Here is a 118,053-nt window from a genome sequence, read left to right as displayed (position 1 = left end):
TAAATGATGAATTTGAGACACATCTTGCAAAAACAGTGATGAAAAACGTCAATAAGGTTACAATAATCCAATAAAGCCTAATATTGTTAACGCTACTTAGATTTTTTATGAACACATATTCTGTTTAATCTATAACTGAATTTAAGAGCCTTATACAATTTAAAATACTACACAGAATTTATTTCCCTAAGGCAGGCTTATCTGCAATATATTCTACTGTAGAGGACAGATGTGACAAATGTCAAGTGTAATTTGAGTCACATGTTCTTCATTTGTTCTAAAATGCAAACTTACTAGTTTAACTACTTTACAGTGATGTCCAAGGTGCCCAGGGTTAGTATGGATGCTTACCCTGCTATCGCAATTTTTGGCGTTTCATGGGTCTGGTCTCAGTTTAGTTCTAAACAACTGGATATTTTGGCATTTACCTCTTTAATAGCTAGGCATCGTATTCTAATCCACTGGAAATCTGCTAAGCCTCCTAATGCATCTCAATGGCTTGTAAATACCATGCTCTTTCTTTAACTAGATGCTCTGGGAGGAGTAGTTCTTTTAAGAAATGGCAATCTTTAATCTCATATTTTAAATCTCTCAAATATCTGCCTTCTGTTTAGTTTATTTACTTATTTTTTCTTTCCTTTTTTTCCTACCCAATTTATTTTATTTTATTATTTTAGTTTGTTTCTTTTTGTTTTGATGTTTGGGGTGTGGTTGTTGGTTCTTCTTCGATTGTACATGATGCTTGTTTTATTGTTCTTTTCATATTTATATTGTAAAAAAAAATTATATCAGTAATGTTTTTATTCAATAAAAAAGTTTGAACCAACAATTGAATTCAAAACACATTTGACTCGTTTAGCAAAAAAGTCAGGCCAAATGTTTCTAATCATCAGAGTTCTAGGGCTCCAATTCTCTGATATGCACTGATAGTGAAACAGACTCTTTTTTTTTACTTTCTCTAAACATTTCTGTTTAGAAAGGAAATTAATGTTATGCAAACATTTTATGAAATTCCGCAGTAATACCAGAATTTCATTTGATCTATTATTTTTAAGACTAGACTGATTGAAAACCTTCTCCAGGATTAATATTAAATTACATAATGCTCTTTCATCATCAGATAGTACTGTTCTTTTATGTGGATTAATAGAATGTTTGTTCTTAATTTTCTGTTCACCTTCGAAACAAAAGCACCTTCGGATTTGTGTCTATTTTGAACCGTAGTATACATATTCACACCATTTACAGTCAGATCCATTTTCTTGCTTAGAGTGTAAAGGAAGTTTATAAAGCATTTCATCTTTATCTGCCTTTCTGCTTTTATCTAAATTGCTACTAAATTCTCGGCAACATTTTAGAAACTCATATTTACAATACCAATCAAAAGTTTGGACACATCTTCTAATTTTATGATCTTTTAATAATTTTTATTTAGTTTATTGGTTCCAGTAGGTTGGTTACATTACAGTCGGTCTCATTCTTACTCATGTTCCCGGTCTCCAAAAGCAGATTTTCCACACCAGCATTCCTCAAAATGTCTAATGCATTTTCCCCTGATCTTGTAAAGAACACTTTGTCTGCTTTATCCAGTACTTCCACACACACATTAAACTTGACATGGTTCCCTTTCAGCGCTACTCAGCATCTAGTTAGAGTTCTGTAGGTTGCATCACCTCCACCTCCAGATCTCTCTCCTCAGCTTCCCCGTCCTTTAAACCCGACTTTCCATTTTAGCGTTCCTCAAAAACCTTCTGATTACTGACTGCTCATTTTAACAGACTCTTAATGCTGCTTTCTACCCTCCCTAGTCCTTGGAGCTGTGCCACCACATCTACATATACTTCCTGCATGAGAACAACACATGGTTGACAGTCTGACTTTCATGGCCTTCCTTAGAGAATCATGTTGGATTACCCAGTATAAATAGAGTGCTATTAAGGTTGCTGTTTAATTCTTTGCTAAATAATACTTCCTCCTACAAAATAACAATTTGTTCCCCTCCTCTTCACATCAACTGTAAAGTTTTAAAGTTTTGCAGTTGAATGAACAAGTTTAAGCTTATTGGCACCAGAAGAGACATATGCAAATTTGTGTCTGTCAAGAAGTTCACTGTTTATTTACAGCAAAAGACAGCATTTATATGTAAAGCCAAATACCTGGTGTTGTGTACATCTGTTACTACAAATGATAAAACCCTTGGTGGTGAAATACTGAAGAACAAACAAAGTTGTACAGACGTTTATCCAGAGAAAAAACAGGAAGTGTTGGCTCGAGAGAGAGAAAAAAAAAAGAGTGCGCAATGGCAGAGCACCATAAGATCAGATCTAAGATGAGACATAAGTTAATAGCATGGAAGATTTATCATGCTAATAGCAGATCCACGAGGAAAAGAGAAAAATTAACTTTTACATAAAAAAAAATCTCTTACAGTTGCCTCCTTAAATTCTAACAAAATTTGTAAATGTCAAATAGTTGTCAACATAAGAGATGCAGTATTGAAGCAGAAATTCATGATTAGCAAATTCAACAATGATAAAGAAACTGAAAGTGCTACAGTTAGAAATTAGAATGCCTGCATTTAAGGTGTCTTCAGGGTGCAAGTTGCTTCACGAGCCTCTCGGTGCAGACGGGGAGATGTTGTGAGGTAGTGGTTGATTATTTCAGGTAGTCAAAGTTGCTTGCGGTGTCTTTTTCCAGTCTACGTCTGTGAGTACAGCTGTCACAGGGTCAAAGCAATTACAGCTGTGGGTGTATTGTAAGCAGCGTCTCCCACCTTTCTTGGGATTTAAACTTTTTACCAACACTACCAACACCTGGGATGAAAGAGTGAGTAGGCTTGTCTGTAGGCAGAGGGAGAGAAGCAGAAACATTACCATGCACACTATTCAGTTTCAGTGCTTGTGTATAATTGCCGAAAATCACGTCAAAACAAGATGGCCTGTAAATCAAACACCAGGGTTACCTTTTACCCATGGGGTGGGGAATGGTCGTTCCGAGTTTGGTTGTGGAATTGAGTGTCATTCTCATTTCACAAAGCACAGAATCTGTCCTCAATCATACACATTAAACACCATTTTGTGAGATGCGAAATACCGTGAAAATGGCACACTGGAAGAACAGATGCTGGAAGAGCTTTGCTGCCAGCCTCATCATGAATTAGCATATGGGGGGAAAGTGAACACTTAGAGGAATATTCAAAATGCAGATCTTCAGGATCGAGAATGAGTTTGTAAGAAGGCTGTGTTAATGTCAGATGACGAACTTCGGTAAAGATCGACGGTTAGATCCCCAGTTCCACCAGCTTGCCACTGTTGCCTTGAGCAAGGCCCTTAACCCTATTTGCTCCAGGGGCGCTGTATCATGGCTGACCCTGTGCTCTGACCTCAGTTACGCTGAGATATGCGAATACATTTTTTTACTGTGCTGTAATATATATGTGACAAAGGCTTGAGTAAAAACTTAACTATCTCTACCTACCTATGGGGACAAAAGGTCTTCTTTAGAGCCCCTCTTAGCTAGCTTAGCACCCAGAGCATTACACAAAACCTCATCAGAGTCACCAGATGTAGGACCTTTGAGCTTTACTGTAGCCAATTGTAAAGGAAGGAAACTGTAAAAGATCAATGATAAGAGGAGCATGTGAAATAGGCATCCCGTAAGCTGATTTAAAAAATAGTAACAGGCTCATCTTTAAATAAGATACATGAGTGAGAGTGGCATGTTAGGCAGGTTGAGTTGAAAAAAAAATGCAATGAATAAGCTTCTAATACAATAAGCTTCTAATCCCGCAACAGGTCAACTTATCTTAAAATGTGCGCACCATGCTCTGAAGAAGTAGAAGTTAAGTCAGGGCGCACTGGTAAAGTAGTGGTGATCTAACGCAAATATTCATGATCGACCCAGGCGAGTTGGGTCTGATCGGGGCCACAGCTGGAGTACAGCTGGATTGTACTAGATTGGACTATAAATCGATAGTAGATTTAATAGTAAAATTATGAGTGGCACAAAGAATAGCTTCGTAACCTAAACGACGTTGAGCAGTCATGTGTCAAGATTGAATATTATTAAGGATTGTTGTAACTTGATGAGGGGAATGTTATTCTAGGGGGTAAGAGAGAAATCTTTTCTGCATCCATGACAATGAGAGCAGAAGCAGCTGCAGCTCGCAAACAAGCAGGAACGCTACTGGATCAAAAGTTTTATATAAATACGCAACTGGGCAGGAACCGCCATGCTCTTGGGCTAAGACACCCGCTGTGACACCACTGCCTTTGGAGACATACAGGTGAAATGGCTTGCTATAATGAGGTAGACCCAATGCTGGAGCTGAACCCAGAGATTGTTTTTGGTAGCAAAGAGTCCTTCATCTCAGAAGTCCATGTGATATGCGACTGGCGTAATATCTTATCATGGTAGGAACAGTCAGGAATAAACTGCCTACAATAGTTGAAAAGTCCAAGAAAACTCAGCATCGCTTGCTTTGTGGAAGAGGCCGTTTCTCGACAACAGTTCGTATGCAGTCAGCAGATAATTTTCTTTGTGCCTGGGTGATTGCGGATCCCAGATACGAGACCTGCAGGGAGCAGAATTGAAGCTCTGTGAGCGAAGCCTTGAACCCAACATCAGCCAGATGAGTCAGCATGCGCAGCGGATGATTGTTGCAGTGAAAGTCCTCAGTTTCTTTAGGCAGGGTCAGGGAAGCCATGGCGTCTCTTACGACAGAGGAGAACACAGTTGGGAAGTCTATGAACCCATGAGGAAGACGGGTCCAGGTCAGTTGTTGGTTTTTTAAGGTAGAAGCAAATATAGGCTGCGATATAGGCTGCGTCTGCTCACTGACAGGGACACTGAAAAAGGTAGAACACCAATCAACAGCGGTAAAATGTGAATGGTTTGAAGGTAACGATGTCAAAATTGATGGAACATCTGGAACAATAGGACTAGCAGGAATTATAATATTACTTTTACATAAATCTGACAATAGATTTGGATGACAAAAGATCGGTCAGTAGAATCAACCTGTGGGATTACGTCAGAGAACATAGTCATATTATGAAGATGTTTTAAAACGTTTTTACCATCCGCAAAAGATACACAAAAGCCTAATTTAGAAAATAAAATCTTGGCCTAGTAAATCGAAAGGGGATTTAGGAATCACAACAAACCGATAAAGAAAATACTAATTTGGATCACCTGGCAAGTAACAGGCAGCTAAAAAGTTTAAGGACATGAAATTGGGACCCTGTGTATCCCTACAGAGCTGATAAAGGATTCTAAATCATCTGATTCTACAACGCATGTTAAGATGCACCTGAAATCAGGACCAGTCAACTGTGAATAGTGTGTTGCTATTGAGTTTAAGTTGATTACAAAACAAGTGATCATCAAATGGTTTAGAAAGACTAGAAACAATGCTTTGGATTTTGAAATAAGTTGGAGGTAAAATATTCCATCTATTTCTCCCCCTATGCATCCAGCCAAATAATCTACAAATGGTTGAACAAAAAGTACAAGTTCCTACATCCAATTATTAGGAGTAACAGATTGTTTGGAACGACCATTTCCTATTTTTTGATAATTTACAGTAAACGAACTAAGCGTATCGAAGTTAAGCGGACACTTCAAGCTTAAATTAATGCATTCTTTCTTTTTTATAATGTAAATGACCGGTAGTTTCAATTTAACTTAATAACACAGGGTTTCTGCAGGTTTCATAATGTTGTAACATACAATCTGAGAGAGACTCACGCCAATATCAGAAAGCTGATTGGCTGTTGCATGTTGGTCTCATTTGTAGTCGTAATACAGCCAATTATATTTGGACTAGTGAACCAAAAAACTACAACACCACGGAGTCAACCAAGCAACAACAAAAACAGAAATAGGATTAAAATGAGCTTTACATGGACATCGGAAAAATAAGACCTGTGAAAAAATATTTAAGACCTAGAACAGCGAATTTAAGACTTTTTAAGGCCTAAAAATTCGTTTTAGACTTTTTAAGACTCCGCGGAAACCCTGTAACATATATATTTATATATTAGAAAAAGTCAAGAAATACCGTAATACCCAACTATATTATCAAAATGTACTTTTATGTACAAAATAACTAACCATTGTTAATAGAAAATGCGTTTGTAGAAGTAGTCAAACGGCTAAAGCTAAAAAAGGTTGAGCTAAAGATAAGCTGATCAGCTTTAATGTAATCAGTGATATTATTTCAAGTTGAAGCCCACATACATGTCTGCCTGTCTTTTTGTACGGCAGAACACTCTGCTCAGTTTATTAATACAAAGAAAGAAAATTTTGTAAGTTTGAGTATCACTCAACCTATTTACGTGACTCAGAAGTTCAAATCAAATAAGTACATCAGTCACTGAACTCACTAAACGCTGAAATTTCACCTTATTCTACTTTGGTTTTGGCTATTAAGTAGTACCTTTTTGTCACAGTATATACAGTTTATATTTATTTACAGATATTTTATTCAGATGTTTATGTTTTTAACGGACTAATTCCATTTATTATCAAAATAAAATACAATTGTTTGTATGTTGTATTTTATGAAGTTTTGTATTTGCACGGATGGCTTTTTTTTAATTAAATAAGTTTGTAACTAATTAATCTTATTATCATTAATATCCAGACTCATGCCCCTCCTGCCTTTCCTCCACACTCTCTCTCTCCCTGGTTAATGCATGGCACTCTCGATCATCCTCAAGTCTTGCTTCCCTTTCCTCCCCAGTCTCCATCTCCCCCATTAGTGCATTGCACTCCCAAAGGCTCTTAAAGTCTTGCTTCCCTTCCCTCCACACTCTCTCCCTTTCCCTCATTAATGCTCGGCGCTCTCGACCACGCTCAAGTCTTGCTGCCCTTTCCTCAGCAGTCTCCATCTCCCTCATTAATACTCGGCGCTCTCGGTCACGCTGAAGTCTTGCTTCCCTTTCCTCCACAGTCTCTATCTCCCTCATTATTGCGCGGCGCTCTCGATTACACTGAAGTCTTGCTTCCCTTTCCTCCAAAGTCTCCATTGCCCTCATCAATGCGTGGCGCTCCCGATCACCCCGAAGTCTTGTTTCCCTTTCCTCTGCAGTCTCCATCTTCCTCGTTAGTGCACTACGTGCCTGAAGATCATTAAGTCTTGCTTCCCTATCCTTCCCAGTCTCCATCTCCCTCATTAATGCCCGCCGATCTCGATCAGCCCGAAGCCGTGCTTCCCTTTCCTCCAAAGTCTCCATCTTCCTCGTTAGTGCATTACGCTCCCGAAGACCCTCAAGTCTTGCTTCTCTTTCCTCCCGAGTCTCCATCTCCCTCTTTAATGCATGTCGTAACCGATCTCTCTCAAGCCTTGCCTGTCTTTCCTCCTCAGTCTCCCTCAGACGTCTGGAGGCTTTCCTGTCTCTGTCCCTAGACAGCCGTGCTTCCCTTTCAGCCTTCGCATCACAGGCCGTAAGATTCTGACTCCTGGAGGCTCTACGTTCCTGCCCTGTTGATGAAGCCGAAGCCGTAGCTGTCACAGACTCACTTATCAAACTGCTTAAACCTTCATCCTCCTTCTTGAGCTGGACTCCCTTTTTAACGTCCGACTCCATGGTACGCAAGAGCCTTTGTCTCTTTGCTGTATTTGTGGCAGAACCCAAGTTCGATTTTTTTCGAGTGGGCATCGTAAGAAAAAGTTACATTTTAATGACAGTCAAATGATATCCGTAACCAAACAAATCAAGGAAGCAAAATTTGATTATCAGTAAGATAAATCTAAAAATCAAAATAATCCAAAGTCAAAGCAAAGTTTGTAACCAAATTAGACAAACCTGTCTTTTATTTATATAGATGCACGCTTTACATGCATCACTTAATTACAAAATAACATCAAAATTGTAAACGAAAATGTAAAAAATTACAGCAACACCAGAAGTTAAAAACCTTTAAGTTCTCATATGACGCGTCGCGGTTTGATGACGTATTTAACCCGCGACGATTAAATTCAGTAATAGTTAAAATCTAGTTCTTTTTAAAAATATTTTCATTCCTTCCAATAAGTTACAATCGCTACGAGCTAATTAACTTTAAACGATTAATCAACTAAGGTTATGTAAAATACGACGCAAGACGAAAACGAATTAAGACGAAAAAAGCTACATAACTAAAGTTTTTTCCAACATAGAACATATGTTTAAAAACTTTTCTGTGCCAGGAAGGAAGTAAAATATCAAACAAAACGCTTAACTTGCCTTCCTGGAGAAAAAAAGATTAAACTGTTTAGACAGATTGTAAAGTTTCAAGTTGAATGAACGAGTCGCTCGGTCTGTCCGCTGTGCTTCGATTAGCTCATTGCTGCCTGGAGACACAAACACGCTAACGTTGTCTTCTTCTTCTTTGTTGTTTTTGGCGACTGGCAGCCACCTTATAGGTGCATTACCGCCACCTGCTGGACTGGACTGTGGAACATCAGAATGGCACGAATTGGATTGGCACCCTGTCCAGGGTGTACCCCGCCTCATGCTCTATCTTTCCTGGGATAGGCTCCAGGTCCCCCGTGCCCCTGATTAAGCGGTAATGACGATAAGTGAGTGAGTGTGGCTTAGTCGTTAGCACTGTTGCACCTCCAGGGTCTAGATTTGATTCCCGGGGTCTGTGTGTATGAGGTTTGAATGTTCTCCCTGTGCTTGTTGGGTTTTCCTCCTGGTACTCCGGTTTCCACCCAAAATTAAAAGACGGTCTGTCTGGCTAACTGTCATTCCCAAACTGCCCATAGTGTGTGAATGTGTGTGTGTGCCACATCATCCAGGGTTTATGCTACCTCATGCCCTAAGTCTCCTGGGATAGGCTCCAGGCCCTTGTGACCCTGTATTGTGAGCCTCTATATTAATGAGTCTCTGTTAGCCCCCCACACCTGTCATGCTAAGCATTGTATCATATTTTTGATCTTCTTATATTTCTTTTACTATTTTAGGTGCATTTTGCATTTTTTCATCAAGGTACTTAACAGTTTGTACTTCTTCTAATTCTCATCCATACAATTTCTAATTATATTTCTGTGCCTTCTTGCAAAACAAATACTATGTGTCTTTGTTATGGGTATTCTAAATCCACATTTGCCCCTATTTTTGATTAAAAGCAAGAATTACAATTACAAAATTTATAGAATGAAGGTATAACATTCAAGAATCAGATGTAAAAAATAAAATTTTACAATTAACTATATATATATATATATATATATATATATATATATATATATATATATATGTATACAGTATAAGCAAACTTAACAAAAAATTCACTTGCTCCCATTAGGAGTCACCACAGCGGAACATTTGTCTGCATCAAACTCTGTCTACCACATCATAACTTACCACTCTGTCCTCCCGCAAGTCTGACATCCATAAACCTCCTCTTGGGTCTTCCTCTTCTCCCCCTAACTGGCAGGTTCATCTATAACATTCTCCTTCCAATATAACTCTCATCCCTTCTATGTCCATGTCCAAACCATCTTAATCTGGCCTCTTTAACTTTTTCCCAAAACTGTCTAACCTGCACTGTCCCTCAAATATACTATATAAAAAAAATCCTAATGATGTCCATTCTTGTCACTCCCCAAGCAAATCTTCAGGTCCCATATACCCAAAAATAAAAGAAACCAACTTCAAAATAGTATTGGCTATATAATCTGTCATTAAATATATAAACCGTCGAGAGTTTCTGTCTCGAAAGAACGATATATACAGGAATCTACATAAATTTTTTTTTAGTATATATATAGTATCGGTTTTATATATATATATATATATATATATATATATATATATATATATATATATATATATATACTGCACAAAAAATTAAGGCAACACCAAAAAAATAGAATTTTTTGAGCAGTATATATAAAATAGTATCAGCTATAATAGTATCGCTATATACTCTGACTTTCTCTTAAGACAAATTAAATTTAATGTAGATTCCTGTACATTTTGTTCTTCCAAGACAGAAACTCTCGACCATTTATATCATCGTCACGGCTAACCCGTTGGAGATATCAAAAATCCCCCACAATTTGTGTCCTCAATGTCTTGAGATCACATGGGTTGGTTTTGTGGTGTGTGTGTATATATATATATATATATATATATATATATATGCAAGCAACGATGGTTGGACCTAAGCACCTTACGCCATCAGCCCCCCAGGCACAACAGAAAGACAGTGTGCACATGCATTTGATAAGGTGAATTCTATATGAAAACCTCCAAAAAGCCGCAGATGCTGGAAAAAGGATTAAATGTGCTGTCACTCAATGTGATATCAAATAGAGTGACATCACATTGAGTGACATCATCATGTGATGTCACTCAATATGATGTACCTCAAAAATCATGTTACAATATGATGTCACGCCGCATGTTATTAACCACTTTTTGGCAAAAGTTTAAGGCATCATCACGGCTGACCTGTTTGAGATATCCTTTACTCCAAAAATTATATACACACATTTCTAAAACTCTGGTCTTTTAAGGCCTCTGTTTTGGTGATTTGCGTGTTATTCCTGATGTAAATTTTCTTTAGTATTAGAGTTTTCTTGTTGTGTTGTTTTGTGTTCCCTGTGGTTATCGTAAATTTTGGTGCAAAATTTGTCATTTTAAAAATCTTGTTTACCACACCATGGCCGCCAAGATGGCTGCCATCTCCCATAATGCAACGCGGTTACAAGCCCTATTGCATCATTCATGCGCGTGTGCCGGTTTTTTTGTTTACTGTGCATTAAAGGTTTGTTTGTAGTTCTATTAATTGACTGAACATTTGTAGAGTTTCTACAGGTTCCTTGTGTCAAGCGGTATGTCTTGTTTTCATTTAATAAAATAACTTAATTAGTGATATAAAATAATCAGGCGGTGTGTGGGCACACTTCCATTTCCTTTTCTTTCAAGATGGCGGGTGATGAGTCTGGAGTAACGCTCGGGCAGCCTCATTTGGCTAAACAAGATCTCCACACACTAGTAAGTGTTTACTATTTATTTCTCAGTATCAGCAGGAAATCTTTCTCGAGCTCATATTGTTGTCTTTATGCCGAGTAAACGTGTGTTTGGTGCTGTGTGCGTGCAGACGGAACGTTAGCTACCTAGCTTCCTCACTCTCGAACACCTCATGACTGAGTCCACAGTGAAAAATCACTCTTAAAACGGAGATGTGAACAAAAACACAAAGCAAAATTGAAATATCTGTATTTAACGATTTCTGTAACCTTATACAATACATGTGCTGATTACATAGTGTAATGTTAGTTTGTCAATGTTCATATATATATATATATATATATATATATACTCACACACACACACACACACAGAGTCAGACAGAAAAAAAGTATACACACTCCAGGAAGAAAAAACTATATATTTTCAATATTTGTAAAAATATTTTAATACCAAATGTATTGCTGTATGTATGTGTGTAGCTTGAATCCCCCAAATACATGTCTGACTGCAACAAAGATGAACTCCTTCATACAAAACAAAACTGTAATTTCAGAAAATTTAGTTTGGTGTGACATTAAGAAAAAAATTAAGTAGATCGAGTTAAGATTAAGTTTTGTCTTAAAATGTCTCCAGCGTGTTAAAATGAACTTATACACTTGAGCGGTGTTATTTTAGCTGTGAAAATATTAGCTAATCCCAGGTAAAATCTTCAGTTTTGCTTTTCTAATTAATATCTATTGCTACAGAAGTTTGTTTATGTTTGTATTTTAAAGTAGATTATTAAATCCGACACATAGCATCGCTTTTATTTAATGTTTTGATTCAATTTATGGTGCAAGCTAAGCTTCAGGCAGATATCTACAAAAGTTCCATTAAATTAAAAGTTTCACAATATGTCTGTCCAGCCAGATTTTGTCATAGAATTATGCAAAACTTGCTGGACATGTATACAGACATGCGGATTTGACTGGTTTTGGGTCCTTCAAAGTATAAAACATAAAGATATTAATGAAAAAGCAAGTTCTGACCTCTTTGTGTGTGTACAGACAAAACCTTTCTTTTATTTAAAACATGCAGTTATGTTAAACAGTTAATCACCTTCTTTTATTCATGTATTTATTGTGTGTAAAAAATATATATATATAATCAAAATCAAAAGATCATATCAGGTCTCAGTATAAGGCAAATACAACCTCTGATGAACGACAACCTATAACTTCTGTTTTTCATCTTAATGTTGGGGCAGTACTAAGTAGCCCTATGATTCAGTAGCTTGTAGATCCACCTCACTGTGATGGGATTTTGCTTATTCTTTTACAACATTGTTTCAGTTCCTTGAGGTTTTTGGGCGTTTGCATATGCACAGCTCTCCTAAGGTGCCCCACAGCTCTTTAGTCAGGCTGAGGTCTGGGCATTGACTAGGCAATTCCAAATTCCTTATTCTTTTCTTTTTTCACTCATTCTAATGTAGATTTACTCCTGTGCTTTAAATTACTGTCCTGTTGCATGACCCAATTTCAACTAAGCTTTAGCTGTAGGACTGATAGTGATGTATTTTTCTCAAGACAAGCCCAAATCATTACCCCTCCATTGCAGTGCTTGACAGTGGGTATGACATCTTTCTTGCTGAAAAGCTGTTTCAACATGGTGCTGGACATAAAGGCCAAACAACTCCATTTTGGTCTCATCTGACTGTAGGACTTTGTTCCAGAAGCCTTGTGCTTTGTTCAGATGCAGTTTTGGAAACCTCACTCCTGCTCTCATGTTTTTTTTTAGACAAGAGAGGCTTTCTCTTGGCAAGGCTTTCGTGCAAACTTTACTCGGTCAGACTTAATTTTGCTATAATGGACTTTTATCATTTACCATGCTCAGTGAGGCCTGACTGGTCTGAAATGTAGATTAATTTTTTTGTTTTTTTGTATTTCTCTGAGCATTGCAAGGTCTGAGCTTGGGTCGGATGTGCTGGGACATCCACTTCTGGGAAGATTGCCATTGTCTTGAATTCTTTTCACTTGTGAATGTTTCTCACTGTAGGATGTTCAGCTTTAAATGGTTTCATTACTCTTTACAAATTAATGTGCTTTAAGACAATTGTTAAGGCTCTTGGCATTGTGTTAACAAACACCTCGATGCTCCACACCAGGATACTGCCTAAACCTCTGCTTTTATAGAGGTCTGCACACCTGCTGATTATTAATTAAAAAAGCTCTTAAATTCTGTGAAAGCTGTAAGGGTGTACTTGGTATTGCCCACATTTTTTTTCCTTTTTGGCCTAATTTCTTTAGATAAATGATGGCACAGTGAAATAAGTTTTATGTTGCTGTTCGTCTGAGATTATATTTGCCTAACACAAAGACACACTACAATAAAATTATTTTTATTATGTATTTAGGAGCGCCAAACAAGCCATTTCTGTAAGGCTAATTCAACATAAAAATGCATTAATAAAATGCACTTTCTTCTCACAGGACGTGAAAACACTGACTCCACTCTCGCCAGAGATCATCAGCCGGCAAGCTACAATAAATATAGGTAGGTTCACTGGGTCTGAAAAATGTCGGATAATTTTTTGTTTTTTTGTGAGTTTTTCTTACAGGTTTTTATAAGCATGTAACAGATCGCAGAAGAAAACACCTGGGTTAAAGTATACAGACATTGATGGAGTTTGAGTATTATGTTTTTTCCATCACTGGTATTCTAGAACAATGAACATTAAACTTTATTTAAAAGTGTTAGATCAGTAAGATAGAGCTATAAACAAGCAGGATTTATTTAACTATTTTTTAAAATATAAAATTTTTAGAACACACTCAAACGATTGACCTCACTTAAAGTAAGCCCTATATAAAATATCACTAAGGGTCGACACAAAAATGTATTTAAGCATGCACAATAAATAAAAAGATCTTAATGGGGAGAATTCACTGATAAACTTAATATTTAAACCTATTTATTGTTACTGGATAAATTTCCAATAAAATTTTAATTGAATAAGCTTGACTAAGGCTACATGATTAATCGCTAAAAAGAAAAATCCCCAATCTCGTTTCATACATACACGCCATCTCATTTCTAAATGATGCCGATTCATTAGCATGTATTTCCCTGCATTTGGATCACGCTGCATTCACATGTTTTCTAATTTACTTGACCACAATCCCAGATGTTATATGAGTCACACTCACACAGTGTAGCACAAAACACTATTAATTTACCAATCAGGTCAGGGATTAGCGAATGATTCAGTCATACAACTTGATTGTGTCTCCTCTCTCTTCCTCATTTATGCCGTTCCGCTGTCCCTCACGTGACGTGTAACACAGAGGTAGACCTAACCATGCTAATCACTTTACTTGAAGTTAAAGTAAAATGCCGGTATTTTCGTGCCAAAAACCTGAGCATAAAACTGAGAAAGAAAAAAAAAAAAAGAGTAAAAGTCTCACGTTTATACACAGAAACCTAAAATATATACTACTTTCTTAACAGAGACCGGCTTGTACACGTTTATATTGTGATATAACTTATAGTATTAGTTAGTTAAACCTGACGCGTTGATTCTAGCTGTTATACAGAGGCTATGAGAACAGATGGCTACAGAGAAGTATTTTAAGATTGAGAGCAAAACCTTTGCGAGTAAATTCTGCACTGTAAACTGTGTATTTAATTACAGACTACATAACAAACTCCATGACATTTTTTATATAAATATAAATGCATGTGATGATGTACTGTAGATGGTGGAGTGTTCAAAAAGTGCAGGTGCTATTTATAATTTTTATTTATTATTGGTTAACTGTTATTTATGTTTAAAAGGTTTCAACATAGTGTTCTATAATAAAGAAAAGCATTTCCCAAGCATTCCCATGGGGAAAACTCATGACATTTTTAGCAAGAATTGTGCAGCCTTTGCCTGGACAGAATTGGCTTGGGAACCAAAAACACAGATTTCTCAGTGTCTGATTCATATATGTATAAAGCCTGGTCAAGTCGAACCTGGTCGTGTGATAAAATTTTTCGTGAATGAACCGTTTGACATTTTTGCCAACTGACATTTACTGGAGACTTTAAGCACATTACAGTGATGAGACTTAGCCATAGTAAGACATTTGAATGGCACAAACGTTTTAAAGTAAAAGGTGGTGATCTGTTCAATCAAGGGTCCCAGTTTGACTTGAACACATCTGTCTTATGTCTTTACTGGTTTTTGTATCTTTTTGGTAGCTTTATACTGTTTGTAAAATTTTAAGAGTATATTAATTACTTTTTTGAAAGTAAGTATCGTCATTTTTCCTTCAGGAACAATTGGCCATGTGGCTCACGGAAAGTCGACGGTGGTGAAAGCCATTTCTGGTGTGCACACTGTCCGATTCAAGAATGAACTGGAGAGGAACATTACTATCAAGCTGGGTTATGCCAACGCTAAGGTGAGCAAAAATATATCTAGCTTATTTCCCTATGGATTTGCAACCTCAGGTCTGATTCAGAGTGTCTGTACAGTGATATGATTGAATATAAGATCACAGCAGGATTTATTTCAACAGGCTTGCATGAAGCGATTTTGAATCTCAGTTCTTAAGCGAGTTTGCTGTTGGTATTAGCTTTAAAACACAAAATAAACCAATGTCTAGATCAATCTGCACAGTTTCTTTGGACCTTTTAACTTTTTTTTTTTTTTTTGTAAAAAAAATAAAAATGCAAGTCATTGTGGATAAAAGCAGGTTATAAATAATTTACCCTCGCTATTTCACTGCATTTAGTTCCGCAGTGTCTTTGCACCTTACCTTGTTTGTGGCTTCTTATGTGTTTTTGTCTCAAACATGCTGTTTAGCTGTGTTACACAGCTAAACAGCTGTGATGTGGTAATTAGCATCTCATTTCTTAAACAATCATGTCATAAGCTGTATCCTTTGATCAGTGAATTACTGTGTGGAGGGTTGCATCAGGACTGGCATCCAGCGTAAAACGCCAAGTTGTGTGCTGATTAGATGGTCTGCTTTGGCGACCCCTAGACGGTAGCAGAAGGGAGAAAGTAGATTAAGCAAAGAAAACAACTGCTATTTGGTGAGCTTAATAGAATCGGGTTAAGAACTGTCCAATACATTATTAAGAGCTGGAAGAATACTGCTAAACCATCAACTTCACAGAAGTCGTCTATTTCAGGGTGGGGGGACTAATCAGAAAAAAAGACTTTGGTTAGCTAGAGAGCATAAAAATTGTACTTTGGAGTAATGGAAAAAGGTCATGTGTCCACTGTACAAGTCCCTGGAAACAGTGTTACAATCTGTGGTTGCTTCTGTTAGTCAGGTCTAGACTCTGCATAACGTTGTGCCAATAAAAATCAAGTCATTTACAATCTAAATGACCAGATTATCCCAAAAGTGAATTTATTTTTTTCCATTCTCTAATGGCACGGGCTATGTTCCATCATTTATGATCATGAATCAGCCACCACAGATTTGCTTTGAATGCCACTGAAAGTCTTTGGGGTGTGCTGGAGAAGACTTTGACTCTGGTATGCAATCCTATAGCATGTTAGCATAACATTTATCTTCATCCGGGGTCAAAGTAAAAGGTGGTCAAACAAAGTATTTAATCCCATGTACTTTCTTTACTGCTAATATGTTCCAGTAAGAATTTTCCTATACAGGAAGCTAAAGGTTGTTTCTCCTGTGTCAGGTGTACAAGCTGGATGACCCGAGCTGCCCGAGGCCTGAGTGTTATAGGTCATGTGGAAGCAGCACTCCAGATGAGTTCCCTACAGACATTCCTGGCACAAAAGGCAATTTCAAACTAGTCAGGTAAATATTCTGGTCTGTTAATCTCACTCATGTCTTTATAATCATTTAAGAGCATGTAGGCATTTTATATTTTAAATTTTTTTTCCCCCTCCATCATCAGGCATGTGTCTTTTGTTGATTGCCCGGGTCACGACATTTTGATGGCCACTATGCTGAACGGAGCCGCTGTGATGGACGCTGCACTCCTTCTGATTGGTAGTTTTTTTTTTCTTCTTTTTTTTTACCCAGATTAGCCAATTCCCGTGTGGCCTTTATAAAACACAGTAGCGGATTGGTTAGTGTAACCCAATAACACTTCTGTCCTGTTGTTTTAGCCGGTAATGAGCCGTGCCCTCAGCCTCAGACGTCCGAACATCTGGCTGCTATTGAGATCATGAAGTTAAAGCACATCCTGATCCTGCAGAATAAAATCGATCTGGTGAAGGAGAGTCAAGCCAAAGAGCAATACGAACAGATCCTGGCTTTCGTGCAGGGTGAGTTCTTAATCTGTCAATCTGACCTTCTCATGCAAGTGCATCTGCTTGAGTTGGTTTACGTATGAAGTTATCTTTTCTTTTGCAATTATTGTTGATTCTGCTGTTAGGTTTGTGCCTGGTTGACTTAAGGTCTAAAAATAAGTGGTGTGCAATAGTTGATTACACAGTGAAATTTGCCTTGGTGGAAAGATGTTTTGCAAAGTTTTGTTAGTTTGCCAGTAATTGTGTAATTCTTTGGTACAGTACTGTGCAAAAGTCTTGATCCAAAGTGTTCTGTTTATTTTGTAGTCTTATTTACTATTTATAGCAGTACACAAATATAAAATTCTATTTAAGCTAAGTTTCTGTAAGCTGATGTTGCATGTTCAAATGGAGGAAGTTTTACGACAAAGGTTCTCTTAACTGACGTTCCCTAAAAGGAAAGTAGCGAGTACTGGTTAAGTGCACTGTGGAACAGAGTGTTACTTGAGTTCCCATGCACCAAAACCAAAAGTCTGGGCAACACTGGAGCTTTTATTTGCCTATCTGCCTGGCTAGTACCAGTTTGAGTTGGCCACCCCTAAAGAAGTAAATAACATCAACAGTACGTTTTTAATTTGTATGTTTGTATTTGAGATGGTAAATGTGGCAGTTCCTCTATAGTCATCTGCAGGCAGAATAGCATTCTGTGTAGAAGTGAATTATTTGTGAATTTTGTTCAGAACTGTAACAAAATTTGAGGGGAAAATTTTTTTTATATTGAATCAAGGATTTATTTTATTAATTTTTTTAAACAATAATACTTCTAGAATCACAATACAAATCAAATTGCCACTGACGGATCGTTATTATATCATATCAGATTATCCCTGGTGATTACCATCCTATCCCTATTTTTTTACCATTGTAACACATTTTACTCCACTTGTGCATGCATGTTCAGTTAACAGTGTTTTATTTATTTATTTATTTATTATTATTATTATTATTATTATTTTTCCCTCTACAGGCACAGTCGCAGAAGGCGCCCCCATCATTCCTATCTCAGCTCAGCTGAAGTACAACATCGAGGTGGTGTGTGAATACATCGTAAAGAAGATCCCTGTTCCTCTTCGAGACTTCATCTCTAAGCCAAGGCTTATTGGTAAAGGCTGATTTTTTTTTTTTTTTTTTTTTTTTGAGGAAGTTGATTTAAGAATTTTTAAAAAATTTAAGTTTTTAACTCAGCTTTTTTTCTTACCTCTCCTGACAGTAATTAGATCATTTGATGTGAATAAACCTGGCTGTGAGGTTGACGATCTGAAAGGAGGCGTGGCTGGAGGCAGCATTCTGAAGGGAGTTCTAAAGGTGAGATTGAACTAATCTGGATAGACGTCATACATTTTAAACAGTGTTTTTATTACAGTTTATGTCCTTTTAATTATGGTACTATATTGAATTGAACTGATTTTTGCAGTTATCTGTGGCCGCAGGTAGCACATGAGATTTATCCAACATGTTAACCCTTAGAAATCATTGATTGCTATCATTATGATTGTTATTATGAACAGAATACAACAAGGCAGATTTTTCCCTAAAATAACACTCTTTACTGTAAAAGTGAGAGAATACAAACCACATACACAAAAGATCACTCGTCATTAAATCCATATATACTGCCCAGCCGGGGAAAAAAAGTCACACAATATTTCTTTGGAACATTTTTTGCCTAAATTATGGGTGCGTCTTTTTTTTTTTTCCGATAAGCTTATGCGATGTCGCAGCATTAATTTCTATTTAGTCACATGATTTTTTTTTTCTCTCCAAGATCTTGTATCTTGTCAAACCAATGTGTAAAGTCTTCTCCAGCAACATTTGAAAGACTCTAAATTGGGGTGATGTCTGAACCACTCTCTCAAAATTTGAGCGCAATGAAATCTGACATTGTCGTCTTGAAATATCCTTGTGCTTTTGGGAAAGAAAAAAAAATCCACTGATGGAAAAACCAGGTCATTCAGTATTTTCAGGTGATCAGCTGACCTCAGTTTTTTTTATTTTTTTATTTTTTTTATTTTATTTGTGCCCATAAAATTGCTGAACCTAGACCTGACCAATTGAAGCAACCTCAGATGCCCTCGCAGGCTTGTATAATGAGCATTAGGCATGATGGGTGCATCACTTCATTCTCCTCTATTTATCTCCTAATGCACCCATTACTCTTGAACAGGATAAATCTGGACTCATCAGACCATTTGACCTTTTTCTAATGCTCCACACTCCATTCTTTATTCTCCCTGGAAAACTGAGGCCTTTTTTTCTGAGTAGCCTGATTTATAAACGCTCTTCTTAAGGCTACGCAGCTGTTGAGTCCCAATCTCCAAAAGTCATCTTTGCATTGTGTGTGCGGAAATGCTCTTGCTTTCACTGTGGATTATAGAGATGTGGATTCTCCCGCAGCTATGTTCCCCTCACACTCATTTAGGTTTTTCTGTCCATTTTTCCTTAAAGATAATGGTTCACTACCTTTAAGTTTTTCAGTCCTTAACACATTTTTAGTAGTTTTAACTAGATCTTTAGTTGTTTTTTTTTTTTTTTTTTTTGGTTAATGCAGGCTCAAACATATTAATCACTGCAGTAATTTTCCAGTGAAAGGCTCTAAACGTTTTGCTTTGGTAAATCTAGGTGGTTAATTATATATTTTTTTGACTGGGGCTATTGTATGTAGGCCACACATGGAGAAATCTGAAAGACGTTCCTTTAATACTCACATCCGGTGTTTACAGTGTGATTTGAGACAAAACTCTTGTAATTGTTAGAGCTGTATATTTATTCTTTACACTTTTCATTCGAAGGTAGGACAGGAGATCGAGGTCAGACCCGGTATCGTTTCTAAGGACCATGAAGGCAAGCTCATGTGCAAACCAATTTTCTCCAAGATCGTCTCGCTGTTCGCTGAGCACAATGACCTTCAGTATGCTGCACCTGGTGGCCTTATTGGTATGTGTGGGAGAGAATTCTTTTAAGTCTATGAATTTATATCTGTACTCTCATTATTTAAGTTTCCAAAAACAAGAATGCTAAACAACCTGTAAATAGACTTTTCACATGTGTTCAAGTCAAACTGGGACTTATGCAGAATGACAAAATGCACAGTTATGACAGTAAAAACTACCTCTATATAATCCCCTGCTACACTAAGGCGCTTATTCCCAGTGTTTCAGTAGTGCTTCAACATGTGCAGGTCATGTTTACGAATGATTGTGTACAGTTCCAACAGTTGGTAACAAGTTATCTGTTGATTTTCTAAAAAGGCAATGATCCACCTCAGTGTTGGATCATCATTGGCAGATGTGCTGCTGTGTTTAAAATGTTTGGACCTCTTATCGCAGTACTGTGCTTGAAGTTCAAGTTTTTTTTTTCCTTTTTAAACGACATCATTCACAAGAAATTCCATCACTAGTCCTGGTTTGACTTGAACAGCCTCATATTTATATAAATAATAGCATCCAGCTAGTCAACCTTTTTGTACACCAACTTTAAAAACTGTTCTTTAATTATTTATGTAGTGTAAAGGGAGCGGTAAATTGAGAGTCAGGTTAGTAGGAAAGGATTCACAGTTGAAGAGAATAATATGGATAATTCTTGACTGAGTTGTCTTGTATCCTTACCCTGTTTTATATGCACCATCAGTCAAAAGTGTAAACCTTCTAATTCCATGGTCTTTTCTGAGATTTATTTCTCTTTACATTGTAAAATGATGCAGAACTCGTACAAAAATTGCAATAATCTCCTTTGAAGAGTCGATATTAAGATGTCTGCTACTTATGCTCTGTAAAGCCGTTATAACGGCTTTAATCTGAGGTGTTGTAACTTGTTATGCACTTAACAATACTGTTCTTGCAAGAACTATTCCAGAACAACTGACCTTTATGTCCTTATATAACAATTGACTGTTGCTGCTGCTGCTTAATTTCTTAATACCATGTGTGTTATTTCAGTTCTAAATCCAGTGATAAAGGGGGGGGGACTTGCATCCAAACTTTTGACAAGTACTGTATTTCAGCCAATAAACAAGGGGTGGGATATATTAGGCATCATGTAAACAGTCTATTCTTAAACTTAAAAATGGGCAAGTATAAGGATCTGTGCAATTTTTCACATGGGACGAATTTAAATAGTTTTTAAATTATCCTTATGGAACATTTAATATTAAACATTCAGCCCTGGAAAAAATCTCTCTGGTAAATATACTCTGATTTATATTAAAAAAAAAAATCTGAACGTACAGACAATGCCTCTGTTTAAAAACAAAAAAAGCTTTAAAATATACATTTTATTTATGGTGGAAACTTTAAATAAATGGACTGAAACATGGTGTAGACAGAATCCAAAATGGGCAAGTAGGAGTAGGATGAGTTAGTGTTGCTTACTATGTTTGGTATCCATTCTTTTTTGCGCAGTTGTGGTTTATACATTTGTTTTTGATGCAGGTGTGGGAACAAAAATTGACCCGACGCTATGCAGAGCGGATCGTATGGTTGGTCAGGTCCTTGGGGCTGTTGGCGCACTGCCAGAGATTTTCACCGAGCTTGAGATCTCCTACTTCTTGTTGAGGAGACTGCTGGGTGTCCGCACTGAGGGCGACAAGAAAGGAGCAAAGGTAAATGAATTACTCTAATTTATGCAGACACAGATTTAGTATGTTTACACTTGACAAATCCAATCTAATGCTAATTAAAGCCAGTGTTTTTATGAGTGTTTTATGATTATTTCAAGCTCCCCTTGCAGTTATTAATTTGTGATAAGTTTCTTTGCCGGTGACAGTGAGAACAACAACTTCCCCAAAAGAGGAAATATATATTTTTCATAAATGTTGTAAATTATAAGTGCAACCTGTATACCATTTACATTTGGTCTAATGATGCTTTGATTATTTAGAATGCTGACTGGTTCCTAATTATTGATGAGCTACTTGGTTAATCATAAGTCAAGACAAGACCACCTTTTATAAATCAGATGACCTTAATTGCTGACCCTTTTGATTTTCACCACAGGTCCAGAAGCTTTCGAAAAACGAAGTGTTGATGGTGAACATTGGGTCATTGTCAACAGGAGGACGCGTGAGTGCGGTTAAAGCCGATTTGGCCAAAATTGTGCTCACTAACCCCGTGTGCACAGAGGTGGGCGAGAAGATTGCTCTGAGTCGCCGTGTGGAGAAACATTGGCGGTAAACAACTTAACACTGGGACCATTTTAGATACATGGTGGTGGTTGTTTAAGTGTTTTAAGGAATCTTTTCTCACTGGAGTCAGTAATGTTTATTTCCTTTCTTTCTTTTTCTAGTCTGATCGGCTGGGGTCAAATCAGGAGAGGAGTGACCATAACACCCACAGTGGATGACGATTGAGGATTTTACAAACGGAACAAGAGGATGGCATCATCACACCACATGGCATAAATTTCAACCATTTTCACGCTAGTGCCGAGGTTGGAGCCGCACAGACGTCGGCATCTCGGCACCTGCATTTTAAAAAAAATGTGCGCCAATCACAACGGCAGGACTGATTTCATTTACACTGCAGTATGGAGGAAAAAGCTCCATATTCCCTGGGTTTTCTGAAAACAAATAAATAAATAAAAGTTGTCAACATATTTCGGTGATTACCAATAAAAACACTTTGGTTCAAACTGGCACAATGTTTTGTGGCTGCAACCAGAAAGTGCATGCGTAACATTTACATTGTCATTTGTGTTAATATGGGTGTTGTTTCACATACATGCAAAGATAATTTCAAGACTGAAAGACTGCAAAATCTAAAAAAGATTTTATTAAATTCCAACTGATGTACTATCAAAAGATAAAAATTTATGAATGTACTGAAGCAAAATAAAAAAGGAGTATGTTCAACTTATTTCTAGGGGATCTAATGAAGGGGCATAACAAAAATAAATTTACATTGATGTAATGTACATTTACTAATTTAAGTGACCTGGTGCTGGGAAAAAAATCTCTTCTACGTCTTAATAAGCACATTTTAGATGCAGCAGCAATATAATATAACATAACTAACCAACTGTTTATCTATTCTGTAGTAACAGTTTTATTATAAATCTACTGTATCCGTCGTTGACAGGAAAAGAGTTAAAAAGTTAAAACTAAAAATAAACTGATCAGCTTTATAATGAGTAATGTTATTTCAGGTTGAAGCCCACTCATAGTATGGCAGAACTCACTTCCTAACTTGTACAAAGAAATAACATTTTGCAAGGTATAAAAGTATCTTACGCCTTGTTTACATTAAGTGGTACTTCTTTGGTTGTTGTCCAAATGCACTCCCTGTTCGGTAATCTGAGCATGAATCACAGATGATGCAGGTTAAATTTGTTATCAAAGTACTGAAAATTTTCAATAAATTCTTTCCAGTAGTCAATTTAAAATGCGCCCACAGTTTGACACATGCAGTACGCTGTCAAAACTTGTGCTTTCTAATCTGGCACATTAATTGCTCATAACTTCACTTCTACTTAACATTTTGATTTCATTAATGGTGCAGTTTTAATTTTCGATGAATACCAAAGTTTCATTACATTTTGTTTTGTGTGATGCTGTGAGAAAATCTAGCTGGACAGACCGTCAACATTTTTTGACTGGTTAATGGTGCTCCAATCTGTGAACCGCAAAGAGTTCTGACCAATGAACAGACCATCCTTTCTTTTATTCATATAGATAGATGTTTACTGGCACTGGGTTACATATTAAAATCAGGGAAATTAAAATAACCTGATGGTAACATTAGCCAGGTTTAACCTGCACATTGATTCATACTCGTAAACCGAGCTAGCTGTCAGGATAGCCTGTTAGCCTGGTTAATAAACTGTTCGTCTATTCTAAATATCTAAATATTCACCACTAGGCATTGGTATTTCCCTCAGGGCACAGTGTGTTAGCGCTAGCTCAGGCTAAGGGGTTTAGCATTAAGTGATAAGCGTGTAAGAGTTTGGCTAGCTAGCGAAACAAGCCGTGTGTGTATGAGTGAGTGGAAGAGAGAGAGAAGAAAAAAGGGGGAATCTTGTGTTTTGCTTGTGCAGCCTGATTACACATTTTAAATGGAAAATATAGTTTTCACACTTTAAAATATTTGTACAATGGTACAAATAATAAATGGGTAAATCACCTAGAGAGACAGTGTGTTAGTGTTGAGTTTCACTTTAATCGATTTAAAGTGCTTGTACATCCGGATTTGGGTACTTTTGGCCTTTTGTTCAAGAAGGTTCGGCCCCTCCCTCTCACGGCCTGGACACTAAAAATGTTATTTCTATATTTTATTAAATCTATACATATGTATTACACAAGTGTATTGTCAGACATGTTATTTAGCGGGAAAGTGCGCGGTGTCAGTAACAAATGCTACGCCGTTAGCCCCTGACGGCGGTGTAAGTGCTGCGTTCGGCCCCGCCCTCCCAGCGCCGCTCTGGCCCGCCCTGCTCACACAAACTCCCCGCCTGAGCTCTGCCCGAGTCTGGGGGAAGCGTACGGCCTGGAGGCGGTGTGTGAACAAGGTAGGCCGCTACACAAACCATACACGCTAAACACTTCAATCACCCGTTGCACGCTCAGTAGCGCGTAGACTGCACGGTTTTGATTAACTGGAAAGCTTTACGCGTTTTCTCTTGTTTTGCCAGTTTACAGGATTAGCAGCGTTATCGCAGCCAGGCCTTCGTTAGCATCAAGTCATAGGCCTCCCGAGGCCTCATATAAGGCCGCTAGTGCAAGCACACAAACGGAATACAGCAAAACATTTTAAAGCTTTGTTATAATTAACAAATAGGCCATAATTAAGCGTTGCAAAGTAGTATTCTTGTTTTAAAGTACGTTTTATGCACGTTTATTGATCATTTTTCATTAATCCAACATGGCGGCAGGTATTAAAAATGGGCGTGTTTATCTTGAAAACCTTTTATTTTATCTCACCCGTATTGACACCTTCTGCCCTATGATTGGCCAGTCGTCTTCCAGGCTCTAGATTATCATTGGTTGGTCGTTCATACCATCAAAGAGACTGCGCTTGAGAATAACATACTAACCAATCTTATTTAAAAAAGGCGGGATTTCTCGGAATATGGGTATGGAAAATAATAAAATCGCGGAAGCAACGAGCGCCATTTCCGCTGTTTTCATTACATCACCACCCTACCACGCCCCCTATTTTTAACGTTCTCGTAATGTACAGTCTATAGAAATCTGTTTAGAATTTTTTTTTAAAAGAAACTTCATCTCAAGTTTGATTTAAGTGGCTTTTTATTACGTAAAATAAATTAAAGGGACATAATTTTGTCCTGTTTTAAGCCATATAATAAGCCATTAGGGTAAAATGGAAATTTTGTTCATGAGTAAAAGTTTTTTTTTTTTTTTTTTTTATTAAAAGTGCTTTCTTTTGTCACTGTCCTAATATTTTCACAGATTATATTTAGGTGTACATCACATTGTATTTTTATTGGTGTAATTTACTGGCAGGAGTTAATATATTATGCCGATGACCAAGGGGGTCGATGGATGAAGATGTGACGACCCTCTCTCCCCATTCCCACCAGCCCAAGATCATCTTCCATGGGACAGGTAAATATAGGGTAAAGTGTGTGTCCAGAGCAGAAGAGGGGGGGTTAGGGTAGTAGTGTAGTGTAGTGTGGTGCGGTGCTTGGTGTTAGTAAGGATGTGTAACGGGGACACTTAAATACCAACTGAAAAGGCTTGGTTTCATTGAGGTTGGGTGGGGCAATATATTAGGTTTCAGTGACCCCAGGCGGCAGGAGTAGCTAGGTTAAGGTGTTGGCTGCCACTGTTGGACCCTTGAGCAATGTCTTTCACACACAAGTGCTCAGATATAGTCAGGCATCGAGCTGGCAACCTGACTAACTGCTGCAGTGCTGCAGAAAGTATATATATATCCCCCAAGGATAACCTATTCTGTACATTATCCACCACATTTACATTAAAGCAGCTGACTAAATTGTTTGACCAATAAAGGTATTGTTTGTCCAGTAGTTGTATTGTTTGTCCAGTAATTGTATTGTTTGTCCAGTAATTGTATTGTTTGACCAGTAGTTGTATTGTTTGACCAGTAGTTGTATTGTTTGACCAGTAATTGTATTGTTTGACCAGTAATTGTATTGTTTGACCAGTAATTGTATTCTTTGTATTTGTGTGTGTGTGTGTGTGTGTGTGTGTATGTGCGCGGGCTGCAGGTGGGGATGGTGAAGTCGAGGAGGATGAGGTGGCAGTGGAGTTACATGAGACGGTCCTGGTCTCTGGAGTGGAGGATGAAGGGATTGCGGTGCACGGTTTTTCCCCAGATGAGCTGGTTATCCAGGATGCCATAGGAGATGTTGTGGCCGAGTACATACAGAACGATGAGGAGGAGGAGGATGAGGAAGGCCTAAGCACCATCACCGTGGGGACGTGCGTGATGTCTCCGGGGATAGCTCTGGAGGATGTGCTCAATTCGTCTCAGGTGCAGGAGGACCCGGACGGGTGTGAAAACTACCTCATGATTTCCTGTGAGTGGTCATGTTTCATCGTTGCATTGCATGATTAGGTTGCAGTTTTGACAAAAGAAATATTTGCATGACGGTAGGCTCGTGAAGCAAATTAGATCACCACAACGAATGATACACACAAAGAAACTGATTCGTTTTGGTCTTTAACTTATCATCTTTTTTTTCACAGTGGAGGAACCAGGGAAGATTGTGTCAGATGATGACACTAAAGTTACAACTGAGGGCACTTTAGAGGAGCAGGACAATGGGGAAAAGGAGGATGACGAGGGTCAGGAGGTCATCAAGGTTTATATCCTGAAGGCTGACTCGGGAGATGATGACTTGGGTATTTTATTATGATTATTTTTTTTTAATTTACTCTAAGGATAGGTTTAATAATAAAATCTAAGTATTGATCCCAGTGAGCCCAGTTCCATTCATTATTTCTGTTGTTTACGTATTTTGCAGGTGGCACTGTGGACATTGGAGACGCTGATATTGACGTGGACGAAAGTGTGGAGTTGATGGATCCATCTGCACTCGGTGATAAAATGGTCCTGATGCCTGTGGGAGAAGCCAATCAGAATCAGGAAGACATTAGTGAGTTCTGCAATGATGCCTTTTATTATGCGCAGTCTCCTTCAAAAGTTTTGGAACCGCAAGTCACGATTCTTTATTTCTGGCACACAAATGAGACATTTGTGTTTAGAGATTCTAAGACGAATATTGTATGATTTTAAAATTTTAGCTTTAATTTAATTGATATTTACATCCAGATTTATTAAGCAACTTGGAACATACACCTTTGGTTTAGAGCAGCCAATTTTTAAGTGAGCAAAAGTACTAAAACAATAGTGCCAAAGTAAACCACAATGTCATTTTAGTTGCTTATCTCTTAACTCTCCAGGAAGAGCCTTATGGCTAGTTCCGCTTAGCCACAGCTCTGGTTAGTCATATGCATAGTTCCAGGGAAGAAAAGAGTTTAATACAGTGCGACTTTAGTTTAACTCAGCGGGATTGGGTGTCTTGGGTAAACTTTGTTATGCATTTTTAAATTATAATAATCAAATAGATTAAACGTATTTTGTTGTAAATCAACAGACAGAATGTTTCTGTAGACTTTCAGATTCATTTTGATGCTACTATCATGAGGTACATCATCAATCAATAAATATCAGATGACGCAACCTCCACCATGCGCGAGCAGTCAGCTTGTATGTTTCAGATCATGAATGGATCCTTTTTTTCACTTTTTGGTCTTTCCATCATTTTGGTAGAGGTTAATTTTGGTTCATGAACTTTTGTGGCTTGTCTTTGTTTTTATATTTTTTTTAAAGGTGATAAGCAGATTCATTTTGTGATAAGCAGGTTGCATCTTGTGGTATGACCGCTTGAATTCCCTTTCGATCGGTTGACTGTTAAACCTTCACCCTTGCCCTGTAGAGATTGTTGATGTGTTTTGGTTTTACTTCACAGTTCTCACACTGTTTGTCATTTGTTGCTTTTCTTGGTCAACCTGTCTGATGTCTAGCTGGTTGCTGGTTTCTTTTTCTCCAGTGTGGTTTAAATTGTTGTATCAGCTCTGTTCAATGCTTGAGCGATGGCTCTGATTCATGTTTCATCTATTATCATTTTCAGAATGGCTTGCTTTTCTTTAGGCAGCTCTCTACCCATCATGTTGGTTAAACTCACAGGCAAAACCAAGAGAAGACAGTCAGAGCTTTTAATAGTTTAAACAATCCATGTAACTTTCCATACCTAAGGGGGAAAACCTTTTCTTAAAAAAAATTGGTTCAAACTGAATGTATCAAGTTTAACATATCTAGGATTAGAAATCACATCTTAATCATTTGAGCTTAAACCAAAAACAGAACAATTGGCTTTGCTGTTCCAATACTTTCGGCAGAGACTGAGGGTAGTGGATGAGCCTGGTATCCGAATACATGTATTTATTTCTTCACAGGTGTGGATAAGATAACCGATGAAGTGTACATGGAGGTTGTGGTCGGGGGCGAGGAGCCTGCCAATCACCAGCGGCCGTTTGATAACACCTCACTAAGCAAAGACTTTATGCCTGTAGCTTGGGCAGCTGCTTATGGTGAGTGTTAGACTACAGACAGAAGCGACACTGCTGCCCCCGGACATTAAACACATGGTTCATTTAAGTAGCACCAACTATCATGTGTTCTACCCACGAGTTCATAATTTCTAACATTCAAATGCTTAAAAAAGAGATTTGTTTGTTTTTGCCCTATATATTCTCTCAGAATGAACTTTTCAGACTGAAAAATTTGACATGTAAACCAGGTGGGCAGGAGGCCGAGAGCTGTGAGAACAGGAACGGAGCAGCCAGTGCAGTGTTACACGTCGAAGAGTCTGACGTTCTGGAGAAAATCAACCATCAGCGAATCAAAAGCAAGAACAAGAAACACACCGAGACGCGTCACATCCAGACAGGTACTGCACAAATTGATTTGGACATGTTTAAGAGTTTCTTTGTCTGTATATTTGTGACTTAACCACTTTAAAAGTTGTGGTGCGTACATGTTCATCCCAGCTAAAGCTCCATCTTTAATAGAAGACGAACATGTTTTTTTTTTTTTTCTCTGGGTCAGCTGAAAATGTATCAGGGACATGTTTGTAACTTCGATAACATTGATTTTGGTGATATTGTTGCGTGTTGGTAAAATTGTATTCCAACCCAAGTTTTCTTTTTGTGCATTTCCCTCATCAGCGATTATCATCGGTCCGTACGGACAGCCCCTGACGGTGTATCCATGCATGCTGTGCGGAAAGAAATTTAAATCGCGGGGTTTCCTGAAGCGTCACACCAAAAACCATCATCAGGATGTCATAAACAAGAAGAAGTACCAGTGTACAGACTGCGACTTCACCACCAACAAGAAAACCAGCCTCCACAATCACATGGAGATCCACACACTGAGCAGCAAGAGCATGCAGTTCGAGTGCGAGGTGTGCGGGAAAGAGTTCCACCAGCAGGCGGCGCTCTTCTCCCACCGACTCCAGCATCATTACCGAGAGCCGAAGCTGCAGATCCCGCCACCCGCTACGAAAATGCACAGCTGCAAGTTCTGCGATTACGAAACAGCTGAGCAGGGACTTCTCAACCGACACTTGCTGGCTGTTCACAGCAAAAACTTTCCTCACATCTGCGTGGAGTGCGGGAAGGGCTTCCGGCACCCTTCCGAGCTCAAGAAGCACATGAGGACTCACACGGGGGAAAAGCCATACTCGTGCCTGTACTGCAGTTACAAATCAGCCGACTCGTCCAACCTGAAGACGCACGTGAAGACGAAGCACAGCAAAGAAACGCCTCACAAGTGCGAGCGCTGCTTCCAGACCTTCGCCGATCCCGAAGAGCTTCAGCAGCACGCGCTCGCGCACGAGGAGGAAGCCAAGAGCCACCAGTGCATGCACTGCGAGCACCGGAGCTCCAACTCTAGCGACCTGAAGCGGCACGTCATTTCCGTTCACACTAAAGAGTACCCGCATAAGTGCGCCACGTGTGGAAAAGGCTTCCACCGGCCCTCTGAGCTCAAAAAGCACTCGGCTGCTCACAAGGCCAAAAAACTGCACCAGTGTCGCCACTGCAGCTTCAGGATCGCAGATCCGTTCGTGCTCAGCCGCCACATCCTTTCAGTCCACACCAAAGAAACGCAGCAGCAAACGCCGTTCTCGGACAAAAAGGGCCTGAAGAAGGCGTTTGTTCTGGGTGCTCACGGAGGGAAAAAGGTTTTGGCCAAAGTGCACAGAGAGCGGAGGGTGTATCAGTGTCAGTATTGCGATTACAGCACAGGAGACGCCTCTGGCTTTAAGAGACACGTCATCTCCATCCACACCAAGGATTACCCACACCGCTGCGATTTCTGCTCCAAGGGCTTCCGCAGGCCATCAGAGAAAAACCAGCACATCGCACGCCATCACAAAGACATGCTGGCGTCCGTGTGATGTTAGACACTCTAACTGGAGGGTACGGTGTGTGCGATATGGCAAAAAATAAATAATAAAAAAGAAAAGATACAAAAAAAAAAAAGCGTAGCTTCAGTTTTAGTTTCACAGATATTCTGATGATAACGGGCTAACTTTAAAATTGAGTTTACATTTTTTTTTACATATATAATTTAAAAATGTATAAAGTAAGTCTATTTACTAAGAAGAATAAATGAACCACTTGATTTATTAAAAAATAGGTTTTAACATCCCAAACAATGACACGTTACTGCGAGCAACAGCGCACTAGGACAAGCAGTGATCAAACGTATAGTGACGTAATCGATCTTAATGTCGCCGCCATATCGCCACATCGCACGACCCTCTCAGAGAAAAGGTCTTTTTTTAGCAGCTTCTTGTTTAGTCACATCGATCATGCTAACACCAAGAACATGTGTTATGTAGAGAATGTTTCCTAACCTCCTCACTATGTTCAATTTTTTTGTTCATTTTCCTAACTATTATTCTCAGCTGCCTCATTCTGTCGGGAGTGTTTGTGTGAGACTCTGGGTGTAAAATTTTCATAAAGGTATTTTCATCACAAAAGCATTTTCGAAAGCAAGTAACAGAATATTTGCCGTAGCTGTATTGTGTGTGTGTGTGTGCGCGCCTGGCACAGACAGGGATTTTGATGTTTCCTAGTATTGAGAAAAGAGCAGAATGAAAATGAAATGGGAAAATAAATGCCTTGGATAAATGAGATCATGGGTTTGATCTAAGAGGGAGGAATGGCAGTCTCTCTTTCACTCTCTCTCTCTCTCTCTCTCTCTCTCTGACCTGTCAATCATAGTGACAGCAGCCAATCACAGCTATCTTTAAGCTTGCTGTTTTTTTCCCCCTAGTACCTGGAAACGAACAGAAAAATCTTCTATTGTGTTTTTAAACACACACACTACAGATGAGGTGGTGATTAGGGTGTCTCATTTTTGCTTGCTTGTTTGTTTGTTTGTTTGTTTGTTTGTTTTTTTAAATAGGAATTCACATTTCCATCAAACTCCCATGAGCTAAAAATGATTATTGAATTGCCTTGTATGAAATAGCCAATGTCGGTCCTTGTAATGCATAAAGCAGCTTCACAGCTGAGGTTTCTGTGAATGTTGCATTGTGCTTTATAGGAATAATTACCCATGCCTGTTGAACAGACTGCTGACAGAGAGGGGACGAAACCCCCTTTGATTTAAAATCATTTTAATGGCCATGTCTGTTTTTTTTTTTTTAACGTACGTTTTAAATCAAGCATAATCCTTTTTTTTTTTTTTTTTGCTAAATTATTTTAATAGGTTTCTTGCACAAATTGAGATTTATATACTGACAGGTCCCATGTAAAATGAATTTACAGTAGAAAAGCCGTAGTAAGTCAGTCATTTATTAAAATATTTCAGGAATTGGTCCACACGTAGCATAAACTTATACCTAGCGGTCAAAATGCACCAGCTTCATCTAACCATAATAATGCCTTTGTAGTAATTATCTATTAGCAACGTCTTTTTGCATTACAGTTATGAACCCAGGGAGCTTTAAGATGATTTGTTACCCGTGTTCAGATAGTCAGATTAAACACCATTGATTTGGATGGATTTCTTTTTTCCCTTTACAATGGTATCATCTTGATTCTACGTTACATCCGATATGCTTTGATCATATAATGCAATGACATCACCTTTCACCAGAGGTACAAAAACTCTACTAAAGATGAGGCGCTAGGCATTAGGTAGTTTAATTTTGTCTATTTATTTAGTGGAATCATGATTTTGCATTTAAATTCGGCGGTTTTCAGCTGTGCGTGCAGCGTGTGTGTGGCTTGTGTTGAGTGAAAAGTTTGTTGTAAAAACCATTAATGAACGACTAAACAACCAACATGCAAGATATAAAGTATTTATATAACAATAAATTTATCACAGTTCATAAGAGTATCATGACATATCAGTGTGACGTGTCTTAACTTAGTAGACAGATGTCCGTATTCTACCTATCTAGGCTGCCTGCTTCTGAATTAGATTTTAAGTACAGAATAATCATGTTTAAGTGGACTGAACACGGGCTCATGTCTAGAAACCTGTAGAGGAAAGATGCACATGATTCTGACAAAATCTTATGTATAACTATATTCTGAAAGACGTGTACATATATAACTTTTGTAAATACAGAATTATAAAAAAAAAACAGACTGTGTTGTATTTGATGTTTTTCTTGTCCTTTTCAAAACGTTCAAAAAGCCAGCAATAAGGTGTGCATTCATGTGAATTTCACTTAAATTATTTAAGAAGAATTAGAAATAAAACCCTTTTCACATCAACAGTCACTAATTATCCACATTCACTTCAGGTGTGAATCCTTTCCCACTTGACTCTCTTGTCCATCACAAAGCGACGCTTGGCCACACTCTCGCCAGTGTGAAATGTTCCCAAAAAGGTTTTTGCTCATGAAGGTGTTTGCCATCGCACTATTACTCACTTTGCTCCAGCAACACATTCATATCTGAGCGTTAGTGGTCTTGTATTCACATACTTTTGGCCATATAGTTTACCAGAGATCAGAAAAAGAGACTAGTTTAGCGAGGTGATTTTCCTGGGGTGTTCATTATATTAAATTACACAGCTGATTCAACTTATCTGTTTACCTGTTGTCAAACTCATAACCTTAGCATTTCCATATTACTAAGGATTTAAGAAAATACTTTCATTTTATCCACAACATTTATCTTTGTGAAAAAATACAAACCACAAATAACAGAAATGGCAGAGTTTATTGCTTATTATTTCTACCACGTCTGAGATTGGTTCTTGTGCTTATGCATTATGGTATGATGAAGCCGTCATATCCAAAGACAGTGCTCTTCAGGCCATTACTGGAACAGAAAAGACAAGAGGCAGCATTTATTTCCTGTGCAACTTGGTCCCCATGCATTATCTTCCCTTACTAATCTCTTCGTCCTTTAACGTCTACTAGCACTAAGCACTAAGAGTCTCATCACCGTAATGCGCTTGAATTCTTCTGTAAATTCGATCAGTTTTCTGCTTTCATTCATGAGAAACTTCATCACGTTTGACCTGACTGCCCCCCCATAGGTATGGTAATAACAGAAAAGTGTTACTCTTACCAAGCGTGTGCTCCTTGTCTGCAGACTGACAAAATCCTGAAATTGACAACAAGTTCAAATAAAACAATTCAAGTCACCTTGTTTTATTCAGTGTGAAAATGCACTTACCGTAAGTAGGAAACTGGAAAACAACATCTAGGCCCAGATCTTGTTTTTTTGCAATGTCTTCAAATTTATCCACGATACTTTCAGCGATCTCAGGGGTGCGGCCTTAAGCACAGCAAACATTTAATTATGATCTTATATTCTAGATAACGCACAAATATACAATAACCTGCTCTATTTCAACCCTTTTTAACCTTTGCAGATTGGTAAAACACACAGGGTATTTATGTAGAAAGGGCTTTGTGACTTACCGTAAAGTTTCATGGTGAGCTTGTTCATCTGCTTGTAAAGTAAAATGGCGTAAGAATTGTAGTTTGTTTCTACAACAATGATCTCAGTGTTCTTCACTGGTATCTTCGCTATGGTAAGGAAACAAAGAACATTTAGACAACAAATGAAACATGTCATTTTTAAAAAATGGAAATAAAAAATTGGAATATTTGTTATGATACAGTATATAGATTTGATTTGTTTACATTTGTTCCCCAACAAGTCCTGTAGATGAGAAAGATGTTCTATCTATCTATCATCCATCCATCCATCCATCCATCCATCCATCCATCCATCCATCTATTTATCCAAATCCCATAACACTTTTTAACAATAAACAAAACATACTATAGAATTTGCATTATATGAAATTACATCATTAGTCAAAAATTTAGACACATCTTCTAAAACAATGCTCTTTCCTAATTATATTTATTTTTTGGTCTTGCTTTCCTGGGAAGGTCTTCATGAGAGCCAGCTCCATCATGGTGCTTGATGTATTTTGCAAATGCACTTAACACAATACTGTTCTTGCAAGAACTGTTTCAGAATGGCTGACACTCATGTCTTAAAATAAGAATTAACTGTTGTTGTTGTGTTAATTGCCTAACTTCATATGAGTTGTTTCATACAATCTTCAGTACTGTATAAACACTATAATACGATAATGTTAAAAACAAATCATTAAATAAAAAACAATGAATCAGAAGGTTTGTCCAGACTTTTGAACTATATACATTTTTGTATAAGAAATTACCATGTTGTTGTTGTTTTTTTACATCAATTGTGGAAAAAATAATAGTTACACACTGAAATGAAATTTAGATTGTGATTCAGAATGTTGCCTTGAAAAAACTTTCACAGTTTATTATCTAATTTTAACATATTAAAAATACATTATTATTCAATATTAGAAAATGTTATACCTATTTACCACTAGAATTTTAGTGTGTGTTTCTGATAAACATTTCACCTTTGAATAATAATTATCGGTTTTCATTGTATTTCCTTATAACTTTGATATTATCAGTATGGTATGAAATTTAATGTAAAATTTCAGACTTATAGTACTAGAGCATGTTAAACACTTGTTAAACCTGTGAATGAAAACCGCCTCAACAGGAATATTTTTAACCAGGAATATTGCATTAGAAGCCTTAGATGTTTTAAAAAGGTTTTGGTGTGTATAGCAGTTGAGGATTAAATCACCTGTATATGCACATGAAGCTTCAAACCTTCTTGCATCTTTATTAAATTGATATTTTGTTTTTTTTTCTCAAAATTGTCGTAAATGAAAATTGAAGTGCATATAAGTACTGTACATTACAGTAGGTCTTGGTCATTATAAATTTCCCTGCTCTGCAAACTGACTGTGAAGTTCATCACCCAGAACACTTACACATTAGAAGTAATCAGGGTCAATTTCTAAAACCCTTGTTCAAGGCTCAAATGGAGCTTTTATGGAACCACAAAATTAAGTTCTAATTTCTCAAATTGAACTCTTTTCTTCTGCTTAGCCCTATAGCTATTTCAGGTGAAAAAAAAGAGTTTTATACTTTAAAAGGTACCAACTCAATTTAGCTCAGTGGGACTACAAAAGTTCCATATGAACCTCAGCTTAACTTTGGAATGCATTTTTGCACGGAACAAGAGTTTTTTTTAATAATAATAATTACGTTTAAATTTTACTCTGGTTCCGGGTGACAAACCACATGACCGGTCTGCAGAGCAAAGAAATGTATAACAACCGACCCCTATGGTGATGTATCACTCACTCATCTTCTATACTGCTTTTATCCTGTATTCAGGGTCACGGGGACCTGGAGCCTATCCCAGGAGGCTTAGGACACGAGGTGGGGTACACCCTGGACAGGGGGCCAATCCATCGCAGGTCATGTATTACATGCATCTTAATTTTAATTAAAAAAAAGCCAAACTATCCCTTTAAAAAAAAAAATTCTTCACAGTTCATTACCTTTAAGTAGAAAGCGGCCCAGATTCTGTGAGGTCTCATACTTTTGTTTGATCTCCCAACACTGATAATTGCTAATAAAAGAAAGAAAGAGCTTATAAAGTATTCTGCTTACCCCATTAGGATTATGCTGTATTCAAGCTAGGACTTTAAAATGGAAAACATCAGTTTTTGATTAAAATAAACAATTGTATTAGTTGTAATGTAATTCGTAAGTTCTAGCTAAAAACATAGAACAGAGACATTTCATGGTTGCCTGAAGTTTATGCTGGTTTATTTCATAAAGATTCCTTTCTGTTTCTGCCAATATTCACAAAAGAAAGGAACCCAGTGATAATTTTTTATGCTGCTTTTGTGAATTCTTGAATCTAACAGCAGCTCTGACAGTGATTCAAAGCAATAATTAAAGTCAGATTTTATTTTTATTGCTTTTATAGAAACTGCTATATTACATATACTGTATAACATTGATTTGTATGAAGGACATGCCAAATAAGTTTACCAATAACTAGACTGATCGAAAAAAGGAAGAAAGAACAAATAGATTTTTATGAAAGCAATGATTCGATTTTTTGACCTGCCATTTTCTATAAGGCTACATTTTATTTTATATTTATAAAAGAAGTCTCCAGTGTCCACACTTTGTGACAATCAATACATTTTCCACTGTGGGATTACCTACAGGACAGAGAACTTTGCAGTTTCAGTACCTCAGCACCATCCCAAGCTGTGTTCTTTTGTTTGTCTTATTAATTTCAAGACAAAAAAAAAGTTAATAACTTTTAATAGCTGCTATAAAATATAGTTCATGACAAACTGCTGTGTTATAAGAGGAAAAAAACACTAGGGGACATTGGAATGTATTGTAATAAGAAAATGATAAAATGATAAAGTCACATCAATGTGGTACACCACTTATGATTTATTATTTTATTTCATTTTATTACTTTAACAATATTCCAGATAATGAACAAAAGCTTTATAAGTAACTTATTATGAACAGGTAAAATATTATTAGTGTTGCTTTTATTTCTATTCCGTACAAACTTTGGCGCATAAGTAGTCTTGTACTGTTTGTTGTAGACACATGAAAGAGGTGTCAAATCGTACAGTTTTTTGGTAATGGGGTGCTATGACTTTTTCTAAGGGGTGGGAGTAATTTACAAGGACAATTTACCGCCAAAAAATCCCATAGACTTAACATTGAGAACAATTTTGATAAATTTTAGCACAGAGCAAGAATTTGGTAGAAATATCAAATTTACCATATTTGAAGAAGTTTGCAAGCTGTGTCAGAACATACCCCACAAGAGGGTATAAGTTGTACCCCTGGGGTGCAAGAGGTGCCCAAATATTTCCCAATGACATATTATGTTGCAGGTAATCCCCATTGAAACAGAAAGTGTAGGAATAGGAACTTGAACCTAACTGTGGATCCAATTGTCATAGCTACATGGGGGTGGGCTTATTTTACTCATGCAATCAAATAGTCTCTCAGGATCATTGTAAAGCTGTCATACCATGCCCTCAGTAGCAACCACTTTAAAGTAACTTAGCACCTGATCCCATAGAATGTCATTATAAAAGGCCCACAGGCCTGAGTTTTTGCCACACAAGCGCCACTCACATTTTAATCAGAAAATGTACCTGTCTAGTTATATTGTTAGTATTAATACTGGATGATAGTATTAATACTGGATTACAGACTGAATATGATCTTCACATTCTGTACTCTTATGAAATAGTGAACAATTGAGCACTATGGGATTGCCACTTGCTGGCTAATAATGATTAATATGATAATAATAATGAGAATTAATGAGAATAATGATTGATTTTGTCCTTTACCTAGCTTGTAAACATTTGGTGATGCAGTCCTTAAGTTAAGCACATGTAACCTAAAGGGATCAGGAAAGTTACATGTAGAAGCCTGGAGTAAAGTCTTTAGTAGGAATAATATATATAATAATAATAATAATAATAATTATTATAATAATATATTTAATAGCAGAATAATTAACTATGGTGGCAGGGGTATAAAAGGAGTGAGCGGCGGGATGGAATGCACATCTCTCACCTGGCGAACAAGTATGTCAAGGGGCAGATAGGCTTTGCTACAGTACGTTGCCCTTAAATGTGAATGCATTCACTATACATGCTGTATTGCTTTAAACTAAGTACAGTCCGGCCCTGTTGGTTTGTTTTCCCTGAGGGTGTTGTTTTCATTAAAAACCATAAGCCTACACTGTTAAGGCATAAGAAAATGAAGTAAGACTTGAAATAGAGGTCAATTTAGGTCATGCTCTGGACCTTGCACTCAGTCAGTTGAGGAAGGAATTTGGACACTTGCAATATCGCTAACAGGCTAAAGGGAGCTAAACGTGTTGATAAAGGTTCATTAGGGTCATACATGTGTTATTAACTACGACATGATCTAACTCCTGAAGTAATTTTAAAACTTTAACTAACTTTCTATATACAGAAATTTATTTAAGAGAGAGAGAAACTCATATGCATTTCATATACACCAACAAAAACAATCTTAGAGATATTATTAATTGTTATTAATTGCTAGGCCACATCTATGCTCATATATTGCAAAATATGATCAGAATAACATCTTCACTTTGACATCATTGTACATTTTGTCACAATGTGGAGACAGACACAGAGAAAAAAGTTAAACCTATAATAATGCCATATCATTTAATCACTGAACATTGTTATTTTACTCACAAATATGCATTATAGTTGTCTTTACAAGCTCACAAGTATTACAGTGTGCTATTGTTGTACATTTAAGTTCAGCTTCAGCTAGTAAAGCATGGACAGTGTCTCAAATCAGAGACTGAGGACGAGGATTACCCACAAACTTGTGTATCATCATTAAATCCAACACATCAGCACTGCCTAAAGTTTTCATGATCCAAATGGGACAAAAATGTTTTAAACAATGTAGTGCATATAATTAGTCTTATCATCCTGTAGCACATGGGGAACAACACCACTGAAAAGCATGTAGTATTGTTTATTTAGGACAAATCCGGTACCTTGTAGCTTTGTAAAAAAATCTAGTACAAACAAATTAATATACATTACAATTGGAACTACTGTTAAATGTGCTGTTAACTTTATTATTATTATTATTATTATTATTATTATTATTGTTATTATTATTATTATTATTATTAACAACAACAATAATAATAACAACAACAACAATAATAATAATAATAACAACAACAACAATAATAATAATAATAATAATAATCATCATCATCATAATCCTAATAATGCAGGTACTCACAGTTTGGTGAAAGTGCTCACTTGGATTGGTGCATTAGGTGAGTCAGGTGCAGTCATAGTTATGATGGTGCCCTCCACTTTAAAACCATGTTCTAAAAGGTACTTACATCTTGAAGCTACGCTTAGCAGATACCACTTTCCACTCAACTGTTACAAAAAAAATCTGTTTAGTTAAATAAATCTTTAATGGTGTATGTTAGATGCATTTTTTCTAATGGCATGCAGTCAAAAACATTTTAAAGCCTCCAGACTTCAAAAAAGTTTCTCAACCTGCACACACATATGCACATGTAACCTGGTTTCAAACTATTAGAAATCAAAAGATACAGGCAGTAAAATGACAGATTTTGTAAACAGTACCTTATTGAAATCAATGTCTTGAGCTGGGACGATCTCCTCAATGGGCTTTTTTTCTGGTTTGGGTTTTGGTTTTGGCTTGTATCGAGTTCGTCTTCCATCCACAGGCTCCCAGAGACTAAAACCCAACAAAATTACGAGAGACAAATAGACGCACACACGCAACATATCTCCACGCTTATTCACCTTTTCATTTATAATATGACACTATAATATGCACTAAAACCACCGCTACAGTGTTTGGTAGTTGCTGTTGCCTGTGTGTGTTTGTATGTTTCACAACTTAGATGTCCAGCATTGACACATAGCAAACAAAACAGTGAGTTTATCATTAACATGGCTTTACTGGAAAAAAAAAAAAAACAGGCCTTATCCCCTGAAACCCAGATCTAAACCTCAGACATTCTGCTTTCACTTTTATTATATACTAAATATAACTATCCTGACGAGATACTGCATATAACTTGGCTTTAATTTAATTTAATTTAAATTAGACCAAATACTATGCTAATACCACTCATCACTCATTGTCTATACCGCTTTATCTTATATTCAGGGACGTGGGGGGCTTAGGCTTAGGGCAGGAGGGGGGTATATGCTAATACCATGATTTGTAAATAGATATAAATATATAAAGATATTTACATATCTGAAGCCATTGCACATGTCACTTTTCATAAGTCACGTTATACAATACATGTTTATCTGCCATTGCACATGACACTTTGACACTTTGACACTTTAAAACATTTTAATGCCACATTTAAATTTTTTTATATATATATTTCCCCCCATATTCCTATATTTTATATTTTGTGATATTTTTACATGCCCTTATTTGTACAGTTTGTTTATTTTACTGGTTACATTTATTTTCCTTGGTATTTTATTTATTTTTTTATTAATATTTATTCCTTATATATAGTTTTTTATTTTCTTTTTAAGGTCACCGGCGGTCGTATAAGCATTTCACTGCATATCGTACTGTGTATGACCGTGTATGTGACAAATAAAATTTGAATTTGAAAGATATGTTCTTGAGTGGCTAAATTTCATTATACCAAATAATTTTTAGGTTCAAATGTTCCTTTAACAGTACTTACAGTATGCTAACACAATAAAAACAGTTTGTATTTTACTGCAAATATCGTAAATATGGTGGCAATATTATAATGATCATATTATAATATGATTATTATATTATAAATATAACAATATTTTAATAAATATTTTGCATTTCATCAAGTTGCCAGCATCATGTGTGCCACTTTAATTGGTTTGTCCCCCACACTCCTGTTGCAGATTTCCAATGAGGAAGTTGAGGCAAGGCTTGCAAACTTGTTCAGGTTGTCTGGCTAATATTTAACCGAGTTAGTTTTTTCTTGGTTAACATCAGTTGTAACAATTGATTGGGACAAGTCTCTTTCATGGTGGCCACTGGTTCAATGATTGGCTCTAAATCCACTGTTTCTAAATCCTGACCACAATAGGGAGAAACGTTTATTCTTCTAAGTACAGAACATGGTTTTGGACAATAGGAGGAAACTGTAGGAAATATACAATGCCTAGCCCAAAAAATATCACATGGCCGCTCTTTCACATTTTAAGTCTTAGAAAATGCCCATGCTATCAGAAAAGAAAAAATACATTAATATGATAACCTGGTCATTCACTATATTTATATTTAGTCAGCTGATTTAATTTTATTGCCACATGACTTTGCTGAGCGTAGATGTGACAAGCTGAAGAAACCTTAAATCCTCCAGAGACTTCATGTGGTTCCCTCCTTACCCTGAAATGCCTATTACTCTGGAATAGGGTCAATCTGGACTTATTAGACCACATTTCATCAAAGTCCAATCTTTATGTTCGCTAGCAATTTAAAGTCCCTTTACTGATAAGCTAACTTATAAATGGTTTTCTTATGGCTACACAGTTGTTTAATCCCAATCTTGTGAGTTATTGTGGCATTGTGCATGTGGAAATATTAATATTTTGATTATTTAATCCAGCTGTAATTTCTACAGTTGATCTTTTTTATGATGGATCATTACAAAGCATTTAAGTAATCTCAAATTATGATCATTCATTATTTGTTTCACATTTCTCCCGCAAAGTTATCAATTTACCACTAAATTGTTGCAGGTTTTAATAATACATTTGATGTTTCCTAACCCAATATTTTCTTTGCTCAATATAGCCCAATAATTAGACTCTTCTGTAGCAGCAACTTTTTATTTGGTCAGTCTACAGTATGTGAATATTGATTCTTACATTGTTTCAATGTTTGCATTCCTTTTGGAAACTGTTTATAAAAAAAGCAAATGTATTGTATAACCAGAAAAGAGTGCAAAAGACCTCAGATGTTCTGTGGCCACAAGCATATTCTAACAAAGATGGATATTGTGTTACTTTCTTAGACATGAAAAAAATTACAAGGTGGTAATTCAATTTTTTGCCATTTTTTCCCCACACAGTTCAATGCACAGATGTTATGTTGATATTTAAGCTTAATTTTGCAATTCTTAGGCAACTTGTATGACCCTGTGGAATTGTGGCCCATTAAGTATCGGTAATGGAGCAGAGATAAAAGTTTGCCAGTCTGTCAACAGCAATGCTGGAAAGTCGGAAAAAAATAATAATATGTCTAATGCCCTTAATGACTTTCCCATTTTCTACACAAAGCTATGCCAGGGTCTTTTAGCCAAAAGGTATAGAAAAGGCATGTACTGTACGAATAGAAGTAAAACATGTTGAACATTCCTGAATGCATTTGGTCTTAAAATGACTTCTTATAGACCCAGTAAAGTAAAAACCCTAATACAGCAGGTGACACCCAGTTCTCACAGAGTCATTCAGACTCTGTTTAAACACTTGCTGTTTACATATCCGGATAGGAAATGGGTAATGTGTTTATGTATGAGCTTGAATTAGACTTTTCTGGGCTTGAAGTTTAAAGCTGTGCTGTTTATGCAGAATCTCTGGCCTGTTGGATCTGGGCCATCATCGAACACATGACCAAGATGAGCATCACACTGCCGAAACAGAAAGGACAAAAAGAATAATATTTAATTTTGTATTAACAGCATCATTGTTCAGGTATTCGGTGAAGAATATAGTTTTACAGTATGACACTACAGATATCAGTAATCATTTTGTTTGCTTAAATATTTTTCATCCATAATGAATTTTGCAGATGAATTGCATCTATAAATTCTTGCCTTATACTGTACAGTTTAATGGTAATTTAAGAGATGTAATCTACTTGCTAACTAAATTATATATCCCTGAACAGTTGCCTTTTGTTTTATGTATGTCAATTTATGTTGCGCTATAATATAAAGTATACAAACAATTTCTCTAATAAACTTTATAAATCATACTTAATAATGAAATTTATTAAATTCATTTTTCTTCACTTTCCATATGACGGCCATTTCTAAAATTTTAAGTTTGTTGCTATGCCTATATAAAAGGATATTACAGAGGAATTTTATTTTGCACATTATTTTTATTTTTGCACAGACATCCTGACAATTCAGTTTTTAATTAGGCATGAAGTCTGTTTTTTATTTTTATTAAAAATGTGAAATGTGAACATAGTAATGTTTTAGAAAGAAAAATCTAATACAAAATAACATTCTTAACATTTCAGTATACATCAGACATTTTTATTCATTGATTTTTAAGCCAATTTCTTTTTTTAAAACAGAGAATTTCACCATAGGGACATGATTCCTGGATATAAAGCTATAGAATAATGTCATGTGGGCAAGTTATTATGCAAAGTATATAAATTTTATTGTTTATTAGTGGTAGTTACTATATAGTTATACAATTATATAATTTTATTGAACTCCATATGACAATACGAGCGTCCTAGTTTTGCTGTCTCATTCCTAACAATTTAATTGAACACCTGTCAGTGCTATAGTTATACGTGGTGTAATAAGTTCCCTGTTTTAGTTACTTGCCTGTTTGCAGATAATTTCTGTTCCCGCGCTTCCTAAAGAATTATCAGGTCTGCGGATAATGTTGGCGTGACTCTCATCTCCCTCCCATGTGCCATGTGCCTCAAAGAAAGATGGCCATCCTGTTCCAGAGTTGTATTTCGATTCAGAGCTGTGAGACCAGACAGAACTTACATTCACTTACTTCACATACTTAATTTTAGTAATGATTATTTCTCAGCTAGAGAGTTGCTGTTTAATAAGTGTAAATGAACTAATGTGATTGTTGAAGGAATTAATTTTCCTGTTTGTGACAGAGCCAGGATGCCACACTGATATACACTGAGCCTGGTGTCTTCATTTATAATGCTGTGTTACTTGTTTGGTAAATTCTTGATATGTAAAAATGTATAAATATATTTCACAACAACATATTCACAACGATCCATGTGGATGCTACTGAAAGATAACTTAAAACTACTAATGATCTAGTTACTTAGAAAATATAATTTTTAACTAAACCTCATTAAATTATTAAAATTAGCCCTTTATCATTTCTCGTTTAAAGGAGGGATTCATTTATTTCAAATTAATTTTTCAGTCATTTTTAGTCATTCAGATGAGTCTCCAATTGCACTGACAAAAAGAAAGTAAGAAGTAAGAAAATAATATTTCATGTTTTTCATCATTTTCCTTTTTTTAATTGGCCAGAGCTTAAACAAGCCCTAATGGGACCCAATATGAGAGAACATCTTTTGGGCAGAGACCTATGTTATACTTATTAAATAAATAGTAAAATATGAGAACTTATTTATTAATATAAATAATCAATTTTAGGTTCTATTTTAAAAAAATCTAAACAATGTTCTTAGTCATATCATATGCATGTGGTACTGTATTTAAGCTAATTTTGTGTATTTGCTAAATCAATGCTCCAACCCTTAACATTTATACATTCAACATTGTTACTTATTTAACTTCAAATTAATTACTTATTTTTAGGTTATAGTCAAATGCTGTTTTTTTTTTTTTCAAAATCCCTGTTCAGAAATTATTTTAAAAGTGATGTTTGAATTTAGATTGATTTAAGAGTAAGAGTTACAAGGGCTAAATGATGTCTTAACAACACCAGAATCTACAACACACTCTTTTTATGAGAACACGCCAAGATCTACAGTACAAATATGCACCAGAGACTACAACATCCAACTACTGAATGTCATGTTTACAGTCACCAGAACACAGATCACATACACTATATGGACAAAAGTATTTGGCCAAACCTACAATGACATTGTATCCACATACATATACTGTACCTAAATATAGTTGGTTCCCTTTTGCAGCTGTAACAGCTTCCGCTCTTCTTAAAGGGCTGCCCACAAGATTTCTGAGTTTTACTAGAAATTCATGCCCATTCACTCTGTAGAGCATTTATGAGGTCGGGCACTAATTTTGGACAGTTTCTATTTCAGTTAATCCCAAAAGTGCTCGATGGGAGTTGAGGTCAGGGCTCTGTGAGGCCAGTCAAGTTCTCCCACACCGAACTCATCAAATTATGTCTCTATAGTCCTTGCTTTGTGCACCGGGCACAGTCATGTTGGTATATAAAAGTGCCTTAAACAAACTCCTGCCACAAACTTGGAAGCATAGCACTGTCCAAGATGTCTTGGTATGCTGAAGCACTAAGATAGATTGCCCCTCACTGCGGATAAGGAACCTGATTGAAACACCTGAATTCAATAATTAACAGGTTTAATTAACAGTCCACATACTTTTGTCCATATAGTGTACATCTGGACTCAATAGCCGCTCACCCTTATAATCTGACTTAATACACTCATTGTTTGTGAAGTATCTGCTTAGCCTTTTTTTTGTTGCTGACCTACTAAGCCGTTGTGTCAGGGTTCTCATTCATGGTTTTTGATTAGGTCTGCTTGGTTTGCCTAAGCCTTTAATATTCTGTTTGTGAATTGCATGTATTCAAATGTTTCCTGGACATTTTTCCATTACCTGCAACTGCAATTAAGGAATCATCCAGTTTACCAGATATATTAAGTTAATAACTAAAAAGTGCAGTTTAGTATATACGTATATATAAAATTTTATATGAATGAATATGAATGATTCTGATCTGTGTTACCTGAAAATTGGTGTATCGCAGCAAACACAGTGGTACATGCCTACATCATTATGGTTTAAATAGATTCCACTGAACGGCTAGGAGAAAAGCCAAAACAAAAGATTTCAACTAAAATGGCCCATTTACAATATTAGTCAAAAAAAATTTAAATACCTTTTAACTTCATGGTCTTTCCAATTTTTGTATTTATTTCTACATTAGAAAAACATTGATGAAATTGATATAGCATTTGTAACGGCTCTAATCTGAGGTGCTGTTTGTTAATTGGTCTTCAAATGTCAACTAACTGTTGTTGTTGTTGTTGTTGTTGTTGTTACTTAATAACCTAATGCCATGTGCATTATTTTATAGTCTAATCAGCATTTTTCTAGAATTCGAAAATAAATCCAAACTTGGGTTCAAACTTTTGACTGATACGAAGGTCAGTAGGTATTTAACACACACTTACCACCTCAGTGCCTTTCTCTCTAGTGACTACATACTGTTCTGGAGTTAGTTTCTTCTTCCAGTCCACACACTCATCATAACGTGTCAAAGAAAAAAGATCTGCAAAAAACAGGAGCTAATTTATTAATGTACTTTTGATTAAGTGGGGTATATACTGTAGCATGCTGTAACTCTTGAGGTTATATGAAACTGCATCTTTATGAAAAAAAATCCTTTAAAATGAAATATAATAAATTTGATTTATTATCTTGTAAACAGGGAAGCCTATGTATTAAAGAAAAAAAAACATCTAAGTCAATTGATTGATTTATAGAAATATAAAAGTTTTCAACTGTTAACTTATAAATATATATTTTTTTAAATTCATATTTTGTTTTATTCTTCAAAAAAACACCAAATATGTCAATTTATGAAATTTTGGACACTTTTACCCTCATCAAAAGTCCATATTAAGAAGCCAATAAAACCAATACACCAAAAGGATTTTAAAATGATTTAAAAATCTTGTGCACACAAATAAGTGTTTTGTAGAAATAAGTATTTATCTTGTGCATACAAGTTGCCTTGTGAAATTATCTTGCGTGCACACAGATCAAGGCAAAGTTCAAATAAAGCTATGAAAGCCTTCATGTTTACAAATATACTATACAAAATATATAAATATATCGTTGAGCATGCAACATACCCCTACATGCAAAACATAATTTGTTCACATAACAGATAATAATTTGTGTGCACAAGATAACTTTAAACCTTTTGGGACTTTAGCTGCTTTGTACCAGATTATATATGGCAAACATTTGTTCCCTACATGCCTGCAACTTTTTTTTTAAATGTTCTAAATTTTTGTTCTGATATGTAATAAGCTTTTATAATTGATGACACAATACCGTTAGCCTGCCTCATAATTTTTCACTTTTATATGGAGCTTCCTTGTTTGTGTTTTTTTAAAACAGCCAAACCACCGTGGTTCCAAAGGTTACACTTTGACTTCCTGCAAACTGTTTCAAAGCTTCAATCCTAAAATGACATTTTATAAAAAAAAAAATTATTAAAAAGTTAATGAAAGTGCCTTTTGGCCGCTACCCCTCTAGGGTCATTTAAAAAAACTATTTTTTGACAGAAATTGTGCTGCACATCACAATAAATTCAATGGTTAAGTGACAAGAAAGTACAAGCTGCAGAATTACTAAAGCAGTGTTTTACACTAAGGAGCCTATAGTGTACAGACCTAAAAAATATCCATCTAACAAAAATATGATTATAACATATAAAACACCTATACATCCCTTTATATTCTGTTATTGCCAGGATGCATCATGGCTTAAACGATGTGCCTGGGTCACCTCTTCTAATGACAACAAAAAGGAATTATTACATAAAAGAAACGTTATGCATAAAGTATCTTGATAAGTAATACCAGATTAAATAGCATTCATTTTTAAACTTGATGTATAGCAGTAAACAGTTGTCAGTGAAATTGACTTTGTTCTTTGGATAATCATGTGCATTTTCTATCACAGCTCATTCGTCCTGCTCTAAGTGTCTTTGAGGACATTTTCAGGTTATGAGGACATGGACATTGCTCACAATTACACCTTCATTTTGTAGACTTTACAGAGTCATTATGGTCGGTGAGACAACTACTTTAAACAGTACTGCAAATTATAGACTATTTAAGCATGTACTGCAAAATATTTCAAGTAACAAAAAGACCTTTTTTTATTTTTGGAAAAAACAATATTATTAAACAATAATAAATGTTACTTACGTGTTCCTGTGCTCAATGGTCGGTACAGAAGAGCCCGGCTCTTCGACACAGCCTTCTTAATGAAGGTTCTGTTGTAAAGTACAGAAGAAAGCCGCACCAGGAGATGTGCCATGTTTCCATGCAAAGACACTACACCGGACCAGACCTGAATAAACACTCATTGAATTGAACGCAGAGGAATTGACTTGAGCTTTCACTGTTAGTTGACCTACATTCCCTCCCTCGTCCAGCAACCAATGGTCAAAACCTAGTTTATAGCTGATAATGTGTGTAGGTCAAAGTTGATGAAAACTAACAGCGGTTTGCATCCATGTGATGAAACTGAACTTCTGAGGTCTAAACTTGTCACTTTCATTAATAATTAACAGCGATTAGTTGTTGTTTTATCTTTTATCTCTTTTAGTTTTAATGATGTTTGACTTCATATCTTGGTAACCTATATAAACAACAACTTCCCATAAATGTGACTTTAAAACTGATCTACTGAAGGTGTTGCACAATATGTCAATAATAATGCTTGACATGAATAAAAGTAAGTAATAAAAATGTAAATAATAATACTGTAATAATAATTATTATTATAATAATTATAATAATTCTGCCATTCTACATGGCAAATACTTTTTTCCCTTTAGTTGTTGTTGGTCTTTTGGCTGCTCCCATCAAGAGCTTGCCCTAGCGGACCATCCAATCCACACACAACTTGGCACAGGTTTTTCCACCTGATGCCGTTCCTGACGCAATCCTCCGATTTTATCCAGGCTCTGGACTGCTTTCAGTGGCTGGGGTTGGGGCATTGGGTAGGAAATGAACCCGGGCCCTTGTAATTTTAGCTTAGGTCAGATATTATGTAGGGTAAAGAGGCATTCCCTTAGAAGATTTTTATTTCAGTTATGTCACCATCATAGTAAAATTGTTAGAGTTCTTAAGACATTTAATCAATTAATGTAAACAAATATGAACAAGTACATAGATTACCTAGACATCAATAAACCAAACAGTGATGAAGAGAAAAGAAACAAAACCTAACAGTTGGGAGCTTAAATAATGACACTAATCAGGGAACTCAACTAGGTGCAGGTAAAAACAACTGACATGACTCTAGTGCAGTGCAACCTGGGAAATAAAGTCCAAATGCAAATATGAAGCACAAAGAGTCCATGGGTGCAAGGTGTCCTCCAGAGGATATCCCTCACAAAGGGTGCTATTTTGGAGCGCCACCAGTGGTTCAGGACATTCCCCCGAAAAAGTTTTTCCAGAGCCAAAGGCTGAAGTACAGGGCATTGGGGTGAGGGCTTGGAATGGTATCTGTGGTCTAAAGGGAAGCATAAGATTAAGACTGGAATTGGAACTTGAAAGTCCTCAAATATAGATGACGGACCAAACACAATCTCTACAAATTTGGGTGATGGAGCAAACACAAAGTCTTCGAACCCGAGCAGGGGAGGAAACAAACACAAACACAAAAAATGCTAAAATCCTGGTGGCAGCGCAAGCACGATAAGAAGAGCACCACTCTCTAATCCAGAAGCACCTCCCTAGCACATAGCTGAGAATGGCACACAGCCACTGCCAATGGTTCTCACGATCTGCCCTCAGTCACTACTTAGTACTGGGTTCTTCTCAGGCTGGACACTGTTGCGCTCAGACTCCTTAGTCCCTTTCTTGCAGTCGTTACAGGGAGCCACCTTACCATGAACACAGTTTTAAGAGGCACACATTTTATTGCAAGGCGAGAACCTGCTCAGAGCTCTGCTGCATTGCTCACTCATCTCTCCCAGTCTCTCTCCGGGTCACCATGGTGGATCTCACTTCTCTATCCTATGCGCTCCACATTACTTTTTGGCACCGGATGGTGAGGCAGATGTCTGCAAAGTCCACTGCAAAAGGGTGTTAGAGGAGACTCATTCCCTATGCCTCAATGTAGGTCTCGCATTCTGTCACTAACTAACCAAGGGTGCTAGATACCAAGGGAGTTTAAAGTCAAGATAATGACACTAAACAGGGAACCTTACTAGTTACAGGTGAAAATAACTGACATGACTCTAGCGCAGTGAACCCTGGGAAATTAAGTTCAAATACAAAAATGAAACCCAATGTGTCCATGGGCACGAGACACTCTTCAGGGGTTATCCCTGCCAGAAATACAGGATCATACAGGTTATAACAACATATCATAATCCAGGAGGAGAATTAATGGTTGATTAATCAGGATTATCTTAAAGTCACGAGTACATGGATGGAGTATAGACCAGCAAGTGCTAAAGGAAAGCTGTAACCTTTAAACTAATGTGTTTTTTTAGATTGTCTGGTACTGTATGGCAGCAGGTGTGCCAGACTTCATAAGGGTTCCTGGTTTGTGCATGAGATCTATGATGTAAGTCTGAAGTGAAGGGCAAAATCCAGCTCTTGTGGTGGTTAAGGGAAGCCGAACTTCATTCCATGCACGACTGTAGTGTCCTCTCTCCAAACTGCAGCTCAAGCCAATTCTGTCAGCCAAAACCTGTAGAGAACATTATGTTAATGAATTCCTGAGCACCATGTAAAAAAAACCCTCAATGCCAGCCACATGACTCATATCCCCATTCACATCTCCACTGATACCTAGTTATGCACATCTTTTTAAAATCACACCGATCCCAGACATTAAAACAATCCCACTCCTGCTTTTGACCAGTGTTTCCCCCAAGCCTTAGCATCTTTTATTACTATGGCATCCTCGCCTTATTTCTTTCGCATTTGCATGGTCTTTTCGGATTGTTTGGCTTTTTTTTTGCTTTTTTTTTTTTTTTTTGCAAAAAATGCAGTTCCATTCAAAACCCCTTGTGTAAGCTGCTGACTTTAATAGACCCACAATGATAAAAACACATATAGTATCTGTAACTAAGATAAAAAAGAAACTGAGCTAATCAGTTCCTACAGCAGTCAGGTACTAATTATAGTTTCATATTTTGTTTATATTCATATTTTAAATTTAGTGCATCCCTGGGCAGGTCAACCACCTCCTTAAAGAAGCATCATAATTTAACTATAATTCAACACAATAGTGAACTTCTTATACATTAGTGCTGTTTATTAGGTGAGCAGAGGCATAACCAAGTATTATGAAATAAATTAAACTGGGGATTTTATTTAGGAATGTTATAGTTTTATGGCTATAAAATCTAAAGACATGAAGACATAGCCTGAAGCAAAGAGACAGAAGTAATGAAATAGCAGGATTGTTAAGGGATAAAGATCTGCATTAATACCTTGAAGAGTAGCGCTCTGTGGTAGTACGTTCCCTTTTTGATCTTGCCAATGGGAATGATGTTTGACTGCATCTCAACCTTCAGCTCACTCAGGTGAAGCTCCCAAAGGAAATCATGTTGTTTCTCAATATCTACCGGCCCCCCCATTGCATCACATACCAACCTAAAAAGAATATTTACCACATATCACATATTTAGCTTTACCAAACTGCTTCTAAACATTAAATTCTATTAAAAACCATTTCTTCTCCTAATTTAGGAGTTTTAAAACTCACTTAGCCAGAGCAATGTACACTTCCGCCTCGTCTTGTAAGGGCAAGATGGATTTGAATGTCTCTGAGACGAGACTGTTGAGCTGAGGATCATATGGCAATGTCCATGGCTTCTCTACTACCGCTTCCTGCTGGGGTTGCTGATCATCATTTCTCGGTTTCTCGTCCTCGGGCAATACTTTGCCTTTTGATTTACTAGAAAAGGTTGGAAAGACAAAAAAGGTCAGCTCAGATATTTTTGGTTTAATAATGCACAGCTATTCCTGTGGAAAGTGCTTAAACATGGGGTCGACAGCTTGGTTCTTTAGCTTTGTGATATTTCATTACAATATACTGTACACCAATCAGCCGTAACGTTAAACATTTAAACCGGGGAGTGGCTCTGTAAGACCTCTGGGAGTGTGCTGTGGTGTCTGGCACCAGGATGTTGACAGCGGATCTACTTGTCTAGCACATCCCATCTGGGGAGTTTGGCGGTCAGGGCAGGAGCCTTGGGCTCTTTGTCTACTAGGCCCTGTATGTGGCATGCAGTGGTGCACTGGGTGCTCTATTGCCTTTCTATCATGGTCAACATTGATTTTTTTCTGTGCTGCATTGGCTTTTCTTTGGGATCAGACCAGACAGGCTGATCCCTGCTGGCATGGGTGATGCTTGGAAGCCAATTGTAACCGTTTTTCTGGTGTATAGTTGGTGATCAATGTTTTTCAGTTCACTTGTCGGTATTAACAACATTATGGCTGATTGGTGTCTACATACTAGTAAGTCAGGTATGTAGCACTGAATGCAGTCCTTTTTCTCTATTGACACTGCCACAGCACGCTTACTGGCAAATTCCTTACACAAACAAAAAAATGGCAGATTATTTAACAGTTAGTCTCATTTGGCTCAAATAGGAATTCAGAACAGCATTCAAAAGCATTTAAATAATACAGACCTATTGGTATCATCGTCAGGAACAATTAAAGCCCTAATAAGTCTAACACTCCTGACGGCACGGCTAATCTACTCAAGTCTGCACACGTGAGTATCTCCATGGTGTAATTAGTAATATCTTACTTTCATGAAGATGATCTAAAGACCTTTCAAGGACTCTTGACTTGAAAGACCACAGATGACATGAGAGCTAGATAGTGTGTGCAATAGAGGTTATCTTTCAAATAATACAAGCCTTAGCTAAATTAGTGCAATACAAAGCGGAATTATACAAAATAATTGTGCATGTGCCGCAAACACACACCTAACAGCTCTGATGCTTCCTTTCCTGCTCAGTAAAGGTGAGGTGTGAGTTTCTGTAGGAATCTCCTGCTGCCCCTTCTCTGGTGAATCAGTAACCATCCTGAGATCACACACAAAACAAAGACCATACAATTTACTTTTCTATATGTTTAAATAACCCTAAAACAAATATCGACTAAAGTAATTTACCTGTATTTGTAACTGTGTGTTGCTTATTTGTGTCATCATTAAAAGAAGCACACAGCCAACATGGCACCTCCATTGCGGTGTAAATGCCATGCCAGAGAAATAGCTAATTAACATGCCACAGAAAAGGCTAATTACACTGCCAGAGAAATGTCAGTGCCAGCTTTGAAGTCACTGAGCCAGAACATCCGTGGTATGTTACTTGTAATCTGGAGTCGTTAACATGGCTCAATGGCAATGAGAGCAACCAGCATTGGTCTGACCTTAATTATAGAACACATGGTATTTGATATTTTAGAAATGGTGTGACAAACCTCACTAGAAATTATAAATAAGCAACAAAGAGCCTAGCAGTAATGGTAATAATAAGATAGTGGAGATCACAGGTGGATACAAGTAATGAAAAATATACAAAATGCAGTACTATTTAGGTGATTTATGGTCTATGAGATCATGAAACACAATCGGTGTTGTGTGTTATAATGTGCTAGCTTTTATATATTACTTTGCCTCACAGGAATCTTATAATGCTATCATTATGACCTTTGATACACTATTACACCCATATTTTCTGTTTTGAATATCTCTACAGAGATTTATTCTATCTATAGTATGTTGTTATAATAACCTCCACTCTTATGGCAATCTGTCGGGGTTTTCCCGTTTAGCAGATGCACACATTTCAGTGCATCTATAATAAGTTCAGTTGAGGTCAGGGCTCTGTGCGGGTCATCTTCAGCTTCAACATTCATTTTTATGGATTATATTTTGTGCATAGGGAAAATATAGGGACCTAAAATATTATCTGCACCTTCACTATCAGTCATGAAATCTACATTATTATTAGAATGATAAATGCTTTTAGACACCTTGCATTTATAAGCTACTATATACAGTATACTGTAGATACATACATACATAGCGAGTCAAGTTACACCGTTCATATAGAAAACAGCAAATTATGCTGCATAACCTTTGGTCTTGACATACTTAGCTGGAGGTTTTCCATTAACTACAATGATGGCTCGCTGCTGGTTGATAACCTGCTTTGCAATATCTTCAAGATCAGGAACCCTGTGACCTTGTCTGGTCTATGAAGGGAAATGAAACAGACAAGCATGATACTGATTAGAGGTAAACAAGCACTTAATCAAATCTAACACCTGATATCTTTTTGTAAATATCTCTCACTTTTTTTTTTTTTAGCAATGTCACATAAATACAGATGGGATCTAGGACACAATATTTAATAGAATTACTCTTATATTAATATTATAGGACATTTTTTTTGTTTTTAATGTATCTTAATATCATATACAGCAAATTGGTACACATAATAACAAGAGGTAAGTGTAACCTTCCTAACTGACCTGTCCTGGATCATAGAAGCCATCAGTAGTGATATCAGTGGACAGGAGATGTCCTGTAAGGCTGTATTTCACCGAGAGGTTACTATTCAACAGCTTCTCCAGGGCTACCCCACTGAACTTATTCTTACGGGTCAGTGAGCAGTTGATCTCCTGGAGAATCTCCAAAGCCCTGTAGTACCAAAGCAGCGAGCATTTAAATGACGAAAGATAACCAAACAAACAGAGAATAAAAACTAAAAAGGAAAGTCGTAAAGAAAAAGCAAAGAGCACACTACCTTTATACATACCAGCGTATATATTAAACCTGATGGCAAGGTGGGCTATAATAAAGAATGCCAGTCTAGATAAATAAAGACTGGTCTCCATAATAAAGAATGCTGGTCTTTTAACAATGGAGCTTTAATGCCCTCTACTGGCTCTTCATAAACATTTTATATATATAGAACACCACATGCATGTCCCTCCCCTGGCACGCTGTTCCCTAAGCTATTCCCTATACTGCCTTGCCAAAAAGTTTCTGCTTCAGAAATGTCATATTATTGGCTTGGACCAAAAAAGGTCTTGTGGTCTGATGTGTCCAGATTGACACTATTAAATAGTGATGGTGTGTCAGGGTAAGAAGGGAAGTGCATGAATGATTTACCCATCACACTGTACAAGCCTTTGGAGGAAGTGTTATAATCTAGAGTTGTTTCAGTTGGTCAGGTCTAGGCTCAGCAATGTTTTGTGGCAAAAAATGAAGTCAGCTGATGACCTGAATTTACAGAATGACCAGGTTATCGCATCTACTGATCTTTTTCTTCCTTTATGGTCGGGCATGTTCCCAGACTCAGAGTATAAAAGGGTGGTTCTTTTTACATGTATTTATTTATTTATTATAGAAACACTATATACTGAATGTTGTATATTCTAGGGAGTAGCACTGCATTGCATAACGTATTAGTTATATATTGTAGTTATGTCCTACAGAAAAAAATATACAGTACATTCATGTAATATTAAATAGGATCTCACCCAAATCTGTACATTTCAGTGGCTGTTGGTTCATCATTAGCACACACAGTAACTGCCCAGCATGCATTTCGACGGATTTCAGCGTCCTTTGATGCCAGCAGGTTAACCAATTGTTTCAGACCTCCAGCATTTCTTAACTAATAAATAATAAAAAATATCCTCTTAATTATGCACTCCATAGAACACCCTTTAGTATTATAAGTGAATGAGAAATTGAACAGAAAAAATAAAATAAAAAAACTGTTGCTGTTGTTGCATACTACCAAAGAACTGCCACATTATTACAGCTTGTTAATCATTATGTTTAATTTATGCAATGGCATGGGGGCTCTTGTGTAACACAAATTGGTGTCACCTAAATGCAGTGTTTTTCTCTTGTATGTCTATTTTTAATATTTATTAATGCATTTGAATATAAAATTATTTGATTATCATCTTTGACACAAAAGTATTTGATTTCAAATCATTTTTAAACTTGTGTAATATTGTTGCAATTTTGTAAAAAAATTTTTTTTTTTTTTACCTAGACACTGCAATAAATTATTATTATTGCAAAAGATTATAAATGAATATGGTATAAATTTTATACGTCTCTTACAAAACTACGTCGCATCCTAAAAAAAAAAAAATCATTAAAGCAAATACACACAACCAAAACATCAATAAATATTTTTAATAAAACTTTCTGTACTTTATAGTGGTACCATATGAATTAAGACACACCTCAGCCCTTCCTTCTGCATCACAAGCGAGTGCAGCTACAGCATGGAGGGCGCTCATGAGCGTGGGTTTATCATGGCAGTGGAGGGGTCTCAGCAGGGCCTGCATAGCGCCATGAGAGTGAATGCTACAGCGAAGCACTTCCTGTGAAGCCATGTTGTTTAGAACAGCCGCTGCATGCTTTAATGCTGCGAGAGAGCCATTCTGTAGGACCTGAATAAGAAGTTTGTCCCCTTCCGCTTCATAAACAGCACTGAGAGAGAACAAGAAGTGTAGCATAAGCTTCGAAATAAACATTGCTGTCAATTCTTCCTGAAGCCCTTTTTAAAAGTGTGGTCTGGCATCCCGGGGTCGGTCAAGGAAGAATTTCCAAGGAGTCTGTGATATATGTTTTTTATATTGTGGAAATTCAACACATCACAATGAGTTATTATATTAATTATTGAATTTAGAAAGGTGTTAATCTGTTTGGGACTAATTTAGAGAAAAAAAACATGAGTCCAAAAAATCTTCATAAATTATTCTAAATTCTAAATTATTATAAAATCTTTCTTTATAAATTATTGTTGGTTTGCATTTAAGCTTAGCACTTAGCACTGTCACCTTTCACCTTTAATGAAAATTCGATTTCCGTCTCTTTATGGTTGGTGGGTTTCCTCCCAGAGTCCAAAGACATGCAGGTTAGGCTAATTGCCTAAAGTTCCCAAATTGCTTATAGTGTGTGAATGAGTGAGTAAGTGTGTATGTGTTGTGTGCCCCGCCTCATGCCCTAAGTCTCCTGGTATAGGCTCCAGGCCCCCCGCAACCCTGAATACATTATTATAATTTTTTTGGATTTTTTTCAGATTTTCTCCCTAATTTAGTCACATCCAATTCCTCCCCGTCACATTAAGGCTACTACTACCACTCAGTCGGAAGGGCCAAAGACTATCATGTGTTTCCTCCGAACCACGTGACGCCAGCCAACCGTTGGGGGCGGCGTGACACACTCGGAGCACAGTGCTATCCGCTTTCGCCGCTTGCGTGAGCTTACAGACGCCCTAGATGTCGGAGCACGAAATACCTCTCATCAGATCTCCCTCTGAGAGAGCTCAGCCAATCAGCTCTCTCTAGACCTTCGGCTGCGAGAGGTTACAGTATCACCCGGGGCGATTTCCGGATAATAGGGCGAGCACTTTACCACTGCGCCACTCAGAGGCCCCTGGATAAGGCAGTATAGACAATGAGTGAGTGAGAGTAAATGAAAAAAAGTTGTTAAAAAAACATCACAGTACTTATCCCTTAAAACAACAGTAGACTCGTTTACACAACCTGTCTGAGACAGAAATATTGTGCCGTCGTTGCGCTTGTTGGATCTCATAAAAAATATTTAGGTGTTTTAAAGAGCAAGTAACATCACTGGCTTCCTTCTAGCATTAAGGGTGTGTTCATACTTTAAGTTCGATTTTCTTGGTTCGGGCCATTCCATTAGCTTTGGTTGGCTAGTGTAAAGCCCTGGATCACTCATAATCTAGAATGACATTTTCAGCATCGAACCAACAGACACAACAGTAGGTATGAGGTTAAGGTCACCCCCTGATTGGACATGATGTGTATTTTGCGATGGAGAACAGTGATGCACTTATTGCATTCATGTTATAAAATGTAAAGTTATACATAGGAAACCACAGAAATATTGCTCCAAATGGCAATTAAACAATAACTAATGTGTCTAATGTGACTAGCTTTGTCTGGGCAGTCCTCAGAGATGAACAGCCCACTACAAACAAACAAACAAACAAACAAATAAATAAATGGCAAGCAGAGACATCTATAATTGTTTGATAGACTCTCCCCTCTTCTACGTCTGTCTGCCTGGTATGAGAGTACAGGGGTGCTCGGTGATTGTACAGAAGGGTTGTTTTCAATAACAAGAACACTCAAAAACATACAGTGGAACCTCGGTTCACAAGTGTTATTCATTCCTAAATTCTGTTCGTGACCATATTTGGTGGCACCATATTTGGTTTTTTTTTTTTTTTCCATAGGAATAAATGTAAATAGAATTAATTCATTCCCGACCACTATGAACTATATTTAACCTTTGATTTATTTTGTTTAAATCACAAAATATGAAACAAAGCACAAAAAAGCCTTAATCGAAAATAAAAAAACTTAATGCAGCACTAAATATAAAATAAAAACTGTCTAGGAGAACGAACACTCCATTTTTACATGTACTGTATCGTTCATGGACCTTTCTTAAGGAGACTCACTGACGTGAAGGAATGAAGGATTGAAGTGCTCCTATGTGCACATACAATCGTGACGGCAGACTGAGCATTTCAGTTACATTTCAGCAGAATGTCCAACTGTTATACAGCCGCAAGCGCTCTTGTCATTGAACGCAGCCCTTCTGTACCATCATCATCAATGCCCATCCATTCTGATCTATCTATCTATCTATCTATCTATCTATCTATCTATCTATCTATCCATCTATCTATCTATCTATTTATCGCTCTAAAAGCTGCCTCCTTTACATACTTGTAAGATGTCACAGATAGAGTCAAGGTTCTAAGGCAAAGTCATCATTCTCATATAATGCTAGCAAAATAGACTGAGTTTAAAATGGTGGCATTCACACATTCAAACTGCATGGGAGTTCATTTTAATCAGACCAACCATTTCGAGTGTAAACACACCCTACGAGATGCATTGTGAAAAAAATTCAAATAAACTTTTTCTTCTGCATGACGATTCGTTACAAGCATTCAGTTTTGTCTATGACTGGAAAGACCATGACAGGCTGTGGCGTATGAGCCAATCTTAGAGTGTGAAGGCTTTTTTTCAGCACCTGATTGGTGAAAATAGCTGTAAATTGGGAAAAGAGGGTCTTCTGAGGACAATTCCGCTTTTGGTGATTGATGTAAATGTGAGTACATGACGAGGGTTACTTCTAATGCCTTTATAGTGCAACATCTGTGTGAAAGGGGCTGAATATAAGCACAGGAGTGTCAAGTTTCTACAAAGCATGGGAGAGAACCGTTTTCCTACCTCTGACAGGAAAGTGTGTGTTTAAAAGATAAATGACCTGATTCATTACTTTACTATAAACCCCTTAGATCTGTATGTTTTGACTGCCACCCCAAGCTGAAGGCGCCTTTCACTCATAGTTCTGTTACCACTTAATGATTCATCATGCAATAAGTGCTAATGTATTCTATCCTGGAATGTTTGTTCATACAAACTGGGTTGTGTAAATGTTGATGAATTCATTGATTTCAGTAGAAAGCTGACAACATGTGCTGTCACTGAGCATGAACTTACTATGCGTTCAGTTGGTTTCCTTGGGTAAGGTGTGATAATGCTTCTGATGCAACCTCTTTTAACTCATTTCCTTCAGTTCTAGTGTTCAGCAGCTGCACAATAGACATGATCCCATCTGTAACACACGCCTTCATTACTCAAGGTTTCTTCACACAGGGTGTGGCAATTAAGTCAACTGTCAGTTACGACTAAGAGCCAAGACTAGTGCTGCTGGCTACTTGGCATTAAAAGCAATTGCTTGGCAATACAAATAATTATTAAAAAAAAAGAGAAAGTTTTAAAGCACTGCTTTTTAAAAAAGCAATGATTATTCTGATAAAAACATGGATCCCAAACATGTCTTAGCTGATTAGCTAAGATTTACTCATCAATCCTTTTTTCAATCCTGCATTTTGAGAATTGAAAAAATAAAAACTATGAATAGAAAAAACAAATCTTAAAAATCTTAATTAATTCCATTGTAATTGGGAACGATACCGAATTCTCTGAAAGTGTCTTTGCTGCTCAGGTCCTTGCACATTGTCGACACAGCTTGGCATGCAGCAGTACGTACGCTGTCACTCTCCACCGCAAGTGATTCAGTGATGGCCTTTTCAACATTTTGCTCATGCAGGATCTTTCGATTTTCACCTAGGTGATGCAACACAGCATTTTGACACAACACTAATGAAGCAACAGGAAGGCAACTGCAACTTACGGAGAAAACTGATGTGTCTATAAAAGGTTTGCGTGAATCCTGACATTCTAAAATGTCTTGATTGTCAATGTGCCAGTGCTTCTGGACCTCTTGTATAATTTTAAATGCAGCTCACAAGAAAAGGAGCCTTCACCATAAGTTCTAAACAGTTCTCATAATTGATTTTACCACTGATGAAACATCTTGATTTAGTTCACAAGTGTAAACCACAAGTGCTATGTTGGTTTGACATAGCAGTATTAGTGTTTGTGCTTGTACGTGCATACCACGCTGTGCAGCTCTGCTGATAGCTTTAAGCGCGCTAGCTTGAATGTCATGAGTGGCTGGTGTAATGATAAACTGCAGCAATTTCTCCAGGCCTCCATTCCCCTGAATAAGTTGCATGGATTCAGCATCCTCTATATAGTTTGAGATGACTTTGAGAGCATCCACATGCAGGTCAGTAAACTCCTGCCAAGACAGACAATGTGATTTATAACCCCAGAAAAAATAGGATACAATTAAAAAATTAAAAATAAAAAATCAAGAAAATCCTGTCTTGAGATATATATACAGAAATGACAATATGTTTCAGAGGCAGCTGCTGTAGACATGGATAGTCTATTAAAACTATACTGAAATACAGTTTTCCCTGATTTTCCATCTCTTTGAATTGATGCCACATATTCCATGAGACACAGTAGCTCGTTAGGAAGTTATTTTCCTATTTCCACAAATGAACAATGTACAGTATATCCTTATGTATATCATGATTCAATTGTGTTAATAATGAGCTCACTTTATTCTCTAGGACTTCCATGAGTCGAGGAAATCCTTGCTGTTCTCTGAATGCGATGCGAGTGTCTCTGTCTGTACTGATGCACTCTAGAGTGCGCAGAGCCAACTGCTGAATGACGGGAAATTCAGAGCTCAGCAGCTCCAGTAGTGGGGGGAGTCCATTCAACTTGTGCACTGCCACCTGACTAGAACATTCCTAAGGATTCAGAACATCATCAGCTGATACACTGATATACATTAAACATACATGTTCTGTATATTTTTTGCATCTGTTGTGAATTTTCGTTAGAATTAGAACAAGAATAAATGCTAAATATTTCTAAGGGATTTTGCAAAAAAAAAACTTCACCATTATGAATTTTTGTTTAAAATAAAGCTGTAACATAGGCTGTGCATTAAAGTCTTCAGCAATATAAAGGCATTAAGAAGAATTATCAGCAAAGTGAGATTGTGCTATAAATTAGCGCAGTGTGCAGGCTGCCTGAGACTAATCTGAAAGCAAATTCTCCTAATATCAGATAGAGAAAGCATCTTCTGAGAAATATCTGTCAGCTGTTGTAAATATAGTGTAACCGATTTCCCTCCTCTGCTTCTGACTTAATTTTTATGTGGTCAACAAAATGAAATTGCCTTTGAAATAAATATAGAAATATAGTAGATATTCAAAGGAATCATAATTGATTGGCAAAGTAAAAAGTATCTCATGAAGGTGATAACTGTGCAGTTATAAAAAACTAAATATGGAGTATGTAACACAGCACAACTATAAGCAGAGGGCCATTACCGCAATGATGTGCAATATTTTCATGCAGTGTTATAGAAACAATAAGCAGTAGTTTTTAAACAGCTTACTCTCTCAATCTATCAAACTATCTTTATAACTTTCTCTTATCTCTATTATAAATATGTTTATATAGATTAAAAAAGTATCATAGTAAAATGTGCATTTTATTAACATAATGCTACAGCAAGAACTACTGTCCAAGCTGTGCTGATCCTAATCCTTCTGCTTTACCTGAACAAGATTATAGATGCATTCGACAGAATTTTTCTTTACATCAGGATCAGGGCTGGAGAGAAGATGAATCAGAGGTTCCAGTCCATCATTCTCAAAGATCTGAACCTGACATGTGATGTCCACAGACAGATGCGCCAAAAGCAGAGTGGCGAATTCATGGATGATAACGTCTTCTGCATTTGTTAAATAATACAATGATTAAGTCAGAGAAAAGGATAAGACATAATTACAAATAGATAGACATACAGACAGATTTACAATTAAATCGATAAAACAGTACCTTCTGGTGCCAGTTTGACGATGATAGACGGAATAATATTTAGTCTCTTGATTAGTCGTTTGACATCATCTGTTCAAATGCATAAAAATTAAGTTAAAGCCACTGTGACAGCTCAACTTCACTGTTCTCATCTTATGATCTTAATTCATGCTGATTAATGAATGCCCAAAGACTCATAGCTATTTCTGAACTGACTTACTGTCTGAAATCATGACTCCCAGAGCTACGAAGGCGTTTCTGCAAACAGCTTTATCATTATGTTTGATTAGGCAAGTGAGTGGTTCCACTGCGCCCAAAGACATCAAAGAGCTCTTGTTTTCATCACCTAGAGAACATCAACATAAAAGTCTGGATTATTTATATGAAGTTTGGTATTCTTCTTTTTAGAATAAGTAGGACACATGCAGACCTTTCTCTGCGAATCTACGGATGGATTCAAGCGCTTTGACCAGCACATCTTCCTCAGGAGACTGAAGCATGAGAATCACTGTTGCAGCGCTCTTGCTCTCAATGGGCAGGGGTTCAAACTGAATTACAAATAAATGTTTATTAAAATCTATTACAGTTATATTTGATATCATTAAAAATTTAATTACATTTAAAACATCTCACTGAATTTTTGGGTTGGGGTTCATCTTCCTTCTTTACTTTTTTCCCCATTCTGTCATACATGCATTGGACCCTGGGACAAGAACATAGACAAAATATAACAGTGTTTTTACCCAACTGCAATTAAATGATTAAATTAATTACTAACTTCAATTATATCTTTTTAATAAATTGTATATGTTTACTACCTCCAGGAAGTTCGCAACAGTCCTCGTTTGCCTGTGTTTATTTTACGGTTGCTAAGGAAACAAATGCGCGCTCATTCCTCATTCAGCCTGTAGATGGCACTGTGTCGCGTTTCTGCTATAAAATATATACAGTATTTCCATGTTCTGTTTCGTTTTTTTCTTTAGGGTATGACGCAGTTAAATGTATTACAGCCATTTATAAACGTGTATACAGCAGACTTATAAAAGTATACACGTTTTTCTGAGCAAAGAACGTACCTGTAGGCCAAATATTGAACTGTATAACCGTGAGTTTGCATTTGATTGACGTTTCCACCCACCCAAGCGCGGCTGCCGCGCGACGTTGTGCGTGACGTCATCTTAATACTTTTCATCCTTTCATGTTTTCATCTCGAGAGACGTCAATCACGCTTCTCTTTTTTCTACACTGCCAACTTTGTTTTTTTTTTTATCAGTTTGTGATCTGTGTCTCTAGAGATAATAAAACTTTGGATTTATTATATGGAAACGTGAAGAATGCATATACTGTATACATCCAAAGCCCTCTCACCTCTTTGCAGATCAGATCAGAGCACAACCTGGTTCTTCTCACCCCCACCTACACATCCATCATTCAGCAGCAGCCTGTAACCCACAAGGAAGGTACGAAGGTGGACACAGGAAGCTAATCAGACTCTGCAGGGCTGCTTTAAAGCAAAAAACTGAAATGCACTCTGTGAGACTGACTGAGAGAGTCTGAGAGACTGAACCAAAAAAAGCTGCAGGTCCTAATGGTATCAGCCCCAAAGTTCTATACCCCTACGCTAATCTTGTTCATGAGATTTTACTATCCAGCCTCAGTAATTACAAACCAGATGCAGTTACATCTCATATAATGAAGGTTTTGGAGACGACTGTGTTGGCTCATCTCAGAACACAGGTTAGCACATTCCTCGTCCTACTGCAGTTAGCCTGCTGCCCTCGAGTTGGTGTGGACGATGTCATCATTTATCTTCTTCAATAAGCTCTTTCTTAACTAGATAAAGCAGACAGCACTGGGAGTATCGTGTTCTTTGATTTCTCCAGTGCCTATAACACAATCCAACCAGCACTGATAAAAGAGAAGCTGTAGAAGATGCAGTTTGACACCTCCACATCCTCATGGATTACTGACTATCTGACAGACAGACCACAGTTTGTGAGGCTACAGGGATGCATGTCTGAACAGCACTGGAGCACCACAGGGGACAGTACTCTCACATTTTTTTTTTTTTTTACATAAAACACTTCAGACTTCCAGTACAACCCTGAATCTTGTCATATGAAGAAGTTCTCAGATGACCCTGCAGTTGTATGGTGTGTTAATGGTGGTCAGGAAGCAGAGGACAGAAGGCTGGAACACAGCTTTGTGGATTGGTGTGAGAAAAAAACACCTCGCACTAAAAGTTACTAAGACCAAGGAGATGGTTGTGGACCTCAAGAGGACTAGGATGACACCAAACAGAGTCTATATTCTGGGTGAGGAGGTGGAGATGGTGGAGAGCTACTGATACATTGGAATTCACATTGACAACAGATTGACTGAAAGTGCAAATGTCTACAAGAAAGGACAGAGCAGACTCTACTTCTTGAGAAAACACAGTTACTTCAATGTGTGTAGAGCTTGTATCAGTCTGTTGAGGCAAGTGCACTATTCTTTGCGACTATTAGCTGGGGCAGAAGCATCAGAAGCAGTGACATTAGAAAAATCAACAAACTCATCAAGAAGGGTAGATCAATACTTCGGACTTCCCTGGAGTGCTTGGAGTTGGTAGTGGAGAGACGGATTCTACACAAACTGTTAATCATCATGGAGATCACCTCACATCCCCGCTACAACCTACACAGCAGAGCTTAAGTATTCCCTTGCTGATAGTGCCCTGCTCTGAAAAAGAACGCTACAGGAAGTCTTTCCTGCCAACTGCAATTAGACTTTACAATAACTGTGTTCAGTCAGTGTCAGGAGAGGGATCTCCTTCTCTCAAATCACTATAAATAGGGTTATACTCTATACTGTACTGTTCTGTATTTATTAACCATGTTAGGTTATCCCATTAGTGCACCATAATCTATATTACAACCTTTAGATAGATAGATAGATAGATAGATAGATAGATAGATAGATAGATAGATAGATAGATTTTTTAGATCTATCACTGTGTTGGTTGTAGTGGCTTTACTAATTATTGAGTGCTTCATTGTATTTTTTTAATAATGTGTTGAACCAGTTTATTTAATATTTATTATTTAAATAATAATGAAACTGTTATTATTGTTATTTTTTAATGCTAATGAACATAATTTGTTTAGGCCAATTAATGTGTTAATAAGAGACAGTGGAAAAAGTATGTAAATAGTCAAATAGATTTGGGCAAAATAATTTTGACTTATATTAATAAAACATACCCAGATTTATTAACTAGTTAAGGTTTCATATTTTCACATAGTTTACAGATACATATCTGTAGCATAGTTCTGCTGTGTGTATAAATTCTTTATATTATGTACACTGTAAGAACTATTTGGGGCTCATATCAAAAATCTACACTAAATCCCAGCAAGCCCATGTTTCTCCACCTGTCCACCATTGTTAGACTTGCTCTTGGCCTTATTGCAGTTTACAGCTGTTCCTGCCACTTCAATAGGCTTTTTCCTCAGCTGTGCATAGACCTCACAAATTTTTTTTTTTTTTTTAAGTTTTCCATTGTTTTATATCACAATCGTGTTACTGGTCTTATTCAAATCTCAGATACAGTAACCTAAGAGCTCTTTAAATCACAATATGTGACTTTTTTGTTATCTGTCGAAACCGCATGCAAAGGTCAGCCAAGAATTCAGCTTACTGAAGTATTTTTTCTCTGAGGTTTATCTGGTTGTTTAGCAGACACTTTTACCCAATGCAAATTCCAAAACAAGGATGCAGCTTAAGTTTAAATAGTTAAGTGTGGCTCAGTGGAAGTTCTAGATTTGAATGTCATTTCTTATCACTAACAAATTACCTTATCAGCCAACCTACCTATACTACATGAATGAATGTTATTCATTATGATACATTCATTGAACCAGGATTTGATTTGCTTATAAAGCACATTATTTGGCCATATAGCACACAATTTTGATAGTAACAGATAGAAGACAGGAACAAATACAGTTGCTGAAATGTGTACCATCTGTGGGTCTTATGTCACATGTAACAAAATATTCTCTCCAATCTCTTTCCCTTCCCCAGAATTGCTTGGAAAACCCCAACTAGCTGTAATAAACCGGTGTCTGTGTACTACGAACACCTACCAGTATTTTGTTTCCTATTACATAATCAGCTAGACCTTTCTTGTCTTGTTAACTTGAAGAGAGTGAGATAAAAGAAAGTCTGGTGAGGGGGAAAACCTTGTAGCTGCTATGACATAAGTGACAACAGGAAGAAACATCATTTCATTACAGCATTCTAGGAAGTGCCCCTGAGAGGAGCGGTGGGGTTCATTTGTACCGCCTGCTTTCAGGCTTGTGGTGTTTATTTCAAATGTCCGCTCTTGCTGTTCTGTACTTTGTTGCAATTTTGCGCTTATTCTATTATTCTGGGACTAATCTATCTATCTATCTATCTATCTATCTATCTATCTATCTATCTATCTATCTATCTATCTTTAATATCTCACAGACGTTGCACAACATTAAAAAGGTAAAGTGTCTGTTATAAACATTCATTCATTCATTCATTCATTCATCTTCTTGGGGTACACCCTGAACAGGTTGCCAATCCATCACAAACCACACACGCAAAACGTTCAATTTGGGAACATCTGCATGACTTTGGAATTTGGATGGAAACCGAAGTGCTCGGAGGAAACCCACCAAGCACAGGGAGAACATGCAAACTCCACACACACACAGACCAGAGGCGTGAATCGAGCGCTCGACCCTGGTGGTGCGGGGCCACAGTGCCAACCACTACGCCACCTGTTATAAATATACATTTGTAATTCTAGGTAAATTGTTGTTGTACAAGAGAAATAAAATACTTTATTTTTCACTGCAGTTGGAATACATTTAATGTTAATTATTTTTCTATAACAGCACATCCCATCAGATTTTATTCCAAAGTTAAGTGGATTTAATCAACAAAGGACAACGTTTTGTACTTTTAGTTCAGTATATTGCTGGAAAGTGGATTTTGTAGTCACAAAAAGAGGGATCCAAAGAATACCTAATCCTTTTTTGTGTGTGATGTTATCTGCCTTGGGGCATAATGAACTGACTGAGATGTGTCATGTTGGGGTAAAAGTCGCACCGTGAGAATTTGGATATGCTGTATCAAAATATTTTAAAAACCCATGAATGAGAATGCTCAACCATAAAAATAGCATCCATCATTCAGTACTTTCTCACAGGCCCAGTTTTATCTCCGAAAAAGCTTTTGCCGCAACGTATCGTAGAAAGTGTGTCAGTCTTTGGGAACCTCTTTCGGGCCTCCTCCCACCACAAGCTGTGGCTGAATCCCAAATTGAGTTGTACCGGATAAAAAGTGCACTAGATGTCCCATAGATGTCACTATTTAGAACCGTTAGTAGGGCGCATGTATAGAGAACACTATGCGGATTGGAATGTGGCTTGTCAGTGGGCAGAACAGAACCGTGCCGGAAACGCTAGCTAACTGTTCAGTTACACGAAGAGATTTTTCTTTTCGGCTGGATAACGTCAGATAATTTTTAAGACGCAAGAACGCGATATTTAGGCAGTCGTTTACAACCTGTTGTTTCCTGGAATTAGTTAACAAACGTCACAGGGAAGGCGTTAAGAATAATTTCAGGTGTCGGTTAGCTTCAGGGCAGCAGCTCGGCACTCAGCTCGTCTCTCAGGCTGTCTCTTTCTCGCTTGTGCTAAGCTAGAGGCTAGCGGGCTAGCGCTGTCTCGACTGTGTTGCAGCGCTTAACAGCGTTTTAAATGAAAAAACATTCTCTGTCCTTTTGGCCACGTCGTTGTGGGAGTACGCTTCGTTTGGGTCGTTTTGCGTGAAAAAAAAAAACATTTCGGGTTGCTTTTATTTGACATGGAAGCTTGATAGCTAGCTAAAGTGTCTAGCTGGTAAGTAGTTATTGGGCCACAGCTGGAAGTGCAGCTCGCGATACGAGACAGTAAAAAATAGACCATAATAAGCGTAATAATTAATTATTAATTTGCTCGTTTTACTGATGAATTACTGTTTGTGCTACTTGCTGTTGGGTGTGAAGAGCTGAGATTAACTATAACCGAGGTGGCGGTGACTTGGGTTGGACAGCTATGCCAAGTGGCAATTAATTGAGAGACAGTTAGAAACTCCGAGGCGTTGGAGGAGGTAAAAAAAATAAAACAAGGACTGGGTGTGAGATTTAATTTCTTGTTGCACGGAGGGACATGGCCACGGCCAGTAGTATGGCTGCATCGCTGGCGAGTAAAACGAAAACGAAGAAAAAACACTTCGTGGCTCAGAAAGTGAAGCTGTTTCGAGCCAGTGACCCTCTGCTCAGTGTGCTGATGTGGGGAGTCAACCATTCGGTAAGGCTTCATCATCATCATCGTCATCATCATCAATTAATCTGTCAGTCAGTCATTCTGCTGTAATGGATCTTTGTGTCTGCTATATATATACACACAAAAAATTTATACACACTTCTTCAGAAAAAGAAAATCTTTTGTAATAATAAATGTACTGCTATATATTATAGTTATATCTTAATATACACCTGTAGTATTCTAATATTATTAATTTCAGTGTCTGGGTTTGATTCCCGTCTCTGTGTGCATGGAGTTTGCATGTTCTCCCTGTGCTTGGTCTTGGTGGGTTTCCTCCGATTATTCCGGTTTCATCCTACAGTCCAAAGACATGCAGATTAGCCTATTGACGTTCCCATAGTTTGTAAATGTGTGTGTGTGCCCTGCAATGGATTGGCACCCTGTCCAGAGTGTACCCTGCCTCGTGCCCCAAGTCTCCTGGGATAGGCTCCAGGCCCCCGTAACTCTGAATACAGAATAAAGCAGTATAGACGATAATTTGCAACAGGCATCCGTATTTGCTGCACATCCTTGATCTGCTTTAGGGCTGATGTGGTTTGAATTTTTCACGGTTTTAATAATCCATTCTAAAAAAAAAATATATATATATATATATATATATATATATATATATATATATATGTATATATGTATATTGCTGGTATTAAAGTGTCGTTCTACACCACGACACATCCATATTATTGTTTTTCTTTCTAAAAAATATTCGAGAATGATGTGCGTATCAAATTAAATCTTGTACATTCTCCATAGGCGGCACATAGTTGTTAGCACTGTCGCCTTGCACCTTCAGGGTCCGGGTTCCGTGTCGGGTCTCTCAGTGTGAAGGAGCTTGCATGTTCTCTCTTGGTTTTCTTCCACAGTCCTAAAGACATGCAGATTAGGCTAATTGACGTTCCAAATTGCCTGTAGTGGATAAAGGAGCGCGTGCACCCTGCAATGGATTTACCTCGTCCAGGGTGTACCCCAACTCGTGCCCTGGGGTGGGCTCCAGGACCCCCATGACCCTGTACACAGCACAAAGTGGTATATATGATGAGTGAATGTGATTCTACATTTTTATCATATACATTTTTTTTTATTTATTACCTGAGGGAATGAAGTCGTGCTGAGCCAAAAAAATTTAATCTTAACTAATGTTAAAGGTTGTTCGATTTGTTTGTAATTTGTAGTGGCATGCTTTTGTGTGTTTGACAGCCACATACAGTTAAGAAGATGCTAGGAGTGTGAGCAAAGGTAGCAGACTGAAATCTGAATCAGGTGTAGCTTTTGCTGGAAAATCGGAAAAATCCCAGTCTGAAAGCTGGTTGAAATTGAGTTCCATGTAGCAAGGTGGACAATCATGCTGAAATGTAAAAGTCCAAAAAAAAACACAATTTGCAATCAGAAATCAGTAGATTTTATCATACCTAATTTGATGAAGTCTATAAAATTGTTCTAACATGCTTACAACTAATGCTGCACAGTAAATGGCATAAAAATGTGCAATTCCAATATATATATATATATGGACTTGCAATTTTCTAAGCATTGTAATTTATTTATTCACAGAATCAGGAATTTCTGTTACATGAATACATTCTGGCAAATCTCTTAATGATGTAATTTGTCAAAGTATTTGGTATTACTCGAGATAAAAACATTTAAAATACAAAATGGCACATTTAAGTCACAGTCATGATATGCATGAAAAAACAATCGCAGTGTGATTTGTTGGATCAAATAATGCAGCTCTACTTAAAACGAAAGCAGATGAGATGACACAGCCAAAGTTTTTCAAAGTAATCCATGTAGCACAGAAAAATCAAGGTGGTTGTGTGATTTAGAGAATCTAAGGTGCAGGATTGTGGGACTTTTCGGGAGAACAATAACCAATGGAGTAAGAAACTTGATCAGGTCGCCAAAATCACCAAGTGGTTAATGGTAGACAGAAATGCATTTGAGTCTTTACTGTGAAAAGGTCAGTGGTGAGAGAACCTGATGTGGGCTTCTGCTGTTGTCGCCCACATCTGCCCCAGGCTTTTGCACTGTTTCACCTAAGATGCTCTGCTGCTCACCACAGTTAGCTTAGATGTCTGGTCATCTCAAACGATCCTGTCGTTCTCAACAAACAAGACATTTCTGCATTTCTTTTTTTTTACACTGTTCTTTATATATATAATACCTCTGAAAATTGTTGTTTGTGAGAACTTTAGGAGATGAGAACTTTCTTAAACACATTTTTCAGAACCTACAGTGTGGGGGTTTGGTCACATCACATGTTTTTTTTTTTTATTCTGACATACAAAGTTCTCAGTCTGGAACTGCATGATTATATTATAACTGTACTCACTGGTGTGAGACTATTGGTTGTATTTAAGTGGCTGATAAGTTGTTATGTATAGATTGAATGTGGTTCATGTGTAAGCGCTGTCCTGAGTGAAATTTTTCCTGCGGTAAATAAGCGGTTTTCACATCAGGTGTGAAGTCAGGTAGTTGGATATTCAGCTAATATTAGTTTCCTTAGATGTTGCTAGGATCGTTTTGCACCCCAGCAACACATTCTAGGTGCAGTTTTTATCTGCTGTTCTATTCTCGTCCACTGCAGTTACAAACTAATCAGTATTTTTAGCGAGTAGACCATGAGTAAGTAAGTATTTGGTTTCCTGTTGAGCCTATTTGGTGCATCATGATAAATTTGAGAGTGGAAGCATAGTCTAATAAAATAGAGCTGATCAGCACAGTTTCATGCAGCGTGCGCCGTTTGTCAATGTGTTTATCTCAGAAGAAACAATTCTACTGATGGCTGTTATTAAAACGCATGTTCTCAAAATAAAATGCTTGATAAGAGCTGATAGTTTTGATATGGATGGGTCCCAGTGCTTGCATAAGCTTTTTTTTGTTGTTCTTGTTGTTTGGTCAGCTGATTTAATGTTCATAAATAATAGTACCGTCTACTGAGCTTGCAGAGTCTAAGTTTGTAGATAGGCATAATTATGAATGAGTCAACAGGAGCTGGGAAATTAATAGTTATTTGCCTTTGAATGCAATGTCAGCTTTTACAGAATTCCTTCATCTGTTTCAGAGAGGGGGAAAAAACACAATGTGTCTGTAAAGTTTATAACACATCATTTCCTATGAGAAAGCCTGTGTCATTATGATGTCATTTGTAAGTTATTATTTAGTATGGAGTTATTCGCACCCTGTGTTATGAGTTCATAAATTACCTGACAAGTGCTGCTGGTCTCAGCCACACCCTGCAACTCTCCGTGTCCCAGATGCCTCAGCGTTGTTGAGTTGTCCCATCCACCTGTTACAGACTGCAATAATCCTTTTGAGAAAGATCAGATACGATCCTGTGATACGATGATTACGATTCCTGTGTTATCTTGCAGCCTCTTATCTGATCTACAGTAGTAATTAAACGTTTGCATCTATTACCTACATTAGTGACCGATAGTGCACTCAGACTGGAGATATAAACTGAGCTGTACAGATATCTGCGGATCAGTTTTAAACATAGTCAACTGTGAATGTCGTGAAAGCCATTATTTATTTTTACATGCATACAATGTTTTTATTAGATAGTGATATTTTTCAGTGATAAATTAAAACTATGGGTCTAAGGGACACATGCATTTAAACCAAGGGCCTTTTTTTCCCACAATAAATAAATAAAGCTGATGTTACAAAAGTTTCATCAACACCTCCTGATTTAAGAATTTATTCAAGCTGGACTTAAATCAGTATCAAATACTAGTAAATGTTTGCATATTAATATGATAGTTGTAGAGACATAAAAAGCAGTTGTACACAAGTACTGTGTTTTGACAGTATATACAAATATATAAAGTGCAACCTCAGTATACAAAAGACTCTCTTAGCAGTTTTCACCTTAAGATTGGCATCCAAAGAATTTTCAGGATACAAGCAAATTAATTGAACCGAATCTCAGCGAAGTAGCACGTTGTTTACGTTGTTGTTTACATCGGTAGAAAGCTGAAAAGCTTAATGAAGTGAGTTTAAGGATTTTAGGGGGTGGAGTTTTCTTTTTTTGGTCATTTTGTTTAAGATTTAATTTAAGACCAGCACCATAGTTCCCAAGAACATTAGCAAGGACAGTTCTATCATAGCTATATAAAAAAAAAAACAGGTTGTTCTTCCCTAATTTCTGTCAGATTTTTTTTTTTCTTTTTTTTTTTTAGCATGATGGTAACTAAGGAAGTAAACAAAAATGAACCCTATGTATAGATTGATTTTTTTTTGGAGGGAGATGGTAAAATTAACCAATCACAAATACAGTTACATTTTGTATGCAAGACACACAGGGAAATAATTACTTCTATCTATGGAGTAGCAAGGCATTTTAGGTTGTTTTGCTTTTAAACCAATGCTAATAATCAACTGTTATGGTACACTATTACTTAAGTGGAAAAGCTAAGCTTAGAAGCCATACAACAGAAAAAAAAACTAAGGGGGGGGGGGATGGAATTCTGAAAATATAAGATGCTGCTATATACTCCTGTTTTCCCACCTGGAGTCAAGATACAATCATATAAAAATTGTTTTAAAGGGGTCATCCAGACACATTTTTCATTAAATGTTAATATGATCTTTAGGGTCCTAATGAAAAGTTTGTAATATACTTAATTAAAAATTCTCAATGGTTGTGTAAAAAAACACTACTTTTAACTGGTAAAAACTAGCCCTGTTCTCAGCAACCTGTTTCAGTGCATGCTGCTTTAAATGCTTATGATCTCCGCTGGGCCCGCCTCCGAGTTCTGTGGGGCGTGTCTTCACAACACACGTGGGGTATAGCCACGGGAGTGTAGTATAGTGCGGGCAATGCTTTGAACTGCATTACCCACAAAGCATTGCCCACAACGCAGTGCGGGCAATGCTTTGTGGGTAATGCAGTCCAAACTGAAAAACGCTGGAATATAGAGCCTGAGCCTGTTTTCTTAAGTAGTTTTTGGTTTAATTTAAGTACGGAACCTACGCGGAAGTTTGTAATATCGTCTGACAACGCAAAAATTAAAAGAATGGACATGCATCGACTCGATTTGTCTTTCTCATCACTGCATGGGCATGAATTAACGGGCTGTTGCGCTGCCACGAGCAACAACAACAAAAGCGGAGAAGCTTACTGAGAGAGATACGAACGCGATGTGTTTACTGATGTGTTTACATGACTTCTTAATCTTTGACAGACATCGTTATAAACCATCTAACGTAACAAAGGTAAGCATAATATAGTTTTCCGACTACGTACACAATTTGCAACTAGACAATCACCTTAATGCATTGTTTATTATAAACGGGCGATTAGGGATTATATAGAGACGGATGTACACAGAGAAAAAGCCATAACCATGTTCTATGAGAGTATAAGTTAACTTATACTTCGCATTCATCGTGATTATTAAAAAGGCGATCTGCAAAGATTCATAAAAAAGGGAATTACACTCACCAAGCCTGGTAAAAATGAAGCAGGAACACGAAGTTAGTACAGATCCATTTTTCAGGAGCTGCTTCGTAGCAAAACCTGCTTTATATTGACCCGCGTTTATAAAGCAGTCTGGTGAAAAATGATTAGCGCAAACATGAACGCATTTAGGTAGATCGGCGGGGACGTTAATTTTAAGAACAAAATTCAGCCACTGCGTCCTCAGTGGCTCAGATGTCGGTAGTAAATGATGACTGCTGTGTTCGCTATTACACCCAACAACTGTACACCACACTCGCTTAGGCGACATTTTGCTCCAGCGCGAAAAACAATGTCCGACAGCTTCTTCTCACTCGAGGCGGGTCTTTGCTAAAACACCAGTGTTAATCAACTATAGTAGGAGCGGCCTCTTGTGGTGTGGCGTCACATCGACAGGCATTTGCGATTGGCTTGATTTCAGAAGGGGCATGTTATTGTAATAAATTAAAAGAAAATCACTGGGCGGCTCTTTATCATCGTAGAGTGGTTGTGTACACACTCTCCTAACACACAGTTCAGTCCAAACAGCTTAAAAAAGTGCATGTAGGCCTGTATGACCCCTTTAAAATAAATGAGATCCTGTAATCACCACACTTATTACACAGATACAATTTTTTAAATTGAATTAAGTAAGTGTTTCATAAAGGCAGTATGAATGCTTTACAGCTATAGTATCAATCCTAAAGTTTAGGTCAAAGATAGTTGCAGATCTACCCATCTGATAACGAATGTAAGTTCATTATTGCATTTCTGTATTAATACTTCTGCTCGGAGAGTCGGTAGGCTTGAGGAAGTCCCTGAATAAAGTCATGTTAGTGAACGTGTGCAGGCCACTTAAGTTCACTCCAGCCTTGGAGCTCACTTTGTGCACAGGGGCATTGTAAAACTGGAACAGGTTTAGTGCCAGTAAAGGGAAATTATAATGCAACAGCATGCAAAGCTGTTGTAGACAATTATGTGCTTCCTATTTTGTGGCAACAGTTTGGAAAGAACCAAATATGTGTAGGATTGTCAGGAGTTCACAAAGTTAGGACATGTAGAGATTAGTAAGCCAGTCTGATAACACATGATCGGTCTCATCCCTGTCTGTCCAACGTTTCAATCCATTTCACCAAAACCTGGGAATGCAGATGTTCATTACAGAGCTATATAAATGTAGTTTAGTCTTTATTTAAGCTGTTTGCTGCCATTTTTACAAAATGAACTTTTTTTGCTAAAAACGTCTGATTGTCAAAACATACAATATGTTTATTTCTATGTTTTTTGTTTTGCAAGTGACAACAGTTTAAAAAATATATTTTTTTCTAAAGAATCAAACAAAAGTGAGTAAGCACTTGGTTTCCTGTTAAGGCATTTTGGTGCAATGTGATAAACACAGACTGATAATTTTATTTATTATCATGGGTTTTTTATGTCTGTCTGGGCTATCTAGTGCCAGTTTTCATTTTAAAAGTGCATTTCTTAGCTATATATGCGTACGTGTTCATGTGTTTTTAAACCCCATCTGTGGTCATTAAGAAACCGGTTTGTTTCGAAAAGACTTAAAAATAATGTTAAACCTACTGCCAGTGACACATGCAGATTGTTGGGATTTGTGTAAATGTCCGACTACATCTACATGTAGTACTCAATAAAAAGACAGCTTTTTAAATCTCCTCGATAATAATGATAATAATGCAGCTGTGTAAGCTTTGTTGGTACTGATTAACATGTGTAATTTATTCATCTGGCAGATGGTTAATCCTCCTCTCAGTATTAGTTAATAAGAGGTCACTGAATTATTACAGTGCTTGTGTTTTTTTTTTTGTTTTTTTTTATAATCCATAAACAATTTTTGATTTACTGTCTTTGTCTTTCTTGACAACACTGAGTTGTACTACAGTTGCTACTCCATTGCTGATGCAGTTTCGTGTTGATCTAACTAGATGTCTTGGAAAGTGGGAGTTTAAGAATCTGGAGAGTAAAATGCCTCATGGTCTGTAACACAAAGCTTTCCTTATCTCTTGACGATGGCATATTTTGAAAAAAATTTTGCGCTATCTTGGCGTGAATGTTGGAGACCAGAAGCTGTTTCCCTACACACTTGATGACCCTGCGGGGAAAGCATTTCAGTGATCCTGTAGTGCTCTTTCACTGCTCACCTTCTTTTACCCTCATGAATTATACATGCAGTTGTGTGCACTTAGTTGCTATGGATAAAAGTGTCAGACAAACGGGTAAATGTAAAACGGCCTCCTGATTAAGAAGTAACGCGGCGTCCGTGAGGGTTTTCTGTATTCTCTTTTGGTTCATTTTGAACATCTTGTTGCTGCACTGCTGCGATTCCTGACCAGTGAAGTTCAACTCGGTTTAGGGTGAAAAAGCTTATTGTGTAAATAGATCGATGTAGAGATACGGTGTCACTTTCAACTGCTGCTTGAAAAGTGAACAAAATTTATTCTCTCTTATGGTGTAGCCTGCTATTAAAATGCAAATGACTAGTTAGCACATTAGCATGCTACAACAATTAGAACACACTTGAGGGAAGGAACATGAACGTTTAGCAATATGACCTCTAACTAGGAGGTCGAATGGTTGTAAAAAAAGAAATCTTTTTTATTACCAGACAAGCTTACATCTTCCACATATAATAAAACTGTAAAGTCTCTGTACATTGAAGATATCTGTGAAAAGATGAAAGATGAGTCAAAGAACACGTCAAGATCTGTTTGTCTGTTTGTGCAAAAACTGCGGAACGAATTTTAATGGGGTTTTCACAGGCCGAGCTTGAGGTAACATATACAGTAGGGCTTTGTTTCATCGCAGACGGCCCATGGTAAGAGAAGATATGCTAATTTGAAATTTAAGTAGAAAACTTACTTATCATTTTTAAAAAAATCATTAGTTCATTTCTCAAATCTAAATAAAACATGCTTCTGAGCTTCTGCAATTTAAATTTAGTTAACAAACGTGATTTCTTCACACCTTCATTCAGCTAATGAAGGATATACTTATATAAAGCGCAGTAATAATTAACTCTGTATTAACCTGATGTGAAATTACTTATTATTACTTGTGTCTGTGTCAGCATATCACTTTTTATGTTTTAATTAAGATCGTACAGTAGGTTTATTGTCGGCCCGACGTCAGTAGGACAACATAATCTTGTCAGCTAATGTCAACTGCCTGCCGTTCACACTTGTGTCGCCTTGAACGTACTGTAAACGCCGTGAACTGATGTTGAGACTTTAATGGAAACAAGACCAGGTGTTTTTTTGCACATGAACGGTGAGTGCATGTCTGAATGGGGCTTTATTTTTGAACCAGCATAGCCTGCACAGTGCACTGGAACATGAGATAATCATGCTGAATCCTGAAAGACATCCTGCTGAACTTTGAGGTTAAAAGGCGTCTTTAGTGTAAATGCATTTTTTATGAAGGAGTAGAAACATCAGGCTAAGTCTTAAGGACAACATGGGACAGGGGACATGATCAGAGACTTGGGGTAATTTAGTGGAAAGTGAGTGTCAAGCTGTTTCGTATTGGTTCCCTGTATCTGTTTTTCGTTGCTTTCCCGCGATTCCCAGACATAAGGGATGCCCCGTGCGTCTGGATTGCATAAGGAGTTTCAAGAAATAGCCAAAATATTTTCCATTCCAGAAATCAGCATTTGGATGATGGACCTTTCTTTTTAAACAGATATTTACCGTGACTAAAAAGACTGCTGGTGAGAAGATCCCGCAACAGAGTAGTAAATTTGGTTCCATAATAAGAGGTTGTTTAATTATTGGGTTGCATATTGGTGGAGTTGTGCAGTAGGATATTGAGTGCCAGAAGCCCGCTGTTCGTGGCAGGTGAACGCTCGCACACTGGGGCTGCCTAGAAACTCTCCAGCTAATAATCCAAACATAGCCACCACAGCGTCACAGTCATATGGATTAAACGACCAATAGATGCGTGGGATAAATAAATAAGTGCATGCACTGTTGTATTATTAAACCTGAACGGTCAGAAGGTATGGATTAACGCCTCAGTCTCCGGCTCCAGCTCGGGCTGTAATTTAAAAGGCGAGTGTATATTCATTTGCTTGTTCAGAAGCATTAATCAGAGCTCATTCACAGGGATGTATACAGGGGAAGATCCACATGATCAAGGCTAATTATTAACAGATTAAACAGTGTGTCAATCATCAAAGAAATAATTGATTATGGTTGTGGTGGAATATTTGAGTTTTGAGTGTCATCTTTTTAATGGTCTTAATAAATTCAGTAGAGACCGGGAGGAAAAAAAACATACATATTTTGCTAAGGGATCAACTGTGTTAGCTGCTGTAGCTTAACAGTAATAACTCGTTCCAATAACTCACTGTCCTCATATGAGGCATCACAAACAGAAACAGCGTGGAGAAATTATAAGGCACAAAGTATTAGGGTTTGGGTCTGAAAAGGGTAAATGCAATCATGATGTGTGGTTCATAAATAAGTACAAATTGTCATGATTGTCGACTTTTGTGTGAGGAATAAAACACTTGAATCTCGAGAGGCCTAGAAACCTGAAAGTTTTTCGTAACACTCACTCACTCACTGTCTTATACCACTTTTCCCGTCCAGGCTAACAGGAGGCCTGGAGGCTATCCCAGGGGACTTTGGGCACTAGGTGGGGTACACCTTGGATAGAGTGCCAGTCCATTGCAGGGCACACACACACACACACACACACACACACTGCAGGCAATTTGGAACAACCGATTAGCCTGTCTTTGTACCAGAGTACCCAGAGGTACCCCACCAATCACAGGGAGAACATGAACACTCCACATACACCGACTCTGAGGAGAGATTCGAACCCTTGACCCCCGAGGCCACAGCGCTAACCACTACGTCCCCATGATGCTTTGAGACAATGACCATTGTTAAAAGCGCTATTTAAATTGAATGATGCTATTTCATGATGTCACAGAGCGAAAAGTTTGATTTGTTGAGGACATTTTAGGTAAAGATGTACAGAAATGCTTCTTGAACTTGTACATCAGTAAACAGAAAAGCTTTGATTCAGCAGGGTTACTACTCTGTCAAAGGGTTTTATAAGAATTGTAGCAAAAGAATCAGGAATCGCTGAGTTTAGTTCTGTAAAATGACGTTTCCAACGTAACTGCTTTTCAGGCTTAGGCCATGTCCACACACTGTGAAGATTTTCTAAAATCTATTCAGTAATGTTGAATGGACAGGGGGAACCAGAGATTTTGTTTTTTTGTAACGTCAGTGTTCGTGTGCTAGTCTTCTTGATTCGAAGTCAGCTTTGTTTGTAAGGATATTTTTACTGCAATAGTGGACTTGCATACAGTAAACTAGTGACTGTTTTAATATTGCTTACTGGACTACATGTGTGTACATGCACGCGCAGTTACACGCACATCACTTTAACAAACAGGTGCCTGAATGTCCTACGAAGCTCACTGCTGCTAAATACTGTACGAAACTCAGATGACACAGACCCCAAAGACAGCGGTTTTGGATGAGACCCGTCGGATCTCTACAAAGCGTAACCAGTGATGACGTTTTGTCTAGCCTTACGATTGGCCCCCTGTTAATTTTACGTTTTGCGTTTTCATGTGGATAAAGATATTTTTAAAATGTAGGTCGTGTGGACAGGATTATTTTAAAAACTCCTGGCTATAAATATATATAAAAATACCCGGCTACATGTGGACATGGTCTTAATCTTCTGTTGAATTTATATCACCAGTGTTAATTTAGTCTCGGTTGTATAGTATGTCTTTTTTTTTTTTTTATGTGTGTGGTCAGTTCAGGCCGACAAGTGAGATAAAAAAAATAATCAGTCCATGATATTAGTGTGAGTGGGGTGGTCTGGACGTTATATTTGCCGTATATTAATGGCAGTAGGATTTGATGAGACAATGTGACAAAATCTTTGCTTCATTTTTCTAAATTTACCTACAAAAAGTCCACATATGGCTTAAACCCACCTTTTTTTTTTTTTATTTTGGAGCGTGCGACTGAAAGGTGTTTCTCAGATAGTTTAAATGCTAAGAGCTGAATATTTACTTTTGGGTTGAGACCTGGGTTTTGCGAAGCATGTTTTTTTTTTTTTGTTTGTTTGTTTTTAAGGATAAACCAACATGACATGCATAGTGCTGTCTATTGGGGAAAAAAGCAAGCCATTCTGAAGCTGAGAAAAAAAGGGGAACAAGCATTAGCCACAGCCATTACAACAATTTGGTATATAAAAAAAGCTGTTGGTGTACTTTTCAGACAGGTCATTGTTACAGCAATGGAGAAAAAAACAACTAAAAAACAGCAGTCAGTGACATCACCAACAGCCACAACAATGCCGGGGGGAAAGTGTCACAATCCACCATATGAGCGTGAAACTGAGTGTAGAAATATGAGTGATGTACCACAAAATACAAACCACTAATGAGGAGTAGGAGTTTACTGGTCAGATTAAAAAAATAAAAAATTCATTTATAAATATAGAGATGTAAACCAGGATTACCATGAGGTGAAGGAATAGTTCTGCTCATGATCTAAAACATACAAGTCAAGCATGGTGTGAAGGTGATATCATGGTTTGGACTTCTGGAGCGGGCTTAGTTATCCTTATTAATAACGTTACTCATTATTTTAGCAAGAGAATGAATTCAGTCTCCAGAATTTTTTTGTCTGTCAAATTATCAAGAAATGCACCCAGAGTAGTTGGGAGGAACATTATCGTAAAGTTAACCGAAACACACCACCGACAAATATTTTCTCACTCTTCCTCTTGACTCAGAATAGACAAATAATTAGTTGAATGCAACTGCAGTACAAGCATCTTGAACAGAGAAATCTAACTTTTTACTTTAATTGACTTTAAGACTTTCTGTTCTGCTTCAAACAGAACAGATTCCATGGCAGTTCTGCACTTCTTTAAGAGGAAGAGTGAGAAAATATTTGTTGGGGGTGTGTTTTGGGTAAATTTACAATATGTTCCTCCCAATTACTTTGTACTGTATTAATAATTTGATAAACAAAATGTTTCTGGAGACATCTGAATGTAAATTTATCACATAAATTGTCTGTTCTGACACAAACAGTAAAGACCATCGGACCTGTATGTGCTAAACTCATGTGAAATCAGGAACTGAAATTTGAAAAAAACGTAAGCTGTTAAACTGAGGTTTAATGCACTACGTGAGACAAAGGACAGAGTGATAGTGCTGCGGAAATGCCATGGCTTTGGACATTTGCACCTATAAACAAACAAAAAAAAACAGAAGTTTTCTACACACTTAATTTTTTTAAAACGTTTTCCTTTTTTTGTTTAATTATGTAAAGTATAAATGTAAAACAAACCAGATATCAAATGGATTTCACTCCAATTCGGACTTACACATGTAAAAGAACCCTTATTGCTATTATTACTTGTATTTAAATTTAAACCTGATATTACCATGATATCTAGGTGCCAATTCAATTTGTATTGAGAATTTATTTTTGTATTAGAATCACATTTTTATAAATATCCCGATTCAATATTATTATTATTTTTTTCTTGTTACAATTCTTAACAAACTGCACTGCTTGTCAAGGTATGAATAGTTTAGAGCACTCCATCTGTAGGATTATAGAGGATGCAACTTTTTACCATCTCAAATACAAACATCTATAAATGTAAAATTTATTTTAAATTGATTCCAAATTTATTTAAAATTTACTTTGAGTTTGATCCCAATACATGAATCGCCACAAAAAAGAATTTTGATTTCAACCCCCCTCAGCCCCATTTCTATGGACAGTACATTAATGTATTTCCAATGAACATATTTTCATGTATTTTCACACAAGGCATAATTTTACTGCTTTTATTTTAGTAGCAGTAAAGTTTGCTCGACTAGTGTTTGTCCTCTGAATAATTTGTCTCAGAAACAGAAACGGCGCTCGTCACTTTCTCTTCCATTTCTTCACTCGGGTTAAAGGCAAGATTTTAAGGGAAATGGACAGATATGGGAAAAGAAAGCTAAAAAATTTTGACTGCTGATCTCAGACAAATTGTCAGACTAAGGCAGAGAATTTTACTGAAGCATCTAGAAACTTACATCATTGCATAAAATTGAGAAAACCTACATTTCCTTCACTGCTTACTGATACAAATGTTGTGTTTAAACACTCACTGACCTCTTTATTGGAAATACTTTGACTTGTACATCTGATCAGTCATATTGTTACCTAATCAGTCAATCAGTTATCTCAGTGAGATCTCATGAGATGGCATGGTTGGTTATAGTTTTAAGTATTTTGAGAGAGGAACCTGACCGGGGTCTTCTGCTGTTGTAGCGTCTGCGTCTCAAAGTTGGACACGTTTGTTCTGAGATGCCCTTTAGCTCGATGCTGTGGTAAAGAGTGGTTATTTGAGTTATCGTCAACTTCCTGTCACCTTGAACCAGCGAGGTTATTATTTTCTGACCTCTTAGTTTTCAGTAGAGACCGTTGTGCATGAAGATCAGCAGTTTCTGAATTACTTTCTGTTTAAACCTTGAACCATGCCATAATCAAAGTCACAGAGATCATATGTTTGTGATGTTTGATGTGAACATTAAGTGAAGCTTATGACTTGTGTCTACACAAATTCATGCATCGTGTTGCTGGAACATTACTAACAGATTACTTAAGTAGATGTTCCTATTAAAGTGGTTGTTATTAAATTAGATTGTTTGGTTATTGTTCACAATAAGTTGAGTAAGTCCAAGAAAGGACAGTCATGGGTGTCCTAGGCTCACTAATCAGCATGGAAAGCAAAAGCTATCTTGTTTGGGCCAAACTTACAGAAGAGTTAATGTAGCTTAGTTTGCTGAAAAAGTTTCTTTTTCAGGCTGTGATAGAAAGGTGTTAAGACATACTGTGACTGATCAGAGCGCCCATAACGTGACTCCCTGTCCATATTGTTAAACGCTCCTACGAATGAGCATGTGAACTTTAGAGCTGTACCATGGAGCAATGGAAGAAGGTGGTCTGGTTCGATAGATTATGCTTTGTTTTAAATAATGTTAATGGCTGGGTGTCACATATTTAAGCAATAAATGGCTTTTTGTTTTACTCTAACATTTACCAAAAATTTATAAAGCCCAGCCCTCACGCAATGAAAATATATTTTCTTATATATTAACTGTTAATATATTAAATGATTTGGTGTTCTGGTCTACTGGTAAATTAAAAAGATTTTATAATGTTAATACTTTTCGTTGCTACACTAACTGATCCTAACTAATAATTAACAGGGAAAAAAAAGATTTTAATATTTAAAAATATATTAACAATATACAGAATGATATATTGTATTAATATATTACAATGTAGTAAAAAATACATAAGGAATTGCCGCTTTTCATATATCGAGAAATATATTAGAATATAATACGTATATCGTAATGTATGTAATTTTATATTCAACGATATACTTCATAATATTTTTCATTTGATTGAATATAAAATTACATTTAATAATATTTTTTGATAATATTCTAATATATTTCTCGATATATGAAAAGCTTATAAAGCTATATTGTAATATATTTTTAAATATGAAAATCTCACTTCAATCTGCTTGTTATTGTAGTTAGAACAAAATGGACTTCATAGGCATTAAAAAAAAGTAAAAGTATGTATAATCTTTAAACATGCATAAAGTTTCAATAATGTTTCAATAAAGTCTAAACATAATGGTTTTTGTCTTCATTGCAATATATTTATATCTCCATACATGGTCTATCCATTAACATATTGTAATATATTAATAAATATATTATATTTTTTATATAAATTTATTTATTTTTTATATAAATATATAACTAGTTTTCTATATATGTAACTTACTTTGTGCTAGATTTAATTCTATTTTTACTTCCATTATTGTTATTTTTCTTTACATTTTTATTTCTTTGATTACATTTTTTTCCCTTGTCTAATTACATTTTTTCCTTTCTTCCCGGTAAATTAATCAAAGCAACTGCATAGTCAAGACAAAGCAATTTCCCCCTGGGATTAATAAAGTTGTAAGGGAGGTATTCCCTGATGGCAGTGACTTTTGTCAGCAGGTTAACACAGTACATTGCAAAATCATTTAGGAGTGTTGAGATTCGAACATCTGTGGGATTTCCTTGACTTGCAGGTCTGATCCATGATTTGCTTTAGGAGCTGCTGTGTGGTGTCAGATACCAAAGCACACCTTCAGAAGTCCATGTCTCGATGGTTCAAAGCTGTTTTGCTGACAGAAGTCCGACCTACACAATATTAGGCAAGGGGTTTTATTGTTTTGGCTGACCGGTGTGTAGTACATTTGTGGCAAGACCGCAGCCCAGCAGCATAACCTGTCTGCAGAGGACTAAACAAAAGCACGTCCAAGTATAACACCACATTCAATTCAATGTGAATTTGCTGCAGAAATGGCTTACTACCCGCTCGTTTGATAGACGATGGCAGACAAAGAATAGTCTCATATGACCTTTAGGCTTTGCTCATTGGCCTCCTTCCAGAAAAGGAAAAGTCCATTAGGTTAGGCAAACACGTTGTATGTTTAGCTAGGTTCTTTTGAACTTTCAAACAGCTTTCTCATTATCTATTGAATGGAGAAGGTGTTGATACTGAAAGCAAGCTGATGTGCGTGTGTGCATATCTGCCTGTGTGTGCGTGGAACAGTAATCAAGCCTTTTACCTAAGGGATTTAAAGTTCATTAATGGTATAAAGCAAAATCCACTTCTGAATATCTTAATACATCTGTTTGTTTGTTTAAGCATCTAATTACAAAGACATAGTATATATATATTTTTTTTTCAAATAAATTGTGTGTCCGATGTTATGGTTAAGATTTACGTGATGTTTACGAGAATAAGCTTAATGTTTCAGGAGAATAGAATGCAAATAGTCCAAATCATCTATTTTTTTATGTTTTTTAATCAACAAATACTAATAGAGAATTTCTCACTTCCTAAGTGAACCACTGTGACCATTTTCATGGCTCAATTATTGATTAGCTATTGCTTCAAGAAGATGATGCCACAAGTAATTGACTGTAATATTAATAATAATTATTATTATTTACTCCAATAATAGTTTGTTAAGCAAATTTATTGTATCTATTACAGTTTGAACGTGTTGAACATAATTTCCTTATGTTAAGGACGTCATGTAAAATGTTAGTGTAGTGGTTAGCACTGTGGCCTTGCACCTCCATGGGTGATGATTTAATTCCCGCTTTAACATCAAGGGTTTGAACCCCACATCAGTTCTGAGTGCATGGGGTTGCACATTTCACTCAGGTACTCCAGTTTCCTCCCACAGTTCAAAGACATGCAGATTAGGCTAATTGGCATTTCCAGATTTCTTTAATGAGTGTGTGCGTGTTTGTGTGCACACCCTGGGATGCATTAGCACCTTGTGTGTCCTGTCTCGTGCCTCAAGTCCCTTGGGCTTCCTGTGACCCAGTACAGTAGTGATGCACGGGTCGGGTATTTTTCCAACCCGCTGGTCCCGATTTATGAAATTATTTGACCCGCACCAGCGACCATTAAATAGACATACTAGGTATTGAAATTCAAATGAAAACAGCCTTTGTTTCAGCCTAAAAGTGCTTGGAAACATCGCCCTGTAAACTGGCAACAACATATGATTATGAATATGAACGATAAATCAGGTCATTGATAATAATGATAAACATTTTAAACATTTACAAAGCAGCGTTTGTAATCTAGGCTAAACTATTTTTTATTTTTAGATTTGTATAGGGCAGGCCTACAGTTTACAGCCTATTTTAAATAACCACTGATTTATTTATTTTTTTCATTTATCACACGGAAATGTTCATTTAGCGTTTTTACGTTCGTTGTGTAAAAAAAGAATGCTAAAACGTTAGATTTAGCAGCCTGACCTTTTTTCTTTTAATTATGTAAATTCCCGACCTCAATTTCTCCCGCACCTCGTCTTCCATCTTTACTTTTATTTCTTTGTTTTTGTTGTGACTGGCAGCGGTAGCTGCTTGGCGCTTTCGTGACTTGTCAAATGACGTAACCTTATCAAAGAACTTAAAAAAATTAAAATAAATATTTAATATAGGCTATAGGGAATTGCACGCAACATACATGGATTTTTTTATTTATTTTGTTTTTAATGACCCGCCCCAACCCGACCCGCAAATAAAGTGACAATTTCTTTACCTTACCAGACGACCCGCGCATCACTACAGTACAGCATATAATCCTATACTAGTGAGAGTAAGCGAGTACAGACATGTTGATGCAGGCTCTATTTAAAAATGTCATAGGTGAAGTTAACGTGTGGTTAATAATTAGCTTTTTAGGTAATTAGCTTTTTACCCTTTTTTTTTTATCAAAGCAAAATGTTTTCTTTAAAATGAAATGCTACAATTATGTAGTAAGGAGAAGCAGCCGAGCCTGTTTGAGATCTTTAAAGTTGGGTAAAGGCTCTCATGAAGCTTGCCAAAGCTTAACACAAATAATTATAATAATTTTATCATTAAAAAATATAATTAAAATACTATAAGTATAAAGTATAAAATACGTTCCATTGGTCACTGTTTATAATTACATGTTATTATACTGTCTTAAAGTCTCTAAACTAATAGACTACATCTCTGGTACTATACATGCGTTTTAAAAGTTGAGATTCATCTAATGTAAAGATGATGGGTTCACAAACTTTCAAGCACCGCCGTTTACAGATCTTGTTACAGTGCAGATGCACCCTGTGTGTTTGGCTTCCTGTCCTGATGAGGATGAGCTCAAGAGCAGGAAGACCTGACTCTGCTGCCATGGAGACAAACAGGAAGTGGTCGTATGAAACTTGGCGTGTGAGATGCGTAGAGCGAGATAAGTGCTGAGTTTGCAGTACACCGATGAAACGAAGTGGAACATACTGTAGCTGCAGGCCAATAAAATCGAGATCCACTGATAGGAAAATTCTCTAAAAATACTGATACATCGGTTTTTACTGACTAATTTGAATCAGCGACTTTTTGCACACTTCCACTTCACAAAGTCTCCAGTGTCTCAATATTATGCTTTGATATTTTTCGTGCATTTTACATCTTGAAGTAAATTCTCACTTGGTGACACACATACTCCATACCTTTTCCATAATACTTCATGTGATATTACATAATTAAATGTAATGGTTTGCTTTATCAATCTACTCAGAGTTTTATAACAAAGTTGGTACAGCAGTCTTTCCCCAAGCAGATGACTTTACAATAAGCAGTATGTTTTCCTGATTTAAATTGAAGCAGGTTTTTGTCATACCTCATGATAAAGCCAGCCCCAAACCACCTTCCTTTAATACCCACCCTCTGTATAATTAAGCCCAAAGGAGAGCACAAGAGATGTTTAATAATGATGTACATGCTTAATCGATTTTAATTAAAAATTTAATACTTTCTATGACGGAAAGGTCTCAGGATGTACTATGAAGAGAAGACACTGGCAGACTCAGCCTGACGCTCTGGGCGATGTTTGCCGGGAAACCTTGTATCGTATGATTGCATTTATATTGATGTTACTTTGACACGTTTCACCTACCTGAACACCAAAAGAACGTCTACCGAAGAATCAGATTTATAGCCTCAGTAATCCTTAGTGGAACAGGTTGTCTCATTGCACTACAAATAAGATTTACCATTTACAGGAATGGTTTGAGGAGTTCAAGGTGTGGATTTGGTCTCTACAATCCGTAGATCTCATTTTGATGGACGCGTTGAGATGTGCTAGAATCCCCACTTCTCAACTTGTACCTCTTTTCCAACAAAGTGAACCAGGTGCTAGTTCATAACTGGTGCTTCTGTCTAGTGAAGGGACGTTTGGATTGTTTTAGTGACTCGGTTCTTTGAATCTCATTTATCAAAATGACCAAATCTTTTCGTTCTTTTGATCAGAAATAAAAATTAAATGTTACATTTTCAATGAACAGACTACAACTCTTTTAGTTATAAATTTTGGCTATAGTTCCAGAAATTAAAACACCTACTTATTTGTGTTTCCCGTACATAACCTACAGTAGAAAACGAACAAATCACTCTCTGAGAATATGTTAAAGACTCGTTCAAAAAGAATGAATCGTTCATGAATGACCTCTCACTACTAGAACTACTACTAGGGCTGGTTCAGTAGTGAACCTCCTCAGGTATTAAGTCACTTTGTACACTCGTGTACGTCGTACTTTCCCAGAAATCCTATTGGCACGAAAAATGTTAACGCCAAGCACAACTTCAACATGGCTTTACGATCAGGTGTCCTGGCATTGCGAGTCTACTTTGGGATCAAACTGTCATTACTAGAAAGCGTTTGAGCTGCCTATTGAAATTATGAGTCCATTCTTTAAATATGTCGGTTTTGAACATCTAGTTGGTTGTGATAATTCCGCCCCCTCCCCAGCTCGTGACGTAAGCAGTTCTTTGTTCTAGTCCAGCAAGAGTTAAAGTGTTGGTGCCGCTATGAAACCAGTTTTTTGTTTAAGTCCCAGTGCTTTGGATACCTGAAACTGGGAACTGGTTCGAAATTCATCTCCAAACTTGCTCCAGAACTGCCTCTTTGGAAAAGGGGCATTATAGGACTTAAAGTGATCTTGCTGTCAGATACCACAGCACACCTTGCACAGTCTTGCGATGTCCATTCCTCAGCGGGTCACATCTGTTTTGGTGGTACAAGGGGGATGTACACAATCTTAGACAGGTGTTCTTTTTTGAAAATTTTATAAAAATTATATTAAGAGCTTTACTGCATGTCAAGGAAACGTTAAAGAGCAAAACCGGGCATAATTAGATTTTCAAGAAAGAAAAAAAAAAGGATGATGGTGATGTTAATGCCTCACAACTTGTTTACTTTTGCACAGATTTTATTCTTAGCATCTTTGCTTAGCATTATGACCTATAAATACACTTCTTGGAAAACATTGGCCTGTTTTATGAATCACACCTAAATCTAACACTGTAGGGTTACTAAACTGTTTGTTAACACATGAGAGGTGCAGTGCCTGTCACATTCATAAAGAGAAATAAATGACTTCTGAGGTTTTATGTTTTTTAAGCAAGACTCGAATAACATTATGTTCATATAATTATCAAGAGCTGATGATTCAGTTGTTTAGATTAGAGAAAACATTAAGTCCGTCTGCAGTATAGGAGTGTAAACATTTCTTTAATAAAGGGCCTTCACTTTTTTTTTTTTTTTTTTTTGACCAACACAGAAGGCAGAATTTCGTTGCACCAGTATTGATTTTCTAAATCACAGTTGTACACAGTTTTATTACCTGGAGCACTGTGGTCTCACCAGGCAAGAATCATTGTGTTGATTCAACACAGAGTGTTGGTTTTAGTTCCACAGGGAAATAAATTATGTTTGAGTAAAATGGTGCATTGTTTAGACGGAGACATCTCCTTTTGCCCGTGTGGAATCATCACTCACTTTGTCACTGTGGCTGTCACTTTAGATGTGTGTGTGTGTGTGTGTGTGTGTGTGTGTGTGTGTGTGTGTGTGTGTGTGTGTGTGTGTACGTGCGCGAAAGAGAGAGATTTCAAGACACCAGTCCTTGATTTGCAAATTGTCCTTTGATAAAGCCCGAGCCGACAGATCGAGGGTTATAATGGTTAAGATAGTAATGATCAGGATACACACTTTTACAATGCTTCAGTTTGTTGGAGGATGTAGCTATTATTTATTTAACCCCTTGATTTTCATATGCATATTATATACACCCTACTTATTCTTCTACACTTCTGCCTTTTGTCTAACGCCTATATGACTGGTAGCGAAGTTTATGATCTAATTTTAGATTTAATTTTAATATATATATATATATATATATATATATATATATATATATATATATATATATATATATATATATAAATTTAACTTACTCTTTCAAGCAAAAAAAAAAGTTAAGCTTCAAGTGACGAATATTTTCAATTCTGTCCACCATAATGCCTCGATTTTTAAACCACTATGGAGAACATCTAAAGATTCTAGCTGAACATTGTCAAATGATAATCTTTAAAGTGGGGGAAAAAATTTTTTTGTTTGTTTTGTTCCTTTAGTAGGTTCATACTTGACTTTACCCACAAAAACAGTGAAGTGGAATCGATCTTTTCCTTTAAATGACACTATATGACCAAAAGTTTGTGGACACCTGACCTATGTGCCTTTTGTACATCCCATTTCATTTCACTCATTACCCCCACACTTCTGGCGAGCCTTCCTCTAGATTTTGTAGTGCGGCTGTACAGATTCAACAGCAATGACATTACTCAGCTCAGACATTAATGTTGACCCAGATGTCCTGGGGTCTAAGTTTCATTTCATCCCAAAAATATCCAATGGGATTTGAAATGAAGGTCTGTGCAGGTCACTCATTTTATTTCACTTCAGCCATAGATAACCATGTCTTTATGGACGTCACTTCGTGCACAGGGCCAGTATCATGTAAAAACTGGTTTGAGTGACGTTATACAGGATACGAAGGCGTCCTTTACAGCTGTGTGCTTCTAACTTTGTGGCAACTCATCAGTGTGATGCTCAGGTGTAAACAAACCTTTGGCCATGTAGTGTGTGTGTGTGTGTCAGCTTGCTAACTGGCTCAGCTGCCAGTTATTTAAATGTACATACACGTACTATATGTGTGTATAAGGGTGAGTTATTAATAAACTTTTAGACAAGACAAATACAGCATTTCTCCTCACTTATCAATACACCTTGCCCATCTGTCAACAAGCGTTTGTATTTAATTATTTAAAAAAAATGTTTTAAGCTGTATTACAAGCAATGAATGCACCGCTGTCTTTACTTCTTCATCAGAAATGAATCTTTGTCCTCATAGGGCCATACTGAGGATGCTTTAACACTTCAAAGTTTTTGCAAAGTGTCTACAGTATAGACAGACATTCATCCTCTGCGTTTAATTCGACGTTTAGGTTTCAGCTCTTTAATAAGCATCTCACTGTAACGAACACTGTTAATTGTTGAACCATTTTCTGATAATGTTCCAATCCTGACTCCTGAGAATTCCAGAAAACTGTAACCATCAATTTTTTCAGCTGATAGTTGACTTTTGCCCTTTTTTCGGTCAGTAGTTGAAGATGTTTCTGTTCCGTACTCTGCCGTTTACTCTCAGGCTCATAGTGATGAATTTATTTCTCGGCACCAGTAATGATTCTCTTCAAGAAACGATCGCCCTCCTTAGACTATCGGTCCAAATTTTGTTTGCAGATATCCAATCGTTTTTGTTTATGCACAGTCAACAACAACAGCAACAAGATAATTATGAGTCACTGCACGCTGATCTTCTTTAGAGCAAATCACAAGTTGACCATCCATTTTTGCTTACACTGCAGCTACAAATGAACTGATGTAACATGTATTTGTAGAAAAGGGGAACCAGAGAAATGACACCCAAATAGTGGGTAGCAAGTATGTTATCAAAATAGAAGTATTTATTTGTTTTCGTTGTCTTTTTGCCTTTTTAGATAAATGAGTTAAGTCATGTTCAAATCCCCATCATGCTGATGCCTGATGACTTCAAGGCCTATTCGAAGATCAAAGTGGACAACCACCTGTTTAACAAGTTAGTTAAATCAACTGCTTCTGTTGTAAAAATGTACTCTGAATTTTTTTTTATGTACAACATTTATACTATTATGATGCTCTTATATACACTTTGTCCTATGTTTATTTATTTATTTATTCCACATGTGCAGCATAAGGTGATATACAATACCTATCCATAGTGCACTTTCATCAGAACAAGGTCACAATAAAAAAAACGTCCTTTTCGATAATGTCCCTGTCGTAATAAACATGTACATCTTTAAAACTCTTGACTTCCACTTAATGCCGAATGTTTATCTAGACTTACCCTTAAATAAAACACTAAGACCAATAATTACGTTTACAGGTAGAGAAGATATAAGAATTATAGTAAAAATCCATATAATCAAATAAAAAGTTAATGAATGAAAAAATAAACAAATAAATAAATAGATAGATAAATAAATAAATGATAAAGCCTAATTTTTCCATTGGTGCAGATATGTTTAGGAACTTTGTTTGATCTTGTTATGATCGTCTCCATAGTGTAGACTTTTTTTTTTTTTTTTTTTAAACCCTATGTTTCAATTATAATATGCTGAGGGACTTTTATAATTTTTCTTTCCAGGGAGAATATGCCAAGCCACTTTAAATTCAAGGAGTATTGCCCTCTCGTTTTCCGTAATTTGAGAGAACGGTTCGCCATTGATGACCAGGACTTCCAGGTATGTTTATGACCGCGTGAAGGAGTTGGGCACTGGCACGGCACGGGGCAAGTCACTGTTGTCCAGATTCACCTTTTACCATTATTTTTAATAATTCTGTAGCCTTAGTTTCAGAGCCACAGAGTGAATTTTCCAGCCAAAACAAACTTTTTGGCACAGTAAAAGTTTTAGAAAAAGATAAATTGATTGCACTGGCACAAGGTTTAGAATCCTAGCCATTAGTTTTTCAAGTTTAAGATTTTTTTAGTAGCGAACAAATGAGGTAAACGGGCTTTAGGAAACGATTTCATGTTGCTTATCTTCAGCGTTATTTAAAATTTTTCTTTTCTGTTAAAATAACTTGTTTGGGTTTTAGTAATTTATTAAATTAATTGACTCCTGAGATTTTCTTTTCTATGGACAGAATATCCATTTATACTACAAAAAAATTTTTTTTGCTATATCGATCAGCGTTTAGAAGAAAGTGTATTAAAAATAACAGGTGTTAAGCTTGACAGTATTTTTACTAATCACAGTAGATCATATTCTTTGGTTAAGTCTTCACTGTCACTCCCCAGAAATTTTCATCCAAGCTTGAATGAGGAGAGACCCTCATATAAGAAATGGCTAAATAAGTTTTCAAAGATGGACTAGAAATTATCTTTGAACATGATACCAAGAAAAGAAAAAAAACTATTTTGTCAGGTTGCTCCAGCTACTGTACTGTACTACTGTACCATCTTCCAAAGGAATCTTTTTATCTTTTCTCTTTTAAAAACAGGATGTAGTACACCCAGCGTTTTTGTTAACGTCTTAACCCACATGTTGATTTAGCTCGCTTTAATGTGGGATGGATCTTGGGCTTGTGTAATACAGCTGCCATATCCGTATGTCAAGTGAATGGCTGTTCATATCATTCGGGTAGATTCAGCCTTCCTTGAGGAAAAACCCATGATTAATGAGTCGTAATTTAGTCATTAACCCCTCAATCGATTGCCGTAAAGTGGACCATTTTTATTCCACATAATGACAGCATAATTTCAGGGCGATCCTTATACGTCTCAGCCACCCACATACAGCCAGTGCTCTTAATATCATTTCCTGTGTGTCTCTTCCTCCTACATGAAAGAAAACTTTGTTTTTATTAGTGAACAGTACTAATGGTTGTGCTTTAGGCAGGTTTTTGTTTCTTCACAAAGAACACATTAAATATCTGATGGTGTAAGTAGCCTGTACTTTGGCTGCTTTGCAGTGTGCTTCTTCATAATTGTAAACATTTAAAAACAAAATAAAAAACAGTTGCATAACCACTTAGGCTGTTTCACATTCACTTCCACAATTGATCACATGCTGTCGCTCCATCCTGACCCTATGTTGTATTTCTAAGAGAAAACATAAGTCTGAGTAAACTTTGTGTGAATTTGTTTGTTTGTTTTTCTGTTTTATCCCACTTTCGTCAGTGCTGGGGGATGTAATAGTCAGCCAGTAAACTGAATCAAGTGTGTTAAATCTGGAAATTTGCAATGCTCTGTTCGAGTACTTAGGTTGAGTTGTTTGTCTCTGTGTGTTTGTGTTTGTAGAATTCTCTGACTCGCAGTGCACCCCTTGTTAGCGAAGCTCAGGGGCGTAGCGGTGCCCGCTTTCACACCTCCTATGACAAGAGATATGTCATTAAGACCATCAGCAGTGAGGACGTAGCGGAGATGCACAACATCCTTAAAAAATATCACCAGGTATACACACACACACACACACACACACACACACACACACACACACACACACAGGCACATGCACACTGAATCTCTTTTTTTCATACACAGGTAAATGCATCTTACAGGTATTTAATGGCAGAGGTGAAAAGTAACGAATTACATTTACTCACGTTACTGTTATTGAGTAGTTTTTTTGTGTACTTCTACTTTTTAAAGTATTTTTTAAAATATGTAATTTTACTTTTACTTAAGTAATGCAACCACGGGGGGGCGCAATCCAGTGTCTTCTTGTGCCAGTCCCAAGTCTGGATAAATGCAGAGAGAATGTTTTGTTAGAAGTATTGCACTTCGCTACATTTGAAATCTTATTCGCTACTGAGTAAAAAATAAAGAAAAAATGAAAGAAAAAAAAAATGCAACGGGGAAGGAAAAAAATTGCACCCTGGAAACCACTGCACCGATTGATTGATGGAAACAAACCAACTAAATTCACAAGAATGATGGAGACGGACAAAACAGATGCCAGTGATTGAGACCCAGCTGAAAGCATAAAAACATCTTTCAGCTCTGGTACTCATTTCCTCAGTCAGTCACTTTTCTGTTCTCTTTCAAGAACAAACTCGAAGAAAACTCTAGCACATTCCACTTAACACCATCACGTCTCATGTTTCTTGCTCTCACTTGGTTCTTAGTACTCTTTTTTTTCTGTAAATTATAACCTTACCTTCAATATAAAAAGGTGCTGTGTACATAAAATAGATTAAATGTTGAATTATGTGCAATAGTTGTATTACTCATCTTTTTGTTTCAACTTCTTTTGCTTGTAGTTTATTGTTGAATGTCATGGTACCACATTGCTGCCTCAATTTCTGGGCATGTACCGCATCACCGTAGACGGAGATGAAACCTATATGATTGTCACACGGAATGTCTTCAGTCACCGCCTGTCTGTCTATAAGAAATATGACTTAAAGGTATGTGAAGGCAGGTGAAACACAACAGCTTTTAGTCGCCAAGTTGCAGATGACTCAATTATGAACTGACAAGTTTTTTTTTGTTGTTGTTTGTTTTTTTCTAAGGGGTCTACAGTTGCCAGGGAGGCCAGTGACAAGGAGAAGGTAATGTTGATGGACTTAATGTGCAGCTTCATATATTTTTTTAACTAGCAAATCTTACTGTAATAAACTGTTTTTGTTTAACCTTAAAACTAACTTGAATAGAAATTTTTAAAGAACTTTCCAAATCTTATTGTCTTGTTTCGTTTGGTCTTATTTCTGTAGAAGCGGTAAGCTGTATGTATTTCTTTGGCTTCATGCTTTGTTGCACAAACCTGTTTTAATTGAGGCCGTAGTTATGTGGCTGTGTGATGGACATCTTTTTTTATTTTTTTTCAGACTTAAATCATGAGTAAGAATGTTTTGGTTAAAGATGTATGTTTAACCTAAAGTCTGTCTAGACTTCTTGTCTCATTATAATACTAATACGTTTATGCTTGTCATGTGCAGACATGTGTTACTTCACACCGAGGATCATGACTTGTTGCAGGACAATATTTCCAGCATGTTCTTTTGAGAACCATTTTTGTCTTAAAACCCACCTGAGGATGGTTTTGTAGCTTTGTAGAAGGCTACCATTTTGAAACGATTGTTTCCAAATTTACAATAAGATGCCATAGTTAAAAGGGGTGCAATAATAATTACCCTTTCTTTAAGCTGAGTATCTCTCAGTTATGTGCCTAGAGTTTGCCAGGGACTTCAATAGGAACCAGGCTTTATGTTCTGATGAGTCAAGCATAGTGGAAATGTACTGTATTTTGTGCAAAACAAATAGGATTTCCTTTTAAAAGAGGTGTGCTTATATGGAAAATAACTTAAGCGTGGTGAACGATCTGTCATGTTGTTAGGCTGTTTATTTTTTTTTTTCGCCTAAAGATCGTAGGACATTTCCTAGGATACTCTACAGCCTCCAGGAAGTGATATTATTTTAGCGGATATCATTCCGTCATTCGATCTTCTAGCAGGACTGCGATGCAAAACATCCACAAAAATTGTTCAGTGAGCACAGAGCCATGTGTCCATGCCATTCCTTTGAACCAAACCCCACTGAAAAATGGCATGTTCATCCCAGTCGGTCATTCAGTAAGCACAGGACTTGAAATAATAAGAATTTTGAAATAAATATTGAATTAATTTTCAGAGAAAAATATGTGTCGCTTTGTTTATTTATTTATTCATTTATTTTTGTATTTACTACTTGGCTAATTCTGCCTTTTCATACTTGCAGTGTACTGCCACCCTCAAACAATTTAAGTTTCTAAATGTGAATAGGAAGGACTACTATTTTTAAAGTAAGCGTGTCCCATTTAGCAGCAGTAACTGTCACAAAGCTTTTTATGGAAATCCAAGTCTAGAGTGCTAATGAGCAAGCCAAAGGCAACAGAAAGAAAACTTGAAAGAAAATTGTACTTAAAATAAGGATTACAGCAGGACTACAAATAGCTGTTTAATCCATTGAACTCTCTTATTCATAGTATTTTATTTGTACAGTGCCCTGCAGAATTATTGGCACTAATTATAAAAAAAAAAAAAAACTCTTCCACGCAGAAATGGAGGATTCTTAGGTTCGTTCATTAGAACAACTTCAATTCATATAATGAAATTTCAACAAGGTTTCAAAAATTGAGACTGGAATAATGAATTTGTTTAAGGACCCCAGAATGGCAGCTTGGCTGTACTTTCAGTCTTTTGATCAGAAGCCCAAAGCGGCAACCTACAGGAAACTTTTTTTTTTTTTGGTTTGTTTTTTTTTGCCAGTTGTGTATTTCTTTTGTTGTCATGGAGACCTCAGACAAAATAGGTTAAATTTTTCACTGTAGATTGTTCTTCAGGATTTAAATTTCCAATACATTCAGAAATCTAGCGCTAAAGAATTCCTTGAGAAGTACCTATATACAGTACAGGTATATGGTTTCTCGGTCGTCTTGTGGCTAGCATACCGCACATTCATTCCACTGAGGCGCATTGCACAAGTAGGTGCACTCCAAGTGTCTGTCTCAAGCCTGGATAAATTGGGGAAGGTTGCATCAGTAGGGGCATTCGGCATAAAATCTGTGCCACGTCACATGTACTGTATGTGGATCTGCATAGAGCTGCTGTCAATGGCTTATAGTGTACAAATAGTATACGTTTGCACACATACTTGCACCTTTTTTCTGAAGTTATACATGATATTTACAGTTAATCGAGAGTCAACAGATGATGTATAGCAGCAGCGTAAGATAAGGGGCCCGATTAATGCTAAATCTGCAAGTGTTATAATAGTATGAAAATGGCCAGAATGGCAGTTAAAGGCTCAGCTAACGGAGTTTGGTCACCTCAAAACCAAACAGCATGGTTTATCAATGGTTGTGCAGGTTTTAACTAAGGTTACTAATGTGTTAGGCTTAGTTGCATCAGACACATCTGTATGAGAGCATGTACACATTTTCATGCACTATTTTGATGATTGTACACGGACAAAGGTCAATGTCCACACATGATTGGTTTCTGAGAGTAAACATGTAAATATGTCGATGAGTTCCTGCAGTTAATATGACTGCAGGACTGGAAGGATAGAAAATTTAGACCTGCTATAAAATAAGGTTTAAAACCTCAGTTTCAGAAATCAGCTTGTTGTGCAGTGCACAGGTTTCTGGTGGTCAGAGGTAGAATAAGGAGACCAGACGTCTATTTTAATCCTGTTATTTGCTCTCTCTCTCTCTCTCTCTCTCACACACACACACACACACACACACACACACACACACACACACACACACACTGCACCTAATCCCTGTTGTATCCTTGGGCTCTCATAGGGTTGTGCAAGGCCATGACTGATGCCAAAGTGGCTATTCAAGACAAACACATACCCTCACGTACAGAGTTTGTTGTAGCACACACAAAGCTGGTGCTTTTCCATAGTTTAGCACTGTATTAATTATTCTTTTAATCATTGTTTTCTCTTCAAAAAACAAGAGTTTTGTTTGTCAAGATGCGGGTCTCACACGGTCAGTCCAGTGTTTGACAGAAGTTATAATATGAAGAAAATGCAGGGTTCAAAGAACGCTGGTATTTAATATAAACAGTATTTTTCTCTCATTGTGGCATTAATCGCATCCAGAAGCATATTTGATCAAGGACTCGTTCGTTTAGCGGTCTCTGGCAGGCTACATGTGGAGCATTGGTGTGACATCTCTCATTTAAATTGCTGTTTCATTGGTGAGTCACAGTGTTGTGTAAACTCCAGGCACTTTATAGCAGCATGCGATTTGTCTGATTTAGTGTCAGGATGATTATTAAGGGTGATTGTGCACTGTTGCACTGTGGTATATAATTAAAATGTAAACATGCAGCTATTTTGTCACTCCTGTGGAAAACTAATTTAAGTACATTTTTATATATAAGCGGTAGAAATTAACTGTGCATTAAACAGACAGTGCTTGGTCTAATGGTGTATGGTTCTGTGATCAGGAAGTAAAATTATCACTATTTCATTTACAAACTTCCCTTAAATTTTTCTGAATAAGGAAGTCCTGCAGGAGGTCTGTCTTTTACAACGCCACAGCGCCCTCTAGGGGTGGTACTGTGTGAAAGATGCGTGTATTACATATAATGTATATAAATGACATTTTGAGTAAAGTCAATGTTTCATAATTATTATGCTGTTTAATATGTTTTTTTTTAATACATTAAATATTTCTTGAAATGAGTGAAAGCAGGTGTACTGATCTGATGAGGATGCAGTTATAATAATAGTATTGTTAATCTAATAAAAAAAAAACAGTACAGTTACTAGAGCTGGCTGGTAAGGAGATAATGGTTAAGAATTTTCTAAGAATGTTATTCTTTTTTCTTTAAGGCAAAGGAGCTGCCTACATATAAGGATAATGACTTCATTAACGATGGACAGAAAATATACATCGATGAGGAAAATAAAAAGATATTTCTTGAGAAGCTCAGAAAGGATGTGGAGGTAAAGCCTCTGTGAACACTGTCTTAAACCACTTGTTTAAATAGTATTCTATGACAGTATGAGTTTTGATTACTTTCCTCGGTGTGTTTAGTTCTTGGCACAGCTGAAGCTAATGGACTACAGTCTGCTGGTGGGCATCCATGATGTGGAACGAGCAGAGCAGGAGGAAGTGGAAAGCGAGGACAATGAAGGAGATGATGAAGGAGAGAGTGACGGAGGGATTGTTGGAACACCTCCGGACAGCCCCAGCAACACTCTGGACAGCACCAAACCCCTTTCACCGGGAGACTTTGACCCTACTATTGATGTCTATGCAATTAAAAGCCATGATAGTGAGTGCAAATTATTAAGGACCATAGTTCTGTGCACACCTTATTTAATTTAAATTTTTATTTTGAGCATTAAATGTTCCTGCCCAAACATGCCTGGCTGCCTAAATTTGGTGAAAATAACCCTTCCGCCTCTCATTTTTTACACACCTCTATTATATTTTTATCTGATTATCTTGTCCTTAATGGTATTATTCGGGATTTGATTTTTGCTTGCTGATAAATCTTCTTCAGGATATATTTCTCCAGCAGGGCAAAATTACTTCATGGGTATTTATTTCTTGTTTTATAAAATGTGTTCATGAATCTGTTTGCTCTCAGCCATGTCAACATTCAGTCAAACTGCACACTCGTGCTCTTGGGATATTGATTAACATATTCAGCTAACTCATGCTACTCAAGTATGTCTTTATTTAAAAATTGGTGCAGAAGTTAAAATCTTTCATTTGATTACACAATGTTCTATGTTGAAAAATGAGTGGGTAATTAATGTACGTAATAGGTTAAAATTTGCGGAAGTATTTCTGTAGAAAAAAAAAAGAATCATCGCACTCCTTGTCAAATAACAAGTCAACAATGTGATAAACACAGTACAGAAAATATAACACCTGACTTACTAACTGCCTCGTTGCATTTTTAGCTCAGCTTAAGTTCTTGAACATTTTAATTGGTTATGGTATTCTGTTTATCATTTAAAGATTCCCCTCGGAAAGAAGTCTACTTTATGGCTGTTATCGACATACTGCAGCATTACGATGCCAAGAAAAAAGCAGCTCATGCAGCCAAAACAGTCAAGCATGGAGTGAGTGCTTTATTTATTATTCCCTATCATGTTAGCATTGTGCATTTATAAGTGCTTAATGTAGAAAAGATAATTTCCATAGCATGATACCTGGAACTTTTTAAGCACCACAAAAACTTTAAGGCATTTTTGAGTGAAGGAACGAAATTCAAGATTTGAATCCCTGTGAATCTGGAGGCCTAAATGATCGCATAGGTGTTTTGAATTCACCCCTAGAAGCCCTGCCCCCTTCTCTACATGGGGACCTGGAGAAAGTTTTGAGTCAGTTATAATATGAAGTTTGTCAGCATAACTAACATCAGACAAGTGTATAAGTTATATTTATTTATCAGGGATACCAATAAGCAATGCCACTTTAAAACAAACAAGACTAACAAAGCCACATATCAAGTCTAATACTTGACAAATTATTTTAGTCTGAATGTAACAGATTCTTTTTTCAGAAGGTAAAAGTTCAGTAGGTTCCATAAACTTGAAACAGTCTTTGCTTGTTGTATAAAGCTGGTATTGTTTCTCAATTAATTTATTGAGTGTAATTACTTCTTTTATGTTTCCTCTGTTTGTCTAGGCCGGAGCAGAGATATCTACCGTGAACCCGGAGCAGTACTCTAAAAGATTCTACGAGTTCATTACCACCATTCTGCCCTAAACTTGAGCAAAACTCACAGGGGCAAAGAGGAACGCTGATGGAGGGGTGCCCAATCGCACTCACCCACCCTTACAGCAGCTACAACCACCATTCGTTTACATTTTTTTTTTATTTGTTCTTTGCCGTTTGTGGGACCATAATTGTGATAAAACAGTAACAAGTATAAATCTTTGTGGGAGCTAAGGAAATTTTTTTTCCTTTATTTTTTTTTTTTTTTGGCTTTCCAATGCATGTCCCTCATGGCATTTTTAATTCATATGTGATGGTGTGCGTGGCTCAGTGAATGGACATGTACCTGTAGAATGAAGTCACTCAGAATGGAGGCTGAGAAGGAATGGAGCAACTGCTGTAGACTTTCCAACTTCAGACAAAATGGAAATGTGAAGCTATTCCATGCAAAGTCAATCACCCCCCCCTCCAAATCATCAAATATGATTTCTTAAAATTATATTTTTACATGCTTTACCAGAAATTGCATTTTATCAGTCCGCCCCGTTCATCTTTCAAAGTTAAACCCAAATTTAACCAAAATCTTCCTTCTATTTGTTTTTTTATTTGCATTTCTTCTAGTTAAAGGCTGCAGCACTTGTAGATAAACATACTTTAATTTTCCTAGTTGACAAAACTTCTCCTTAGTTTATTTCTCCAAGATCATGACTCTCCTCCTCTGAACAGACTGACTGCAAAGAAAACGCTCCTGAGCTCCATTTACATTTACGAAGGAATGCACCTTCTGACTGTTGCATGTTCCTACAGTGTTTCACACGAGTGTGTGGTGGTGTTTTTTTTTTTTCTGTGTTTTGAAATGAACTATAGGAGGTTCAGATGATTTTGTCTAGAATTTTACATCCTGAAAAGGCGTTCTAATGAACTGAACAGAAGCAACAGCATTGGTGGCAATCACTTCAGTCTGTAAAATCTGTTACGGGAACGATCTTTCATTTGCCATCAGCACCTTAAACTGTTGCACTTTTTTTATTTTATTTTTTTTTTAGAATCTATTGGTCTGTTACGTACTGCAACAATAGCACTATGAGGCACTATTGAATGCAGTCCGTGGATTTGTTACATCACAAGTTTGCTTGTTCTAGGCAGAAAAGTTATAGTTTACCTCTTTCATCGTTTAAACAAATACACACTCATTGCTGAAATGTAAGCAACAGTGTTCATTCGGGGAGTTTGAGAAACACAGGATGGGGGGGGGGTCCTGTGTGTAGGCAAGTGATTTTTTTTTTTTTGCCAGTTTTGTAAACTTTACGTTTTAACTTGGCAGTCGAGTCAACAGTGTATTGTATATTTTGCACATAATGAACCAGAAGTTTAGATAATCCCTTTGGTTCGATAGAGTGGTATTTACAGGGGGGACATGCCACACCTGTAAGCTTACAAAATGGACTCATAACTGATTTATAAGAACTCCAGTCGACTCTTAGGAAAGGTCAATAATTGTTCATGTTAAGCGTCATGTTTTCTTACTTAGTTCATATAAAGCTGTGCGAAATGCCTAGAATTTCTACGAATTTTGCATGTAATTGGTATTTGTTGGTATTGATGTGTCGAAACATGGCGCCCCCTCTAGAACGTTGACTCTGAAATCAGAATCAACATTTTCTTATTTGTTGATTCAGTTTTTAAATTAAATGCACAGTTTTTATTTGCATTTTAAGTTGTACACGGAATTTTTCCGCATTTTAAGCAGCACATCCCTATCGAGTGAAGTGTTCTGATAAATGAAGAATGTTACTGTTTTAAATTGTGCAGTACTGTAAAAAGTTTTGTTTATTTTGAATAATGCATGTTGCATTTGTTTGACCTGTTCAGCCTGAAGCCGTGTGTAACCGCCACGCCTCCCAGAAAAAAAAGAAAGGAAAAAAAGACAACAAAAAACAAAAATAATAATAATAATAATAATACTCGCGCTTATTTCTGCCGGTCTTCTACCTGCTTTATACTGTGTCAGCAATGTATACACTGTGCAAGAGTCGTGCCTTTTTACTCCAAATGATTTAATTTTGTATTCTTAATCCTAGTTTTTTTTTCTCCAAAGGTGAAATCTTATTTTCTAATATCTGTGTGGTTAAAACATGTTTGTTTGTTTGTTTGTTGTCTGTTGTTTGGCTGTGTATGAGAATAACACTCAAACTTTTAACCCCTTTTGTGTTCCAGTAGTGAAAATGGCCCTGTGAAAGTTGACTCGGACTTCTGTTATAATGTTTTGTTTTTATTATTATTATTTTTGTTTATCAATTTAACCTCAGTATTATCTTTAATCCAGACTATTTTGCTATTTCTGTCCGTTTTTAATTTTTTTTGACCAATTTGCGCAGTGGTTTTTCTTATTTTTATTTTTTAAGTGTTACTTTTTTGGGAACAGGAGAGAGAGGGGAAACACCGACTTTCCCTGCATTCGTCGTGGTCTTCGCATTTGCAAAGAAGAAAAAAAAAATATATATATATACATGTGCTTGAATACTTGTGGTTTTGACACGCAGAAGCTCTCAGCCGGAAACCCGCTTCATCTCGCGCCTCTGGCCTTCAGATTTGCCAAATCAGCACTCAGACTCTCCGCACAGGTTCTTCGTGTCATGTAGAAATCTTCACCGAAAAATGATGGAAGTTGTATTGTGTGCTATTATCAGATAATGTCTCTTTTTAGGCTATATTAAAACGCGGCGAAACGTGTGCGTGTGTGTGTCCTGTTTAACTCCGCAGCTAGTTAAAAAAGAAAGAAAGAGAGCCCCCTTCATCAGCTTGTAGAAATAACTGTTTGCCAAAAGATTGGCCTGTTTGAGGATGGAAAGTGTTTATATGAGGGGTTTTTAGAAGAGTGGGAGGGGGTTATTCAGAGTTTATGATGTTAATCGATATAACACACTCCATTTCAGAAGCATCGCTCAAAACCAATAAAGCACTTTGCAAATCCTCGTGCCTGTGTGTTTTCTAAACGGTCACTAAGTGCACTCGCATCCGCAGGAAGTCTATTGTTCTCGTATATACATCTGAACTGTGTCTATTCTTCTTCTTATTATTATTAAATCTTCATATGAAGGCTGTTGAGGTTTACTCTTTTACGAAACTGATCAGGGAACAGAAATTACAAGACCCACAACATTAGAGATGGTGTCTCTGAAGGTTAAATAAACATTCTCAGCCTCCACATAAATGACGACGTTATGCGACATTTTTGCAGTTTATTAATTCAAAGATGAAAGTGAAAACCATGATGTGTGCTTACCTTTGCTGGTTACGGTGGTGCTACCATCATTTTTGTACATTTATTAGCCTTATGGACCCCTTACGTCTGACATAATGTGGTGGTCCTTTAATTAACTTGTTGAAATTTTAATTGGCCATTTTAAATTATTTTTTATTAAACGTCCAGTTGAACATTAACAGCTGAAAGGTGCACCCTTGACAGTACCACCCAAGTGACCAGAAGCAGCACCTTTATCAGGTAATTATTTTTTACATTTTATTTTTAAGCGCAACATGGCTGCATCCTATCGTGATCAGAAGAGTGCAATGAAAAAGAATCTGAAGATGTTTGCATATGTTTTTATAATACAAAAAACAGTATAGTTTATATATAATTAAAGTATAAAGTTATAATCAGTCTATCCTGTGATTTTCTGTAGTTATTCTGTAGTAATTTATTTCAGGATCTACTCATGGTCCAGGCTGAACGGGTGATTTATTATAGCCTACAATTAGCCTTTAATATCTTTTGTATTTTTATTTGATGCCTTTTCTAGTAATACAGCCCGAAGAGTTTAATCTGATAAAAAAATTAAATGCTAATAGTGAAATTAAATGCGGAGCACTTCAGTGTATATAGCAGGCAATCTCATCATCGCACAGTTTAGGGATTAACGTCCGGAATAAATAAATCTGTTTATAATTTAGATGCAGCAGAATTTCGGAAGAGTGCTTAAAATATGCTTATGAAGTAAATTGAATCATTATCAGTTCTTTTTCCAAATGGATTAAATTTTGTACGTTTTTTTCTAAAATAATGGTTATATAAGTCGTCCCTTTCACAGAAAACGGAATTTAAGTTAAAATAACTTGTATATTATATAAATCAGCTCGCGCGCACAGACCAGCGCTTGGACTTCACGTGTGGTTTAACATTATTTACTAGACACATAATGTATTATCTATCCATCCATCCATCTATTCATATTGATAGATAAACTTTTTTAGCTCCACACCGACCCCTAAATTTCACTGGTCATACAATAACAGAGGAGCCTCGCGGGACAAATGTGTACATAAACAGGTAGGACAGGTGTAAAAATAAGTTACCATTTAAATTACGTCCCTTTATTTATTTATTTATTTATTTATTTATTTATTTTTATTTTGTAGCAGATAATACGGCAGAATGTGTCTAATAAACAATGTTAATCCATACGTGAAATTGCAAACCAATGATATATATCTGTCTGACTATCTGTCCATATAGAGGTCCATATAAAGCATAGATAGAATAAGTTTATTTGTAAAAAAATTTTTTGGGGTGTTTTTTGACTTGTAGTATTTTTTTTATTCCTAAATAAATAGCTGCAAATAGCAGATCAATGCAAACTTACCTGTGTATCTCATTAGATAAATAACCATTTTCTCACTTTTCGCGTAAAATATAAGGCATAAGTCTTAGAGAACGATGCTTTCCAAGATTTGAGGCCCGTTTCTGCGGTGGTGATTGATTTTTTAATATACTCCGTTCCACCTTAAATGCCTCAGCCCTGCCCCCCTTTAGACGGAAGTTGCGCTATTTTTCTTCGTCTAATGGGGGCGACAAATGCACACAAAATGGCATGCTGGCTCTGTGCCACAATTAGCCTCGTCTGAAAAGAAGACCTGTCCGTAATTGTCGCGTATTTGTATCAAAAAGGCGATACGTAAACATGAATCTAGAGCCTGAACGGTCCAGTGTGTGTTATTAAACAAATTAAACCTGTTGCGTATGTGCTTTAAGGCACAGATTGCGATTCAAGTCCGCGCTTGCGGTTTTCAGCGTAATGGCTTCTCTGTTCGGTTTGGGAAATTGGAGCGTGTCGCACCGTTAACCCCTTGTTCCGATTGTATTTCTGAAAGTATACCACATCGACCAGGGAAAGGTTTTGTCCATAAAGGTTATTTTTGAACAGAAAAACGCATTAACAGCGTAGAGGTGAATCTGTAAGCCATCGAGCCTATTGTTTGTCTTTCACAGGTCCGTTTCTGCTGGAGCAGATGTTCATTCACTTTCAGCCTTATGAGCTAAAATGCTAATAAGCATATGTGCTTATATTACACCGAACCGGACCTTTTTTTTTTTTTTTTAAACCGAAACAGAGTTCATCTCTAGCATGTAGAGAATACAGATCTTTATTTATGCAAAAGGAAATATAGCAAGTAGCCGCTATACAATTTTCGGGATTAAATGCGTTTTTTTTTTTTTTTTACTTTTTTTTTATCTCTTTTATCATCGAGCTTACTATAAATGAATTTAATATATATGCTTATAAAAAATGAAATTTAACATCTACCCGTTAATGTCTATATGTTTTTTTTTTTTTTTTTTTGGTGATGAAAAAATACCATCAAAATTATCTATATAAAACGTGATATTCACCTGGTCGTGTTGGGTTGAAAACTATATTTCTTTCTAATGATCATTTGTGTCAAACTTAAAAATCAAACTAGCTCCTTAGAATTTTTTTTCTTCACAGTGATGTGATAAAAAGCTTTAAGTTGCTCCTTGGAGATTTTTTTTCTTGTTAAATATATCATATATTTTAATGATTTTTCCACTGTACATGTTTTACACTGAAAGGAGAAAAATAATTCTTTAACAAACATTGGTAAAGGTCCAGGCAGAAAAGGTTTATTGAAAATAAAAGGTTACTTTGCATATTTAATTTAATATGGTCTATAGAACCTGTTTATCTGTTAGTTTTTTTTTTTTGACAATATTTTTCTTCAATTTTAAACTGCAACATATACAAACTAAATGTGTAGAGTGCGTTTCGAAGCACACTTGAACGATCTAGATTTATAAACCCATTACACACACCTCTATATCTCCCTGATTAAACAGTAAATATGCATTTGTAAGTACAAGGCTAGACACCTAAAATATTTAAAGATTTAAAGCAGAAAAAGAGAGAAAGAAACAAGAAAGAAAAACAAGAAGCTGGAAGTCAGTGTTTTGTATGCAAAGAAAGGGGAAAAACATTAAAAAGTTTTTTTTAAAGGGTTTGTTTTCACAAAAAGGGGGAGATTCAATTCTAAATTAATATTGGGACTATGAAAAAGATAAAGGAAGGTCTGCCAATTTATAGTCCAGGCTCTTTAACACTTAAATAAAGTTTGTTTTATCACATACACAGCCATATATGATATGCAGTGACATGCATTCATATTAAAAAACCTCTTAGTGTCCCTCACAACGATTATCACATTTGTTGTTTCTCCGCATGTATTATAGCTATAGCTATATAGCTTAATAGCATATAGCTATTTAATTTTTTTTAAATGTTGTTAAACCTGTAAAACGAAACAGTATGCTAGGTGCTGACTCCTAATAAAAATGTCTTTGTATCCGACAGTATGTTCAAGCCCAACATTTGGAGCAGAAAATAAAAGCTTTTGTGAACAGGCTTTGTGAAATTAATTGGGAAAGTTTCTTTTTTTCATATATTCATGATAAAAAGTCCTGCATGATTTTCCCTCTTCATTTTACAAGCATTTACGCGATTTTTGCCTAAATGCGGCCGAAAAAAGTCTTCTGTCTATAGTGTAATTTTTTTTTGCAGTCCGAGACCTCTTTAAATGCTGAACAAACTTTTCGCACATCCTCCCTAAGGACTGTTTTAAAAGATAAGTATACAAATATTTAAATATTTGGATTATAATTTAAATTTATACAGTAATATTATAGGCTTTTTGTGACTTTCACATACAGATCACAAGCTATAGAATTATTTAAAGGCCTATTTGTTTTAGGTGTGGATCATTAGCTACCTTTTAACTCTAATGAAATTAATTCTAAATAAATTTTATATTAATATTGTTGGGTTTTCAACACTGTAACAAAATCACATACACTCCATGCATCGTGCCTGGATCCTCTCTTTTAATCCACTATTAAATCAATTTAATCCACTATTAAATCTTCAAATACGCTTATTCTTAAAAGCAAATTTTTAGAAAATCAGGTACACTCTTGTGAATCAGTCTTTTATTATTTCTATTTAGTGTATAATTCAGAGAAAATGATTATGGGTGTAAATTAAAGGGGGGTTTGGAATCTTTGCATGCTGGGTTTAAAACAGTGCCTAGTTTTAAGTCTTCTATACATTATAAAAACACGAGCCTAGTGTTTTCTACCTTTAACTAGCAGTTACACATGTGTATGGAAAGATTCTTAGTCATCCAGATACCAAATACCCACTGAAAAGCGTAAAAAAAGCCTGATTAATCTTCGCGTGCAGATCTCAATTTTAGTGAAATCGTTCTCAGAGTGAGGTCCAATTAAAGGACTTAGAAGACTAAGAATATTTAAATGTACAAAATCGATAACTAAAACATAAATAGGTTTATTATCACTCGAAGGCTTAGGAATATAAATGATGTTTATTTGATTTTAATAATTAATTGTTATTTTAAAAAATATGCACTGAAATTTGATGCATTTTCTCATATCTCTCTCTCTCCCTCCCTCTCTCTCTCTCTCTCTCTCTCACACACACACACACACACACACACACATACACGCTTTCTTCTTTATCATACTTAAAAACTAATTGTTTTAATCAATCTGGTTTTGTTTACGTCTTGTCTACAGTGTTCTCGGTGTTGAAATGAACTAAAAATAAGGTCTACTAACTCTTTTTTCATTTATTTTTAAATAAATGGCATATTGGACTTTTAAATGGAGCAATCGTAATTTTTTTTTACTTGTCATTTGTTTCCAATAAAGAACACTCTTTAGTAACTGACAACGCTGATGCTATTCCCTGTCGGAAACCAGTGCAGATCGCAGTCAGTAACATGGACACACACACACTCACACACACTCACACCCACGCACACATTTCCTTTAGGTTAAAAACGACTATCTAATGTCTTACAATGTCTTACATTTTGAAACCAATCAAAGTGTGATTAAATTTTTCCCCATATAACCGACTGAATCATTACTGAGTTAATGTGAATTGTCAGAGTTTAGTTTGCTTATTGTCTGATTTAATGTTAAATGAACTATAGGAGGAAAAAAAATCGATTGTTTTGTAACACGTTTCGCATTCTTCCTTTACTGTTTTAGGAGACAAATTGACTTCAGGATTCACCCCAAAGCCCTTCTTTGCCCTGAGGTTTAGTAGTAGCACTGATCGTGTGTGTGTGTGTGTGTGTGTGTGCGTGTCAATCAAACTGAACCGATTCATATACGGCATTGTTTGGAGCTGATTCAGTCTCTGCCCTTCTCTCACTAAACAAAGCTCTTAGTCCAGAATAGGTGGCTTTATACTGAGAGAAAATAGCAATTATCAGGAGCAAATAATCAGATTATGCTCGTTTGACGAAAAGTCAATTTTTTTTTTATCTGGAATTTCTTGATATATGTATTTTTATTTATAAATAATATACCAAAAATAGATAAGGTATGGTCTTCTTTTAAAGAACAGAAATCTTTTTCATCTTCGTTATTATTATTATTATTAGTAGTAGTAGTAGTAGTAGTTGTAGTAGTAGTAGTAGTAAAATGCAAAAAAAAAAATTAGGTATATGTCAAAAGCTCTTTGCATTCTCTCTCTCTCTCTCTCTCTCTCTCTCTCTCTCTCTCTCTTTTACCTGAAACGCAAAAGTTTGAATTGTGGTATAGTGTTTTTGTTACCTCATGAGCTGTGCGCTGAAGAAGATCAAGAATTATTTTATCTATAGCACTGTCGGTGTTGAATTTAAATTTGCCTAATATCATAGTATAGGTCTACAATTCTTTCTGTTATTTTTGTTTTATATAGAGTTTTTGTTTTCCACGAGACTGATGTATTTTATAATACGATCAAAATAAATAAAATAAATGGCATACTGGAATTGTAAGTGGCCAATTGTTTTACTCATCATTTGTTTAAATTAAGGACCGCTTAGTACCCAACGCTCTTGCTGTTCCCTGTTTAAAGCCGGGACAGATCGCAGTCAGTAATGTGGACAGACGGGCACACAGATCGTTTTGTAACACGTTTTGCATTCTTCCATTACTGTTTCAGGAGACAAATTGATTTCAGGATTCACCCCAAAGCCCTTCTTTGCCCTGAGGTATAGTCCAGTAGTAGCCCTGTTCACGCGCGCGCGTGTGCGTGTGTGTGTGTGTGTGTGTGTCAATCAAACTCAACCGATTTAGATATGGCATTGTATGGAGCTGAGTCAGTCACTGCCCTTCTCCCACTGAACAAAGCTCTCAGTCCGGAATAGGTGGCTTTGTACCGAGAGTAGCAATTATTTGGGGCAAATAATCAGATTATGCTTATTTTAAGAGAAATTAGATTATGCTCATCACTGGATTTTTTCGAGCTACAACCTTCGGATAAATAGCATACCGCAAGAGACAGGACACTTTTCTAATAATAAGTAATAAGTAATCTTATTTAATTAGATTTAATATCATGTAAACAGAAATCCTGACCTAAATACAGTAAATGTAATAAAAAAACTTTTATAATATTTTTGATATCGATATTCATATTAACTTCGATAGTAATATTGCAATGCAGTGTAAGATAAATATATCAAAACTACATAGCATTCTCTGCCTCTCTCTCTCTCTGTCTCTCTGAATGTTTTTGCTACTACCAATGCAATAATTTGTATATGAAAGTATATGAAAGAGTTTGACACGCAGACTGACAGGGTATATCTGTTGATACTTGGAAATACGTGGAAAAGGGAATTATATATATATATATATATATATATATATATATTTTTTTTTTTTTTTTTTTTTTTTTTGTAAGTGTGTGTGTGTGTGTGTGTGTGTGTGTGTTTATTTTAAAGGGAAAAGCACAGGTCTATCTCACCTGTGAAGTTGCAGACTATAGTGAGACATTCTTTTTTTGTTAGTAAAAATGTTTTAGTGTTTTTAGGCACAGTTTCATATAATTTAATTTCTGAACGATCACAGAAATACTGAAACTATTCAGTCTAAAATGTGAGGAAACCATATTAAGCTTTATACATGTATAGATACATGTTCCCAGTATTAAAAAAAACAACAGTTTGGTCTTACCAATAACATCAATAATGACAAAACGACTTCGGTGGACTTCGAGTGGTTGCATATATTAGGCTATTTAACAGCCCAATAATATTGTCGTTATTATTATTTGTCTTTGCGTTGCAGCAGTACGTCATTCGAGCTATCTGACCCTTTTTTGGCCCACGGTTTAACTACCCCCATGTCCGACACACACCTTCTTTTTACCCCCCCCCCCCCCCCCCCCGCCTAACACACACACACACACACACACACACACACTATTCTTAATCAGCACTACAATCCAGCTAAATAATTTTATAGGGATGCTGGAATACATAACAGTGAGATAAGCGCATACAACACAGTTCGTCTGAATTACTGAGCCACTGAGATTTGCTCCACACTTTAAAGCAAGTTGACTTGGTATGCATAAAAACGTACCGATCTTTCTAAACAAGCAGGGTTTATTACAGTTCAATCTTTTATTCTCTCTTTTTTTTTGTTGCTGCATCAGTAACATCAAGATGTAATATTCGGATTGGTTGTTTGTGGGTAAATTAATTCGTTATACGAAAGGAAATGTGCTTACAACACTAAATCATGTTATCTATTTATTTTATTACATTTAATCGTATTCAAATTTGACTGGACACTTTTTGTACTTTGTTTTGGTGTCTTCAATAGATATTTTGTATCATCATCAACGCTGTCGTCGTCGTCGTTGTCACGTTGTTGTTGATGATGATGATGGTGATGGGGGGCGTCGTTAAAAAAAATAGGGTATAATTTTGAAAGCACATGTCACATCATTTTCATTCTGTATCTAAATATTTTATATATGTATATTTTTTCGTGCTCTTCTCTCATTAGAGTCAATTTATAAGATTTTCCTTATTCAGTGGCATGACTGCGAGTGTGTAAAAAGCATGTTAACATGGGGTTCAGGGACTCCAGATAGCCTTCCCCCATCCCCCACTCATACAAATTTCAAAATAAACAATTTTCATGCACATTTAAGATCATGCCCTACAAAAGTCCCAACTATCAAAGTTCACTTATGCATATGTAAAGCTTTTATGACTATATCCATGTAGTTTAAATAAAATGAAGTGCTCAACACAATTTATGCCCAAATACATTTTAATGAATATTTCATCATTCAGAAAAGAAAAGAAAGTGCTTCGAAATCCACATTTCAAGTTTTTTTTTTCAATTTGAGTGCATGTATTCCTACACAACAAAGATATATGAAAAACAGGAAAATCACAAAAATAAATATGCGTTTTATAAACAACCAGTGACTTCAAAGTTTAAAAAAATGTTCTTGTCAAAACCTGACCTCAAGTATTGTACGAAAAGTACAGAGAAAGAATGATGATATCGACAGTACGTCCATGTCTAGGCCTTTATGTGGTTTAAGCTACATGGAGTCACGCTCTCTTTTTGCATCATGAAACCTAAAACATTACGATTTGTTTCGTCTGCATTACATTCTGCTTCGAATTTGGTGAAACTGAAATTCACAGTGCACTTTGACACGGAGTTTCATTCTTTGTCAAAGGCCTAACAAACAACCGTACAGGCTGAATTAGAGTCATCAAAAATAGTTTCTTAAAAAAGAAAGGTAGAAAGCGTCTTATCGCATTTGCAATTCCATGAAGAGGCCTTCATTAGCCTAACAAACCTCCTGAAATGCAGCACCCAATGGCCTATTACAGCGCAATGTGTATGTGTGTGTGTGTGTGTGTGTGCGTTCTCAGCACGTTGTCGATTTGTTATAGGCTACCTACAGTTATTGGCACTGCCTATTTCTTAAGAAATTCAGAATGCATGATTCAAATCAGATGGCCATTCGCATTTTGGCTGCTTGCAATCCTTTGTATGTTACACTTTCAAGACCTGCTTAGTGAGCAAACTCCGCTTTGCTCAAGGTAAACACGTATGCTAAATGACTTCACAGTACATTCACAAGCATTTTCTACGAGGCAGAAGAGCACCAAGTTCACGCTTGAGTTTTGCACTTGAGAATTTCTTTGATATCAGACTGTTTAGCTTCTCTAGTGGTTCAAGGCTGATCTGAATTCTTGCACCGTGAACAGCAATTATAAATAATTATGTAGGTTAGTTGCATTAACTTCCTTTCTATGATCATTTTCACATTATTATGCGCACAAGAACACCGCACTGTATTTAAAGCTGCGTTTTTTGAAACCGAATTTCACCAAAAAAATGTCAAAATTCATTTTAGCTAAACCAAGCAAAAACAGCACCCCATAAGTAGGCCTAGTGGGCCTAATTAAATTAATTACTTGGCTTAATTAAAATGTTACAAATAAATTACGTTACAACCCAATTCATGTTCAGGTTTAAAGAATTCTGATTTTACATATATATCACCAGGCTATTGTGGAGCATTTACAGCATTGTAACAATGCATAGTCAAATCTGTGCTTCATCTCCTACCATAGACTATCAATGCCTTAACCACATCGATTTGGAGTTCCCTCTTCTTAACTTCGTGCAAATCCAAACAGCTCCTGATTGTCATTCGTCCAGGGCCTTTCTGGTATTGTTGTTGTGGTGTGTGTGCGTGTGTGCGTGTGTGTGTGTGCGTGTGTGGGACAGAACGGGGGTCTGGACCGAATGGGCTTCAACCCTTGATTGAATAAATACGTAAACCCGGTCCAACGTAGATACCTACAGTACAATGAGTTTAGAAGTCCTGTAAACAGGAACGTTTGGAAAAAAAACTATTTGGGATCTGCAACTATAGCAAAGAAAACGAAAGATTTCTGTTTTAGTCAAAGCCAAGATTTTCTGGCAAAAGGTGTAGGTCTATTCCAAAATGGCATTCACACGTAGTCAGAAATTCCAACAGGTCGTAGTAAAAATCCACAAGATGTTCTTTGCCATTGTAAATGAAAATATCAAAAACATCCACAGTGTTCTGTAAAGCAGAGTAAAAAAATTGCTAAGCTCCTGTAACACGTGATGAAGGAGTAGGACTCCTGCATGCTCACCGAAACCAAAAAAAAAGCCATTTGTAATAATTATCAGTGCCTCAAGACTTTTCACCTCAAACATTGGCTTATGTTGTTGTTTTCCTGAATCTCTGGTTTAGGTGAGGAGGTATAACAGAAGTGCCAAGCTGCCATGTCCACACCGGATGAGAAGGATGAGGCACCTGGTCAGTCCTGAAAGAAGCTAAAGAGTAAGCAGGACTTAAATCTCCATCACTCCCGATAATAAGAGACGGAGGGCATGGAAAATTGGCCATGAAGTTAAAAGTTGTTTTCAAAGATGATGAAGGTTGGGCAGTTCGTTTGCTCACAGATTTTCCAGCAGGTTTAGGACTCCTGTCCACCTTGGTATTTGTCTTAACTACATTTTCTGCTCTTTTCCCACAAACCGGAGTCCGGTAGCTTTTCCTGACCCTTGCGCCGATTTTGTAATCCCCTTGAGTGTTTAAAGTGCCGCTTGGTTCCTGTTTAGAAGCAGGGGAAAATGTTTGTCTGCCATCGTTACCAAGATCTGTTTCTTCAGTATCAGCACTGATACGCAAACTGTCTGCATCATTTCCGCCGTATTTATCCTTGCATTGGTGAGCATGTTCCTGGGTTGCATATTCATACTCATCAAAAGTGTCCTCCACTTTAATTTTCACGTGGTTCAGTTTCGTATCTCCTATAGTGTCCAAGTTTGTGTTTGTAGTGAATTCCTCGGTCTCAGTCTTCACTGTTTTGAGAGGTGATGGTTGCTTGAGGCAGCTGACTGTTTTTGCATCTTTTTTGTAATTTGCACCTTCCGAAAAATTGCTCTCACGAACCGTAGCAATGCCAGTGTCTTTGTCCTGATTGCAGTGTGGTAATGTGGCTTGGTATCCTGATACTCTTTGTTGGGGAAACACCTTTCCTTCTGCACAGAATGTAAAATTTAGATATTTATTTCTACCACTTATAAGCTCGGTTGTCTTTGGCTCGTTTGAAAAGTCTACCGTTTGGGGAGCCATGACTCTTTTCAGGCCTGAGAAACAATTCCCAACCGTGCACAAATTTTTCCCATATTCCCAGTCATCGCATTCCCTGCGCCTATGCTTCCAGTCGGCAATGTCCAAAGTCGTTTTTTTCCTCCCTTTCTCACAGTCCAAAGCTGCAGCACTTCCATGCACACCTCCATTTTTGGGTTGAAAATTAGATCTGTAATGGAAAGTAGGCTGCAAAACCAGGGGCGCTTTTGCATTAAGGCTTGTGAATCGCGCGCGCCTGAATCTGATGCTCTGCACTGAAACGCGACTAGACACGGAGCTTGAATCGGACTGAGACGAGCTCTCTGCATCGCTGCTTTCCTCTGAAGAGCCGGAGAAAGAGTCTTCCTCCTCATCGTCTGTAGTTGCAGAGTTGGTGGAGCTACTGGTGCTACTGCTGGTGGACAAACTTGAGCCAAAGTCTGAGTCGTTGGCGGAGCTGCACTCCGTGTCGCTGCTGCAGCTCTCCTGAAAATGCCGGGACTCCAAATACAGCTCACGATCCGGGTGAAAATGGCTCAAAGATCCGCTAGTCAGGCATGTTTTAGACTTGCAGCATTTAGGAAAGAGCAAAACCTGACGGTATTGTCGTTTTCTGCTCCCTAAGTGTCTCTCGCACCTCCTTTTTCTTTTGTAAAGCAACTCCGAGTCGGACGGAGCAGAAATGGCGGACACAGCCGGCTTTCTCTTTACGACCTCGCCGCTGCGACAAAACGATCGTTTCTCATGAAATTCCACACATTTTCCAGGTATTTGCACAGTTTCATAGTTTCTGAAGGCTCTGCATGCAGTCGCGGTTACCGGTTGAAAGTTCTGGTAGATGGATTTGCTGTAAATTTGAGGTAGATTGGGCGAGAGCTCCGGTCTGACAGCTTTGTTTCGAAGAGCCAGAGTCGGCGACACTCCGCGAAAACTCAGCCAAAGTTTCTTTTTCCAGAAGCCGGTTCTGCTGTCGCGGACATGCTCTTCCCCTCGCATATGCTCGTCTGCTTTTGTCTTCGTTCTCCTTTTGTTGGATTTCAGCACGCGCTCGGTTTTGCAGGAGAAATACAGAGCTTCCACGTCCTCTCTGGAGATCAGAGTGCATTTGGCTGCGTGGAAAGCCACCGAGTTTATTGCTTTGAGCTTTCGCAGCTCCTCCAGATCGCAGTGATGCTTTTTCACGTTCAGGTGATCCATCCGTTTGTGCACGGTAGTCCGTGGGATATTTTTCAAGAGGTCGGTGAAGACCTGGGAGAGAGCGAACATCTGCTTGCCTTTAATAACCAGATATCCGAGCTTTACACCCTGCATTTCCTCGAAGCCAAACTCCAAGTCTCCCATTTTCCTTATTGTGTTGTTAAGAATCCCAACATTGATGCTCCTCTGCTATTGCAGCTGCTTTACCATCATCATAAGGCATCACTGCTGATCAGTTCAACGTGGACCACGAAATATGTCCACACTAAAAGTTGGAAAAAAATAAAAATAGATAAGAAATCGTCCTGAAATAATTTAAAACAGCATGTCCATACAGTTAGGCGCAACATGATGGATATATGTGAGGTGTTGCATGCAGCTCTTATATACCTGCAGTCCCTTCAGCTCTCTCCTTCCCCATGAAGAGAGGAGGGAAGGTGAAACGGATAAAGAGAGAGAGAGAGAGAGAGAGAGAGAGGCGAATAAAAGCCCCCAAAACGCAAGTGCTGTTCCCTGTGCTGGTTTAAGCCACAAATAAACTGACAGCGGGAAGTGAACAAGTTGGGAGACACCTTCATCAATTAAAGCCTCCCAAAGTCGACGCTGATTGGTCGATTCTGACAGGTGATGCAATAAAAATTATAATTCCACCCGTGTACATGTACAGCAGTGTACCGTCCACAACCAGTATTAATATTATTATCATTATTTCCACACCTATTGTTATATAAACGGCATACATTTTTTTTCATTTTCTAAAACAAATATTTTTGCCATGTTTGCAAAATCAACGACTTATTTGGCAAAACAGCACACGCTGGCGGGTTGAGGGATAGGATGCTGTAAAACACGACGTAGTTCAAACCCTGTCCTGTTCCTCGGTTAAAAATCTGTCTGGACTTTGACACGCTCTCTGTTGTTTCAAATGTAAGCAGGAATGCACAAGCTTGTATGAACATCGTCGTTAGCATTATTAAAATATATATATATATTTTTAAGGAAAGGGGTGTGTGGGAGGGGCGGCGTGGGTGGGAGCTTTGTGGCAAATAAGTTCACTCCGTATAGTGTGTGTGTGTGTGTGCGTGTGTGTGTGTGTGTCTGAAGTACATGTCCATATTGTCCTGAACCCAAATCTAAATATCTAAAAGAACGGAAATTAATTGTAAAGTAGTAAATCGCGTTTTTTAAAAAGAAACCTTAAAATGTCCAGACATGCATGAAATTATTTTATAAAATACATTTTATAAATACATTTCAGGTTAAGTTTCAGCTTGGAGTGGAAAAGTCATAACTATTTCCATCAAAGGGAAAATTAAAACGAGAAGCGTGTGTTTTGTGTGTGTGTGTGTGTGTGTGAGAGAGAGAGAGAGAGAGAGAGAGAGAGAGAGAGAGAGGAAGAGAGAGAGAGAGAGAGAAAGAGAGAGCGAGAGATTGACAGTGCGAGAATTTTCATATACGTTTTTCACCAGTGTTTCTCCTCTTCAGTTCCTAGTGTGTGTGTGTGTGTGTGTGTGTGTGTGTGTGTGTGTGTGTAAGAAAGAGAGAGAGAGAGAGAGAGAGAGAGAGAGAGAGATCAATAACTCCATGCTGCGTTCTGCCATCAGTCAAAACACTGTGCATAATACTGGCGAAACGTCTGACGAGTCTGTGTTAAAAGCAACTCTGTTCATTCATTCATTAATTCATTCATGTGCATTTATAGTA

General features: G+C 36.9%; 7 protein-coding genes across 7 annotated transcripts; 3 read left to right on the top strand and 4 right to left on the bottom strand.

The window, feature by feature from the left end:
- Nucleotides 1-10,869: 10,869 nt before the first annotated feature.
- On the top strand, nt 10,870-22,893 carry eif2s3 (eukaryotic translation initiation factor 2, subunit 3 gamma). Its single transcript, XM_053488155.1, has 12 exons — nt 10,870-10,994; nt 13,442-13,505; nt 15,270-15,397; nt 16,650-16,771; nt 16,872-16,966; nt 17,086-17,244; nt 18,236-18,370; nt 18,479-18,573; nt 20,058-20,202; nt 21,696-21,865; nt 22,260-22,432; nt 22,549-22,893. The coding sequence occupies exons 1-12, from the start codon at nt 10,926-10,928 to the stop codon at nt 22,610-22,612; spliced, it is 1,419 nt and encodes a 472-aa protein (XP_053344130.1). The 5' UTR covers nt 10,870-10,925; the 3' UTR covers nt 22,613-22,893.
- A 1,720-nt stretch (nt 22,894-24,613) lies between these two features.
- Nucleotides 24,614-31,962, top strand: zfx (zinc finger protein X-linked). The gene is made up of 8 exons (XM_053487731.1): nt 24,614-24,765; nt 25,721-25,822; nt 26,449-26,760; nt 26,930-27,085; nt 27,208-27,339; nt 28,703-28,837; nt 29,047-29,196; nt 29,474-31,962. Exons 2-8 carry the CDS (start codon nt 25,756-25,758, stop codon nt 30,706-30,708), a joined length of 2,187 nt encoding a protein of 728 aa, XP_053343706.1. The 5' UTR covers nt 24,614-24,765; nt 25,721-25,755; the 3' UTR covers nt 30,709-31,962.
- A 1,515-nt stretch (nt 31,963-33,477) lies between these two features.
- On the bottom strand, nt 33,478-40,146 carry c8g (complement component 8, gamma polypeptide). The gene is made up of 7 exons (XM_053487732.1): nt 39,864-40,146; nt 39,505-39,650; nt 36,201-36,271; nt 34,207-34,314; nt 33,959-34,060; nt 33,851-33,886; nt 33,478-33,598 (listed from the first exon to the last, which is right to left on the bottom strand). The coding sequence occupies exons 1-7, from the start codon at nt 40,026-40,028 to the stop codon at nt 33,588-33,590; spliced, it is 639 nt and encodes a 212-aa protein (XP_053343707.1). The 5' UTR covers nt 40,029-40,146; the 3' UTR covers nt 33,478-33,587.
- Nucleotides 40,147-41,912: 1,766 nt separating this feature from the next.
- Nucleotides 41,913-48,313, bottom strand: msrb2 (methionine sulfoxide reductase B2). Its single transcript, XM_053487998.1, has 5 exons — nt 48,172-48,313; nt 46,402-46,499; nt 45,954-46,030; nt 43,835-43,982; nt 41,913-42,895 (listed from the first exon to the last, which is right to left on the bottom strand). The coding sequence occupies exons 1-5, from the start codon at nt 48,281-48,283 to the stop codon at nt 42,791-42,793; spliced, it is 540 nt and encodes a 179-aa protein (XP_053343973.1). The 5' UTR covers nt 48,284-48,313; the 3' UTR covers nt 41,913-42,790.
- A 730-nt stretch (nt 48,314-49,043) lies between these two features.
- Nucleotides 49,044-63,162, bottom strand: armc3 (armadillo repeat containing 3). Its single transcript, XM_053487988.1, has 18 exons — nt 63,099-63,162; nt 62,914-62,983; nt 62,711-62,828; nt 62,501-62,626; nt 62,302-62,370; nt 62,019-62,194; nt 61,005-61,199; nt 60,493-60,676; nt 60,007-60,159; nt 59,530-59,644; nt 56,224-56,473; nt 55,501-55,637; nt 54,487-54,655; nt 54,107-54,207; nt 52,932-53,030; nt 51,698-51,889; nt 51,423-51,585; nt 49,044-50,674 (listed from the first exon to the last, which is right to left on the bottom strand). Exons 2-18 carry the CDS (start codon nt 62,971-62,973, stop codon nt 50,471-50,473), a joined length of 2,511 nt encoding a protein of 836 aa, XP_053343963.1. The 5' UTR covers nt 62,974-62,983; nt 63,099-63,162; the 3' UTR covers nt 49,044-50,470.
- Nucleotides 63,163-67,746: 4,584 nt separating this feature from the next.
- On the top strand, nt 67,747-103,825 carry pip4k2aa (phosphatidylinositol-5-phosphate 4-kinase, type II, alpha a). The gene is made up of 10 exons (XM_053487914.1): nt 67,747-68,648; nt 91,631-91,728; nt 92,320-92,416; nt 93,976-94,128; nt 94,938-95,084; nt 95,190-95,228; nt 99,010-99,123; nt 99,215-99,455; nt 100,151-100,254; nt 100,823-103,825. The coding sequence occupies exons 1-10, from the start codon at nt 68,508-68,510 to the stop codon at nt 100,901-100,903; spliced, it is 1,215 nt and encodes a 404-aa protein (XP_053343889.1). The 5' UTR covers nt 67,747-68,507; the 3' UTR covers nt 100,904-103,825.
- An 8,456-nt stretch (nt 103,826-112,281) lies between these two features.
- Nucleotides 112,282-116,758, bottom strand: skida1 (SKI/DACH domain containing 1). Its single transcript, XM_053488075.1, has one exon. The coding sequence runs from the start codon at nt 116,491-116,493 to the stop codon at nt 114,235-114,237; it is 2,259 nt and encodes a 752-aa protein (XP_053344050.1). The 5' UTR covers nt 116,494-116,758; the 3' UTR covers nt 112,282-114,234.
- Nucleotides 116,759-118,053: the final 1,295 nt, after the last annotated feature.

This window comes from Clarias gariepinus, chromosome 26 (genome assembly GCF_024256425.1).
Source record: "Clarias gariepinus isolate MV-2021 ecotype Netherlands chromosome 26, CGAR_prim_01v2, whole genome shotgun sequence".
Classification (NCBI taxonomy): Eukaryota; Metazoa; Chordata; class Actinopteri; order Siluriformes; family Clariidae; genus Clarias; species Clarias gariepinus.
Note: the sequence above shows the minus strand (reverse complement) of the source record. Positions and strands in the feature narration are given on the sequence as shown.

What these genes read in the sequence shown, in the direction of transcription:
- msrb2 (XM_053487998.1), bottom strand. Translation starts at nt 48,283, where the DNA reads ATGGCACATCTCCTGGTGCGGCTTTCTTCTGTACTTTACAACAGAACC. An exon ending in GAGAGAAAGGCACTGAGGTG is followed by an intron (nt 46,031 to 46,401) that starts GTAAGTGTGTGT and finishes CTTTTCTCCTAG; the next exon opens with CCGTTCAGTGGAATCTATTT. An exon ending in CAGAAATTATCTGCAAACAG is followed by an intron (nt 42,896 to 43,834) that starts GCAAGTAACTAA and finishes CTGTTTCGGCAG; the next exon opens with TGTGATGCTCATCTTGGTCA.
- c8g (XM_053487732.1), bottom strand. Translation starts at nt 40,028, where the DNA reads ATGTTGCGTGTGTGCGTCTATTTGTCTCTCGTAATTTTGTTGGGTTTT. An exon ending in GCTCACCATGAAACTTTACG is followed by an intron (nt 34,061 to 34,206) that starts GTAAGTCACAAA and finishes GCTGTGCTTAAG; the next exon opens with GCCGCACCCCTGAGATCGCT. An exon ending in TTTCCAGTTTCCTACTTACG is followed by an intron (nt 33,887 to 33,958) that starts GTAAGTGCATTT and finishes TGTCAATTTCAG; the next exon opens with GATTTTGTCAGTCTGCAGAC.
- zfx (XM_053487731.1), top strand. Translation starts at nt 25,756, where the DNA reads ATGGATGAAGATGTGACGACCCTCTCTCCCCATTCCCACCAGCCCAAG. An exon ending in CTCGGGAGATGATGACTTGG is followed by an intron (nt 27,086 to 27,207) that starts GTATTTTATTAT and finishes CGTATTTTGCAG; the next exon opens with GTGGCACTGTGGACATTGGA. An exon ending in AGCTTGGGCAGCTGCTTATG is followed by an intron (nt 28,838 to 29,046) that starts GTGAGTGTTAGA and finishes CATGTAAACCAG; the next exon opens with GTGGGCAGGAGGCCGAGAGC.
- armc3 (XM_053487988.1), bottom strand. Translation starts at nt 62,973, where the DNA reads ATGTATGACAGAATGGGGAAAAAAGTAAAGAAGGAAGATGAACCCCAA. An exon ending in AGACACTTTCAGAGAATTCG is followed by an intron (nt 59,645 to 60,006) that starts GTATCGTTCCCA and finishes CGTGTGTTACAG; the next exon opens with ATGGGATCATGTCTATTGTG. An exon ending in ACAGAGCGCTACTCTTCAAG is followed by an intron (nt 50,675 to 51,422) that starts GTATTAATGCAG and finishes TGTTCTCTACAG; the next exon opens with GTTTTGGCTGACAGAATTGG.
- pip4k2aa (XM_053487914.1), top strand. Translation starts at nt 68,508, where the DNA reads ATGGCCACGGCCAGTAGTATGGCTGCATCGCTGGCGAGTAAAACGAAA. An exon ending in TCCTTAAAAAATATCACCAG is followed by an intron (nt 94,129 to 94,937) that starts GTATACACACAC and finishes TTTTGCTTGTAG; the next exon opens with TTTATTGTTGAATGTCATGG. An exon ending in ATAAGAAATATGACTTAAAG is followed by an intron (nt 95,085 to 95,189) that starts GTATGTGAAGGC and finishes TTTTTTTCTAAG; the next exon opens with GGGTCTACAGTTGCCAGGGA.
- eif2s3 (XM_053488155.1), top strand. Translation starts at nt 10,926, where the DNA reads ATGGCGGGTGATGAGTCTGGAGTAACGCTCGGGCAGCCTCATTTGGCT. An exon ending in AACAAGATCTCCACACACTA is followed by an intron (nt 10,995 to 13,441) that starts GTAAGTGTTTAC and finishes TTCTTCTCACAG; the next exon opens with GACGTGAAAACACTGACTCC. An exon ending in TGGGTTATGCCAACGCTAAG is followed by an intron (nt 15,398 to 16,649) that starts GTGAGCAAAAAT and finishes CTCCTGTGTCAG; the next exon opens with GTGTACAAGCTGGATGACCC.
- skida1 (XM_053488075.1), bottom strand. Translation starts at nt 116,493, where the DNA reads ATGGGAGACTTGGAGTTTGGCTTCGAGGAAATGCAGGGTGTAAAGCTC.